Below are 141052 nucleotides of genomic sequence, written 5' to 3'. Positions count from 1 at the left end.
ATAAATAATTAGTTCTTAACACTATTGGAAATTCATTAAAAAATAAAATAACAAAAATACCGAATTCCAAGAAAAATTATAAACGAAAAGTCCCTTATCAAATGACGAAATCAAATGCTCGAACACATCACATATTGATAACACCATACATTTTCTTATATAAATGGTGGATTGAACCTGGTTTGATAGCTAGCTAAATCTCTCACTTGTATGACAGTCGCAGAAAATTTCATTTTATTGACAACAATGTGTAAACAAATCGTAAAGACATAATAGGTACAAATGTCAAAACAGGGTTACAGCAGTCAACATTGTGTTAAAATCTGAATCAATATACAAACAAACACATATGCTAATAAGGAAAACAAAATGGCATATAGACAAAGCATATTAGCAAAAACTAAGGACAAGAATACACAAATTTACCACAGCACAATAATACAATGACGGTATGTATAAGTACAAAGTCAGGTCAAATGGACACCAACAAAATAGACTATTAACAACAATTTAGAAAGACAAATATAAAAACACTACAACACTTAATTTAGATGATAAACAACGTCAGTACATAGAATCTATACATAAAGACCATCGTGTATGATTTGTAGTGGAAATATCTAGCCAACGAACCACATCAATATATAACCAAGGATATAATGAAAGTTCCTCCTGAACAAAGAACTAACCTATAGTTAAATATATTAGCTTCCGAGATAGCTAGATATTACGTGCATTGAAAGACAAATTTATAGAAGAGGACGTGAAACCCACATCATTAACCTCTCTCTTAAATACGGATATATCTTGTTCACGTTACATGTTAGGTCAACATAAGGGTGCAAGTAACTGTTTCAATTACTTAGGGTTATTCCCCCGAATAAAAATTTCCAAGGAGTGAAATTCCTTTTTATTTACATAATTGGTAGAGACGTATCAAGTTTCTAATATTTGATTGTCAAAATTAGTTACTTAATGGATGCAGTAGAAAACGATAAAAACTGTAAAATTCTTTGGAGGCATTTGAAGGATATGAATTCAACAACAAAACAGGAAATTGACATTTTAACACACGAAGGAAAGTAATTGTAAACAAAAATGATATTGCTAACTGCTAAAATGATCATTTTAGCACAGTAGGTGAGAAGCTTATATCAAATCCTCACAAAACTTTTAAATCTGAGAAAATTAATAACTGTGTCAAATCAAAAATAATTGATGATACTAAATTCTCATTATTTACTGTCACAAATGATGAGGTTCTACAAGGTCTAAAAAATCTAGACATAACTAAATCAACCGGAACTGAGGGAGTTGGACCAAGAATTTTAAAATTATCAAGGTCGATTGTAGCAAGCTCCCTTGCTCACATAACAAACCTTAGTTAATGTACAGGAATATTTCCTAATATATTAAAATCTAGGGAATAAAACAGACCCAAACAATTATCGACCAATTTCAATTTTACCCACTGTGTCCAAGTTATTTGAAAAAACTGTCTTTAAACAACTTTATTTGTTCTTAACCACACAAAAATTATTAATACAACAGCAGTCTGGATTTAGAGAAAAACATTCTTGTCATACAGCACTCATTAAAATAATTGATAAATTGTTTAGAGGAATTTGACAATGGAAAATTTACCGCTATTCTCTTTTTAGATTTTAAGAAGGCATTTGATACAGTAAATCACAATATACTTTTATTATCAAAACTAAAATTTTACAAATGTGATGTCCACTCTGTAAAATGGTTTTCATCATACCTCTCTCAGAGAATGCAAAAAGATAAGTTAGGAACCACTGAATCAGAATATGAAACTGTAACTTTTGGAGTTCCTCAAGGTTTTATACTTGGACCTTTATTGTTTTTTATTTATATCAATGACTTGCCATTAACCTTCAAATATACAGAATCTGATCTATATTCTGATGGTGCAACTTTGTATTTGTCATCTAAATCTATTGTCAATTTAAATATATGTTTAAATAAAGACTTAGACAATGTTATTAAGGGGGCTCCTGGGTATAAATGTTTTTTTTTTCTAATATAGGATTTCGCTATATTTTTTCATAAATGAACTTTATCACATACTTAAATGAAAAATGAAATAAAAAATGGGGTCACCGTTCATTTAAGCTAAAATCTGCCTCTGGAAGAAGCATGCATTTTTGTTAATGTCCTTTTTTTCTGTTGAACTAATAGAAGAAAAAGAGGAAATATCGAAATAAAAAAATAACCTAATATAAGAAATCGCTTAAATTTTACAATTATTTAGTTTATGTACAGCTTATTTGAAAGCAATAATAAAAAATATAGGTCACCGATGAGTTAAAAAAGATATTTCAAATGGCATTTTTGCACCAAAGGGAGATAACTTGGAGCTTTTTCAATTTTTAAAGTCATCTGGGGCCAAACCAAATCATTTTTTTGGGTTGTTTTTTGTACCATATCATAAAGTAACAACTAATAGGGTAATAAATAAAATGTGTAATGAACAAATAAAGGTTTAATTTTTTGCTAAAATTTTTGTACCCACGAGCCACCTTAAATGGTGTAAAGAAAATGATATGACGATAAATAGCAAGAAATCCAAATTTATGCTTGATGAATCAGACAGAAAACTGGAAAACTGCAATGAATGTTTATGTGTTTTATCACAAGATAATATCACTTTAAATAATGTTGAATTTGAAAAACTTCTTGGAATTCATATTGATAAACATCTACCATGGTCAATTCAAATTGATAAAATATGCAAAACTATTTCAGCCAGAATATATTTGCTAAAAAGGTTTCGGTACTTATATATCTTCGGATTTCCAATGTTTGGCTTTGAGCGTTCTTGATGAAGGTATTAAAGGGTCTTATTCTTTTTTTACAATAGCTACATATTACCCATTATTGACTACTGTTGTACAGTATGGTGTCCTACGACAAACAGTTATCTGGAGAGGATACATAAGCTCCAAAAACGTGTTGCAAGAATTTTATCTGTTTCTTTTGATTCCCCATCAACATTAATGTTTAAAAAACTTGCATGGATACTATATTTACGAGGATACACTATTTTCAAGCTGTGTTAATGTTTAAATGTATGAATGGTCTAGCACCTGCTTATCTATCTATGAAATTTACTGCTTGTACTGATCTTTAAAATTATTGTCTGAGGTCGACAACATCAGGACTTCTTCATGTCCCAAGACCTAATTCTGATTATTTAAAAAGAACATTTAGATATTCTGGTCTAATTACCTGGAATAATTTACCAAAAAATATTAAAGAAATAGATAATTTAGATACTTTTAAGACCAACTGTTCAAACTATCTTCTAACTGAACAGAATAAAGATGCATGAAACTAATGTATTTTTCTCCTTATATTGAATGCATATGTTTTTATTAAATAGGTAAGCTGCTATATATAACTGTATTATGTATTTATTTTGTATTTGTTGTGGAAGGATTCCTTATATTAAAATATCATTCAAGCAAATCGGCTAATTAAACGTTATGGCTTGAAAACAAGTGACTGACTAAAGATGAAGGCTACAGCGCTATACCATTATATAATCCCCAAAAAATTACAGTTATACAAAAAAATCGTTATTCTTAAACTGAGAACATACATCCTTAAGAAATGCTTATTAAACATTCTGCTTATGATAGCAGGAGCTTTATTTCAGACTGAAAAAAAAAAACAACAGAAAAGCATCATATGAATGGTTATTCTCACATTAAAAAACTTTGTTCATATTGAGAAAAGTATGCACATGAAGAACTAAATTCATATATAGAATAAGTATGTGCATATAAAGAAAAAGTATATGCATATAAAGTAAACTAAGTGCAAAAAATAATAGGTAAAGTATCTACATATAAAGTAAACTATGTGCATATGCAGAACAAATATGTGCATATATAGTAAACTCTGTGTATATGTAGGAAAAGGATGTGTATATATAAACATATATATTGTTCGCATGAGGCAGTCACGGTTTGTCATATATTAGCCTTCTAAACAGAATGAGCGCATGTCAATAGGAGCACGTGTAACTTGTGCGCGCAAGTTCTGTGCACAAGATAGTAACTAGCGCGCAGAAGTTGTAATTTTATTTTGCATATCACTCCAGGGGTTCCATACTCAATTATCCAAACAAAACAATTTATTCATTACGGATAATCAAAATTTCATCAAATAAGAATCTTATAAAATTAATTTTACGTCTTTTTCATGGATTTATTTTAAGGTAACTTAAAATGTATTCTGAACGGTATTTATTTTTTTCCTAATGAAAAACTATTTAAAAAATACAGAAGCATACTCCTGTTTTGATTTTTTTTTTTTTTTTTTTTTTTTAAAGTTTGCAGTAATTGATGGGTTTTATTCATATTAGTTGTTTTTAACTTTTATTGTTTTGTACGTAAACAGGAAGTTGGTATTCTTTTTGATATTTTTCACATATAGTCATGATTTGGCCTTTATAATAGTATTTTACTGTGTTGCTTTTGTTCACTGTTCTAAGACCTGTAGTTGCATAAATCATCGTCCTTTGGTCTCTGAAGAAAAGTTATCGATTTGACACTGTATTTCAGATAATTAAATAAATTATGTTGGAAACTTGCTTGTACGTGTTGATAAAGATGCAAGATTATTTTCACCTCACCAAAAAGGATGTCCCAAAATATTTTGACCCTATTTTCTTTTTTTGAATGAAATCATTTATAACCAAGTGTAAAAAAATGTTTCTAGTTCTAGGTTACCAATAAAATATCTGCATTTAAAAAGAAAAGACAGTATTTTAACTATTTCTATATGGCGCTGCTGTGTGAGCAAAACGCCATCCAATTGCTAGTTTCAATGGAAAAAAACTGATTTTTTTATCATCCTACTGGAAAAAAATCTGAAATGTTGAATTTAGGGAACGCTGGTTAATCGATGTTGAAATTTTGTAAATCGATGAACAAGAAACAAATCACGGTTACAAACAAGGGATGGGGAAATTGAATGAACTCCAAAAGAAAACAAAAAAAATCAGATAGCTGCCTTCATGTTCAAATTGATAAATTACTTACCAGCAGCACAAACTTATAATCAAATACACGTCACTGCTTGAAATAATGTTTTAAAAAAGACCCCAAAAAAGACAACATGAAAATTGTCGTGACATGTTTGGAAAAACTACTATGTATGGTTTTTGTCTGTCGCGGAATACCCATTTGTTAATACGTATGCGCACGGACATATATTTTTAGTTAGATGCAGTTATATCATGTGCATACATTATAACGCAAGGATCCATATTGCTTACAACAAATCAAATACTTGCATATAACATTAGGACAACAATGCATTCTCATACATCATGTGCATATTTACTTGTAAATGACATTTTTGTTTCGCCAGGTGGTAAATGTAATTGTCTTGTTTGGTATAATGAAACACGACATGACTTAGCCTTAAGCAATAATGTGTATCTTAGGGAAAACACACTTGTTATTTCTATCAAAGCAAGTCAATAAGTAAACAAAAACAGTTTAATTTTTCTTCTTGATATTTAAATAATAAGCGATATAAACATGACACTGGCGAAAAAACAAATCCCATTATTTCCTACCTGTCGAAATGCATTTGTAGTATAGTCTATACTCAATTCTTCAGTTGATCTAGAAAAAATGTTACGTTTTTAACCGACGTAGGCAGTTAAACTTATCAATCATTTGAATCGACATAAAGAATGTAACTTTAAACAAAGGCGTGAACGAGATAAAAGAATCTTTAAATTTATTTTTAAGGTCTTTTTCTTATTTTATTCTTTAAATTTACTATCTTGTTAGGATTATCTCAAATTTTGGATATATAGTACAAATTAGAGAGATATAGAAGAGGCAAAGAAGAACTTAAAAAATTCAAAAATTCAAAGATGTTTTTAGTTATAATTAGTCCCTTACAGAATCTGCCAGTTTCACTGATTCATCTAAAACAAAAAGCATCGCACCACCCTGATGTTTTATTAAACACCAAATGTTATAACATCATAGTATTATTTACCATGATCAAAAGTATAACAATTACAGAGACATGAATAAAATAAAAACGTTTGAGAAAATAACGATTGTAATTGAGTACATATTTGGTCAAATAAGAGTTTGTAAATGTAGTAAAATGGACGATTTTAACTAAAGTTACAAAACATTCGTTTATAAATATTGCACAAGATTGTAAATTTGCTACAATATCCATTTGCTCTTTTAAATATGTTCAGAACTATACTGATCAACATAAGACTAAGAGTGTATAAGGTAAAGTTTCTATTAAAGCAGTTACATTACAATTACAATTATTTTAGTAACTGAGTGTATTTTTGATATTGTAATACATGCATTTAGTTACGTGTTTCTTTGTAAATTGGGTCTTAAGCGTCTGTAATATTAATCTGCTTTACTGAACAATATATTGTATATTTTGCTAATCCTTTTGCTCTTATTACTTTACAAAGTATAAGCACAAAACAATCTGATTCAAATCCACCAAATGAGAATATTATAGACACAGTTCATGAAACATTGCATTTGATGTTGATCCATAGCTTTCTATGAAGACAACTCGATATTGTTTTGTGGTATTTCATTTCATTTATAAATACAGTGAAAAACAATAGTCTGTGTATGTTTGTGGAAAGACTGTTTGAAATGAAGCTGAAAAGGAACCACCTTTGAGTTTTATCTATTTTCATAACATAATATCATATAAGTTCCTAGCTGCATTTCAAATTAAAAAAAAATGTCTATTTCATTATTAATACTCTTTCGGTATGTGCTTTTTGTCATTTTTTGTCTAGCCATAGCCATTTCTGCAAACAACTATAACTAACAGTTTCGGATTATATTTTTTAGACCTCAATAAATTCATAAGCCTTTTTGCAAAATTTCGAAAATTGGAAATAAGCTTTAAATATAGAAGAAGTTTAATGATGCACTGCTTTTAATTTTGTGTCTTTTTTCTCAATAACGATTTTAAAGTCTGTTTGAAAACGTTTACATATTTTGATTAAGATATTTAATCGTTGTCAACTCATGTTAATTGAGTGGTAGATATACATGCAGAATGAAGTCTTAATTAAAAAAAAGGGTGTGCAATAGCCAACATATCACGTCAATAAATTCAGATTCGAGGTTGGGATTTTCTTTTTCTTTGGAGTGGTATACATTATCATTATCGTTGATATTTGTAAAATATTCAAATTTCACCTGTACATTGTCATTGCGTCAAAATTTGATGGATTTACGACATGTTTACCAAATTTGTATTGTATATACATGGTGATTTTCTTACGACGTAGGTAAGTAGTAACTTTACGTCATTTTCCCGAGTAGTGAACTGTTGAGAACATATAAAAACTCGTTACTAGCTTTCATCATAGATTATTCAATAAGGTATCTGACAATATGACCAAGGCAACACAATCTTGTATATCATTTTGGCTTCTGTGTGTGTTATTAATAACTGGGATCAACACTAGAATAATAAAATCTGTGAAAGGAAAAAGCATTAAACTTCCAGACACGCGTTTTAAACCTGAAGGACAACAGGAGTCCATTGTTGACTTCATAAAACCATCATCTTCCCAAAATGGAAAATTAGATCTAGCATTCATAATGGACACAACAGGCAGTATGAGTTCGTATATAAATAGTGCAAAGCAGAACATCAGAGAAATTGTAGAGGAAATAGTTACTTCATCCGGCAGTGATGTACGATTAGCATTGATAGAATATAGAGACCATTCACCTGAAGATAGGACTTTTGTCACCCGAAAAAATGACTTTACGTCTTCTGTATCTACTATGAAATCATGGTTAAATACTGCACGTGCTAGAGGAGGAGGTGATGGACCGGAAGCCGTTGCAGACGCTATGTTTGAAACAACTAGATTGTCATGGCGACAGGATGCAACTAAAATAAGTGTCTTGATATCTGATGCCCCTCCTCATGGACTTGTGCCGTCTGAAGACACGTCGTTTCCACAGGGATCTCCAAATGGTCACGATCCTATGCAAATAGCTCGTGACTTGGCTCAGAAGGGTGTTACTTTATATGTTATTGGCGTGGAGCCTCCAATTGTTCCATACAAGGATTTTTTCATGGCTTTAGCTTATCTCACAGGAGGTCAATATGTCCCATTATCAGTACCTCGTCTTTTAGTTAATGCTATAACAGGGGGAGCTCAGGAAGAACTGTCTTTACGGAAGTTTCAAGCAGACGTGCAACGAGAAATTAAACAAGCTTCTGCAGCGGCCGGGTCAGGCACGTCAATAGATAGACAGAAAATTGCACAAACTGTATTCCGAAAGCTCAAGAAATCAGGTGCAAAATCTACACAACTGGTTAAGAACAACAAAACTCTAGATGGACCTTCTGCTGATGCTAAATTATTAGCATCGAAAAAATCAATGGCAGAAGTAAGAAAAATATTCAAAAAAGGAAATACTCCGAGAACATCATTTTCATTTTCACCACGTAAAAGATTGGGTAGGTTGATGCCAGATTTCGCAACGAAGGGTGGGTTCCGTAGAAGCGGAGGAGGAAGTGCACGGCGAATGTCAAGTTCGTTTTCCAAAATCGGACTATCTAAAGCTAGTAGTCCGAGTTCAAGTGTTAGTGACAAACTTTCAACAAAAGAATCTGGAATAACCTTGGAACAAATTAACAGACTAGTTCAAAAAGAGACTGCAAGATTACCTAGTGTTTGAGATTTTATCAGCATGACATTGTGTATTTGTGATAGACTAATTATATGGGTGAGCAAAATAATGAACCAAAGAATCTAGACTTTTCTTGATGAATTAACTGACTTATTGTGTATGTTTATATGAGTGACTGTTTTCTCATTTACATTTATTGAATCATTAAAAACTATCATATACAATACAGTTTGTACTCCCTCACCTCAAAGATGTTCCTATCCATAATCTGAATTAAATTTACTATGTTAAACAACATGGGTTTTCTTAAGCGTAACGTTGTGCTTATTGATGGTCAAAGGTTGACTGATCTCATTTATGAGCATTTAAATAATCATAACAGCAGGATATCAATCACATTTTAGGAACATATGACAACAGGTTGAAACAGGGTTTTTATTAAGTTTGGGGGTAACCATTTTATATCATTGAAATATTTTCGTTTTCAAACTATGTAAACCCATGGATAAATGATGAAACATATTTCTCAAGATCTACAACTGCACGTTTAAATTTATTTGTTTATTTTAATTGTAAAGACTATCTGTATTCAAATATGCATGGTAGACACAATTTCTAGTTCTAATTCTGCGTCTATGGTGCAGCCACACAAACAAACTCATATGGAAGTCAATGGTATTATAATTCGAAGCATAACAGAGATCATACTTTCATCTGATACAAAGACCAGTTACATAATTTCGTATTATTGACAGCCAGAAATAAAGGTAATAAAAGTTGGACAACATGACATACTGGATACCCCACTGTATGCTATCAGACTCGTTATCTTTTATGATATAATTTGTACGATATGATAAACTCATCAAATAGATACAAATAGAAATACACAGAGTGAACGTAGACGGGTATTTATACATTCAAACAATAGAAAGACACAAATTACAGATTGTCATTCCCAAAAAATGGGTACAATTCGAATGTAGACACTGTTAAAAAATAAATTTCAACTGAGCAGAGAGAGAGTGCTGTTTTCTTCTGTGTCTATATCTAGTCTGTCATTTTTTAAATTTTTACTTACACCATTTTAGTTGTTTTCAAGTTTTAGCTTTTTTTGTAAGACAAGGTCAGTATGAACGTATCGGAGGTTAGTGTTGTATAAAGTCATCTTTAAAATTGCATTAGAGAAAAACACAAGATTTAAATCAAGGCTCATGTGAAAAGGGAAACATTTACCACCATAGCAAACTGATTTATACGTATTATTCTGTTTATATTGAAAGCAAATACCAATTTTAAGGTCTGAATTTATATAGCGTTTAAAAAATAATTCAAATTAATAGTTTTCACAACTTATTTAGTAATGAATTTAAACTTATGAAATGGTATGCTGTATATTATTTTAGTTTCATAATACAGCTTTCAAGGAAAAACCCTATTATATATGTTTTGAATCACTTGTATGTATTTGTTATGCTTGTATCAATCCACACCCCCATCTTTGTTACGGAGGTTAATATCAAACCAGTATCTAAATGCTGATACATAGTAACACTTAACTCTTTAATGCTAGCTTTTCTAAACAATTTATTGACATTACAAACTAAAAAAACTGTTTTCTATCAAGTTGTATGTTTCTTTTAGTCAAATGAACTTGTTCTTGTCAAAATCTTCGCAACGATTCATGAACTTTCACTAAAAATATTATTTACCTAAACCGAATAATGTTCAACTTAATTTTATTAGCTCTTTACAGATAATGTCATCTTCCTTCACACTATAATGTATACATTATACTCAACTATGAAGTTTTGGAGTCAAATAGTTTCATTTCGAAAATTTCTATCCTCCGTAACGACATTTAAAACCTCCATAACGGACAATTCCAGTTCAACATATAAATGAATGTAAATATTGGAATTGAATGACAAACAAGACAACAGAATTACACATTTTTCTAAGTACATCCTTATCGAAGAAGAGTAAAGTCCTGTTAGAGAAAAAATCTTTTATTCCTTAATTTTCTATCCTCCGTAACGTAAATCAATGATGTCCTCTATGATAGACATCACCTTTTGGTATTTATTAGTGATAATTGATGGACAGATTTGGTATCTATAACAATGTACAAGAATTTCAATTGGTATGATCGTGTTTACATGCATGTTTAGATTTTTTTTATTTGCACAACCTCCGTTACATTGTTGAGTCCTAAATAATCTTGAAAATGTTTGCTAAAAACCATTGTTAAAGTTATGATTGTCGTCGTAATTACACAAGTTGTGTTGTAGACTATTTCAAATCTAAGAAAAAGGCTGATATAACTTTTATTAAACGTTATAATGTTGCTCACATAATAGGGAAAAACAAGTTAACCTACCTATCTCAAAACAACATTTTGGGTATTTTTTCAGTATTTTGTTTGTCTGTTTCCTTTATAATAAATGCTGTCTGCTACAAAAATTACTTTCGGCAGTGTCAGCAGCCGCTGACACTGATAAAAAAATGTCTGACAACTAAACTGTAAATAACTGCGTCACGGAGGTTATTTAAACGGAGGTGAGTGTTATTTACATTATACATGGACATATGTTATAATATTGTTGAGTTGCTTTCTCAAAACTGATTATTAAGACGCTTTATGGGTGATTTCAATGAAATAATCAGCATTTTGATTTGTTCTTGGTTAGTGCGTTCCAAAATACGCGTTACGTAGGTTAGATTCTTATATGCGACAATAAACAAAAAAGAGAGAAAGAAGATTTTTTTTGATTTTTCGTTTCATTGCAATAAAAGTTAAAGGCAGGATTTTAAAATTTGATGTACCAACTTTGCTTAAAGTCACTTTGGGCATGATTTTCAATCATATAAATATGTTTTGACTGTACCTAAAGATACGTTACGGTAGGTTATACGTTTATCGGCGACATTGGTTTAATGAGTAAATCAAAGTGTATATTACAACTTGATTCTAAAATATTTTTGTGGATAAAAATCTATACAGTGTCAAAAAAATAGTGCATATCTAATCATGATTTAGATGAAATAAAGTATTTCAATTCACACCGATATTTGGAGTTTTTCTTGGCGACATTCGTAATTCGTGTGATTTCCGTAAATTGAATAGAAAATCACACAAATATATTTACGATTTACATCACAAAAGAATACAATTTTATTTTAGTATACATATTAATCACTTAAAACACGAAAAAGATTATCTGTGACATATGTTAAGCTTGCATTTTGTGGTTATTTGCCGGCGACACTAATTTTGTAATTGTACTCATTTTTTGGGAATGACTGTCTGAAGATAACGGAAAGTACTCGCAAATGCTTCATATAGTTCAAAGTCAATAACAACTAATGAAAAACAATCCTACATCTATTAAAGACTGAAATATCGATCTTAACGCATCCTAAGTCAATTGGATTTAGTAACAAAGACGTTATAATCAGTCAGAGAAAAACAGGACCTTGTGCAATGCCAATATACTGGTATCGAAGGATTGTAGAGCCGTACATTTGCATATATATATAAAAATAATAGTTAGTCTTCATTACTGATAACAAAAGCAATATTACTACAAATTAAAACAATTTTCAAAGAATTAATCACAGTGTTGAATAATTGATCTTCCTAGATTAAGTTTTTTTTTTTTTTTAAAGTATTAGCAATTTTACTTGGACCGTGTCCAAAATCCAGGGCTCGGTACACAACATATCCGTAGTAATGAGGATCCTATTTATTGGCATACTCATCGATTGAATCCATCAGTATTTTGAAGTTTTGTCAAATTCACTAATTTTTACAATGTATCCTTTTGAACTAATGTATTAATGCTCACGACATATCGGGTATAAGGATACATTGTAAAAAGTAGTGTATTTGACAATGTGCATGACACTAGTAATAAAGTGAACTGCTGGATTATATAAATGAGAAGTTACAATAGGTGGAGGCGGGAGAGGTAGACACGAAGTCTTCAATATTGAGATCATGCAACACGTGTTAGTAAATGAAAATTATAGTTCCAAAAGCTTTTGTTTAGGTAAAAGACAAGAAAGCTTCTGACTGATCTTTGAATAGGGAAGTATTTTCGAGTGAGTTGATTGATTTTAAAAGATTGCCTAAGTCGATGTCATCGATACCTTGATTAGCAAAATGATATGTAGAAAACATCTTTTGTCTACTTAGAACCGCTCCGAAACAATATGTTACTGACAATATGCTAGACGAAAGCGTTAAATGTATATAGATTTGAAAATTTGAATGAGGGTTTGTAACAGTGTTTTTTCAAACATAAGCTGCACAGAGGATGAAGTTTTGGAAGGGTTGGTGCATCACGCTGCCAGCGAATGTGATAAATATGTATTTATAAATGGCAGAAGTCCATTAATAACATTAACTGTACCAATTTTTCTGCACCAGATGCGCATTTCGACAATACATGTCTCTTCAGTGATGCTCGTGGCCAAAATATTTGAAATCCAAAGCTTATATAAAAAGATGAAAAGCTATAATCCAAAAGGTCCAAAAAGTATAGCCAAATCCTAAAAGGAATCAGAGCTTTGCATGAGGGAGATACATTCCTTAATTTATAATAATTTCAAACATTTTGTAACAGCAAATTTTAATAACACAAAAAAATCCGTATTTTCATGCCAGTACCGAAGTACTGGCTACTGGGCTGGTGATACCCTCGGGGACTAACAGTCCACCAGCAGAGGCATCGACCCAGTGGTAGTAATAACATTAACGGTACCAATTTTTCTGCACCAGATGCGCATTTCGACAATACATGTCTCTTCAGTGATGCTCGTGGCCAAAATATTTGAAACCCAAAGCTTATATAAAAAGATGAAGAGCTATAATCCAAAAGGTCCAAAAAGTATAGCCAAATCCTAAAAGGAATCAGAGCTTTGCATGAGGGAGATACATTCCTTAATTTATAATAATTTCAATTTCATTAAAAGAGACATCATGCTAAGTAAGTGATACATAATGGCGATGACCATGACGATGTCTACTTTAAGTTTCAGAGTTGAAAGTGATCTTCACTTTCGCCGAGCTACAAGAATCATACCTATTCAACATTTTTTCTCATTGCAACCATAATTTATGGTGTCACAATTCTGTGCTCCCGATTCCAGTAGTAGCCTTCCTTGTGTCTACGGAAATGTTTTACAAGATGAGGATTGTTAGTCCTGTGTTTGTTTTTTATGATTCAACTTGCATAGGAAATATTAACGAACAAATTAAAATATTGGTTAATAATGTCATTTGCATTGTTGTAAATGTCTGATCTATGGCCTTACATTTATCTATTGAGCCTGTAAATAGTTTATAACTATTTAAACCACTGGGTCGATGCCACTGCTGGTGGACGTTTCGTCCCCGAGGGTATCACCAGCCCAGTAGTCAGCACTACGGTGTTGACATGAATATCAATTATATGGTCATTTTTATAAATTTTCTGTGTACAAAACTTTGAATTTTTCGAAAAACTAAGGATGTTCTTACCCCAGGAGTAGATAACCTTAGCCGTATTTGGCACAACTTTTTGGAATTTTGGGTCCTCAATGCTCTTCAACTTTGTATTTGTTTGGCTTTCAAACTATTTTGATCTGAGCGTCACTGATGAGTCTTATGTAGACGAAACGCGCGTCTGGCGTATAAAATTATAATCCTGGTACTTTTGATAACTATTTACCGACATATAATCAATCGGTAAGGCTAATCTGAATCTTTAAACTTCATTACCATTCATCAAAATTGACTTAAGAACTTAAAAACTTATAGTAAAATAGATATTGCTTATAAATTTACTGTTAACTAAACTTTGAATTTTAAAATACTAAATAAAGGCAACAGTAGTATATACCGCTCTTCAAAACTCGTAAATCCATGGAGAAAAAACAAAATCGGGGTAACAAACTAAAACCGAGGGAAACGCATTAAATATAAGAGGAGAACAACGACACAGCACCGAAACGCAACACACACAGACACGGACCAAGCATCAGACAAAATCCCACGAGAATAACAAATATAACATCTAATATACATGAATTTGGGATAAACAAGTACCGTGCCACGTAGGCTTTTCAACCTCTGGAATATATTACTTTAGCTGTTTTTGGCAAAACTTTTATGAATGTTTGGTCTTCTACTTCGTGCTTTGTTTGGCCATTTTACCTTTTTCCATTCGAGCGTCATTGATGATTCTTTTGTAGACAAAACGCACGCCTGGCGTAAATACAATAATTCAATACTGGTATCTATGACGAGTTTATTTTGACCTATTGATTGTTAATCAAAAGTAAAACGTACAGTCTGTTCTGCCTCACATGATGTTTCTGGATTATACTTTGATATGAGCACTCACAAAGGGTAGGAAAACAAAATACAGTGCATTGCCTTCTATATAATTAAAAAGCATCAACGGTATGTCTTATATTTTGGTTAATGTAAATTAATGTAAAAATAATGTAAAAAATGCACTATAGATTAACCTAAATGGCTTAATTGACACCATGAAAGGTGATATAACTTTCGCTTGCAGTAAAGACCGAAAAGAAGTAAAAAGTATTGATATTTGTGACAGATCAATTTCTGGATTATCTGAATCAGGTTCAGAGACAAAAATGTAGGGCCGTCTTATACCAGTACGTTTAGTTTACATACACAGACATACGACTAAACTGATTAAAAAAAATAACAAAAGAAAAAGAACAAATAAATAATTCTAACATTCTAACAACCCGCAAACAAAAAATTGTATATAGTTGTGTGAGAAAATTTGACAGTATTATACAACATGGTTATTTACAATCAAATTTTTTCCATTTCAAGTCATGGGAAACCAATTCTATTATTACCGGTGTGTCATGTTTAATCACAACGGTTAAATCAATAAACACTTATCTTTTTTTTTGGGTGTAGAATAGATGCTTCAATTCTATTTATGAATCTTTACATCATTAAGTAAAGGAACAAACTATACTTTCATGTAATGGTTTAACTGATCAAATAAAGAAAGAAGAAGTCAAAAACACGTAAACATTACCTGCTTATAATTGTTTTTTTGTGTTTTTTTTTACATTTTAACCCCTTGGTAATCTTGCCGTCTTCCTTTCGACTAATCTGTTAATTTGTTCCAGTGTTATTCCAGATTCTTTTGTTGAATATGTGTCACTTCTACTTGAGCCACCACCGCCACCACCACCCCCGCCTCCACCGCCACCTCCGCCACCTCCTCCGCTATGGCTCCCTCCGCCACTATGGCTCCCACTGCCGCTCCCTCCGCCACTGAATCTCCCACTGCCACTGCCGCCACCTCCTAATGTTCCTGGAGTTGTTCCTTTTTTAAATACTTTCCTTACTTCTGCCATCGAATATTTTAATGCTATTAACTTAGCATTTGCTGAAGGGCCTTCTATAGCTTTATTGTTCCTAGATAAATGTTTGGATTTAGCACCTAATTTTTTAAATTTCTGGTAAAGAGAATTAGCAATCTCTTGTTTGTTTATTGGTTTGGAACCACCACCTCCCCCTTCTCCTCCGCCTCCACCACCTCCACCGCCTCCATAATATGTGTCGATTTCATGCTGTATGTCTGTTTGATACCTTTGTAATGAAAGTTCTTCCTGAGCTCCCCCTGTTATAACATTAACCAAAAGACGAGGTATCGACAAGGGGACATACTGGCCTCCTGTGAGATAAGCTAAAGCCATGAAAAAGTCTTTATAAGAAACAATTGGTGGCTCCACGCCAATGACATATAAAGTTATATCTTTCTGGGCCAAGTCACGAGCTATTTGCATCGGATCATGACCGTTTGGAGATCCCTGTGGAAATGAACTGTCTTCGGACGGCACAAGTCCATGGGGAGGTGCATCAGATATCATGACACATATTTTTGTTGCATCCTGTCGCCATGATAATTTAGTTGATTCGAACATAGCGTCTGCTACTGCTTCCGGTCCATCACCTCCTCCTCTAGCACGTGCAGTATTTAACCAGGATTTCATAGTGGATACAGAAGATGTGAAGTCATTTTTGCGGGTGACAAAAGTTCTATCTTGTGGTGAATGATCTCTATATTCTATCAACGCTAATCGTACATCACTGCCGGATGAAGTAACTATTTCGTTTACAATTCCTCTGATGTTCTGCTTTGCACTTTCGATATACGAACCCATGCTGCCTGTTGTGTCTATTAAAAATGCCAAATCTAATTGTCCATGTTGGCTAAGAGGCACATTTGGCAGTATGGCGTGAAATCCTTTTACCAACAGCACGCTAAATAACCAAAATAGGATAAATAGTTGTTTTGCCTTAATCATATTTTTATACAATGTTTATCCACATGTATAAAACAAGTGATATTGTGCTAGATGGTAACCGACTTATATATATTCTGATAAATGACATGCAGTTATTACCTACAAATTATTTCTAAAATTCCCATTTTAATTACATAATATATTCGTTAAAATTTACCTAACCTTGTAGTACATTTATCATGTTTTGACGCAATGACAATGTACATGTGAATTTCGTTCTCTAAAGGATGCAACTATCAACATTTAGTATATGTTTATTCATCCAAGAAATATTAAATACCACCTTTGATCTGATTGTATTGACATAAAATAGTGGCTATGGCATGGAAATATACCGTTTTAAATATCAAAGCTATATCAATCATCATTTATATTTTCTAAATGTAACTATTGGAAGTGAAAATATACAAACATTAGAATAATAAGCGTAATTGTGACCAGAAAAAAACATATATCAAAAGTATTACCTTTTTTCTTATATACATAGCTTTGATGGTGTAGTTACTGATTGTTGCTATTCTTACCTCAATTATGAGTCCGCGTAGAGTGTTGAAGGCCGTACTTTGCACGATAATGGTTTACTTTTTACCATTAAATAAAGGCAACAGTAGTTATAAATCGATTAACAGAAAACAAATCCGGGTTACAAACTAAAACCGAGGTAAACACATCAACTATCGGAGGAAAACAACGAAACAACAGAAACAATAAAGTGCAGCAAAGACAAACGACAATGCATCACACACAGAAACGAACTAAAAGATAACAACTACCATTTTCCTGATTGGTACAGGAAATTTAAACAAAATTTTGGTTGAACCTGGTTTTGTGGCTAGTCAAACCATCGTGCTTTTATGGCAATGTTAAATATACCACTAAAAAGACACCATTACATGACAAGAATACAGTACAAATAAATGCAAGAACATTCAGGACAAAGAAATACATTAATAACCATACAATAGTACATTAGTAACACGTAAACAACCTGAATTTGAGTTGTCTCATTGGCACTCATACCACATCTTCTTATATCTATGAATTGGTCTGCCTGATAAAGCTATTGGTGTATCGTTTAGACCGTTGTGGTTATTAAATTGTCAATGTGTTACTTTGTATTTCATATGTTTCGTCCTTTAACCTTAGAATTATTACCAGCAAATCTAAACAAACACTTGCATTCTATATGCATATCATGTTTTTTAAATTTTTAACAACAGTTTTAATCCTAAGGTTTTTATCCGTCTTGAAGTTAAAGATTTGTTAGCAATCACAATTTTATTTCTTCGTGTGTTTTTGTGAATTTGCCGATAACCAATTGCGTGTTTTTGACAAAAACTAACTTCTCAATTTTTAGATTATAAATGTTCTCATTTTACAGTCCTTCTTTAGCTGCCCAGATTTTCTTTTTGAGTTACGGCTGGGCTCAGAAAATGTAATACTTTTTAATTTGATTTTTTGAAGGACAAAAAGTATGAAAATTTAAAACAAATCTCATTATGGTAGAGCTTTTTCGGATTTTTTTAAGGCACATATGGATCATTGATATGTCTAACTAATGTATTTCGCACATCTTTTTGTACTCGTGTTTTGCTATAACTAACACCAAAAAAAATTTGAAGGTAAAGTTATAAACCTTCTTTCAGCTTTAAATCTCGACAGCAGTGTAGTTGTTGTAATATTTTTATATAATTGATAGTGTTCTGTTAAGAACGTATGCTACATTTACTCATACCCATTATATTTTTGCTCGTGCTATATTTTAAAAGCTATTTTCTGTGAAATCAACTGAAGCTTTATCTATAGACTTAAAGAGGGACGAAAGATACCAGAGGTACAGTCAATTTATACTAGGCAAAGTATGAAGCGTAAAAATTCAAAAGCAATATGGAATAAGACGCATACTGTCATTTCCAAAACCAAAATTTGCAAGGTGTTGTCTCTTCTAGAATTTCAACGTTGAACTATAATAAGCTATAAAATTAATATAAAAAATACCGAACTTCAAGGAAAGTTCGAAACGGTAAGGGTTTTATCCGAAAAGGAAGTCAAAACATGAAACACGTCAAAAGAATGAAAACAGCTGTAATATTTCTGACTTTTTTCTTTGTGTAGAAAATGATGGAACAAACTTGTTTTTAACAACCATTTTTTCTGAAGAATATATTGTACCAAGTATGGAATATGACAGTTGTTATCAAATAGTCTGTTCCATGTATGTTTGCGTTTGTTTTTATTTCAGTTGGTTGATGTTCTATTTTGAAGGGAAAAAAATCCTAACAAGTGAAAAAAAACTGTTTCCGGCAAAAGGTCAGTGCATTTTTAATTGTGACGTCAAATTTGCTTGGATTTGTTTTCTTAATTGAGACGTCATGATTAAAAACCCGACCATGCCTGATGACGTCACATATCAAAAACACGACTCACAAAAAAGACAGGATAACGATCATAGGAATAAAAGATTCCATGTCTATAACTCTTTTATTACGATATTTCTCCACTCTCAACAGTTAAAGTTTTAAAAAGTTCCAAGAGAAATCGAAGAGGAAGTCCCTTATCAAAAGGCAAAATCAAAAGCTCAAACACTTCAAACAAATGGATAACAACTGTCATATTCCTGACTTGGTATAGTCATTTTCGTATGTAGAAAAATTGCAGATTGAACCTGGTTTTATAGCTAGCTAAACCTATTCCTTGTATGATAGTCGCATTATAATATTGACATTGTGTTACTATCTTAATCTTTGTAAAACAAACACATGTAACAAAGAAGAACAAAAAGGCAAACATAAAGTTTAACATCCTCGATTTCTTTTTATAAATATCGTTCCACACTTGTTGCTGGGTGGAATCTTTATATCGAATATGCAGGTAAAATCCGTTATTGCTGCTTAGTTTGAGGAAATTAATATTATCAAACTAAAAATTGTCTCGTTTGCCACAGATTATGACACTGAAATGACCGCGTATGTCAAATTATTAATATAAGGCAGAGGAAGCCGTGACTGTTGTTTCTTCAAACTTTAGTTATGGAAAATACATTGAGAGCTCTTAATCAGAATGTTTGGATAGTCAATAGCCAGAACATCATCAATATATTTTGAGGTGAATTTGATCTTCTCGTTTTTGACAAGTTTCTGAAGGAAATCCTGATCATATGAAAATAAAACGAAGAAGTAACCTAAACCATACATCAGTTTGCAATTAAATCAGCTGTTTAGACCATACGTCAGTATGGTATCAAAACAAAGTACTTTGTCCATACACCGGTATGGTATCAAAAGAGCTAATGAGGACACTAGGTATTGTGTTAAACTGCGATGTCATATTGACGTATGGTATCAAAAAGTAGTCTACGACCATACATCAGTACGGTTATAAATCAGGTTAAAAACTATAATGATTATGCCATACAAGCTTCAAAGAAATAAATTCTAAAAACATTATAATAATCATGACAAGTTATCAGTTAAAAAACAAAAACAACAGCAAGTATTGAACATAAACATCAAGCTATGTTACTTGTAATTCTCAGTTTTGGGTTTAAGGAGTGTGCACCCGATTGTTGTAGCAGTACCAGACATGCAAAATGTTATATAAAATCAACAGCCTCTGCCCTTGTACTCTACTATTTGACAATTCAGTGCTTCATAAATAGAGAAATATTGCATGCAGTGATAGCAAGGATTTTCATAAAACAAGTTTATAAATGAAAATATTTATCAAAACAAATATAAACATAAACAAGTTTGAGCTTTCTAAAACAATGTGAAGTGTTTCGCTCTATCCTAATTTATGATTATATGTGTGAATGTGGTTGTTGTGGAAAAAGGGTGGATAGGCTTTGACAAAAGCCTACTTAAACAGAAGAAGAATATGCGACTAGCAAATACTTCTCAGATGCAATTACCTTGAATTAATGTCGTAGCAGGATTATGTAAGCATAGATGGTGCATTGTGACATCCATGACCCGAAAGACTGAGCTACCAAAACACATTATAACGACAGTCATAATACACTTTTTTAATATACTTTTTTATCAATGAAATTAATAAAAAAAATAAAGTTATGCGTTAAATGCATAGATCATGAAAGTGCATGTATCATAAGGGAAAAAACGAAACATAAAATAAGATTTCGATGCGAAATGCAATCGCATCTGCACGCTCTTTTTATTCGTTTCCGACGTTTTTATTCCTAATGCAGTGAATAATATCATGACTTATTTGCGAATTTCGTAACTAATACTTCCAAGAAGACCCGCCCTCATTTATAGATAAAACAATGCCGTACTTTGATTAATACCAGGTAATATTCGATAACTTGTACCGTATTTAACAGTTATCGAGCTTAACTTGACTTGATATGACTTATAAATGATATTTTGTATCTTTTTTTTTCCTGTTAAAACTTTATATACATTTAAGGTACATGCCGTACCGACGATAACTATTGATACGCATATGGTCCGGAACATATACACATATATACATGTATAAGCATAACTTATATCTTTTTGGGAGGAATATTTGTTCATGACTTAAAAATAATTCTACAAAGAGGTAAAGTCAAATTCTGAAGAAAAAAATGTAAACATCATTGATACAATCCTTAGTTATTAATATAAAAAAAACCCAGCAAAAAACATATCACCTCATTGCAAGTTTAAGATGGACCTAGTACCGGTTTGAGCGAGTTTCTAATTTTCACAAATAATTTGGAAATACAAAATGGATTGGTAAAAAAAAACCATACTGGAAATTTGTACATATTCAAAATGAAACAGTTTTTACGCTTACGTTTGGAATAAAACTACATATGATACATTTTAGAAATCAAAGTTTCAGACGAAAGGTGAAGGACTGGTGATTTGAATAATTAATTGCGTACCATCCTCACTGTATCTCTGACTGTAAATGTCAATGGTATATTTAAACATTTATGAAAAATATCAACCAAACCTTGATATTCAAAAACGATAAGCCCATGCTAGGCAACTAACACAACCAACGTGTATATGTAATGTTCACATAAACACAATATGTCCTTTGTTCGGACTTTTTATTTTTTTTAATGTAATTTTTATCAAGGCTGACATGACTGAGACTTAGGCGGCGTTTCGCCTCAATGTTTGCACATCAAAAACCTTTACACTGCATGCATTGACATATATCAAACTAATCATGCGACACAGTAATGTTTGATGTAAAAATGATAAAACCAGGATGAAGAGAAAACTCATGAAAATCTAATCAACATGTAAGGATAAGCAGTTCCTGCATTTTTCTCATAATTATATAATAAATGTTTTTTTTTCTAAAATAGGCAATAAATTTTATTTTAATATCTTCAATAGGACCAGTAACGACGCTAATTTAACAACTGAAATTTCCTGATAAAATAATCGTACGGAAAATCCTTAGAAAAACCTGTACTATTTTTTAAAAGGATACAAGGAACGTTCATAATTATTTGGCCCTACAGCAGAATAAGCATGCACCATGTAGCTTATATCATGAATAACATATTACAAGGATACGTACTATCCAGCTAATTGTTCACTTCATAAAACGTTGATTTACTATTCAAGCAGGGAATCATCCATCATCTGCCGTCCCTTTTAATCGTCAATTATCATTCGTTCATATATTTTTACGAAAAAGATTAAAAACAATGTGCAAATTTAAACCAAAACGTTGCCACACTCATCCTTGGAGTATTTGGAACTGTGCCCAATGATTCTTTGGAGATATTGAAAACACATATCTTGCATGATTTGGATAAAAGTAAACAACACCTTATGATTTAAATGCGTAAAAAGCCCGTTTTTATATGGTGTCTTCAACCTATGCCAACATTTGATAAAAATATATTCAATCTATGCCTACAAACAAAGTACAATAGGTGTTGTTATAACAATTATTAACTAATTAAAGGTAAAATACAGTCAGTATATTTAAGCATTAAATATTACTTTTTAAAAATTCAGAAACAAAAATAAAGTATTTGCAAAACTGTGTTGTAGTAAAAATGGATTTTTTTTTTCTTTTTCTTAAAATGACAAACATTGTCAAATAGAACCCTTGATACTAGCAAAATTGTGTTGAAATAAATCTTAAATTAATAATAAACTAGAGGCTGTTAAGAGGCTGTGTCACTCACCTTGGTCTATGTGCATATTAAACAAAGGACACAGATGGATTCATGACAAAATTGTGTTTTGGTTAAATTTGGACCAGTAGTTTTAGAGGAGGAGATTTTTGTAAAAGATTAGAACAAATTACGAAAAATTGGTAAAAAATGACTATAAAGGGCAATATCTCCTTAAGGGGTCAACTGACCATTTTAGTCATATAAACTTATTTGTAGATCTTACTTTGCGGAACATTATTGCTGTTTACAGTTTATCTCTATCTATAATATATTCAAGATAATAGCCAAAAAACGGTATAATTTCCTTAAAATTGCCAATTCAAGGGCAGCAACCCAACAACCGGTTGTTCGATTCACCTGAAAATTTCAGGGCAGATAAATCTTTACCGAGTAAACAATTTTCAGATTTGCTCTAAATGCTTTGGTTTCATAGTTATAAGCCAAAATCTACATTTTACCCCTATGTTCTATTTTTAGCCATGGCGGCCATCTTGGTTGGTTGGTCGGGTCACGCCACACATTTTTTAAACTAGATACCCCAATGATGATTGTGGCCAAGTTTGGTTTAATTTGTCCCAGTAGTTTCGGAGGAGAAGCTAACGACTGACGACGACGACGGACGACGGACGCCAAGTGATGAAAAATAGACTAAATTTCTAAAATTAAACACTTTTAAAAGTATATCATTACTTGAGAAAAAAAAGTTAAAACACTATTTCATTTGTGCAAAAATGTTCATTATTTTTTTGTATCTATTATGAAGCATTCCTCAACAAAATATACAAATATACTATGATACTTCAACACAAACTTTTTTTTAAAATCAAATGTAAAATAAATATTAAATAAAATGATTTTTGATTATAAATATACTCCTGATTGTTTTTATTCATTATATTGAGATGTGAGATTTATTGTTACATTTTGTGTCTCTAATTTGGAACTCCATCATCCGAATGGATAATTAGATAATAATAAGATAGTTTGCAATATTAATATAAAAAAATGAGTGCAATTTAATAAACTAACTTATGACTATCCTACGATCATCATAAGAAACCTATCGTGTAGTCCTTACTTTGTAAATAACTTGTTAAAGATGTCAAAATTTAGGACCACTTTTTGAAACCCACTAAGGTCTAGAATATACTGTAAAACAATCCTAAGACATGTCTTACTCCTGAGATAATTTTGTGAAACTTGCGCAAGAGACTAAAGAATAACAACATAACACCAGTTGATTGTGCAGATGTAGCATCATATCTTATACTATGACTTTTGTGAAATTTGTCACGGCATATTCTCTGTATGTGTTGGATTCAATGAGTCAGTATTTACGAAATACACAAGTTGCAATAGTGTTGTATGCCATTGTAGTTGAAGGAATCTGTTTTATATAAATTTAATATTTTTATCATAAAGTTTTATATTATTCGTGAGAATGACACCGATAGATGATCATGTTTAATATGACTAGATGATTGTTCCTTTATTAAAATTCATAAAATCCTTTTTTTTTATATATATTAATTTTGAACTAAATTCCTATATAAAACAAAATCCTCAACACACACAATTACCTACATTTTCACTAGTAGTTGTAAAAAGAAATTGTATATTGAGTATACTTTAACGGTAGGTTTGAACTGGTTGTAAATTGATTAGCCCCTAATTAATTTGTGTTTTTATAACACTTAATCTGTAACAAATTATTCAACCTATGCCAACATTTTTTCATACAATTTTATACCTAAATTTCAAAATGTTGGCATAGGTTGAATGAACCTTTTATATTAATCTTCAGCTTGACCAAATATGTCAAAGCCAAATATGCTTAGAACAGAAACAGTAACTGTTCATACTGTAAAGTTCTACATGATTGTGCATTGACCAAAATTGTCAGATGACAGATGTCCTTATAAGATATTGTTAACCATTTTTAATTTTTGGCTTTTATTTTGAACAATATGAAAGATTAAATGAACACAAATCTAATTATGAGTGAAAAGGACCAAAGTCTTCATCTAATCTTAAAAGGTTGTTTTAGCTATAATTTAAAAACTATAATAGATACAGAGAATTTTTAAACCACCAAACAATGTTAAACAGAATCAGATGTAAAAATTAGTTAAATGACTGCAAACGTAAAACAACAGAGTGGACATAGCCGGATATATGTACAGACAATAATAAGAGTACTCGCAGTTACTGACAGCAACTTCAAAACCAATCACAACTAATAAATTTTTTTATGCATCTTGGACTTACTAAACAAAACAGTGTCATCCGCAAAAAGAATTAGGTATATTAGAAACCATTTAGTTATACTACGTCATCACTTGCATTTACAATCATATCTTCAATGATATATCAATGATGAAGAACAATCATGATAAAGGAGACAACGAGTCCCCTTGTTTCACAAAAGGTAAATTGTTATTTGTTTCAGAAATTAAACAAACAGATCTTACTCGTAGACGGACAGACGAATAAATAGATTTTATCATATTAACAAATTTGCTACTGAAACCATTTTGTAGGATTTTGTCTGATGCCTGGTTCGTTTCTGTGTGTGTTACATTTTAGTGTTGTGTCGTTGTTCTCCTCTTATATTTAATGCGTTTCCCCTTGGTTTTAGTTTGTTACCCCGATCTTTTTTTGTCCATGGATTTATGAGTTTGAACAGCGGTATACTGTTGCCTTTATTTTTAGAAGTCTGTATATCATGATCCTTTTGCTGAGTTCATCAAATGAATTACGGAAATCTACAAAGGTACAAAACAGTTTCATTTCAAGTTTTAGAATATGTTTAATAATCCCATGAATAACAAAAACTGCATCTACAGATGGTCGAATCCAAATTGGATTCTATACATTTTGTCCTCGTCTTCAGACCACGCCAGTAAGCGGCTTGTTAATAAAGACGTGAATAGTTTAGATAAGATACTTACCAAAATAATAGATCTAAAGTGGTTTGGGTCTGTTAAATCACCACTTTTTGGAATAGCAAAAACTAGTCCTTCTGTCCAGAGTTCAGGAAAAATCCAATGTTCAAATGCATTATTAAAGAGTGTTTTTAAAAATGCAAAAAAAAGTGGACCTGCTGAGAACATTTAACCAATAATTTTGTTATAAGCCGCACTTTTCTGCTTTAATTACCTCTTCATCAGTAATTTAAGAATCTAATACGTCAACATGGAATTAATTCATTTGCATTTCATTATGTAAATCTAATACTTTGTTACATATATCTTGCAGGTTGTCCCCAAGAATTGTTTCAAAATTAAACAGTACATTATTGTCTACGCAACAGTGCAATTTATTGTAAGGTTTTATAGTTGACCATACATTCCTAGGGTCTGTTTAAGCAGTAGTACATAGTTCAATTTCTTTACGACGCTTAAACCTTGCCTTGGCTTGTCATTTCGCTTATTGTGAAACGAATATTTGGGAGAAATGTAAAATTGTCTGTCATATTGTCCAGAACTTATGACAGTTCTTTCGACCTCTAGTGCACTTTTCATCAAAACATGCATTATAATTACGAATCTTATTCTTATTTTCATTTATCAAAACAGATCTTCCGAAAACTTCAAAAGCATTGTTATAAGGTATTTCACACAAACACATACAGTCCCTTTTTCTTTTAGATCTACAACAATACTTTTTTAAATAACTTCATGAAGAGGGACGAAAGATACCATAGGGACAGTGAGACACATAGATAGAAAATAAACTGACAACGCCATGGCTAAAACAGAAAAAGACAAACAGGCACATAATAATACATAAGACACAACAAATCATGTTCACATATTTGATAAAATTCTATTTTTCCTGAGGAATATACATGTAACACATATGAATATCCTTATCAATAGCAAAAATCTATCTTTTTACTTTATTTACCACGATTCCATATTTCAATTCCTTTTCGAAAGAATTACCATCACACAAGTAAAACACAGCTATACCTCCTTCATTTCTAGTACCTATATCCCTACTTCGATTGATACAAGAAATGTTAACGACACCATTTATAATGATTAAGTTATTTTCATTTAAACAAGTTTCACATTAAATAAAACATCCTATATATTAACTAAATTCAGAAAATCATTATCATCATCAATTGCTATGAGTCCATGCACATTCCTTATTGTTTATAATGATCTGTAAAAAAGCTCGTCATATATACCAGGATTAAAATTTGAGCCAAACGAGTATAAGCCTCAAACAACAGAATGAAACTTTATTAAGGACACGATTTACTTCATTCTTCACAATTAAGGAACATCAAATCATACACATAATAATACTTTATTCCATAAGCAAATACAGCTCATAGGATTAAACAGATATTCAAATTATACAGTGTACATATACATATACAGCATTAATGTCATAAACTATTTCTAGCATATAGCGGAGTTTGGTATACAATTGACGTCTGTAATAAAGGTACATAACAAAAAATCAAGTGTTACGATTTTCTCTGCTTCATAAAGGTATTAACCAAGATTATTCAATTCCTTAATTTTTTTTTACTAATAGTAACTGAACTAGTTTGAAAGTAGATTGGTTTCTATTATAATATATCTTTATACATTTACTTCTGACATTTACATATTTCTCACACTCTTATATAAAATTATATATGACAAGCCATCAGCTATAAAATTATCAACAATTCTTCATTGGTCGCGAGCACTTTGATATATTATAAATCATTTTCACTACTGTCACGGTAGGTATAGTGTCCGGCTAGGATCGTGGTTTTCGAGTGATTTGATCAGGCTTTCTCGAGTGTGACCACTTGTTTTCGAGTGAATATTATAAAAAAAATTCTAACAAGACGGGATATAGAAGCTTGAGTTTGATATACAAGGTTATAGATGATATGTTAGCATTTGAGATATAAAGATAGTATCATTCTGACATTGATTTTCGTTTAAAAAGTAAAATTTAGCCTTAAAATGGTTTTATTCCAAAATACAGAATAAAGCCATTTTCTTACACATACCAATGCAAATGTCGACGGAAATGCACGCATGGAATCTATATATCCTTAGATTTACAGATACTTTACAAAAACTATTTTGATTGCATTGAAAACTACATTTTGAGAGTAAATTCAGTTTTTCATGTCCGAGCTTTTTCGAGAGCAGTCCGGGCTTTTTCGAGTGTGTACTTTTTTTATTGAGTGATTATACACATTTCCTTGAGCTAAAACTGTTATGCTTACGTTTAAAAACTATATAAAAAAGGCTCAAATTAAGTACTTCCAAGGCACATGGTGTATCAACACTTGCATTTTATCATGTAACAAGTATCGTTCATTTGTAATATATATTCTTTTTCTTACATCTTATGAATTGCATGTACAGTATATATCTATGATGTCAACAATCAAATGTGAGTGTTCCGGATTATATACGTTTTTGGACCTCATGGGATAACTATTACTGAACAGCGAAATGTCGACTTGGAAGATAACTTCCAAAAATGTCTTAATGAACTGTTAAACAAGAGTTCAACTGTTTTACTAACTGAAAAAAGAAATCGATATGATAAAGAATCTAATAATTAATACTAGAGACGGACAGAAAACAGATACACCCAGATTAATACAATTAATTTAAAGACAATGGGTTTCAACTTGTAACTTTTGCTGTTTTGGGTAGCCTTTGAACTATAAAATTAATTAATTTCATGTAACCGTCATTGTTATAGATAAGTTTATTGTATTATTGAATCGTTTCTAATGTATACCAATATGGTCCAAAATTTGGTTTCCCCTTGGGCAATTTTTTTCCGCCACCTCTTTTACCTAAAACAATTTATTTTGCGCCACTTTATAACTTTTTTCGCCAAATAAGATAAATATATATTTTGTTTATTAAAAAATCTACCCCGTGCAACACCTCAACCGTTCGTTTTCCCGTTTGAATGATTTTGAACTAGTCATTTTAAGAGCCCTTTATAGGTTATTGTTTGATGTGAGCCAAGGCCCTGTGTTGAAGGCCGTACCTTGGCCTATAATGGTTTACTTTTATAAATTGATTTTGGGATGGAGAGTTGTCTCATCGACACTCATACCACATCTTCCTATATCTTTCATATTGTCCGACCATACGCGTACAGTTTGACCATATGAGAATATGCATATGGTCTGGACCATAAGCATAGACAATTCGAATTGAGACGTTCATACATATATTGTATAAGATGAGATGTATATTCTTAAAAGAGTATATATCTTAGATATTTCATTATCTATTTGTCTTGTATCTTGTATTTTTTTAATTATTTTTAAGAAATGGAAACCGAAAATGACTTAATGCTACAACTGTGAGGAGGAGTCTTATTATGCAAATATAATAATTGGTCCTACAGCAACTTAACACCATGATAACTCCTTTCAATAAAAGCAAAGTGTCTAATAAGTGGAAAATATGAATATAAACCAAGACATTACAATGTTGTTCCTGGTGTCGTTCGAAGCACTGGACAATCAAGCTGGTGATAGCATAATATAATATTCACATTTTGTTTTTGTCTATCATTGCTAAATGATCATATTTAAGCAAATGAACTATTCATTTTATAGTTCATTTAGTCTGATATTTTATTAAAATTTTGTGTTTAATGGCAAAAAAATGTGGTTAATATATGTTTTGTTATCAATATGTTTCTTTTATTAATCTCCGGAGTTCACCAAAAGAAATATTATTAACTGTAAAATCAAAAGTAGCATGACATAAAGTTAAAATGAATATGAGTTCCTTGCATAATGTTCTAGACACCATTATGTTAAGGATCAAGTTATTTCTAAATGAATTCTTGAAAGTAGTTGTACAACGCTCTCAAAACAAAATAGTTGCATTAAATTGAAAAAATAGATTCATTTTGATATATTTTTAATGACTTCTTGGAAACATATGATATTTTCCTTCACTTAATTACAGGTATATACTAGAAAAAAATCATGTTTTAAAACCTAAAATACCTTCAAATTTTTTGTTAAAAAACCGGACCATTTGTCTTAAAACCCGGAAGACTTCACAGTTGCTCTCGAAAAAAACCGGACAAACAAACACTGTTTTTTTTTATTAAATACAAAGAAATTGAGCTTTTTTTCATCAAAACATATGAAGTATTCAATATAAGATGGGTAGTAATGTTAAAAGCTGTTTTAGTTACGAAATATCCGTGAATTCAACTAATCGAATGTTTTAACACTCGAAAAAGCCCGAACTACACTCGAAAAATTAGACCAAATCACTCGAAAAACCACAATCCTAGCCGGACACTACACCTAACGTGATTGTGATTAATGAATTTCAGTACAAACGATTCATTTTTAATCGGCTTTGGCCATTCGAATTCGTTTCCCTATTTATCTCATAAAATAATCGCATCACATTAAGTTCCGCTTGGCCGATCAACCAAGAAATTAATTATCGGTCACCATAAACATGTCATTTAACCTGTAAACAAGCAGGTTTGTCTAATTCATTTTCTACATAAGGAAATGTCCTTACCAAGTCAGGAAATTGATAGTTATTTTCAATTCGTTTGATGATTTTGATCTTTTAATAAGGGACTTTACAATTGGAATTTACTTTTGAGTTCGGTATTTTTTGTTATTTTCCTTTTTAAACAGCTTGAGTTCAATATGAAAATGATCAGGTTACCTAAGAAAGCATTCTATTTGTATTTTCCTCTTCAATTCGGCATTATTGTGGTTGAAATTTTATACTTCCGAACTTCGTGTCATCGGAATCAATTTACATATGTTTGCCATCGACAGGATTATAAAATTTATTCGACTTAATTTCGATTTCGATTTCTTAATGCTAAGAAGTTTTGGTGATCAACATTTGTCATGACAAAATGTATGAATAAGTAGAAGAAATGTGTGTTTTGACATAACTAGTAGGACATTGGGTTTTCACTGCTCTTCAACTCTGTACTTGTTTGGCTGCACAACTGTTTTGATCTGAGTGTCACTGATGCGTCTTATATAGACGAAACGCCCGTCTGGCGTATTTCATTATAATCCTGGTACCTTTGATAACTTTACATTACTGGGTCGATGCCTCTGCTGGTAGACGTTTTGACCCCGAGGGTATCACCTGCCCAGTAGTCAGCACTTCGGTGTTTACATGAATATCAATTATATGGTCATTGTTGTAAACTTCCTGTTGACACAACTTGGAATTAGTCGAAAACTAAGGATATTTTTTATTTCAGGACTTGATTACCTTAGCCGTATTTATCACAACTTTTTAGAATTTTGGGTCCTCAATGCTTTGAAACTTTGTACTTGTTAAGCTTAACACTGATCTGAGCGTCACTGATAAGTCTTATGTAGATAAACGCCCGTCTAGCGTATTATAACCCTGGAACCTTTGATAACTATTAATGTAGATTCTAACAGTATTTTTGGCTTTCAATATACATGTATAATGTGATGTACATACTTGATGTCGTATAAACAGAGACATTTATTTTTAAAACAAGACCATCTCCTATCTCTATAGTGTGATAAAATGTAAGCCCTCGCTCGACAGATACCCGTAGTTACATTTAAATATTCATATACAGATAGCATAATTCAGAATAGATATTCGAACTTCTATTTAAAGTCGTTTAATGATATCTCAACATTACTTGTCAAAAAATAAAAAGCATGATCTGAAATATAAGGCAAGGGCAACAGGACTTTTAGTATACGCATCGAAGGTCACGTTAAAATCCTGTTTGTACTGTACAAGGAAGTATAGTTTCATAGACCATCAAATAATTACATTTTATATAACAAATGACTCTTTTTATAGGTGATCAAGCTAGAAAATGTCATATTAAGTTAATACAGTTCAGACTGTTGAAAAGTAGAACATCTGGATTTTTCTGGATTTCGCCTTATCTGAGACGCAATAAAATGTGAAACATTGATCAAACAAAACCTACTGACATTTCATGACAGGCTTCCTAATATTGCGGATATAAACATGGCGGAACAAACTTTTTATAAATATATATAAGAACCGATAAGATCAAGTAACTTGTATAACTGTGTGGCCGTACAAAACAAAATTCTGATAGAAGGATAATGATATCTCAACAACCAGCTTTTCAGATCAGATTGATTTCAGGTATGGAGAAGTGTTTTATTATTCTTACCTTATTACTCTCTCTTATGATTGAGTCCTCAGAAATGAAATGTAATGAACCTACAAGTTCTGATATCGAAGGGCCATTCTATTATCCTAATCCGCCCCACCAGAGACTGTTTTGTCGATACAAAAAACAAAATGCACCTTTATATGTGTTTGGAGTAGTATTTGCGCAGGACTGTAAAACTCCTTTACAGGGCGTTAAAGTCGAAATGTGGCAAGCAGACCATGACGGAGAATATAGAAATGAAACTAAATGTAGAGGATATGTAACAACAAACAAAAATGGAATATATAAACTTAAAACAATTTATCCTGGAAAATACACGATGAGTGAATTTGAATCGGATTTTCGACCTGCCCATCTACATTTCAAAATAAATGGTAAGAAAGGACACAAAACTCTCATAACTCAGATGTATTTTGCAGGCGATAAGCATCTTGGACAGAATGATGCATGTGACGGTTGTTCTTCAGACAGAAAAGAATTAATTGTTAAACCAAAGCGTGTATGTACTCGTAAAACAAAGTGTGTGGACATAGCAGAATTTAATATTACTTTATCAAAGGGAACAGGTGTACATGTTTCAGAAGCAATTACTGAAAAGGATAAATTATTATGTTGAATGAACTATGAAATATATAACTATGTTATTTGTCATGTCTTACTAGATTACAGATCAAGTAAAACAAAGCGCTGTTCCTTTGGTTTGTGTGGTTTAACTGTGCATGTAATAATTTTGTGTCATGGGCGAGTATTACATGCCCTTTCTTTTCTATTTCAAGCTCTTAAAATTTTTCTATTTTTGATTTTCCAAACATTTCAGTCATACAAGTTCTAATGAGTTGTTAAAGAAATATGTGTGGTGCAGAATAAATCATTACTTGTCCTATATGACCACCCAAATGTAAAATACATTAACTTCTGTAAGTCTCATGAAAGCATGCTTGACTCACCTCGGGCGTAAGATCCCCGGCAGTGTTTAACCATGAACTTAATGGGGGAATCTGCGGTTTCTGCACCTATTATGTTCTATTTCTAAGTCAGGATTGAGATTTATTTGTTTGGAATCGGATTAATGGTGTTTTCCCTTTAAAATCCTTATAAATCATTCCTATCTATCTTTATATATGGGGTTCGTGTTGCTTTTTCTTTAATTTTCTATGTTGCGTCATGTGTTCTATTGTTTGTCTGTTTTTGTCTTCTGTCATTTCTAGCCCGGCGTTGTTAGTTTTATGAGTTTGACTTCCTCTGGTATCTTTCGTACCTCTTTTATAGTATACAACCGAGAATATTCATATTACAAAAATATCCAATCGTCCTTTATAGGCACCGAATATTTGTCGTTTGACCATAAGCTGCTTTCCCATTTCTTAAGTAGTAAATGATAATATAAAAAAGAAAAAAAACAAATGGTTGTTCTGCCTATTTTTAGGGAAAATATAAAAAACAAAAAGGCCGTTTGAAACTCAGGTACTCGTACTTCCTTATTTTTAGTCGTTTTAAGTATTATGTTACCACTTTGTGTGGCATTTTATACATTCCCTGTTATTCTTCTCCTAATCTTTATTCGTCACTAACTATTCAAAACTCTGATGTCAAATATATGATTAGTATTTTGATGTTTCTTATGAACTAAAAATAAAAGTATGATCGGATTTGTCATATTTTCTTGATATCAAATCATTATTCACCCTTTTTCTAATTTATCTAAAAAAAAATCCTTTTTGTATCAATTTAATGAATTTGATTGAAAGACAAGGTACGGCAAATTTTAAATTCATCTCAAAGTTTATTTCTCTGACACTATGTAAGATATAAGCATGTGACTCACATTTAAATTGAATCTTGACATAGTTTTTTTATAGCTATTAAGATTAGCACACAATGTTAACTGATGTGTCCCAATTTTTGGCGTTCTTACCTTTTGTGTCTGTTTGTTTTGCTAATACATTGTTGTAGATGTAGTGGAATTCTACGTGACTGTCATGTCATTAAAACTCGAGGTTAAGATAGCAATACATAAAGGCATCGGTAGTATACCGCTGTTCGAAATTCATAAATCAACGAAACAACAGACACACTTTAGTGCAACAATAACCAAACGATGGTGCAACACACTCACAGAATCGAACTGTGAGATAACAATTGTCATTTTCCTGACTTGGTACAGGAAATTTTAAGAAAAAATGGTGGGTTGAATCTGGGTTTTTTTGTCTAGCCAAACCTCCCGCTTTTATTGCAATGTTAAATATAACACTAAAATGACAACATTACATGACAGGACTACAATACACATAAAGGAAGAACATATAGGGCAGAAAATTACACAAATAAACAATACAATTACAAAATGATAATAGTTATAAAAGGTACAAGGCTTATAATTTAATACGCCAGCACTTGTAACCAGAAATTAGCTTAATCGACCAACTAGGTATTAACCATCTTTAAGAAAGATCATTAGAATACAAAACCAGAATGATAAAAAAACGGCTTTCTCTCCAATTTAATGAATTTCAAACTTTTTTTCTACAAAAGGAAATGTTAGAACCAAGTCAGGAATTTGAAAAGTGTTTTTCATTTGTTTGATGTGTTTGAGAATTGATTTAGTCATTTGATAAAGGACTGACCGTTTTGAATTTTCTTTGAGTTCGGTATGTTTTATTATTTTACTTTTACACGTATACCTTCATTTCGCATGTTCTGTAAAAATAATATTAACATCTTCACTGCAGCAAAAACACATCACTTATCATAATAATATGATAAACAACGGTCTACAAACATTAATTCACTGTAACTAATTTGACATTTATGTACCTAGTTCATTGTTATAAGGAAGTAAACTGCCTCACATTCACTCGTAAAAGAAGCAAGCAATTTATACACAGATAGAGGTTAAATATTAGTACTGTATCATATATTGTTTCAGAATTTTGATCCCTTAAAATATGAACAAATTCCCTTTGTTGTTTCACTGAATGAAAACCTGCATTTGTCTTGACTAAATTTTTCTCAAAGGTTATATGGTGCATGGCATACATGACCTTAAGCACATTCAACCTTTTGTTTTGCTCTGTGTATAATGTTGTTACCGATCGGACATTAAGTGCGGGCACCAATTAATTACTTGTTACAGGTTAAACAGATTTTTTTTCCTTTGTCAATATCATACAGTTTGTATACCTGAAAACAATGGGTTGTTGCTCATACAAGGCATGATATGTTTAAAGTAGCAGATATGCGTTTTATTATCATTGTTTTATGAAAAAATCGATTGATAATTAAAGCCTTCAGTAAACAAAGATAGTGAAAGTAACTACAAGGTAAAACTAGAATTGTCATTGCAAGCAATAGCGGATGTCACCCTTCCCCTATTGCCAATAAGCGGCAGCCATTCGAAAACAATTTAACAGTGAATGTAGATCAACGCATTGCGATTTATCGTTCTTTAAATTTTCAGTACATTTTGAGCATTGTCAAAAGTTTCACATTTCTTCTGTTTCCATGGCAACGGCAGCCATTTTGAAAATTCCAAAGTCTAAAATATCATCTAGACATGCCAGCTAACAATAAGATTAAGTATCATTAAGTTTGGAGCATTTCGAAAATATCTGACATTTTTGCAGTTTCCATGGCAACGGTAGCCATTTTGGAAATTCCAACTTCAAAAGTCTCATGCACTCTTGACAGTCAACAAGTTTCATTAATTTTGGAGCATTTTGAAATTTTTGAAATTTTTGACATTTTGATTGGTTCCTATGGCAACAGAGACTATTCCCAAAATGTAATGGCATATGCCACATTGGTACATGGGAGGGAGCATACCATCAAAGTTTCAATCAATTTGACCTACCATTTTAAGAAAGTAAATGCTACTTTTAGGTTCTTGGACCATTTTGACCTGTTTTGCATTGTTTCCATGGTTACGGCAGATATTTTCGAAATTTCAACCCCAATTTCCCCATCTACCAATGTTGTTCATCGTTACTGTGAAGTTTTATAAAATTTGGAGCATTTCAATATTTTTGAAATTTTTGGTGTAGTATCCATGGCAACATACCAGTTCCAATGATTGCCAAATCCTCCAAAATCAATATATAGTGGGCACCTACATTGTATCAAAATATAATGATTCTGAGTTTATGCATATCCAAATAATTCATTACAACCAAAAACTGAATTTTTTCACATTTGTTCTGTTTCCATGGTAACGGCAGCCATTTTTTAGTTCCAAAGTTGCACTGCAACTCGAAAGTCAGGGTTCCTTGTCATAGTGAACTTTCATTTAGATTGGTTCCTTAGGTTCCGGGAAAGCGGGCGGACAAAATTAGGTGGAAGAAAAATAATAATAGGGAAAAAGAAACAGAGGAATAGCAATATGTCACCCGACATTGCCGATCGGGTGACATAATAATACAGAAAAAAAACAGAGGAAAAGCAATATGTCAATCGGGCGACATAATAACAAAAATAAACAAAAAAAGCAGTGGCAATGTTTAACATAAAAAAGAAATCGAAAATATGGAGACCTTTTCCCTAAATACTATAAACCTAAACTTACACTTAACTTTACCATTTCTTTACATTTAAAGCTACATAAGTTTTTAGCTATTGTTACATGCATACCAAGCGTTGCTAATTAAATAATTCATATGAAGTGTTTTGAAACTGTGAATAAAAAATGTACCCGTTCAAAATTTGTTTATAATACTATTAGAATGGATGAAGGGGACAAGGATGATATCATGAGCGAATTATTGGTTAACTCCCAAAAGTTTGATGATCTGTTCTAAAACCTGATGGAACACGAGCACAAAATTCGTGAGTGTGTCGAAGAATTAAAAAAAACTGTTGATTGCAATTTGTTAATAGTATAATCAAGTTGAAGTAAACACAGCAACAAATGCGAATTTTGTGTTGACAAATATACTAGTAGCTAGTACCCCCAAAAAGTATTTTGAAATCATCAAACCACGTATAATAGAGAACTGTAAAACTTTACGTAGACAAAATATATCAGCGTTAAAAAAATTAACGGAAACCGTATAGATGACAACAGACTTAAACTTAACATTGCTAAACAGAACCACAAACACAGAGATGAGACTCAAAAGACAGTAGCCAACAAAGTACTTTGTTGAATCGGTTGCGAAGAAATAACCAGAAAAAGAAATTCCGAAAATTTAAAAGGACACGGAATAGTTATGTGAATTATATAACACTGGAACGATTTCAAATGCATTTACAAAATTTTAGTGTTAGGGAAAAACTCGTTACAAATACGAAAATTAAAAGGGGCAGTGCAAAATGTGTTCTAAGAATTAGATGCCCCTTCACTGAAAATGAACTAAATTATGGATTACGACAATTTAAACGAGATAAAACTCTTGGGTTTGAAAACTACCAAATGAATAACTTATTACTGGTAAAGCTGTATTGACAAACGAGACGATTTTGATTTTTATATTATCATTTCCCCCACCTTCGTAGCAATATACCAACTTCACCTCCATATGGAATATGCATTTTTCAACTTATTTGGTATGTAAGAGCCTGCAGCGCCTATTCAGACTTTGTAAAACGTCACCAGTGTATGAGCAGAAATTTGATGAACCAGGGGTATGTCCAATAACGTCTCGTCCTTTTTCTAAACAAAAATCATCGGAAGTTACCAAGAACTTGTTGATAAATATTCCGTATCAACTTCACAAATAATACACGATGATCTTGAAATACAGATTTTGCGTACTCACGTTGTTTATCATCGTAATGACGTACATGCTGTATTATTCTTTTATTTGTCTTTATCAATATTACTTTTAATGTTAAGTCTGTTTTTAGATATCCATTTGACGTAACTCTGCTTATGTATCCCATCATAATTTGAACGACTAAATTATTTTATGATGTGACTCTGTTCCTATGTATCTTGTCATACTTTAAATGACAAAATTATTTTATCTATTAATATTACTATAACTGTTAAGTCTGTTTTTTGTGATATATATTTGACGTGACTCTGTACATATCTATCCCGTCATACTTTGAACCACACTATTATTTTATTTATAATTATTACTTTTACTGTTAAGTCTGTTTTTTGTTATATCTATTTTGTGGTGTTGTGTTGTCATTTTGATGTTATATTTCACATGGCCATAAAAGTGCGAGGTTTGCCATGCCACAAAACCAGTTTCAACCCACCATTTTTGCCTTTAAAAATACCCTGTACCAAGTCAGGAATATGGTCATTGTTATATTATAGTTCGTTTCTGTGTGTATTACATTTTAACGTTGAGTCGTTAGTTTGCTCTTGAGTGTAATTCACATTGCGATAAGACGTGTCACGGTACTTGTCTATTCCAAATTCATGTATTTGGTTTTGATGTTATATTTGTTATTCTCATCGGATTTTGTCTAATGCTTAGTCCGTTTCTGTGTGTGTTACATTTTAATGTTGTGTAGTTGTTCTCCTCTTATATTTAATGCGTTTCCCTCAGTTTTAGTTTGTTATCCCAATTTTGTTTTTTGTCCATAGAGTTACGAGTTTTTAACAGCGGTATACTACTGTTGCCTTTATTTTGAACTTTTGATGTTGCCATTTGATTGGGGACTTTCCTTTTTGAATTTTCCTTGGAGTTCAGTATTTTTGTGATTTTACTTTTGACCAAACTCCTGTGTAAACTATTTTATAACATTTAAAATACAGGAGGTTTCCCGTTGATGTTGCTTAAATGTATTATGCCACCGGTGTTTAGGAAAGGGAATGTGGATGGTCCTTAAAGAAATCGTGGTATTTCGTTGGTTTCACAAATTGGGAATTGTTAACTTCCATCATAGATACTTGGCTGTCAGAATGGTGTTTTAGAAACAACTTACTTACAGATGTGCAATACGGATTCTGTCCTAGCCTTGGAACTGCAGATGTTATATTTGCCCTTCATTCACTAATTACCAATACTTTAAGAAAAGGAAAACGTTTATATTGTTGTTTTATAGACGAGCTTTTGACAGTGTTACACATTTTAAATTGTGATAAAAAATTTATAAGATGTGGTATTATAGGGAAGTTATCTAATGTAATTAATTAAGGGAGTTGGCTTCTCAGTTTCAAAGCAATTAACTTTTCAAAACACTATTTTATATTGATAGGGGAATTAATAAAGGAATCAAATGAGCAAAAAAAATATATAGGTCACCGTGCTTGTTTTCGAGATATTAGCCATTGAAATTTTGCCGGGAAAATATTCTCTCTATGACTTTTCATAGCTTTATCATTGACAAGTTGAAGTTCTCAAAAACTGTTAAAAAGTATTTAATCAAAATTTTATAAGACTTTTACAGATGGCTTATCATAATACATGTAAAAGATTTACAAAAAGAAAAATGGGGGTCACCGGGCAAATTTTTTCAACGCATTTAAATGGATAAAACCAGAGGATTCCGAAAATCTGACAAAAAATCCAAAACATGACAAGCCAGCTTCCTTAAATCAATGGATATGAATTTGAAATCATTTTCCAGATGGAGGAATGGTAAATTATCGGAAATGTTTTAATGCGCTGTTGGCCGTATGCAAAGGGAATCAATAGGAATCTGTGTCTCCTCTTTTGTATTCTTTATATATGTAAATCACAAAGAAATGAAGTTGATAAATCCAAAATTGTAAATCTGTGAAAATATACAAGATTAACATCAAAAGATTGATAAGGGCAAGACTTTATTTTTTTGTGGTTTCATTTTTTACCTTGAAGACGATTTTAATTTTTTTGATTAGAATGTAATTAATATGCTGATATTAGGGGAAAATATATCAAATAATGGTATTGGAGACACTACTCTACTTATAAATTGATATGAGTGTGATCTGTACAAAATATTAAAGAACTGAACAAGCTTTGAAAATACTTAAAATTTGCTAAAAAAAAAACAACCACGGTAACTTTTATCAATTTCATGAATTTCATAATTTTATACTTTTAATATTGTATTGTATCAGAATAAGATAATGTATTTGAATGTATTTTTAACATGTTAGTATTATATGTCTGTTTATGTCACATGGTGCATGTATAATAACTTTGTCAAAAACTGTATATATACCCTATACATATTAGCTGTACTTGCTTTTGGAATAAACGAATTTATTATTGGACTCAACCGATTTGTATGGTCTAGCTATCACTTGATAATAATATATCATAATAAAATTATTTGCAAAAGGAGACGGTCCGGTAAGGGCCGATATTGGCCTCAAAATTTAGGTTCATCAAACGAAAGACTTGGGACACTTTATAAACACTTAAGTGTCTCTTTCAATTGATTCAATTAGTTTATATGAAAGAATTTAACTGATTAAGTCATTAAAAACGCTCCGATTAAAGCTTTAATATGAAGAATCTATCAAATATGCAAAAAGACGACACTTTTCATATGTGCTTTGTAAAAAATGAAAATGGCCGCATCCGTGTTCATCCTCAACCATTAGTCCCCGAGGGTATCACCAGGCCAGTAACCAGTACTTCGGTACTGGCATGAAAATACGGATTTTTTTGTGTTTTTAAAATTTGCTGTTACAAAATGATAGAAATTATTTTAAATTAAGGAATGTATCTCCCTCATGCAAAGCTCTGATTCCTTTCTCAGAATTGGCTATACGTTTTGAACCTCTTGGATTCTAGCTCTTCATCTTTTATATAAGCTTTGGATTTCAAATCTTTTGGCCACGAGCATCACTGAAGAGATATGTATTATCGAAATGCGCATCTGGTGCAAGAAAATTGGTACCGTTAATTTTATTATATATGTTATGTATTTTCATCAAATACAACTTTCATTTCAATATTATGAATGAAAACGAATGCGGCCATATTTGAGACGGAAACTGTCTAAAATTTAACAAAAATGCCAAAATTGTGAAGATTTCAGTCATTTAGCACGTCTAAATGATGCTAGTACCCGATATATGTGCATTATTATGTAAAAAAACAGCCAATATTTATGTGGCACATTTTTGATAACTATTATAACACTTCGAGATCAGTAAAACACTTTGAACCTAATCAAAATCTACCAAGAAACGAAGGGAGAGATTTACTCTCTGGTAGTTGCAGTAAGTCTTTACTATAGACATACATCAGAATAAATTTAACGAAAATACAGCATTCCTTACATAAAACTATTGATAAATTATATACTTGTTATATCCGCTCATGTATGTAACAAATTATTTTATTTTAATAAAAGAAACTTCTGTATTATTAAAAAAAGATCACCAGGGATTTTGATGTCACAAACTTGTCAAAACTTTTCCTACTGTTATCATCGGTACAAGGAGATCATTCGTAAAAATAAATCAACCTTCAGACATCTTATACGTCCGTGTAATTAAAATCATATCCTTTAGACTATTAATACTCCATACAAAGCACAAACATTTCGACATTCACCTCAAGAGGTAATCAAACCTTTGAACAAACTTATTAATGAAGTTCGCATTTTTTAGGGAATTTGTATTGATTCAATGATAGGGTCTTTGTATTCGAAATAAACTCATTTATTCTAAAACAAGCTGTTGGCATGATAAGTTCTTCTCATATGCTTTTTGATGTTATGATACTAAACCCCTAACGTGATTGATTATACTTAATTTTCAAAAAATGAACACAGTTTCTTCCGATTATTTCAATTGATGTCTGAAGCGAGATGCTAGTAGTCGTTTGTTAATAACATTTACGGTACCAAGGTACCAATTTTCATGCACCAGATGCACATTTCGACATTACGTGTCTCTTTAGTGATACTCATGTCCAAAATATTTGAAATCCAAAGCTTATATAAAAGATAAAGAGCCTTAAATAATCCAAAAGGTTCAACAAGTATAGCCAAATCCATGAAAGAAATCAGAGCTTTGCATGAGGGAGATACATTAATATATGTTGATATTGTAATTTTGCTTAGTTTCTTTTGTCATTTTCGAACTTTTCTTTAAACTGTGGGTTTATTTATTCCGCATTATAAAGAGGGTTGCGATCTCACAAAACCCGTCGTATTATTCGGCCTGTTCCTATAGTCGTTTTAGTCGTGTGTGTGTTTATTTTCTCATTTTAGTTCATAAGTAAAGTAAAGGCAACAGTAGTAAACCATTGATAAAAATTAGAAGTAAACCCCTGTTAGAAATTCATAAATCAATTGAGAGAAACCAAATCCGGGTTACAAACCAAAACTTAGGGAAACACATCAAGAATAGGAGGAAAACACCGAAACAACAGAAACACTATAGTGCAAGCCAAACCTGGCACTTTTATGACAATGTTAAATATAACACTAAAATGACAACATTACATGACAAGGCTACAGTTCAAATCCTGTTAATTCATTATTACTCGTTAGATATCAATTTTTGTTGCTTTCGTGGGTACAGGTGAACCACGAAATAAAACGAATGACAAATTTTCTAAAGGCAGATCTCGGCAAAACCACTAAATTAAATATCCACGAACATGCAAGTTTCATGTAATCCATGAAAATTGATACCCAAGAAAAATAAACGAATCCACACTAAATGCAAGAAAATGTATGTTTCGAAGTAAAGTGTGGCATCAATTTCGCTGAATTAGTCTCAGGTTGCGAAATGTCTAGCATTGTAGAAAAAACATTGGTTGCCATTCAAGCAACAGGACAAAAAGTGCATTCAAAGGCAAGACACTTTTTTTCTATTTTTGAAGCAGACTTCCTTAATTAGGAACAAGTTATAACATCATCTTTGCATGCATTTTAAAGATAAATAAGGTTGACCTCGCAAAAACAAAACATTATTTTTTATCATTTCTGGCATTTTTCCTTCATCTATTAAGCAGGAGCACCTGAGATCACTCCTAGTTTTTGGTGGGGTTCGTGTTGTTAATTCTTTAGTTTTCTATGTTGTGTCATGTGTACTATTATTTTTCTGTTTGTCTTTTTCATTTTTAGCCATGGCGTTGTCGGTTTGTTTTGGATTTATGAGTTTGACTGTCCCTTTGGTATCTTTCGTCCCTCTTTTAAGGGAAAAGCATTGTGTACCTTGTATTGCCAACATTCGATATCATGTTTAAAAAATAAAAGACCAAAATGATTCTTATTAGCAGATGGAAGTACTTTCAATAACCGTAAAATAAACAATGGAAGACTGTTTCCTAGTCATTGTCAACTGTGATGCCTTTGACCTCAAATTTTTGACGATATTAATTCGAAAATGACGTTAACGTTTCTTGCTTTCTCCTTAATTCCAAAAAGTAACGTCTCAAAAAATAATCCAATCATACATAATGACGTCCATCAAAACCACTGTCGATAAATTTTTAAATACATAAAAAGCTCGGCAAGCCTTGTGTTAAAGCTATGACAATCTAATTGCGGAGAAATATCATATCATAATCGGTGCAGTTTGAGTTAATGTATACATCTTTAAGGGAAAAAATGTATGACAAAACAATCAGAATTTAAGCAAAAAAAGTAATCGTCGCTTTCTCTGCTGGTATAGCTTTACTTCCCGGGGATTTCATCCGCCAAGTAGTTAGCACTTCAGTGTAGACATGAATTATCATTGATAGGGTCATAAATAAAAATTCACTGATAACTAAATTGCGATTTGTTTTTAAATGCTAAGGATGTTCTATCCCTAGAATAGATTTCCGTAGCTTTATTCGGCATAACCTTTTAGAATTTTGGGTCCTTGATGCTCTCCAACTTCGTTCTTTTTTTAGTCATTTAAATTTTATTTTACTCGGGTTGTCAGTGATGAGTCTATATTGGACTGAACGTGCGTCTGGCTTGAAATTTTAATCTTGGTTTCTAGGATGGAGAACAAGCATTGTTTTCTATACTCTAACATAATTTATTAAAAAAGAATTTTATAGATTGTATATGATATAATTTAAATGTGATATTACTCTGATTTCATCATATTCGTTTTATATGTCATTCATTTTCTGATTTATACTTTTTTATCACCTGGGCTAAACTTTCAAATGCCTGGAAAAGAAAAAAGAAATCATACAGAATGTCAGAAGTATCCCAGCTAAAACCGTATTAAGATATAAACATGAAAACTTGATAAGAATTGTAAACAAAGTTACTTATTTCAGAAAGATTTATATTAAAAAGACTAAAATCTTCCACACTGCTTAAACGGTGCAAATTTAGAAACCACATCGAACACATGAAAGATATGGATATACGTTTCATTTTCGAGACTCAATAAATAACAATATCAAAATCAATAACAGGGCACCGGAAATAACAGAAAACATTATGTGATGTTTTATTCGATTTGGTCTTGACTTCACAATTTCTGACAAAGTCTTAATAAGGCTTTTCAGTAAAACTTTTTTTTGTGATTATAAAACATACAATAATTTTGTTTTCCGTATTTTTTTGTTTTAATCCTTACGGTTTTTCACTTTTTTCATCTAAAACTACTAAAGAAGTGTGTTCCTTAAGAAATACCTGCACTAAAACTTATATATACATTAGAAATACCTTGTTCATGTTCTCGTATGTTGTATTTGAAAAGGCAACTCTTATATATGGGCATGGCTTTGAATCAAGAGTAAAATACCATCCTGGTGCAACAAAAACATTTTTCTCCTCCATTAACTTTTCAACCACTGGATTTGCATCCATTACTTTCAGTTTTATCCACAGAAACATTCCACCCTCTGGTTCGTCCCATTCTGCAACATCTACGACACATATGTTTTATTAATGCATGGACAGCTTCCATATGGAATATATATATAAGGAACTGTCAACTTCAGACAATCTAAATTTGATTTTGATTCCAGTGAACTTATGTCTAGGCTTATAATATCAATTCATATACAATGTATAAAAAATAGCTATAACGAAAATCTACTCACGGAATAGAGTTAATTTGTATGAAGTAAAACATGACCAATGAAACGACAAATTGAAATCTTTTACAAAATTCTACTCTACAATTATTTTAGAATTAACAGACTTTATTAGGCAATGATTGTCTGAGTGTAATTTCAGTGCATTGGAAAAATGATCCACCGTGATATCCGACAACTGAAGTTTAATCATAATATGGTACCAAAAAATCACAGTATTGGGCTGCTTATTTTAAATCTTTTAGTATATCATCTGTGATCATCAGTTTAATATGTTTCCAAATTATCTAAACCATATGTAATTCTTATAATTGTAAAAAAATCATAAGAACCCCTACCTTGTAAGTGATTTCTGGCAGCTTCTAAACATTCATATTTCATTTTTTCATAAAATGCTGACATTTTGTCTGCATTTGCAAAGAAACCCTCATATCCCCATTTCTTCAACAATGCTAACAGAAATTGCTAAACGTAAAATAAAAAAACCAAAAGACGATTAATTGCATTATGAATGAACTTGAATGTTATTTTCAATTAACTGGTATCCTTGGATAATATTTATTGTCATATGTTTCTGTCTATGAAGAAATAACATAAAAACAGGTTCAGACTGAATAACACGCGTAGAGGGTTATTTCACAGTGTGCATCACATTTATTATGTCATTTCGAATAGACAGAAAAAATATTACAGTCATTAATATTGGATCCTCAATGCTTTTCAACTTCGTTCTTTATTTAGTCTTTCGAATTTTTGAATTCGAGCCTCACTGATGAATCTTTTGTAGACGCGCGGTTAGGCGTACACAATTTTGTCCCTGTGTATATAATGAGTTTATTATGCGTTGTATTTCAAAAGCGTCAAACGTCGTATGAAAAAGTTCGTGTCAAATTAAGTTTGTTTTTTCAATATCATTTATAAACTCCGTAACGACTTTTCTTGAAGGAATAAAAATAAAAACAAGAGGAATACTCAAGTCGCATACAGTGACAATAATATATTTTCCAGCCTAATTTCGTTTACATTGCTTCTTCAAAAAACAATGAAACACACGCCAATGACACAATTGATACCAAGTTAAATGTTAATATAGACAAAATAGTGTGTGTAAGTTATTACTTTTACAGTTTATTCGTATATCGATTTGACGTGGGTCGGTTGATTGTGTTGTTGTCCAATGGGTCATTTTTGTATTCTTGTTTTTGCTAATGTGATTTATCTTTTTTTTTTTATTGTTTAAGATTATAACACAATGCTGTACCCATATTGTTGACATGTTGACCTATTATGTCTGCTGAATTTGTTCACACAAGTGAGAGGTTTAGATCGCTATCAAACCACCAATTGCATGTAACATTTGAACACAGAATATCTGACCCGGGTGGTTTAAATGGTTTATTTTTTGCTACAAAAACTCACCAGCATGGAATAAGGAATGAAATATTTGTTTGTGTTTTATTCGTTGAACACAAGTTCATCAAATATGGGATAATAGATGGTTGAAATACACGAACATATTTACCTGTGATAATCCACTTGTATGCTGAACAGACGTTTCTAAATTACATGTAAATGTGTCAATCAATGGAGCAGGTCCTGTCAACACACCAATACGAATCCTAAAATAGACATCATACTCTTTTAACGTATATTTTCGTCTAATGTTACCAGATATGGCATTTCAAATAAATAATAATGTCACACGGAACTTGGTTTACAATAAGAATACGAATTTAATTTGCATCTTGCTATCACTATTGTTAAGTTCTGTCATTTACTGAGTAAATCGTGTAAATGGCAGTGCTTGCATGATTTTACCTTGCCATCTTAACTTGGTCGATCAAACATAAATCAGGGTTCATTTCGTACTTCATTTTGAAATCATCCCTACGGGCGGTATCACGAGTTGGTTGACCGTTATGGAATAACCGTTTCACAGATAAAATCGGATATGTTCCTGACTTCGTTACTACAATCCCCTTCCCTTTCACGATTGTGACCTCCCGAATTAGATTATTTACAGGATTTTATATAAAAGTATAACATGAGCAACATATTTGGTGCACATGTGGAGCAGGATCTGCTTACCCTTCCGGAGCACCTGAGATCACCCCTAGTTTTTGGTGGAGTTCGTGTTGCTTATTCTTTAGTTTTATATGTTATGTAATGTGTACTATTGTTTTTCTGTTTGTCTTTTTCATACTTAGCCCTGGCGTTGTCAGTTTATTTTCGATTTTGGAGTTTGACTGTTCCTCTGGTATCTTTCGTTCCTTATTTATTGTCCTGAATATGCATTTAATTATCACTCATCAATCCATTATCCTCCTTCGTTTTTATTATAGCCACGTTTATAGTCATGGTTTTTTCGTTGACTTTACCAATTGTTGTATGTTGGCGTTTGTTTTTGTAGCAGTTCAGTGTTTATGTTATTCTGTTGTTTTCTTCAGTAAGTTGATGTGTTTCCCCGATTTTGGTTTGTAACGCGGATTTGTTTCAGTTAATCGATTTATGACTATTGAACAGCGGTACACTATTGTTGGCTTTAATTAAAGGTCCCGAAATGTAGGTTAACCACTTATTGAAATTTTCATGGCTTAATGATACTTGGTGAAGTTAACAGTTATCTTAGTAGCAATATACCAACTTCACCGGCATATGGGATATATATTTCCCAATTTATTCGATATTCAAGAGCTTGTAGCTCCTACTCAGACTTTGTAAAACGTAATCAGTGTCTGAGTAGAAAGTTGATGAACCAGGGGAATGTCAAAGAACGTCTCGTCCTTTTTCTAAAAAAAAGTTCATCGTAAGATACCAAGACCGTACCAAGACCTTGATGATAAATATTCCGTATCAACTTCACAAATAATACATGATGGTCTTGATGTATAGATTCTGCGTACTGATGTTGTTTATCATCTTAACAGCGTGTTTAATTGCTCTTTCATTTGTCTTTGTTCTATTATTAGTATTACTTTTACTGTTGGATTTTTTTATGTGATATCCGTTTAACGTGGCTCGGTACTTATACATCCCGTCAATGTGTTTGTATTGGGTGGTGTGTTTTGTATATGCGACTTTTTGTATTTCTTTGATTCTCATAACGCGACTCTGTTATCCCGTCAGTATGATAATGTTCTATTTTATGTCATTAAGAGATATTTCTATTATGAATTATAAAATACGTTGAACCACACACGTCAAAATCATTCAATCGCGTAGTGGAATTAACTATTTGTGAATTCTTATAAATTCTGTATAACTTTTGGACTAATTTAAATATCGGTCTATTTCCGAATTTTCTTCTTACATACTTCTGATTTTTAACCCTGTATGCTAACATTGCCACTGTGAAATTTTAAAATTGTGTGTATGTACATTGAACGACAAATATATGTGACGTATAAAATTTTCTGACGTCAAACACTCAAATCGATGCATGTCTTTGTAGATATAGATGTTTGTGTGTTCTGTTAAATTGTCCCTTTTAAAATTTTTACACGATGATGACTGCTGTACCCATATTTTAACTATTTTATCTATTGTGTCTGTTTAGTTAAACGCATCATTGTAAATATAACGGAATTTTATGAGACTGTCATCAAAGTGAGAGGTTTAGCGCCGTTAAACCAGTTTTAATCCACCATTTTCTACATTTGAAAATACCTGTACCAAGTCAGGAAAATGACAGTTCTTGACCATTCGTTTTTTATGTGTTTTGTTATTTGATTGTCATGTGATTATGGACTTTCCGAATTGATTTTCCTCCAAGTTCAGTACGTGTGATTTTACTTTTTACATTCATAGACCAACTGTAAATATACTATGTAAACTATATCATTTCGTTACTTACCCTGCTGATACTACTTTTGATACAGAGTCCATCCTCAATACAAGCCCATCAGTATCCATTGACAAAAAACTAGGCACATAAGGCTGATATATAAAAGAAAGAAATTATTTATCTTGCACATGCTAGAATTGATACAATGTTTGCCAATATTTTATATTTTAACAATTATTTGACTATTTTTCAGAATATTATTACTTTTTTTGTATTATTTTCTAATACTCTCCTTAGTTCACATTTTGAAAGTCATCAATTTAGAACCCTTGTTGTGTCAAGCTATATATGATTGTTTTTGTTATCAAATGTAGAATTTTGTAAAGTACCATATCTTATGTAAATGTATAACAATATAAGTTAAGTTATATTCAATCTTTCTTAGAGACAAATCAAGGTAAATCCTGATAAAGATCATATTCAAAGATATTACTACCGTGTAAAAATTGATAATTCTTCAGAACAAGTGTATCCAAATGCAAATAAGTTTATATAGGTCGTAAATTACTTTACAAACTCACAAACAACATTATTGTAAATACTAGGGTGTGATTTCTCATTGGTAATTTCGGTTTCCTCAGGTACAACCAAACGTCCGAACCAAATCTTGAAATGATTTGGCGTCGATTTTGTGTAGCTTGTGGTAAGGACATTTCGTCACTTTATAAGTTTATATAAACAGTAATACATATATTACAACCCTAAATTCTATGATATAAGTAAAAAGAGGAAAAGACACTAACATGCAAAAGCTATATTTTTCGTCTCTATATCTGTATGAAGTAAGGAATATGACATTTGTATTTCAGTAATTTTAATTGTCGAAATTCAAAAAGTAGAGCGTTTTGTTTTGTCATTATTTATGGACTTCCTCATTTTGAATTTACATTGGGGTTTGACAGATTTTTTTTTACATTTTTGTTTATAAACCAGCAAAACAAATAATACAGGATGCATGACACATTCCCCAAGTCGGTCTTGTTCTTTTTTTTGCGTGTGCCTCAACAGCTTGATATGAGCACACAGGAGGGGACTATATTCAAATGTTCGGCTTTCTTGATATTTTTCACGTGCTATTAAATAGTAATGTCATCTAAATGTTCTGAATAGTTGCAATCAAAACTTACTTTGGATCTTAGATAAAAGTAGGGGTCGTCTTCTATAATCAAGAACTTGTATTCCCTAGCAAGTTCATAAATCTCTTTCTTTCTCTCAAGCGTTAAACTTGCACCTGTTGGGTTTCCACATGTAGGTACACAGTATAAAAGTTTCGGTCCATCTTTACCAGGCTGTTGTATTTTTAAAGGATTCCATCTGGATAACACTTTTCTCAGCTCTGAAGGTATAATACCATGTTTGTCTGTATCTATGGGTATCATCTTAGGCTCCAGAGGATTCAGCTTAAATGTATTACAGGAAAATAGATGATCAATGTGAATGTTATAAAATAGCACTTCATCATACGCTAAAGTTACAATTTAGAAAGTTAAACACATAGATTGTTCTGTGAAAAACATTTAGCCATTATTATATTATTGTTCGTTTCTGTGTGTGTTACATTTTAACGTTGCGTCGTTTGTTTTCTCTTATTTTTTAGTGTAAATTCACATTGCTATAAGACGTGTCACGGTACTTGTTTATCCCAAATTTATGTATTTGGTTTTGATGTTATGTTTGTTATTCTCGTGGGATTTTGTCTGATGCTTGGTCTGTTTCTATGTGCGTTACATTTCAGTGCTGTGTCGTTGTTATCCTCTTATATTTAATGCGTTTCCCTCGGTTTTAGTTTGTTACCCCGATTTTGTTTTTTGTCCATGGATTTATGAGTTTTGAACAGCGGTATACTACTTTTACCTTTATTTAGAACATCTTTACCGCATATAAGTGTGCTCTAGATGTGTGCATCAATTTTTGTTAAATAGTTATCATTTATAAACTTGTCATGTCTATCAGAGGAATTTAAACAGGCAACTTCGTGGTTACATAATCTTTCTATTGAAATGAAAATAATAATGTCAATTGTTCCTGGAAAATAATTTTAATGATTGGAAGGTCAACAAGAGATTGTTTTGCCTAACAGATGTATCTGATTATCTTCGGAATAACTCACTACTGAAATTGCTCCTGCATAAGCTGGCGATTCCATCAAGCAGATGTCATCTTTGCATACAAGATTTCCCATAACCTGAAAAATAACTTAAGTATTAGATTTTGTCCGGGTTTTTGTTGTTGTTGTTCTTTTTGTTGTTGCTGGAGTTAGAAATTAGTAAGATTTTAATTTTTTTTTAAACATGACGAACATCAACTACTAGACTCTTAAATTGTTGATATATCTAGTTAGTTAACTATTTACATTCTTTAAAATCAAATTTCTAAACATTCCTTCAATTCTTTTGAATTTCACATAAAGGAAATATTGGCGTGACATCTTTAAAGTCGAATCAAATAAATATTTTTTTAGACAAATAAGCATTTAGAAACAGACAATATTTTTATAACAACTGTTTGTGTTAAAATCGAAGGATGATGTAAATTAAATCTCGTCATAAGGACCAAGAGGTCGTAATATTTGATTATAACTTATCCGCACCAATGATAATCCATGCTGTGCTCCATTTGTCATAATGCACTTCATTTCTCCAGGATGTTTATCATTATTGTAGGTTGGAGGATTGTGTACTTGTCTTTGCAGCTCGTATATCCAATTAAGTAACTCTTTGAACCTGAAAAAGACCATTTTGTTTTATTTCAGATAGATAAACATATAAAATTGCTTATTGCTTTGAGTTTTCCTGTGCTTTTGTTTCGGACGCCATTACAAAGTATGGTGTCTTAACTCAGTTTTAACATCACAAATAAAAAAAATGTAAACAAATTATATAAATAATACATTACTAAGCGTTCGAGGTGCTTTTTTCTGGATATACCTTCATTGGGAACACTCAATACCCACACATTCGAAACACAAATAGGAAGAGAAATCATTCGAAATACTGTCAAAAAGTAAAATCACAAAAATACTGAACTCAGAGGAAAATCAATTTGGAAAGTCCATAATCACATGGCAAAATCAAAAAACAAAACGCATCAAAAACGAATGGACAAGAACTGTCATATTCCTGACTTGGTACAGGCATTTTCAAATGTAGAAAATGGTGGATTAAACCTGGTTCTATAGCGCTAACCCTCTCACTTTAATAACAGTCTCATCAAATTCCGTTACATTTACATGATGCGTTAAATAAACAGTCACAATCAATAAAATAGTCAAAATATGGGAACATCAGTCATCATCGTATAACAATTTAACAGGACACAACAACATATACTATCTACGAACACATGGATTGATTTGAGTGTCTGACGTCAGAAAAATTATATACGTCACATAAATTTGTCGTTCAATGTGCATACAATAGTTATCAAAAGTACCTGGATTATAAACAATTTTAAATTTTACATAGGCAATGAGCGCAGACAGGGTTAAAAAATCAAAAGTATGTAAGAATAAATTACAGAAATCAAACTAGTCCAAAAGTTATACATAGAATTTATGAGAATCCAAAACTTTTAAAAGGAACAATTTAACAGGACACAAAAACCTATCCACGAACACATGGATCTACTCGAGTGTCCGACGTCAGAAAAATTATATACGTCACATAAATTTGTATAGTCTTTTAATCTTGAAAATAAAATATAAAATTTGTTTGCGTGATCTGAATTTGCATCTCATCTGAACTTTGTAAATTGATTTGTTTGTCAATAAATAAAAAAAATGCCCATTAGGTATCTTAAATACATATGTATTTCACACTGCAACTAAACAGACAAATGTTCAGTTAATAATCACACCAGTCAGTTGGTTTACACTGGCGGCACCCTTGATTAAAGTACAAAATGAAAGATTCTTAACCTTGCTGATCTTCCTTCAGCCAATTACATATCCTGCAAAATAAACAAAGTAAGAAAAATGGACTCTACACGCCAACCCCCTTGAATCATCATCTAGTTTATTGATAATAATAATTTGTATTTCGAAAAACAGATGGCATTCCCATGATAAATAACTGGACTCATATTCATATTCTTACATACTTGTTCTTTTATTCATATGATGTTGACTTCTTACAGGAACTTCTTAGAAAGAAAGAAAAGAAGTTAGAGGTTTTTCAACTTAAATTTCCGCTAAATAGATAATATTTTCACTCTAAATAATTCACAAATTGGTTACTATATTGAACGCATCTGTCCCATCGAACTTGAAAAGACAGATACGACAGATACAGTTGCCTATCTCGTATCGTCAAGTACATCTAGAAATAACTATCAAAAAGGGTCGCTTGAAAAAAAAACCACTTTACGATTAAAGAGATCAATTTAGTTTTTCAATTATGAACTTTCCATTTCGAAGCAGTATTCTAGGAAATGATTTCCTTAACAAAGGAATGCTATTCACAAGAAAGTTAATAAAACCAAGAGTTTTAAGTGGTGAAAATATGGGGGGGGAGGGGGGGGATTTAAGTAATATTAAAACTATGTTAACAAAATTGTACCCAGGACTTGCATCATACTGTAAAGCGTCCTTCGTGGCATTGTGGTCAAGTTCAATAGATGAGCCATCTCTGAAATTTAAAATAAAACCCCATATTCATTACAATTTTTATTATCCTGCAGTAATGCATATGATAAAACTTTTAATGTCAACAATTATATGTTATAATAGGATAACAATATATAGGGTTTGCAAGACCATTAACCAAATTACCATTTTGGAAATAATGAATAAGTCTTGCAAAAAATGACGGTAACAGATTTAAACATGGCATTGTATTAAATTTCTATCATTATTAGTTTAAGTGTGCTATGCATTTATAAATTTAGCAAAGTAAATAAATTCTAATAAAGTAATCAAACGAAAGGATCCAAGTGGCACATGAAATGCCTTCACAGACTATGATCCACTATATGTGCTTTATAAATGTTTATTGAAAATATATGTGTTATTTTAAATGACACGTTGACCACACAAACGTTTTTTCTTATACCAAACATGAACCCTACTGTAAATGGATACATGTTTTACGGTAAAAAAAAAATCCAGGCAAGTATCTGTAAGTCGGCTATGATAATCTAAAACAGGTTTTCATAAGGTAAATATGATACAACAACGGATGTCACAAGATATGTTCGATAATTTCGAACCCTAATATTACAATTTTCAGATGGATGCGACTGATTTACACATAACATTATGGCATCAGTCGGTGACCCCTAACCCTGCCTCGTCTGATTCCCAGTCCTAGATACAGCCCTGACAGTTGAACAGTTCTGTGCCAAAAGAAGGGCTTAAAAATTAAAGCATAACTTTGCCTCCAGGAGTTGAAACCTTAGTTTCTTTGTATTTTACAATTTTTTGAAAGGAATATTATTTGAAACAAAGTCTGATGTTATGCTAATTTCTTTTTTAATCCAAGATAAAAGTTATTGGGTGACATGACGATTGATGTATTTATAAATAAAATGAAAACGTTACGTTAACTAACAGAAAAAGTATCAAATAACTCAGTAATGGTATTAACTCACCTTAACTGGAATGTGGCTTTGACAGCAGGAAAGGTACTGTGGTTCGGCATTCCTCCAGATAAATATATGACATCATCCTCAGGTCCCATAGCTAAAAAGATTGATTGCGTCTTATTTACATGTAAAGAAAAGTTAAATAGTATGTCGAAATCGTTCAATATTTTTTTTTAGATCTTTTCTATTATTTGAAAGTTACAGTGTTATATTACGCACTAACTCCCAACATTTTCTTTTCTTTCGTGCAAATTCAATGTTTCGATGTCAGCGTTTAAATTTTTTTGAAACTCTAGCACAAATAAATGCTGAGAGAGAGCCGTGACTGTAGTGGTTAGTACATCGGACTACTAACACAAAGGTTCCTAGTTCGATTACTGTTCTGGGATGAAAATTTCAGGGACGGAATTTTCGGCTATCCCTTGACACCGTTTACGAGTATGGTCTCGAGGAACCGATGATTATCCGTCGGAAGGGGACGATAAATGGCTGACTCGTGTTAAGAGAGAGCCATATCTCTTGCACGTAAAATACACCCTTGTAGATTTCGAAAAGGGCAGCACTCGCACCCGCAAAGTGGTAAAGGGTCTATTAGTAAATAAGTTGCAAAACTTATTTTCCAATCCACTATAAATAAATATGTTTGAATTAAAAATTAAATTAACTGCTGTTTTGTACTCACATACTAGTTTTGCATGTTGTGATCGGATTGGTGATGGTTTCCTACCAATACCAGTTTCATTTAAGTAACGTTCGTAATCCATCGTACACTCAGGTTGTACGTATAACGCCAAGCAAAGTTAAAGTCATTAATTTGAATAGTTATATTCACTAGATACCGATCATGATATTGAATTCTAATAAGCAAAGTCGGGAATTAGAACATCAATGTTTAAACATAGTCACAAAACATTTAGCAATTACCATATGTATCCTATTTGGTAAATTAAGTGATAAAAACGACATAGATGTATATGATGGCAATAGTTTATCATGCAAAGTCGCATCCTGGTGGTGGATTTTTTGTGTGGCTACCGAAAAAAGGCGTCTTTCTTGTACTTACTAGAATATATATAGCGTTCCATATTATGTCTTGTTCATAGTCGATTATGTTCTGTCTGTCATTGATTTACCATCCGTCTATGTCGTCTATGTTTAGATGTTTTCCTATTTTAAATTGCCTTTCACATAAAGTTTAACACATGGTCCAAATGTGCTCAGATCTTTATGAAATAAACTCAGTCCTGATTAAGCAACTTTCAGTTTCTCCTTTTTAAAACTTGATTTGTGATTTATAACGATGTGATTCGTGGCATGTCTGTTAATATGGTATGTATCCCATTGTACAAAGACACAGTTAAGCCTGCTTCCATTTCAAGAAATTTATAATGAAAATCGGTTGAAAACTAAACTTGACATCATATGGGCGGATTACGTTTGTTCCGTAATAAACAGTCATTTAATGTATATCTATATCGCAGCATATGTAGTATGTATCTTTAAAAATTCCTTAGAAATTCAGAATTGTATTGCTGTAAGATTACTGATGTTGGTTTGTGTTTCTTGGTAGTTAGTTATATGTAATGCTTTGTGGGTTGTTTTATGGCGTTTCTTTAATTTTTTTTTCTAGAACTTGACTTTATAGATAATGACTCCCAATATAATTTTCTCCCTTTATATGATAGTTACAACCCTGATTATGATATATCAGTCCGAATAGTAGTAAAGACGTGCTCTTATCTACCAGTGGGAAATTATTAAATAATAAATGTGTGCAGATGGGGCTTCGAATTGTTAACCGCAGAAACCAGAGGGGATTTCATTGGATAATTAACTGTCCAGAATCCTTGTGGGAGCAGTGTAGTTGACTACTTTATAGTATCAGAGGAACTATTAGATAAAGTTTTTTTTATGTTCATGACTTGTTAGTTGATCTTTTTGATCACCTCAGGTCTCTGTTATGTTACATATAGATATGAAAGTTCATGTACTAATATTCAGAATGAACACTCTCCGATAACCCCTCCATTAATCCAAGTACTAAAAATAAAAAGGAACAACTAAAGTGGTTTGATTTTTCTTCAATTAAAATGCGTTAAAAATTATATGACAAGAAAAAATATATATAATAACGACCTTATTGTTAGAGGGAATTTCTTCAGTTTTTTAAAACTTTATAGAAAAACTAGGAAAAGTAAATATACACAGTTCCGTAATGATCTTATTGTACAATACCCGGCCTTACTACAGTCTCTCAGTTCTGAATCCTCTACGAAATGAGATACATCTAATATATCAAACTCTGATTGGTTACACTATTCGAAAAAGCTTGATTCAAATTCCTTACCTGTAAATAAAGAACTAATTGATTCACTTATTAAACTATAAAAGCATAAAATTTTCACAGAATAGGATTATAAAATCAAAGAAAAAGAGTTAAATGAAACATTTAAATCGCTAAAACAAATCAGGCAGATTTGGCTCCATAATAAATGAGATGCTCAAGTGCAGCCAATCATATCTGTTTAAATGTTTTGTAAAACGTTATCAAGGTACCAGGATTGTAATTGTGTACGCCAGACGCGAGTTTCGTCTACATAAGACTCATCAGTGACGCTCATATCAAGTCTAACAAGTGCAAAGTCGAAGAGTATTGAGGATCCAAAATTTCAAAACGTTGTGCCAAATACAGCTAAGGTTTTCTATGTCTGGGATAAGAAAATCCATAAAAAGATATTTAACAAAGTATAACAATAGGACAATTTCCTGAAATATGGGATAAAAGATTTAGTGTCCCATTACATAATGTAGGATCTAAAGATTACCCATCAAATTTTAGGGGCATCACGATAAGTGGTTATGTAGGAAATATTTTTTTTAAATATTAAATAACAGATTAGAAAAGTTTATAGCTAAAAGAAATATAGTTGGTCCAGAGCAAAAAGGGATTGTGTAAAGGAAAAAGAACTAGTTTGTACTTAAAACGTTATTTGGTAAATACATAAACGCCTCTTTATAAATCGACTGTTTAAAAAAATTTGAATTTTTGAAATATAAAGGATTTTCTACATCAGGAATGGATTACCGTAGCTGTATTTTGCAAAAATTTTGGGAATTGTGGTCCTCAATGCTCTTCGACTGCGTACTTTATTTTGCATTTTTATATAATTTTTATCTATGATATTTTTATTGATAACCGTGTTAACACCGAAGTGCTGACTACGTTTGTGTGATACATTCGATGAAGAAACGTAATCCAGCAGCGGCATCGACTCAGTGATATATTTAGATATCAAAGGAATCAGATTTATAGTTTAATACGCCAAAACTAATGAAGTGTCGATATCAGTTCTTCTTAAATCTGTTGGAGCAGCGTTGGAGTCAGGAACACACACCTGTTAATGGCGTCCTTGTAATGTAACCATGTGTGAGCGTCATGTACAATATGAAATAGAACCTTCTAGTAGTATAATTAATGTGCTTTGTCTATATACCTTTTAGGTTTTCTTTGCTGACATATTTGTTTACTTTTATTATTTTAACACAATGTTGACTGCTGTATCCCATTTTTTGACATTTTTACCTAGTATGTATGTTTGTTTTGTTCACACATTGTTGTAAATGTAATGGAATTTTATACAACTCGAATACAAATGAGAGGTTTAGCTTGCTATGAAAGCAAGTGTTATCTGCCATTGTCTACATTAAGAAAGTGTCTGTACCAAGTCATGAATATGACAGTTGGTATCCACTCGTTTGATGTGTTAGAGCTTTTGATTTTGTCATTTGATTGTGTTTTTTTCCGTTTTGAATTTTCTTCGGAGTTCAGTGTTTTTGTTATTTTACTTTTTATCTTAATTTCAATGGGATATAGATGTAAACACTCATTTGGTGACCTTCTGCTGTTGTTTTTTTATTTGGTCGGGTTGTTGTCTCTTTGACACATTCCCCATTTCCATTCTCAATTTTACTCATTGAATTGTTAGTTATGGTGTGACAGGACAGGACATCATTAATATATTTCAACCAACTTTCAGATATATAAATGTAATCGGTTCATGATTTTAAAGTTCTACATCCTAGTTTACAAAATAAGGAGATGTCGTATAGGTGGCCATGATACAATTATCCACAAGAACATGACTCATATTTTAAAATTGCAGAAAAAGAAATATACTTGCATTGCTAAACATATAAAAATAAGTGTTGATATACGCTTATAAACCGAAAAAAACTCAATGAAACTCGTGTTTATCCTTTTTGAAACGCTCGTACAATACATTCTATAGTATCTGAAAATATCAGTACATTTCTTGCATGTGATTTTGATACATACAACTTATAAACCTTATTGAATTAAACAATAACAATGCAACAGCTGCAGTTTATTTTAGCATTATTCTTGTGTAGTTTGTAAGATATAATCAATTTTAAAGTGTTCTTCTCTTATGATAACGTAAAATATAAAACTAACTTTTGCGTGATATTTCTATGAGATATCAAAATTGTATCAAACATGAAAAGAAGATGTTTACATTTATATAACTTTACGTGTCAAAATAAGATTATATTTTTGCGGAGTCGACATTAAAATGTGGCTTGTTTTAGCAACTGCAGCGGTAATATCATTGATCCTCTTAGTATATTTTTACATCAACCCACATCTGTGTACATCAAGTGAAAAGGAATGATTTAATATGTTGGTGAAAACTTTGTGTTTGAAGAGGCGTTATATAAGAACACCAAGTACTATGGTGAATAGGGCAGCATTGTTATGTGGATTAATTCTTGTACTACTTATATTGATATGTTATTTGTTAACCAGTGTTGATTTAGGCAAATTACAGAAAAATTTGAAAAACTGGACAAAATCAAAAATATCAAAACTTCCCGTCCTAGAGTCGGGAAAAGATGGCGTTATAGATAAGGCTGTGGTGCTACTTTCTGATAGCAAAACAAATGTAAGCCCACCGAATCAAAGGAAGCGTACAAACCACACATCGTCATCTAGTCGTAAACAAATGAAAGAACACCATCAACCGAAATATTACAACTCAACTATCGAAAGATTAGACAACATTCGTGTATTTGATTGGTCATTACCAGTATGGAGTAATTCTTCGTGCATTCCGCTTAAAAATCTTCACAAAACAACCTACATTTGCTTATTTGATCCGAAGGACGATATTAATTTCTCACGATCACTTATTGAAACTGGTGTATGGGATAAACAGTTACTACGAGAATTCAAACTATTACTAGCACAACAACAGGACCTTAACCTCATAGATATTGGCTCACATTTAGGATTATATAGTCTTACAGCAGCAATGCTTGGACACAATGTTGTATCTGTGGAACCTTTTGATAAATTGTTTCCAGCCTTTTACAAGTCCGTAGTAATGAACAAATTTGAGAAACGCATAACATTGCTTGCGAACGCAATCTCCAGTAAAAAGGAATTTGTAAAAGTGTCATACGATGATAAGGACATGTCATCGGCAACTGTGCAGTCTGTTAATGAAGAAGAAATAACAATTGAAAACATTGCTTCACAAAAAGTTATACCGTCCATTACGTGGAAAGATCTAGCTCACTTCGTTCCTTTTAATAAGATTGTTTTAAAGTATGATATATCATTCCGAAACCATAATATCAATCTATTAACTGAAGCTAGTGATTTGTTTTCCACATTAGATGTTCAATACGTGTTCATGCACTGGGATAATTTCATTCTTGATGCAGGTAATATTGTGGCGTTTTTCAAATCGCGGTCATACATTCCCAAAAAAAGAGTTTTTGGAAAACCATTGAAGTTAAGCAAATTTTTAAAATGGAAAGGTGGTATTATTTGGGAAAAAGATAGTCGAGCGTAGACTTTGTTAGTATTAAATGATTTGTACATCATATACTTTTGTGTTTTGTGTTTGAAAATGAAAGATTGATATTGTTTTAAATACCAATGACAATATCATTAATTTTGTGTAAGAAAGTGATGCATGATTGCTGCTTGATACCATTTACAACCATAATATACTGGTATTAAATTTTTTCATATTTTTTTCTATTTTTGCTCCATTTATATATTATACACTGTATATATATATAAATCTAAATAGGCGATTAAGGGCATAGGTAGGGATGATTTCTCGTTCAATGACAGAAGTGTTTTTCCTTGTCAGGGAATGAGGAATCACAAAATACCAGTATGTCTTTGGCAATTTATTTGGAAAAAATTGATGCAACCTACCATTATGGAAAAGGAAAAACTACAATCAATCCTTTCTTAAGGATTCTTTATTTGCTACACCAATCGAGGGAGACGTCCTTACATTGGTAGCATATAACTAGCACATGTCTTGTTACCGGTTTCTAAATATACTTTTTTTATATACATGTATATAAGTATATCACAGACGACACAAAGGTGAACAACCATATAAATTTTTTGAACAATTTTATGACACCTATCAATTAATAATGTACATTTCATTAGGGACTATCATTTGCTCTTGATTTTTTTTCATTTTCATAGTACATGTACCTTCTGATATGTGTTTTTTTTTGTCTCTCAACATATATATATTTTCTAGTAATTCAGCAACCATGTTCGTCAAAGTTTCATAAGATTACTCGCCAAAACGTTAAATACTAAAAATAAATTAAAGACTGAAAGTATAATTATATACATAATATCTTAAATTATGTTATATGAATTTAAGGCGCAATTACTACATAAGTAAGCCGCCTTCCAAAACAAATAACAACAACAACAACCATTTACAACAAAAATAAAAAATAAAACTCAACAAAAGATACCATGTATATAATATGGTACGTTATCCCTTTTTTAAATAACCTTGGAGTTCGTTGTTTCAATAGCAGAATGTATCTCAAATAAATCTAAAGACTGGGTGTTCTAGCATATGAGACAATTACTACACCAATAACACGGAAATAACCAAAGCAATAACTAATGTGCGTATTTCGTCTGCCTTCGAACATCTACAGTAGTCATCTAGATGTTTCAAACGATTCAAAGTGATTCGAAAAAAATACAAAAAGTGTTTTTTTACTGAAGGCAAACCATCTGAGCTAAAAGTCAGATAGCATTGGAACATAAGTATGGGTCTGTAAAATGACATTTCCATATCAACATTGATAAAGAAACATAAATTTGAGTCATAAACAACAGCTGAAACAGTACTAAAAGAAAGATTAACATTAATATGTAAAATCCTTATATTGCATATAAATATATAATTTAATCTGTTGCCCAAGTTATGGACGGAAAAAAAAATATAAATAGTATGTCTTTTAGTCCTTAAACTTTGAAAAAAATGCATACAATAAAAGTTTTATTTGACAGTATAACAAATAAATAAGCAGTTTTGTCACGATGGCTTATGAGACAAGTATCCATCATGAACAAAAGAACAGAAATGTATGTGTTGACATTTCATGTTAATAAGAAAACAATCCCTAACAATAAGCACAGGCAACAATGTATTTCACAAGGAAAATTAAAAACAGACACACGTTGGTCAATTTAATTCATCCAACTTAGACATAGCTCATGTTGTTTTTGGTACCTAAATATCTTGAGATAAAGGAACAATATTTGTTCTATCTGAACAGTATTTTTTTACATTATAGAACTGAATACAATGCATAAATGCATTTGGAAGCTTAACTTACATGTTTCGAATCTTTATAAATTAATTGTGTATATAAACTATAAATTTACCAGGTAAGCATATCCATGATATACCAAAAAAACACAAAAGTGCTGAATATTAGGTATCGACCCTAATATGAGCTGGAAAATATGGAGCTTTTTTCTAAAGTTGAGTGACCCAAATGGTTGTTTTCTTTCGGTACTTTTTGTAAATATGTTTTTTTTTTCTTTTTTTGGATGAACGATTTCTGATTCCTCTTTTGGCGAACAAAAATCTTAATTAATATCAATTTATATGCCAAACATTTATTTTAGATGTAACTAATTTAGTTTATCGTCCCAAATGAGTGAGCCTCACGAATATTTATAGAAATAGATTTATAAAAGAGTAATGGTTATTTTCCCAGATTATTTTTTTAATTGACTGTATTCTTAGTTTTTACCTGCATTTTATTTTTTCTGCATGACCACTTTGTTTGGAACACTCTGGATTTGGTACTTTTTCGAAAATCATCTCTGAAATTCAAAATCCTCCTGAAGTCAAATATTATGCACAAAGCAGAGAAAGTGACATATGGGAAACAAAAATCAAAGAAGACATAACAACAAAAAAACACTGCAACATACTGAAAACTTTACAACTTACGCGCAACACGAACCTCATCAAGTAATGAAAATACGAAGGTTTGTGTGCCCCAACCGGATAAAGAATTCCTGAGCCAGTATTTACGCTGGTCTTATTATGGTAAATTCGATGAGGAGGTATCACACTGTTGCAGATCAGTAAATGCATATTGAATTGCCTTTAAAGAAGAATTTAAATGTTAAGAACAATCGGACCACATTAATTTAATTTTCTAACTCTACTTAGCTACATGACCATGAAAAAAGACAAAGGTGAGTATTACTGTAAAGACCTGACATCAAATAAAGCAGCAATTACAATTATAGACGAATAACAGATAAACTGTTGATACAGAGCAACGCATTGCATGTAAGTATTTCTAATAGTTAGATGCAAACCTTGAAATCAAAATATAGATTCATTAGCAGAGTTTTAACCTTCCACTGGTGATTTCCCGCAAACTGATCTAGTCCCAATTTTAACATTTAACTAAACAGAAGTTTCTTAATCAATAGGCCATGACTGACGAATAGGACTAAACAATATCCATGGACATAACATATGTTAATGCTAATTCAAATGCATAAGATTATCGTAGAGCAAAGAAGAGGACATATAAATATGATTAAAACATCAGAAAACTGCACTTTCAATATTCAATGGTATATTTTGTTTGTGATGCAGATCAACTTACAATTTCGTTCTACGAAGCAGAAACTCCTATTGTGGCCTCTAAAAAGACTAAAATCAAAGTGTTTGAAGCGCTGAAGGATAAATAAAGGCAACAGTAGTTAACTGCTGTTGGAAATGCATAAATCTATTAAGAGAAAACAACCTGTGTTACAAAGATTGCTTTAATTTATCAGTTGGAAGTACAATTAAACATTGCATTGTACAAACCATTGGTTGTAGCAAATTCAACTACAATTGTGGACAATGGAAAATAACTCTTATTTTAAAGATTACTTTAACAATGACATTATTGACATTTTAGAACAGATATTAGTTTCCTGCACCTTGAACAAGTTATGTAACATAATTTCGTAACTAGAAAATCTGAAAATAAACTTCATTGATAAATTCTTAGAAATGGTTATGGATAATATGTATAAAATATTATGATTATACACCATATTATGTCAAAAGAGGTTATCAACCTTTGAAAAATTAAATATCAAGTCAGTACCATATGGTTTTGACTTCATTCCATGCACATGATGCACTCTTTGCCCAAAAGGGTCAAAATTTAAGGGTTTCTTGTCTTTCAAATTTGCGCTCCTATGATCGATTAGCAACTCAAATTTAAACAAGCGAGATGTCATCCACCATTTTCAAAAATCTGTTGTAACTTTGAAAGCAGAACTGTTCAATATCTATATCATTTTTTCAACCTCTTGTAGAGGTATTGACAAACTCTTTTAATTTGTGTCTACTCATAGAGTCAAAATAAGAAACTTGTCGAAAACAACAGGAATTTGAATAGCAGAAATACTCAAAAACGTACTGTGTGAAATATTTTACGTATATCTGTCTTGAATCTACAACATAAAAAATATCTCTTTTTTGTTGGACACAAATGTTATTTAATATTGTAATTTTCTGTTGCCTTTATTTACATGTCTGTGAAAAAAAATCCTCGTTTACCAAAATACGTAAGAAACTCTCATCTGTCTAGTATATATATATATTTTATAGATCTAACATTGTTGGGTTGATGTTTAGACGATTTGTATATACATAATGTACACAGCCATGTATCACCATCATTGCTGGTGATCTGATGGATAAATCTGTTGTAGAGTTGTCACTGACTCAGACGTACATATATATATATATATATAAAAATATATAGGAAGAAAAACAGCTAGATACGGTTATCAAATCTTTAAAAAAAAAAATAGAAAATCACATCTATCCGTCAAATAATACCATCTACAGTTAAAGAAACTGACCACAATAAAAATAAAATATTAAACAATCGCTATTCAAATACTGTTTAAACCATTACTTCCTTTGATACTATATTCTTATATGACAATAACCATACAACTATAGAACTATTGGAGTGGTTCGTGAACGGTTCGTCTATTTAATTTACACTATTGAACTGTTACACCAGAATTATATACTTTAAAAATGAATAAAGGTGAATGTGTTAAATAATTATTAGTATATATTTCAATTGGAAAATAATGATTTTGATTCTGTAAAAAGTAAAATCACAAACAGAACAAACTCAGAGAAAAATTCAAAACAGAAAGTCCCTAATCGATGGCAAAAAAAAAAGGTCAAACACATCAAACGAATTGATTACAACTGTCATATTCCTGACTTGGTAAAGGCATTTTCTTTCGTAGAAAATTATGGTTTAAAAAGGGTTGCATAGCTAGCTAAACCTTCAACTTGTATGACATTGTATAAAATTCTCATTGTTTCCATTATTTTGACAACGATGTGAGAACCAAACAAACAGACGTAATAGTTAAAAATGTCAAAAATAGGGGGAAAACAGTTTATATTGTGATATAATCTTAATCATTACAAAAACATACAGATATATACAAAGAAGCACATTGTAATGTTGACTTAAGGCCATTTCTGTGATACCTACGATATATTATATCTGTACATGTTGACCTGTGGGTAATCCTGTGATTCCTCATCCTACGATGTATTATATCTATACATGTAAACTATGGGTATTTTTGTGGTTCATACGATGTATTATATCTGTACATGTTGACCTGTAGTTCATACGATTAATATACCTATACATGTTGACCTGTGGTTCCTACGATTACTTTACCTATACATGTTGACCTGTGGTTCCTACGCCTACGATTACTATACCTTTACATGTTGACCTATGGGTATTTCTGTGATTCCTACTATGTATTATACATGTACATTATGACCCGTGAGTATTTCTGTGATACCTACGATGAATTATACCTATACATGATGACCTGTTAGTATTCCTGTGATACCTACGATGTATTATACCTCAGGCATAGATTACCTTAGCTGTATTTGGCAAAACTTTTAGGAATTTTGGTCCTCAATGCTCTTCAACTTCGAACGTCACTGATGAGTCTTTGTAGATGAAACGCGCGTCTGGCGTATATACAAAATTTAGTCCTGGTATCTATGATGAGTTTAAATAGACCTATACATGATGACCTGCGAGTATTTCTTTGATACCTACGATGTATTATACATATACATGACCTGTGAGTATTCATGTGATACCTTACGATTTATTATTTCTGTACTTTTCATTCTATGGCTATTTCTGTGACTCATACGATGTATTTATCTGTACATGTTAACCTATCTATGAGTATATGTGATACCTACGATGTATTATATCTGTACATTTCATTCTAGTTATTTCTGTGACACCTACGATGTTGTATATCTATACATGTTTACATATTGGTATCTCTGTGACACATAACTTTTTAATCTTATATTTCGTTTTGAACCTGTATTCCCTAATTAGTTCAGAAATTGTCGTTTTAATGTGTCTTTATACTTTTTTAATTTTCTGTGTATCAATATTTTAATAATTCGATATAAAAAAGTTAGAAATTATTCGGTGGTTGTAATCTTTCATTTCATTCTCATCAGATAACATTAGACATGTGTATTCAAAGTATGAAGCATCAAAGCTTTATGGTGCACAAAAGTTAATCCTCTCGCTGCTTCCACAAACATTATGCGACTTTTATCTCATGTGTAAAAAGTCAAAACATTGGCAGGATTAAAGAATAATGAAAGAAATGTATCTCTGCCATGACTAATATGAATCTATCCTTAGTGATAAGAGATATAAGTGGTTTCACTGTCACATAGTGGTTTGTGTTTTGTGTGTTTTCATTTTATTTTTTTTATCATGGGGCTTTCTTTAATTGGATTGGTTTGTCTTGTTTAATTCATTCACATGTTTTTTTCTGTTCTAGTTGATTTATATTTTGCAAAACAAATTTTTTTTTTCATGATAGGTGACTATTGTGTCTTTAAATATACAATTTTGTTGTTCAGTAGCTGTGTCGATATTTATCAAACTTTCTTTTTTTTTACATTTTTCATGTGCTTTGTTCCAGCACATTTTTGTCAATTGGTTTAATGGTGGCAAACTCACATGGACCAAGAAGCTTGGACATCATTGGAATGAAACTGTCTCAATAGAGTCATAGATCTTTCTCTCGAATAATTGCCATTTGAGTTGGAACTTATCATTTAAAACATTATTACACTGTAAAACAAAGCAAGTTATCCTTAAATATGCTTGCAACATTTATACGCCTAACAACAGGTCAATAAAGTTCAGCACAGTAATCAATAAAGAGAATATTAAAATTGAGAATGAAAATGGGGAATGTGTCAAAGAGACACATAGTATATTAAGACAAATGTACATATCATAATAAGCAACCATATATTTAATTGATTTTTTAATATTAAATAACAAAGAATTAACAAAATAGTATACCACAATTTTAGCAAAATACATTGACAGTCTAAAAAAAAGAGAACACAAGTGTTTTCTGCAAAGATTTTAACAAATACATTTGACTTCAAAAGAGGACTTCATATATCTAAATAACTAAAAGATTTTTTTTTTATGCAAGATTATATTTTAAAGACATTTGAAAATGTTTCAATTTTCCTAAATAAACTGACATAAGGAAATTTATCCAATATGCTTATCAAATGAGACTTACAAATATTTACGAAATATGACTGAAGTGGTTAAAATTTGGTTTTAGAACAATGCAGAATGAACAATTATCACACATATATCTACCAAACTATATAACACCTAACTGTGCAAATGACTACATCAAAATAATTATATTCATATAACACATGAATTACAGCTTGATAATAAATTACATGGTAATTCTTACGTCATTTATAATTATGGTTCTCATGCAGAAGTAAGTAAAAATATGTTAAAAATATTCCAGCTACTTTGCTGCAAACAATTTGTGCTCCCACAGCCATAAATAAGAAAGACAAGATAAAATCCAAAACAACAACAATAATTACAATCATATTAATAAACTAGTGTTTTTTTATCACATTGTCCAAAAATAATGATTTTTATATATTTTCTTTCTATAAACTTGGTTTAAGAAGTATAAATATACTAAAATACAGGTCTTTACAAAATAAAAATGTTTAACTCCAAACATTTGTTTGGGGGAAATTTGCGTTTTTAAGAAACATTCATATTTCACAAATTCCCTGTTTTGCTTTTACCTTACGAAGAAAAACAAATCAAGACTAGTATAAAAGTAACCACAAACATATAAAATTCCTTATTATCAATAGTTTAACAGTTTGTGGATTTCTATTGGTTTAATTTTTTAAATCTCTATCACAGAATTCTAATAGCCTTTGGGTCCACAACTATCTCATAATTGACTGTTTTTAATATAAAGACATATTAATAATCAGACATTCTCTATACATTTCGGTCTACGGTCTATGTTTTATAAGTTTTTTACACATCTGGAATGCTATGATCCATCAATTTCTTCACGATGCTGTTACCCATGCTACAAAAATAAAAATAAATCACTCTGTCAAATTCTTCATTTAATAGTAAATCAACATAGAGACTGAAAGAGCTAATTTAAGGTTACAAAATTTATGTATTTACCACAAATATTCACATTAATTTATCTTGCCCTCTTTTCCTCTATTATGACACCAGATAATCACCAGATTTCACCTTGATTTATTGTTGATATTTAAAGCAACTCTCAGCCCTTTTGGTTCAATTGTGGCAGCCAAATGTTATTGGTGGAGGAATGCTAAGTTCCCAGAGAGAACCATCTCAATTTGTGTCTATACTTAAAATAAACATCATACCAGACATCATGAGTGTGACAGGAACAACTTAACTCTCCAGTTTTAGTGTGGTTTCTGTTGAATCTTTAGTTTTCTGTATTAGTGTATAGTGTTTTTTTGGTATGATCTTTTGCCTGTTTGGTAATTTTCTTTTAGTCATGGTGTGCTTTATTTCTTTGACTTTTAGATTTTTAATGCTAATCCTTTTATATTTAGTTTAAATGACAATCCATAAATGAATAATCCTCTCTTTTATATATAATAAATTCATTTCCTAACAATCTCAAAATGTATGAAATGAAATGATCTTAATAACTATTTCACAGTGTAAAGTAAAAGAAGTCAACAATGTTGGAATCTTAAATTCATAGATTTCCATATCTGTAGAAATATATATAGACTTCAGATATTTAAAAAAACTTACCATTTGACTATATGTTCATATAAGAATGATGGCATGAGTGTGATTGTGATGGATCTACCACCAGCATCAATGATCTCTGAGATTTTATCATCCTACAAAATAAATACAGATAAATTTATTATAAACATGAACAATGAAATACTATGTAAGTATTAATATGATCCTATGTTAAAATGTGTATTGACAAGAATGAGTCCAAAGTACACAGATGCCCCACACACACTATCATTTTCTATGTTCAATGGACCGTAAAATTGGGTAAAAAATATAATTTGGCATTAAAATTAGAAGGAACATACCATAGCATAGGGAATATGTGTACTAAGTTTAAAGTTCATCAAAAACTACCTTGACAAAAAAATTTAACCTGAAACTTGAACTTTCATTTTTTATGTTCAGTGGACTGTGAAATTGGTGTCAAAGTTTAATTGGGCTCTAAAATTAGAAAAATCATATCATATGAAACATGTGAACTGAGTTTTAAGTTGATTGGACTTCATCTTCATCAAAAACTACCTTGACCAAAAACTTTAACCTGAAGCGGGAAGAACGGATGCACAGACGAACTAGCGAACCAATGGACAGACAGACAGACCAGAAAACATAATGCCCCTCTACTATCGTAGGTGGGGCATAAAAATATCTCCAATTTTCAAATACCAGTTTCTTAAAATAAAAGCATAAGCACCTGTTAATTTGTTTATCTATTTCCTTTATTCTGATATATCATATTATCAATGACATTCGAAAATGCTTCATTCTTTTATTTTTATTAAATGAGAAAAAATGTGGTATAACAATAATAATATACACCTACCTTCAAACCAACAACATTCTGGCCTCCAACCTCAATCAGATGATGGTCTGTTAACACGCCATTCCTTGCTGCTGATGAATCTTTCACAATGGATTTAATTTTTCCATCTTTAAATACAAAACCAATGTACCCAGCACTGTCTTTTTGCATTGTTATTGTTCTTTCAAATGGTCTGAAAATATATATGTAAAAGAAATTTCGATCCAAGTGTTTATGCAAATAATGATATTCCGATTATCAAAATTTATTTTTCTTTACAAAATAAATGTTTTTATGGTTTTTAAATTTTTATATAATTTTTGGCCACTTTTTGTCAAGAAAATGCCAAAGTGATTTCTACAGTTTTATTCAGATTTGTCTTATGATAACACTTTTGCATTTAAATTTGTTCTTTTTCTTCTATATATTAGTTTTATTTTATAGATAGTGATTAAAAGATTATGATGATGAATGTTTTGACTTTATTATTGTTGTTTTATAAAATTCCTTGCTAATTTATACTACTTATTTCGAAAAGACTGCTTTGGTGTGACTCGCAAACAAAACAAGTCTCCTTTTGTTTACTTTAAATAGTCAGACAAGTTCTATTTCAAAATTAGCAAAGCAAAGGAAAGAATAATATAAACAATTTCCAAACAAGTAGTGAAACAGTTTTAAAATTTTTTATGGCAACCCTCCATCAGACATAATTCAGTTTAAAATCCATATGTGTTGATTTTTTTTCTTTTAAAATTTACACAGTTCCTAAAAGAAAGAAAAAGTTGAACGTCATCATCTGTCTAAAAGTAGCAGCATCTATCGTGTACATGTATGATATTTTAAAGAACTGATAAACTGTCAAGTAAATTACCTGTCTCTTATAGCAAATGTAATTCTGTCAGGGTTTGCTTTTTTTAGGAACTCATGTGCTTTATCTGTATTCCATCCAGCTACATTCTGTCCATTGATCTGTAAAATCTGGTCCCCAAACCGTAACCCAGCTAAAGCTGCTGGCAAATTATTTTGTACAAGGGCAACAAACAAACCCTGAAAATAATATGATTCACATAAGTACAGAAAAATTGTTTATTAGAGTGAATGCAATTATAAACAAAAATATTGTTGACATAATATTGTATCCTATATTATGTTCAAAGGGGGATAATGCTACTACTTTTTAAACATTTTATCACCATTTCTCTAATCACAGAATTCATACACAGAATATTGGTAATTGTTTTCACATACATTTATTATAAGCTTTTTATAAAAATATATATACATGTAATCATTTATTGAAAATATCTTGTCACATTCTTTACATTCATGAAAAAAATAATAACACAAAAATCTCTTTTTTATGAATTAATGAATTGAAAACTTTTATTCTTCATGAAACTGAGTATAGTATGTAGATGGATTTTGTTTTTAATTTAATTAAATACATTTTTAACTTTCTTTTGTGATTTTATATCAATTTGACTGAATATGTAGATGACTTACACTGTTGATATGACGTAATCTAAGACCTATTTTGCCATCACCATCCTTACATGCTACTAGTTCTCTAACACCTCCTTTGATTTCAGCTCTCACTAAACCTTTGTTTCCTTGTCCAGTTATTGGTGCAATCATAGACTGACTAGGACTTGGTGTAGTAGCTATCTGCATATTCTGAAACATATATAAATACTTATATACAATAGACTATTAGTGTTTCCAATCAAAATAGAACTTAAACATTGACTTAAGATATTTTCCCCATATTCTTATTCTTTGAGTGAATTTCGTACTGAATATAGCAGTATCTAATGATTTATAAGTGAAAAAAATTGATAAGTCTATTCAAGTGAGAGGGAAAAATTGAAAGATACTTTGTAGGCTTTAAACCTTAATAAATGTGAATTTAACAATATTTAAATTAAAATGCAGATTATGAAAAAAAACCTTTCAGTTTCCAGAATTTAAAACTTACATGTGGTACTACTGGCATGTTTTGTTCAAGAAACTCTGGTGTGAGATTTAATCCCATGTACTCTCCCAGTGAGGGATACAGAGATGAACCACTCTGCTGTGGGTAGGGAGCTGCTGTTCCTTGTTGTGGGTAGGTAGCAGGTGCCCCTTGTTGAGGGTATGTGATTGGTTGACTTGCAGCTGATGACTCATACTGATGCTGAGCCTAAAATATAAGAGATACATTTTGGTTGTTCTTGTCAATTTAGAATTAATTAACAAATACACATAAAATGGAACACAGCACTTTTAAATGACGTACACTAAAAGGATATAATATAATCAGATAAAGAATGTGCATTATAAATTTAATATTTCTGAAGCTGGAAACAAATATGGACCATAATTTGCTATTGGGCTCCGTTTCCTATAACTATAGAAAAGTGATAAAATGTGAATTACTGTAAGAAAAGTTGTAACTACATCTAAAGATGCCATTATTTTTATCAACATACAAGTGTATGCTACTCTTCCCTAGAAAAAAATTGAAATATACGAATTTCAAAGATTCTACAACCGTATTTTTGTGTCGTTTCTCGCGTTACTTTTTGCTTCCGAAGAGCATAACGCTGACTGATTTATAGATAATTGTCACCGGCAAATTCGTAACTTTTGCTTTCAAATAACAAAGAACATCGACCAATAAGAATAATGAGAAGAAAATGCCGAGAACTATAAGTATTCATGTGGCAGATGTAAGAACGGTGGCGTGACTTTTGTGTCCGATTTCGTATTGCAAATTTTCGTAATAATTAAGTAAGAAAATGACGTTATCGTTATGCGTTACATTTCACACGAAACAGAAGTCCAGTTATTTATTAAAATTGTTTTTGTCCTTAAGTTCTAATCATTTCCGGTCATACGTGAAACATGTGACTAACATGTGATAACGCCATTACGGCCGGATGTACGAAATACTAGGTCTAAACAATGTTTTTGTTTCCAACGGGATGTTAGCAAACATAATCTGTAGACTTGTTTCGTCTTGTTTAAAAGAGGAAAATACAATTGTCAAAGAGATTGTGCCGGTGGTCTGTTATTTTTCCTATGTGCATAATGTTACATACGATCCTGTGTGAAAATAAATGCCCAATGACTTGACAAAATCGATTTCATATTTGACAGACGTTAGAACACACTTCGTTTCCCGATAATGACGTGAAGAGTCCTTGGAAAAATCTATAAATTACGTCTCTTATCATTGTACCAATGCTCGTTGGATTGATTTAACTTCAACAGTAAATATTACTGGATATTTTAGGTGAATAAACATAATTTAATAAAAAATACATGTTAATATACCGTTACACTTGGAATGTACAAAGTTGGCATCTTTGTCACAGTTTTTAATTAATATTTTTTATTCATGTTCTGCAAACACTTATCAGAAATGCAATAAACTTGTCAAAGGAGAAGTAAACTTTTACCATGCATGACTTGAAAGGAAGTACTTTATTGATTTTAGCCCAATAAAGTAGGTTAAAATGTGGAAACCATGTAGATGGTGTACAGGTCACAAGTATCACATTGTGCCTATTTTAAAGATTTTAATTCCAAGTTGAAAGTTTTTTTCTTTACTGGATTTAAAGAATGTTACATTGCCAATGATTTGGAATAAATTGTATATAACTGGAATATCAAAACCAAATATAAATACATTTTTTTGGCTTAAACATCAAGATACAACGATTATGGTATCCTGTATCAATAAAGAAAATATGGAAAATTCTGAATAAATTGTACTAATTGTTTTCAAAACAAGCACATATTTAGGAGTTTTATAATACTGTTACATTTAAGATGGATTTTAAGAAAAAGTATACTGTTCAGATTATTTTAAGCAGATTTTGCAATAAAATAAAACTAAAACCAGATGCTTCGCAGGGCGTAGCTTTATACGACCGCAGAGGTTGAACCCTGAACGGTTTGGGCAAGTATGGACACTACATTCAAGCTGGATTCAGCTCTAAATTTGGATTGTGATTAAATAGTTGACACAGCATAGGTTTCTGACACAGAATGAATGTGTTCTAATGAACTTAAAATTTTTGTTTTCTCTTAGAGCAATTCACTATGCTGTTCAATATTAATCCTCTCAAAAAATGTTTGAAGAAATTTTCTTTTTATTTATGATATTTCAAATGAGAAAAATTGAACCCCATTTTTTAATCACATCCACATTTCCCTTATTCCAAAACTAATCTCAATTAAAATATTCTAATGGAGTTTGCAACAATAACTACTCATTTAAATACACCATAAAATATTAAGATGTAAAAAAACTGCTTGTTATCACTGAATGGTAAAGATTATTTAAATTTATCAGTTGGTAGTAAAAAGTGAATATACATCGATATTGTATATAACAAAGATTTAAGTTGATTCTTGACAAAGAAAGATAACTCCAATTAAAAAAAAATCTTGCAATAAGATATTTCTTGCTTACTATTTTGGACAAAGAAAGATAACTCTAATTAAAAAAAAATTTGCTATTTCACAATATTGTGAAATTAAGTATTTCTTGCCATTGCACAATACTGTGCAATTGAAAAGACTTGCTATTCCACAATACTTAATATAATAATTTTAGATCCTGATTTGGACCAACTTGAAAACTGGGCCCATAATCAAAAATCTAAGTACATGTTTAGATTCAGCAAATCAAAGAGGCCCAAGAATTTAATTTTTGTTAAAATCAAACTTAGTTTAATTTTGGACTCTTTGGACCTTAATGTAGGCCAATTTGAAAACGGGACCAAAAATGAAGAATCTACATACACAGTTAGATTTGGCATATCAAAGAACCCCATTTTTTCAATTTTTTGATGAAATCAAAAAAGTTTAATTTTGGACCCCGATTTGGGCCAACTTGAAAACTGGGCCAGTAATAAAAAATCTAAGTTCATTTTGAGATTCAGCATATCAAAGAACCCCAAGGATTCAATTTTTGTTAAAATCAAACTAAGTTTAATTTTGGACCCTTTGGACCTTAATGTAGACCAATTTGAAAACGGGACCAAAAGTTAAGAATCTACATACACAGTTAGTTTCGGCATATCAAAGAACTCCAATTATTCAATTTTGATGAAATCAAACAAAGTTTAATTTTTTTTCCTAAACTGTTGGGACCAAAACTCCCAAAATCAATACCAACTTTCCTTTTATGGTCATTAACCTTGTGTTTAAATTTCATAGATTTCTATTTACATGTACTTATACTAACGTTATGGTGCGAAAACCAAGAAAAATGCTTATTTGGGTCCCTTTTTGGCCCCTAATTCCTAAACTGTTGGGACCTAAACTCCCAAAATCAACACCAATCTTCCTTTTGTGGTCATAAACATTATGTTTAAATTTCATTGATTTCTATTCACTTCAACTAAAGTTATTGTGCGAAAACCCAGAATAATGCTTATTTGGGCCCTTTTTTGGCCCCTAATTCCTAAACTATTGAAACCAAAACTCCCAAAATCAATCCCAACCTTTCTTTTGTGATCATCAACCTTGTGTCAAAATTTCATAGATTTCTATTAACTTAAACTAAAGTTATAGTGCGAAAACCAAGAAAATGCTTATTGGGGCCCTTTTTGGCCCCTAATTCCTAAAATATTGGGACCAAAACTCCCAAAATCAATACCAACCTTCCTTTTATGGTCATAAACCTTGTGTTAAAATTTCATAGATTTCTATTCACTTTTACTAAAGTTAGAGTGCGAAAACTAAAAGTATTCGGACGACGACGACGACGACGCCAACGTGATAGCAATATACAAAATGTAAGACGAAAATTTTTTCAAAATTTGCGGTCGTATAAAAATGCTTTCGGTTTCTAATGGTTTCCTGTCAGGTTTAAAAAAAACTTTAATATAACATTGAAAATAGATTTTAAATATTAACATGAAGCAAGTAACACTAGTAATGGTGTTTATTTATGCCTTTTGAATTATATTGTGCAAAATAAAGAAAATAAAGATTGGTTTCCTGTTTGGTTTCATGTCACGTAAACGGTGAATCAAAATGTATTAATTTTTCTCGAAAAACTCAATTGTTCCATTCATACTATTCTAACACCAACACAACCCACAAAATAAAAGTTAAAATTTTAAAACTTATAAAAGAGGATACAAAAAGAAACCAAAGGCCGAATACCAAATTATGGTCCATATACCTAACAATTTTAAATAATCACAAAATAACTGACAAAATACATGCAATTAACAACTAATACAGGGCCTTGCCAGGACTTTTCCAAATCAATGACATTTAAACCCTACCTGCTGCATCTGGTCAACCTTCATATCTTCTAATGTTGGGTATAAACGAGACATCTTGTTTTACTTAAGTAGATCTGAAAAGAAAAAATATATAATTCAAATGATTTAATTTATTAAAACATACAATGTACATGTAACAAGCTATTATTTAAACTTGGAATTATTATTAACTATGGAATTTTCATAATTTCTTGTGTTAGAAATTTCTAACAAAATCCATGTTTATTCTGTACTTCAATGGTCTGTGCTGCGCACAACACTTTCTTTTACAAAAAAAATAGTACATTTTCAATAGAATGCACTGTGCCGCGCACAACACTATCTATACAAAAACATTATATGGAAAGTGTTATGAACCGCTCAAAACATTATTATACCAAATAAACATGGAATTTATCAAAAAATTTCCAGCACAGAAAACTTGGCAAATTCCATAATTAAAAATAATTCCAAGTTTAAATAATAGCTTGTTATGTATAAATTTTATAAATATGACATTTTGCTACATCAGCATATTATACCTTTCAGAACATATGGAACATGCACAACAAAAACATTGTAAAGCAGCAATTAATCAAAAAATTAATCTTTGAGCTGTGGATTTCAAATGTATTGTCATCTAATAGCCTATTACATTTAGATGAGGGGTATAGTACATCTACAGATGGGTCTGTCAGCAAGCTTAAGGTTCTATTTATCTTTCATAATACTGTCTGATTTTTACTTTTTTCCATCAACAGAATGTTGTATGTAAATTTAAATATGAATATTGCTGCTAAATGTACAGTAGTAAATTTATCCCCATTTGAATTTGCAAATCACACTTCAAATGCATGTGCATGTCATGTATTATTAATGTATTTATAAACGTAAATTGATAAGTATTCTAGATTTCATTGTTTTTTGCAGTGAAGACTATATTTTTTTAAATTCATTACTTTGTCATCCATTATATACCCAATAACCAGATGCTCCGCAGGGCGTAGCTTTATACGACCGTAGAGGTTGAACCCTGAACGGTTGGGGCAAGTATGGACACAACATTCAAGCTGGATTCAGCTCTAAATTTGGATTGTGATTAAATAGTTGACACAGCATAGGTTTCTGACACAGAATGAATGTGTTATAGTGAACTTAAAATTTTTGTTTTCTCTTAGAGCAATTCACTATGCTGTTGAATATTAATCCTCTCAAAAAAATGTTTGAAGAAATTTTCTTTTTATTTATGAAATTTCAAATGAGAAAAATTGAACCCAATTTTTTAATCACATCCCCATTTCCCTTATTCCAAAACTAATCTCAATTAAAATATTCTAATGGAGTTTGCAACAATAACTACTCATTTAAATACATCATAAAATATTAAGATGTAAAAAAACTACTTGTTATCACTGAATGGTAAAGATTATTTAAATTTATCAGTTGGTAGTAAAAAGTGAATATACATTGTATATTGTATATAACAAAGATTTAAGTTGATTCTGGACAAAGAAAGATAACTCAAATTAAAAAAAATCTTGCAATAAGATATTTCTTGCCAAAGAAAGATAACTCTAATTAAAAAAAAAATTGCTATTTCACAATATTGTGAAATTAGATATTTCTTGCCATTAATTGAAAAGACTTGCTATTGCACAATACTTAATATAATAATTTTAGATCCTGATTTGGACCAACTTGAAAACTGGGCCCATAATCAAAAATCTAAGTAAATGATTAGATTCAGCATATCAAAGAGGCCCAAGAATTTAATTTTTGTTAAAATCAAACTTAGTTTTATTTTGGACCCTTTGGACCTTAATGTAGGCCAATTTGAAAACGGGACCAAAAATGAAGAATCTACATACACAGTTAGATTTGGCATATCAAAGAACCCCATTTATTCAATTTTTGATGAAATCAAATAAAGTTTAATTTTGGACCCAGATTTGGACCAACTTGAAAACTGGGCCAATAATCAAGAATCTAAGTACATTTTTAGATTCAACATACATTGTATCAAAGAACCCAACCGATTCATTTTTTGTCAAAATCAAACTAAGTTTAATTTTGGACCCTTAGGACCTTAATGTAGACCAATTTGAAAACATGACCAAAAGTTAAGAATCTACATACACAGTTAGATTCGGCATATCAAAGAACCCCAATTATTCAATTTTGATGAAATCAAACAAAGTTTAATTTTGGACCCTTTGGGCCCCTTTTTCCTAAACTGTTGGGACCAAAACTCCCAAAATCAATACCAACTTTCCTTTTATGGTCATTAACCTTGTGTTTAAATTTCATAGATTTCTATTTACATGTACTTATACTAACGTTATGGTGCGAAAACCAAGAAAAATGCTTATTTGGGTCCCTTTTTGGCCCCTAATTCCTAAACTGTTGGGACCTAAACTCCCAAAATCAACACCAATCTTCCTTTTGTGGTCATAAACATTATGTTTAAATTTCATTGATTTCTATTCACTTCAACTAAAGTTATTGTGCGAAAACCCAGAATAATGCTTATTTGGGCCCTTTTTTGGCCCCTAATTCCTAAACTATTGAAACCAAAACTCCCAAAATCAATCCCAACCTTTCTTTTGTGATCATCAACCTTGTGTCAAAATTTCATAGATTTCTATTAACTTAAACTAAAGTTATAGTGCGAAAACCAAGAAAATGCTTATTGGGGCCCTTTTTGGCCCCTAATTCCTAAAATATTGGGACCAAAACTCCCAAAATCAATACCAATCTTCCTTATGTGGTCATAAACATTGTGTTTAAATTTCATTGATTTCTATTTACTTAAACTAAAGTTATTGTGCGAAAACCAAGAATAATGCTTATTTGGGCCCTTTTTTGGCCCCTAATTCCTAAACTGTTGAAACCAAAACTCCCAAAATCAATCCCAACCTTTCTTTTGTGGTCATAAACCTTGTGTCAAAATTTCATAGATTTCTATCAACTTAAACTAAAGTTATAGTGCGAAAACCAAGAAAATGCTTATTTGGGCCCTTTTTGGCCCCTAATTCCTAAAATGATGGGACCAAAACTCCCAAAATCTTTACCAACCTTCCTTTTATGGTCATAAACCTTGTGTTAAAATTTCATAGATTTCTATTCACTTTTACTTAAGTTAGAGTGCGAAAACAAAGTATTCGGACGACGACGACGACGCCAACGTGATAGCAATATACGACGAAAATTTTTTTTAAATTTGCGGTCGTATAAAAACTACTAACAACTGCATATATAGATAACTATCTTTTCATTAAAAACTGTACATAATATTTTGGTGAATGTGAGATTTTCATATTCATGATATTTCAAAATACTATTTTTCAACAAGCAAACTGTTATATCATATATGGTTAAATCAAATTTTCAAAATGAAACCAAACATTTGAATTACAGATTTCCAAACTGTAATAAAGGTGAGGAAATAGGATATACATTGTCATGACTTTCAGGAAGTTGTTTATTCATTATTGATCTAAAAAACACACACACCTTTATATTCTAGTACTGAAACTGTAGATCAAATTCTTTCTGTTAGACAGCATGTTATATGAGTATTTCAAACGTATTTCCAAGTTGCATTATTTTTACCTATATTTCCTTAATCAGCATAATAGTCAATTTGACATTTACATTTTATTATTGTTGTCAATTATTTATTTTTCTAAATGCTTGATCATACTTTAATAAACAAAATCAATTAAAACATTATCTAGTACCTGTTATCGACAATGATTCGATTTTCCTCTTGACAATATTTCTTCTTGAATGAAAGGTAGATATGTATTTATGTGTATTTTGTGAATATTATGACTATTACCCCTTTCACAATGTCTCCTGATTAGATGACGTCATTAGTCATGTGCCCTTGACTTTCACTTCTAATTTTAGTAACAGTAAACATCACGATGCTTCCGGTGACCATTGTTTATCAAATATAAAATAATAAATTATGTGAACAGATTGACATTTTTTGTTTCAGTTTCCCAAACCTTTCTTTAAAAGGAGATATTTTTTAATAAAATGTTGACCCCCAATCGAACCGGAAGTAATCCCTAAAATGGCCATCACCGATCATGGCCACCAAAACAGATGAAAGTGTAACTGGACAAAAATACACACGACAGCGCAGTAACAGTGATCCTCAACCAAACCTGGACGAACAAAAAGACACACTGTCTGTCAAGGGTAATAATAAACAAATTTCTTTCAAATCAGCCATTAAACAAAGAGAAAATGTCCCCACCCCGGTCGATATAAACTTTAAAATTCCAGTTCAAAATTTAGTCACTTCCTTTGTCAATTTTCACAATAATTGAATTGGTTGAACTTATTGAATCATGTATTGAAACTTTGTATGTCAAACAGTTACTTCTTGACAGAATTATGATTAAGGATGTCCTATTTTCTATTCCATCTTTCATTGAAATAATATGAGACTCCTAATTTTAGGTACCTGTCACTTTGTCAGTTTCAACAGACAACACTGAAACACTGCATGTATCAATTGTCTAATGACAATGGCTATTGGTAACATATAAAGAAATATGTTGCTCCTGTATGTTGTTATCGGAAATTAGTCTTTACTGGCAATTTTTAAAAGAAATTTTGAAAGTTTTTTTTTAAATGCCTTTCAAATTGCATTGTATTCTACATGTTCTACTGTTTATTTAGTCTAATCAGAGACCTTACTTTATAGTGTGTCAACCCTTAATTACTTGCCTCACAAATGGGGACCCCTAACAATATCTGTGAATAACTTGCTTTTACCAATCTAAAGTTTTTTTTAAAGAATAAGTTAAATTACCACAGTTGACCTTAGGTCAATCATTTTGAACTGTGTCATACATGAAAAAAAATTGACTTTGTGGTCTTTTCACAATAACCATAAGCTATGACAAGTTTTACCCAGAATTACTCGGATCTCCAGGTCATTCATTAAATTGAAATTGAATCTAAGTGATATTGGTAGTTGGGACATGTAGGATGTTCCAATTTTAATTGTCTTGGTAGGCAGCTGAATAATAAAAGTGTTTGTCTGAGCTAGAATTCTCAGAAAGTTTTGATTATGCATGTACTTTGTGGATGTTAAAGATTTTCTGTTGATATTTCAGCTAGACGGTGTATGTTTGTCTTTAAAAAATGAAATAGGATCCCCTATCTTTCAGGGGTTCTATTTTAATTATCAGTAGAAAATGTCTGCTTGTTGCAGGATGGTGATGACACTTGTAATACCATGACTACCATGAATGACATTTACATTTTAATTTTCACAGCCATTATTTCTTCAGAAGGCATGTTGCCTGTTGTTGTAAATGTTGTTCTTTTCAAAATACAGCATCAAATTTGAGCAAATGATATCTTGCAATAGTTTGCATAAAATACAATTACACAGAAGTGAGACTGGTATATAAATTATAATTTGGATTGATTTATAAACTTGTGTAGTAGTTGTTCTTTGTAAGTAAAACGTCCAAGTATCAATTGACATCAAATTTATAAATGCATGAATTCTGAACTTTTATAATGTTACTCTGCATTGGAGTAGAAACTTGTAATTTTGTTCCCTTCACTTTCAAATTCAAAATAATCATGATAATTGACTTACAAAGACATTCAAGCATTTCAAGGCAAGACAATTTTCATAATCATAAGACCAAAGAAAGATTCTCTGATTGTATTCGAAGCAAGAGAACCTTCAGAGAAGCATTTTAGTTTTATGATAACTGTATTGTACTTGAGACCATCAATGAAGTCAAGTTGCTAATGCATCTATACTAAAACTTGGAAGATAACAGAGGATTTCAGAGTGTTGAGAAAAATTTACATGGGGATTATATATTTTGTAATACATGTACATCATAGAATTAAATAATTAGGTGTTTATTTTTGTTTTCTTCTCATAGATCTTTATTGAAATGTGTCCTTTACATCTTACAGAACTGTCTATTAAGAAGGCATATTAATAAGTTAAATCTGACTAATATTTTGAAAGTCAATCTACCACTAACATGAAATATTAAATTTTCACCTCACCCTGCTTTTTTTTTTAAATACACATATTTGCATTTTTAACTCTGTAACTGTTGTTAATAGGCAGATATCACTGTTTAAACGGTTTTGCTAGTTGGTTTAAAAATAATCATTAAAATCATATAGATAGCACATTTATGTCTTGGAAATCTGAGTTATTGATCATAAGGCCTATGTCTCCTCATATAGATAAATCGAAGTTAGTATATTATGCATTCATCCTTGTTATTCAGTCACTAAATAGGTTAACTTTTGTGTAATTTGTATACATGACATTAGTGTCCAGGCAAACAAAACTTCAACACTAGTCAGACTCTACAACCTAACATTATTTTAAAACTGAGAAAAATGTAGACAAATACCTTGATAAATTCTGTCTAACCAGATAAGTTATAAACTTTGACAGTCACATATTTTTGTACAGATTGAAATATATTCTTTGTCACAGAAAAGCTAATCAACTATTTCTTTCGTTAACCATCTGCAATTAACAAGAATTTAAAATGAATTATAGTGTTTCAAACTTGTTTAAAAATTTATTAAAATTTTGGCAATTTTTGTTTTCTGCAAGCACTCAACATTAAGATATAAGATCAAAAGACATGCCCGCCTATTAGTATACTTCCCCGTTCTAGTTAGGGTGACAAATCCTCCTTTGAACTGATACCTTGTGAGCTACTTTGTGTAGTTCTATTAAAAGTTAAAACGCTGATTTTCATCCTGGCTAAAAGCTAGTTTAATAAGAGCTAAGGTAAACCTTTTTCTGGCGAATATTTTTTGAAAGAAACTTTATTGCTATTTATTCATGTTTATTTTATAATAACAATTATTTTTTTTGACCAAACTTGTGTAATATAAACCTACAAATTAAATTTAAACAAATATTTTATAAAGTCTAAAAGAAGGTTGATTTGCAGGGCCTCAACACAAACACCTTATCTTTTGCTGCTTATGGCATTCACATATGACGTCCTTTATCACTGAACTAGTATACATATTTTTTAAGGGGCCAGCTGAAGGACGCCTCCGGGTGCAGGATTTTCTTGCTACATTAAAGACCCATTTGTGGCCTTTGGCTGTTGTGTGCTCTATGGTCAGTTTGTTGTAGCTTTGACACATTTCCCATTTCCTTTCTCAATTTTACAGTAATAATATCTTTCAATTAGGCTGACTGGTATTGTATTAATCTCACACAAAACTTTGCAGGAATTATGTCTTTGTTTACGTACTGCTATTAAGCATACTATTTAGCACTAATTTGCAAACACATTGCAGAGAAGTTAAAAGTGCTGTCAGATTTGGAGCTAAATTATAAACTTCCAAAAGTAAGTGATAAAACATTGCTCTATTTAAACACATGACTGAGTGACTTAATCCACTTTGTTTATAAGTGGAATTCAGAACAAGAGAAAATATTGCAAAATTATTGTAAAAATGATGACTGAGGGTAAAACTGTAAATTCAGAAATTATTGCAAGATTTTTATTTATGCAGATAATTGGACTGGGTGAGTATCGCAAAAATAAGAACTTCCATTCTGATATTAAATTGATTTAAAACTGAATCAGCGAAGCTGAAGGAGTTTAACTAGACAAGATAAACAGTAAATGCTCCTTTAGAGGTGGATTATTTTTTGTGGGAAAAATTTGGTTGATTATATTATATAGGGAATCACATAAGCATGACTGGGCCCCTTCTTATAAAAAAATCTGGATCCCACACTGTCCTTGAAACTCAGCCTCTTGTGTTCTTCTATATAGGCAAATATGGTAAAAGTTGTAAAATTTTACATTTATTTGTGTGTAACATTCATGTACTTATAACTGATTCCTGATGATTTTTTGATAAAATCCTATCCTCTTACAGTTAGTGACAGTTTCCTCTACTACTGAAACTACACGTGACATCCTGTTTAATTTCATACTAAACTACTCTGTTCAATTATAATTAGTATGCAAGGTAAGACTTACCATACTTCCTTAACAGATCACTCGTTACAATTTTATTAGATATTTGATTGACAGACTATAGTTTACACATTTTCATTTTGAGCTTGTGTATTTGACAGGTACAGATGATCCTGGCGACTCTGACAGCGATGGAGGTATTTTTGTATTTTATTTTTTAATGTTGTATCAACATTTCTACAGACAAATAGGCATATATATCCATACAATTTATATTTTTTCAATGCTTGAATTGTTTCAGTAATTTTCTCAACTTCTTCCACAAGCTTGACAGATGATTGAAAAGATATCTATTGTACCTTTTTCTTGTTCTCTAAAAGTATTATAATATATTTTTTTTCTGATTATGTTCATGGATTATCATTGAAGTATCCTTGGAAGTTTTGTAATTTATTGCATTTAATATTTTTTTTAATATCTGTAAAGTATTTTTCATTTATCTTGACATTTATGAAGCTGTCATGTTCATGGGCACCAAAAATAGAAAAGTAAATGACAGAGGGAAATTTTCATGAAAAGGGAGAGTAATCTTGAATAACAATGATGAAAAAGTTCAAAAGTAGTTTTTAAAAACAGATATTTGCCAAAGATAAAGATTTAACAGTGTTTCATTCTTTCTGGATGCATACTTTAGCCTCCAATATATCTTAAGAATATATTACATCATTGATAGAGTATGTGCTTTTAATCTTACCAGGCTTATCTACTATTGCAACAAAAACAAACAGGAAATATATCGGAAAGTTGAATTCAAAACAAATAAAGATAACCCTGTTATGTCAGCGTTTAAGCCTTAAAAAGTATGCATGATAAAAGAAAAGAAAGCTATAAGCTTATTATGTAAAGGAAGCAAATTTGGCTATACATGTATAACAGAATTCAAGATCCTGGCCAAAATCTAATTATTTTATTATGGCCTTTTTTTGTAAGATGATGAATGGCAATTTTGTCTCTGCAAATTTAACTCAATTGCAAATCATAATCAATTAGATTCCCAGTTATTTGTTTAAATGTGCATTCACTGCTGATTTCCTTCTGCATGACATTATATACTTTTTTAAATGATAGTTATGTATACGAAAACTTTAACTCTGGGATAAAAAGTTATTTTGAAACTTTGTGTATTTTGTTAGAGAATTTGTGCGTTAACTCAACTTCTTCCACAAGCTTGACAGATGATTGAAAAGATATATATTGTACCTTTTTCTTGTTCTCTAAAAGTATTATAATATATTTTTTTTCTGATTATGTTCATGGATTATCATTGAAGTATCCTTCACTGTGTCTAAACCACACCGGCAAAATTTGTTCGGACTCGATGGTATCTAACATCCGGCACAATGACGGAACATTAATAGACAGAAGAAAGCTAGGTTTCTCCTTATTTTGTTATTTTTTTAATGATATCGAAGAATATATATACATATACAACTATTTTCTATTGTGATATGCAATATTTTCTACAACCGTTCTATATTAATGGAGAAATAAGTAAAAATGCACGTCAAAATGACAAATTGAGTGAACCTTGCCTCGAAATTGTTTAATTTCTCGTTAAATTGTTCACATTGTACGGAAAGAAAGGTACGGGAAGATAGATATTGACACGGAGATTGCAAGTTTAGTTATTATGAGCATCTCAATACTTGTATTTATGTGTATGGAACGAAAGAAATGGGTCATGTCAAAATGGAACTGGCCGGTTTCGTCAATGTATACAACCCGGTTTCGTCATAGATTTCAAAATGCATAACCCGGTTTGGTCAAATAAAAAAAATCATAATCGCATTACATTATAATTGATTATTTAACTTCAGCGTTCAAAAGGAGATTTGTGGGTCGTTCGAAAACAAGTTCGTTCACCGGACAGCGGCTTATTATTTATATGAGTCTCAGATTCAAATAAATAATAAGCAAATTCCTACTCTTATAGAACACAAATATTTTACTTTACTTTGCATTCCGAACTTTTTTAACAGCATATTGAGATTAAAGCTCTCTAAATATGCGTTTTCTATATAAGTTATTGGAAAATATGTTGAACATGTTTAAACATGAAATTAAAGTTTACGGTCTTAAAAATCGACACACACAATGGATATGTGATTTTCTCGCACAAAAGAATAGACACCTTTATATTAACGTAATCTAATCATTCCATGTATGTAATCTTTTCTACCATCGTTAAAAATAAATCTTCTTAAGGATAAACGTTGATAATAAGACAAATGTATATGCATGCATAATCGACATAGAAAATGAATGTAGGATTAATGTTAACATTATTAAAAAGAACCGAGTCTGTACTGTCGCCATTGTGTTATGATGATCGTACACTGACGTTGGTCAATATATTTTGACAATATATATACGGACAGACGGATTCAGTTTATTTCAAAGTGGGCGTATTTCGAACAACTTTTACATACCGCCGAGCGTAGCGAGTCGAACAATATTTTGATTATTTTTTGCTTTACAAAATCGTTAAATACAGGAATCAATATAGTTTTGGCAACCGAAGGTGGGGTCGGGGCGTGCAACCTATACGTCATCTAGATTCGCCACTTATCTTATAAAGTGTATATACCGAATTAAAATATTGTAAGAAATGAGAAAACAGGGACACCCGGGAAATGGGATTATGTGAGTTGGATTATGTTTATTATAATAAATGCCGAATATCAAGTTCTTTTTATCGATTTCTATACATTTTTCTCAAATATATATAAAAGTTATATAGGAAAATGATAAGGCAGACAAATATACAAATAAATCGACATGGCCGATATCCTAATAAAACTTATTGACCTTTAATTACGATTTTTTTTTCATTTCTTTGCGTTTTTAAACGCCCGTCCCAATTTTGACAGGACGTATTATTGTATACACTCGTCTTCCATCCGTCCGTTCCTCCATCTATCAGTCATTCGGTCTGTCCGTCCGTCCGTCCGTCTAGCTATCCGTCTATCTTTCTGTCCAGCGTAAACATGTCGCACCGTAACTTGAGAACAGCTTATCTAGTTTTCATGAAACTTAACAAAGTTATTTCTTGAAATGGTCAAACGATTTGTAAACCTTTCAAGTAGTGAAAATCAAATTAAATCTTTTTGAGTTACAGAACTTTGTAAGTAAAACAGGAGTGTGGTTTTTTTTTTAACATGTCGCGCCATATCTCAAAATGATTTATCATTATTGCATCAAACTTTACACACTTCTTAGTAATATAAATCTTAACTTCTGCATACTTTAAGGTGATGTTTTAAATTTTGTTTTTAAGCGTTAATTAGGTTTTCTTTGTAAAAAAAAAAGGGGGGGGTCACATACTGCGATGTATCTCAAAACCTATATAAAAAAAATATCATAATGTTAATGTTAAAAAAATAATTAGATATCAGTGTTTGCTATTGAGTATTTATATTCCATTTAAAATTAGTTTGAAGATCAGTGAAATAACGGATACGACTTTCATTAGGAAAATGTGTAGTACTATAATTACCTATGTAAATAAATATAAACACTCCAAGTTACTTTATAATACATATATATTTTAATTCTTTCGAAAGACAATGTACAGATCCGTGTTAACGTTGCTTTTCATAAATTGTTGGTTTTAAAAAAAATATAAAAAACCGGGTGATATATATAGACGAAACCGGGTGTTGTGTAGTAAACAACAATGACGAAACCGGTGTATTTTAAATTGACATGACCCATTTCTTTCGTTCCATACACATAAATACAAGTATTGAGATGTTCATAATGACTAGTTTTGCAATCTCTGTGTCAGTATCTATCTTCCCGTACCTTTCTTTCCGTACAATGTGAACAATTTAAAGAGAAATTAAACAATTTCGAGGCAAGGTTCACTCAATTCGTCATTTTGACATGCATTTTGACTTATTTCTCCGTTAATATAGAACGGTTGTAGAAAATATTGCATCTCACAATAGAAAATAGTTGTATATGTATATATATTCTTCGATATCATTAAAAAAATAACAAAATAAGGAGAAACCTATCTTTCTTCTGTCTATTGATGTTCCGTCATTGTGCCGGATGTTAGATACCATCGAGTCCGATCAAATTCTGCCGGTGTGGTTTAGACACAGTGTCCTTGGAAGTTTTGTAATTTATTGCATTTAATATTTTTTTTAATATCTGTAAAGTATTTTTCATTTATCTTGACATTTATGAAGCTGTCATGTTCATGGGCACCAAAAATAGAAAAGTAAATGACAGAGGGAAATTTTCATGAAAAGGGAGAGTAATCTTGAATAACAATGATGAAAAAGTTCAAAAGTAGTTTTTAAAAACAGATATTTGCCAAAGATAAAGATTTAACAGTGTTTCATTCTTTCTGGATGCATACTTTAGCCTCCAATATATCTTAAGAATATATTACATCATTGATAGAGTATGTGCTTTTAATCTTACCAGGCTTATCTACTATTGCAACAAAAACAAACAGGAAATATATCGGAAAGTTGAATTCAAAACAAATAAAGATAACCCTGTTATGTCAGCGTTTAAGCCTTAAAAAGTATGCATGATAAAAGAAAAGAAAGCTATAAGCTTATTATGTAAAGGAAGCAAATTTGGCTATACATGTATAACAGTATTCAAGATCCTGGCCAAAATCTAATTATTTTATTATGGCCTTTTTTTGTAAGATGATGAATGGCAATTTTGTCTCTGCAAATTTAACTCAATTGCAAATCATAATCAATTAGATTCCCAGTTATTTGTTTAAATGTGCATTCACTGCTGATTTCCTTCTGCATGACATTATATACTTTTTTAAATGATAGTTATGTATACGAAAACTTTAACTCTGGGATAAAAAGTTATTTTGAAACTTTGTGTATTTTGTTAGAGAATTTGTGCGTTAGTGGATATCAGTAAGAGCTTTCTCTTCTATGGTTTGATAGAATGAGGAATAATAAGTTGAATCCAATTCTTTCCCTATATTATTATAAATCTTTGCATGTCTGCAAGGCTTTTACAAATATTATAAAAATGAAAAATTGATGTTATATTGTATTGGTTGTACTTATATATTTTAGAGTTAAACTTATCTTTAAACTAAAGTAATAAAATGGGTAAACATAACTGTGCAGTCACATTAGACAAGGGAGATAATTCTGTTTGACTTAAAAATAACTTGACATAAGGGAGGTAAATCTGAATATTCTATACCTGACTTATGATCAGGCAATAGTTCTTATAAATCACTAATGGCTTTGTGTGATCAGCTGATAAATGATTAATATTACATCTTGTCATCAAAGCCATCTGTTACACTTTGCTGTTAAAGGACTACATAGAAATATTGCCTTCAGACATACACATGTTGTCACCATCTGATAGTATAAGACCTTTCAATGCTTAACTACTTGTCGTAGCCAGATTTTCTAGAATTTAATCATATCTTTTACTAGTGAAATATAATAGCTTGAAAAAGATAAAAATGAAAACATCTGATTAAAATAATAATAAAAAAAAGAAGTTCATTTTCACAGGCAAATTCCTTACAAGGAATATACACAACATTTCATTATGTTTTAGAAGTAACAAATAACTTTGATGAAAATGTTTTACAAATGTTTTATGTATACAAAAACTTTATTTCTGGGATAAAAAGTTATTTTGAAACTTTGTGTTTTTTGTTATCGACTTTGTGCGTTAGTGGATATCAGTTAGAGCTTTCTCTTCTATGGTTTCATAGAATGAGGAATAATATGGAGAATCCAAAAATTAAAAAAACAGAGTACAAATTGATTTTCCTCTGAGTTCAGTATTTTTGTGATTTTACTTTTTATTTTTTTATATATATTTTCTCTATCATTATATTCATTATTTTAGTAGTGATTTGTTTATTATGCAAAATATTTCAAGTGTAAAATTTCTGATTAAACTTTTTATTTAAAAATTATCTCAGTCTTGTACAAAGTAGGAAAAATATTTATATTCCATCCACATGTGGTCAATCTAAATATGCATGTAATTTGCCACTGTCTGGCGCTTTTCATTTTATTTATATGACAAAATTACATGGGTGAAATTAGTTTGAAATAATAATTTAAAAGATGGTAATATGAAATAATTGCATATTCATAGTATGTAATTCACTGGTGCAAGCTACTTATATACTGTTTTTTATAGGCTGGGTTCAATAACTCGTAAAATAGACTTAAAAGACATGAATATGTTGTGCATGAAAAATATGTTAATATTTAATCAGTTGGAAATCAACTTCTTTCATTGGTGGATTTATGGCAATAATTTACAGAGACATTAGGTTAATTTACATGTAACTATGATGATATTGTAGGTGTTTCAACTGTACATATTTAACAATAAAAAAATCATGTAAATAAATAATAAGGGGGAATAATGATGTATTAAAAAAATGTTATTTGAAAAATGGTTGTTAGTTTTAAGGCCCCTGATCAATATTTTACTGGTCCCAGTGGATAGGGGTTGATATTACAATCTGATTTGGATGTAAATGTCAAAATGTTGTTCTATATATCAGTTTAGATATGATAGCCATTAGACTAATGTAATTTTTACACATTTGCAAATGTATAAGTATATGTGTCAAAAAACAACATGAAATTTCTATTTATAGATGCTACATGGTATTGTTTGTGCATTTTACATTTAGCAATTCAGTGTTCTTCCTATATTTTTTTGAAGGGGGAGGTGGTGACAATATGGGTTGTAGCAAGGATTTGTATAGTTATACAAATGCTTGGTTGTAGTAGTGAATTTTGAAAGATGGGGCTAATAAAGGGATGTGTGGGGGTTGGGTTTACTGAAAGGATGGTAACCATGCATTTTGAAGGATGGGGTACATAAAGGGTAATAGCTATATATAGGGAATTTCATATTTTAATGGAAAAGGATCTTAATTAATGCATGTGGGGACACCATGCTTAAACCCTCTTGGGAAAACAAGGAAACATAAATCAATAGGGATTTTTGTTGTGGCAATGATGTTGTCAAATAACTTTCAGGTAAAAAAGATAATAAAGAATGCTACTATGAGGTGATTACAAAATATGCTTAAAGCTTAACTTAAAAATCTGTACAAGTGGATAATGAAAATAAAAAAAAACACTTTTTAATATACTCCCATGTTATTGTACCATAATGTCATTATATGTTCAGCTCTTTACTCATCTGGACCAAATAATAAATTGTCAAAATGCTTTTACCCTTTGTTTGTCATTGTCCATCTGTCAACTTTATTTACAATTTTATGAAAAAAAACTATTCCTCTGAAACCACAGGGCAAACTGAAATCTATATCTTGAAATCTACTTTGAATATTTTACGAAGGAGTATGGAAATTTTTTTGTTTGTTCATATACATGATTGCTAATAACAGCAAATGTTTTGGTCAAGATTTTTAATGAAATAGTATACCTTCAACATTGAAGCAACCCAAACTGTATAGCAAGCAATAAAATGACCAAATTTGTCATAAGTGTAGGCTTGATGAACATTTATAGTATTGTACTAGTAGGACAACAGTCCATTTGCATTACATTTTTCTCACTTGAAGAAAGTTGTACAAATTTTGTGAACCATATTTTATAACCAGTACTTACCAGTAATATAACTGTTTCTTAGTACACATGTACAGATAATCCCGTTTGTTTTAATATTTTTTATCAAATTTTATCTCATTTATTTTTGATTGTTCCATTTTAGGATGGTATATCATTTTTGATAACATTGAAGAGCTATTTATTTCAACCTATCTTTTTAGTTTTTGTTGTCAAATTAATTCATATGGTCACAGAGTCGGGACTGAAAAAGCATACTTTTTGTACATTATGTACATTCAGTACGTAATAGTGATTAAACTTTTAAGGAACCGATCTCCACCTTAAAGTAAAAGTCAATCTCACCTAAAAATAATGACGATATTACATATAAGAGTGCAGTGGTCGCTGAGGATAAGTGCAGCTTCAGTTAAATTTAGTCATCAATTCCATATTGTTTACCCAATATATATATAATGGAAGCACCTGTAGTCTTTTACATAGAAATTTTTTATCTAAATCAGATCAGTCCTTCATTGTTCAACACCAGCTTTTCTAATTATGAATGATAACATGTTTGTATTTCATTTCTAAAAAAAAAGGTAGTATCCAATTTCTTAAATTGGAGGAATTAAACCAAAATTCATCATGAGTTAAAGTTGCATTTAGCCGACTTCTATATATCAACCGTACTAATAAATTAATAATAATGTGAGGTACTTGTATTTTTACACCGGCAAGTTAAGGTTATTGATAAATTGAAAAAAAATAGAGAAAAAAATAACAATAAACATTTGAATTCCCTCTTTGACCAAGCTATCAGCTAATAACACAAATTTGATAGTAAAATCATTAAAATTTCCAGCTCTGTTTACAAATAATATAATATTGATTAGGGTTTACCTTTCTGAAATCCTTTGTATTGGTAAAATCAATTCATATTGGAATGTTCTGTTCTGGTTTCTGGTCATTCTCACTAACAAACAACAATTCTTGGAAAACACAACTTTAGACAGCATCCCAGCAAATAGTTGGAATTTTGTAAATATTTGGATAACTATAGTGAATTTGACCATGTGAAGTCACTATACCAGTTGTATGGTTAAAGTACTAACACCAGAAAATAACTTGTATCAACATTGTTAAATTAACTGTAAAATTACGTGAAATGCGATCTTAGGTATAGAAAGGATGTAGTACTCACATTCTTGTTGATGACCTAGATTATCACAGGTGTATTAATGATATTCATATCTATATACCAGTAGGTGTGTTCTAAGTCTTACTTACACAAATCGTATATTACACAGAGCCTTAGGGGTGTCAGATTCATAGACCTGTCACAAGGAAAATCACAATTCATTCGTGTGTGAAATTTTACAAAGATAGTAGAGTATTAACTTGAAGTTTAATGTACCAAGGTGGTTTAAACTGTTGAGGAGAAGGAATTTATTTTTCATTCATTTAAAAAGGATACTTCTCTAAACAGCTGAGATTTCACCATAATTTATGTAAAGAAAATGGATTAGTTTAGTGACAAAAAAATATGAGGTTTCGAAGAAAAAAGAAATCTAAAAAAAAAGAGAAAGAGATAAAAGCTGACGACAAAGGTATTATTGTTTTATTTTTAGATTGGTCATTTAATATTTATAATTGCTCGTATCAATTTGTGGTAGTAAATTTGCAAATATTATTTGTACACTTTTATTCTGAACAGAACATCCAATTGTTATCTATTGTGGCATGCCACTGTTGAAATGCAATAAATGTATTGACCACTATGTAAGGATGGACTTAATAGTTGTGGTTTCAGTTTATTGATACTATTAAATTGTTTGTAAATGGTATATGAGCAAACAAACTTGATCTAAAAATAACCATTTGTCCAGTGCATTGTCCTGGTAAATTTAATATACATTGATAATCATGGGTTTAAATTACAACATATAGATTTGTTTACTTACACATTGTTTATACAAGCTTAGGACAAGGACAGATCGGTTTTAGAGGTGCTGAAAATAACAAATAGTAAGAAAAGGAATTAGCAAAGATTTTATGTAAAGAAAATTTAAACCTGTCTATTGTCTATCATATAATCTCTTCAAATAATAAAAAGGAAAAGAGGAAGAATACATTCTTTTTAGTTTCTTGACCATCTTGATATTTTGGATTGGAAAGAGTAAGGACCATATGTTTTATAGTACTGTATAAAGAAAAAACTAAAATAACAAAACTACATAACTCAGAGGTAAATTAAAAATTGGGAAGTTCACAATCAAATAGCAAAATCAAAACCTCAAACACATCAAAAGAATGGATAACACCAGTCATATTCCTTACTTGGCAATTTCTTATCTGGTGGATTAAACCCTGGTTTTATAGAAAATATTGCTACTATCCTTGATCATCCAGATGATCCTATTAAAGCAAGGATTTGTATAGTACATGTATACAAATCCTTGTCCTTGGTTATGTTTTTATTACAATTTACTGAGCAAATATATATTAAATGAATAATGATGGTAGCAACAATGGTCAATCCTTGTACAAACTGGAAATGTTTGTACAAAATGATTTTCTGGATTGTACTGAAAATGGTCTAATTCAATCTATGGATTATACAGTATATCTATGTTGTGTGTGTGGTTGTTTGGGGAAGGGAAAGTTATTTTTCCAATCTGGTCAAATAAACAAGTCTAATTGTGGTCTTAATACATAATTTATAGTTGTTTATTAAGTTACAGTTTGACAGTAGACAAGGATTGTAGTCAAATCCTGGACATAAAAAAAGATTTATTCTCAAAGCAACACATTGTCATAATGTTTATTTTATTGTAAAAATTATATGTGGGAGAATCTGGCACAGTATTAAAAAAGTGTATTATTGTTTATGTCAGGGACATTTGAGAGTAGATAAGAACTTTTATTATTGTCATTTATTCATGTCATGAAATGTGACAAAATGAAATATTGTTCTTTGATTCAAAGAACATGTTAATTACGATGTGTGTACATGTACTGTACATTATAATAAGCCATTCTGCAAGGTGCAAATGAAAATTACAATTTAGCCTAAGACAGTTATATACAAACTTTTCCTTATGTCATCAATTCTCAACTGATTTCCATGAAATTTCACTATTGAACACACAATTTCCCTATGAATATTCATCTTATTATTATATACAGCATACTTGTATTCAATACAAGTTTGACTTGTCCTATTTGAAAGCAGGACTTAACATTCTGCATTTTATTGATCTTTTGTAAAGAATGTAATTATACGACCTCAGAAAGTAAAAGAATATGATGTTGGCGTCGTCGTCATCGAAGTCGTTGTCTGAAGACATTTGGTGTTCACACTATAAGTAAACACCAAATCTATGAAATTTTAACATAAAGTTTATGACCATTAAAGAAAGGTTGGAATAGATTTTGGTAGTTTTAGACTTTAGTCCCAACAGTTTAGTAATTAGGGGCCAAAAAAGGCCCAAATAAGCATTTTTCTTGGTTTTTGCACATTTACTTTAGTATTAGTAATCAGAAATCTAAGAAATTTAACATAAGGTTTAATATGACCATAAAAGGACGGTTGGGATTGGTTGGGGAGTTTTGGTCCTAACAGTTTAGGAAAAGTGGGCCAAAAAAAGGTCCCAAATAAGCATTTTCTTGGTTTTTGCACAATAACTTTAGTATAAGTAAATAGAAATCTATGAAATTTTAACACAAGGTTTATGACCACAAAAGAAAGGTTGGGATTGATTTCCGGAGTTTTGGTACCAACTGTTTAGGAATTAGGGGCCAAAAGGGGCAAAAATAAAACTTTGTTTGATTTCATTAAAAAATGAAATATTGGTGTTCTTTGAAATATTTGCCAAATCTAACCTTGTATTTAGATTCTTAATTTTTGGTCCTGTTTTCAAATTGGTCTACATTTAATAAGGTCCAAAGGGACTTAGTTTGATTTAAACAAAAATTAAATTCCTGGAGTTCATTTTAGAAATTACTAAGATACAAGATACATCTGAAAAGTCCTTAATTTATTTGCATTATAATTTTTCATGTTTTTAAAAAAATGATGAAAAATGGCCAAAAGACAGATTTCCTAAAACAATTGTATGTGAAATGTTCTTTAAGATTTGACATTGTTTAAACTGTACTAGATATGTTCCAACACCAAATATTAGCCTCAGGGAATTAACTATGATCTGATCATGATCAATTATTCAAACATGAAACATTTGTCCACTGTTTTCCTTTTATTAGGGAAAAGATGAGTAAATGGTTCCTGATTCCCTATGCTCCCCTTTTCCCTCCCCTTTTCTTGCAGTCATGTTCCTAACATATCACTATTGTATTCCTGTTCCTCTTTTCTGAGTTTCCTCCCCTTCCCTGCTCTCTGTCTTTCATTCCCAGCTTCCCTCATTCCTGTTCCTCTTCTCTGAGTTTCCTCCCCTTCCCTGCTCCATGTCTTCATTCCCAGCTTCCCTCATTCCTGTTCCTCTACTGTGTGTTTCCTCCCCTTCCCTGCTTCCTGTCTTTCATTCCCAGCTTCCCTCATTCCTGTTCCTCTTCTCTGTGTTTCCTCCCCTTCCCTGCTCCCTGTCTTTCATTCCCAGCTTCCCTCATTCCTGTTCCTCTTCTCTGAGTTTCCTCCCCTTCCCTGCTCCCTGTCTTTCATTCCCAGCTTCCCTCATTCCTGTTCCTCTTCTCTGAGTTTCCTCCCCTTCCCTGCTCCATGTCTTTCATTCCCAGCTTCCCTCATTCCTGTTCCTCTTCTCTGTGTTTCCTCCCCTTCCCTGCTCCCTGTCTTTCATTCCCAGCTTCCCTCATTCCTGTTCCTCTTCTCTGAGTTTCCTCCCCTTCCCTGCTCCCTGTCTTTCATTCCCAGCTTCCCTTCTTCCTGTTCCTCTTTTCTGGGTTTCCTCCCCTTCCCTGCTCCCTGTCTTTCATTCACAGCTTCACTCATTCCTGTTTCTCTTCTCTGGGTTTCCTTCTTTTCCCTGCTCCCTGTCTATCATTCCCAGCTTCCCTCATTCCTGTCAATCCTTTCTTGGTGGTATACATAACTTCTTTAAGCTTCCATCGTGTCCATAAGAATTTATGTTATACCATTTGCAGATTTAGATTTTCATTCTGTAGTAAGACCTTGCTTAAGTGAGGCATGATGCATCCTTTGTCGCAGGATGTATAAATATGCAGCTACATCAATGAAACAGGTATTTGAAATCTGATGCTATGTATAGGTGCTACCATGCTCATTGTAAAGTAAATCTGATGCTATGTATAGGTGCTACCATGCTCCTTGGAAAGTAAAGAACCATTATTACAACCCTCTAAAGGTGTGTGGGGTGGCCTGATGCTATGTATAGATGCTACCATGCTCCTTGTAAAGTAAAGAACAATTTTTACAACCCTCTAAAGGTGTGTAGGGTGGCCTGATGCTATGTACAGATGCTACCATGCTCCTTGTAAAGTAAATAACCATTATTACAACCCTCTAAAGGTGTGTAGGGTGGCCTGATGCTATGTATAGGTGCTACCATGCTCCTTGTAAAGTAAAGAACCATTAAATGGCATTATCACAACCCTCTAAACAGGGTTTCCCCTGGATCAATTATTTTTTTCGCCACCTCTTTCGCCAAAACAATATATTTTTCACCACTTTATTATTTTTTTCGCCAAATAACATAACTATATTTTTCGTTTAAAATTTACATTTTTTTCTGCCCCCCTCCCCCTTTCCCTTAAATAAGATGATTTTGCCCATTGTGTCTATGATTATGCTCTCAAACTTATTTTAGAGTTTACATGTTAATGCCAACTTTAAAACAACATTTTTTTTTAATTTAAAAGGGAAAACTATTCATTGTATTTTAAACAACTTTTCTAATTGATTGGGCCAATATACTTTTAATGATAAAGAAGATATACGTCCTGGAATATAACAAAATTAATGGACATGTTTTGATTATATAATACCAGTATAGTTCTAGGGAAAATTTCTTTAAAAGAAAAATACTGATGTTCCCTTTTGTACTAAGAAGGTTTTTTTACAACAAAACAAAAGCTTTTATCACATGAAATTGATCCCTCGTTTCATGTGAAGTCATTACATTGAAGGGCTACTCTCATTCGAGCCAACCTTTTGGGTAGATTTCTTCATAACGACAGTTTTCTTTTCTTGACCATCGTAAATGAAAAAGTTGAGACGTAAAACTAGGCTTGAAACACGTGTGTCACTCAAACGACTTTAAAAACGTCTTCCTAATCAATTACCGATATTTAAGTCAAAGGATAATTAAAGTTTTAAATCCGCGATTTTTCTTGCTTTTGGACATTTCGTCACAATAACATCTTTCTTTTCTAAGCTATCTTTAAAAGCGGAGGAGACGTAAAATGTTTGCTTCAAACACGTGCGTCGCAAAGTGGTAAATAAATTCTGTACATGTGACATTTAGCAGAAGCCATTTAACCATATCATTTTGTCAAACAATTCAATCAACACCTTTATTAATATAGTCCTTTGATGTCGATAGCTATAAAATGCAATCAGCTGATTATTGATTTTCTGTCCAAACCTTAATGAGGTCAAGGTGAATTCCGAGTATTGTCTGATCGGGTAAATTCCGAGAAACTCGAAAAAGTAAATAAACAAGATGGAGGAAAATAAATCGTTCTATATATTTCTTTCGCCAAATTCTTTCGCAAATGACGAATTTTTATCGCCACAATTATTATTTTTTCGCAAATTGCGAAAATGGCGACCGCCAGCGGAAACCCTGCTCTAAAGGTGTGTGGGGTGGCTGTTGCTATGTATAGGTTCTACCATGCTCCTTGTAAAGTAAAGAACCATTATCACAACCCTCTAAAGGTGTGTGGGGTGGCTGTTGCTATGTATAGGTGCTACCATGCTCCTTGTAAAGTAAAGAACCATTATCACAACCCTCTAAAGGTGTGTGGGGTGGCCTGTTGCTATGTATAGGTGCTACCATGCTCCTTGTAAGGTAAATCTGATGCTATGTATAGGTGCTACTATGCTCCTTTTAAAGTAAATCTGATGCTATGTATAGGTGCTACCATGTGTTGAATAATCTAAGTAAATCATGCGTTGTGTTTTCTATACGTTTAATCGTTGTGATAGCTAATGCATATAATATAACGTCACACAGTATAGCGTTATGGTAACAACGTTACCATAACGTAATGTTAGTACTTCGCGTATTTTCCGACATTCTGGGGGCCGACAAAAGTGAAAATTTTATATGAAAATATTAAAAAATGTAAATTCACAATATAGATAAATAAATATTTAAAATTAATGTCCATCTCAAATAAAATAATTTACTTCCTTAACCTTAAATAAACACAATTAAAGTTATTTCTTGGTCCATTCGTGGATGTTTCTCCTGGCACACACGGCGGCTTCACGAAACGGTAATCGTCTTTGTATGTTACTAGTTCCCGGTTGTTGAGTTTCACGTGTTTCCTTTGGGTGGATATTGTCACATATCTCTAAGGGATATAATTTGACGATCGGTCGTGAAAAGCGTCCGGATTTTGTTCTCACTTCGGCTGCTCTTGTAAGTCCATCATTTCCAGTTATTAAAGAATCAACGACTCCAATTGTCCATTTGTTTCTTGGATACTTGTCTTCATGGATTTGAACAACATCTCCCACTTTAATTGTCTGGTCGTTATCTCCTGTTCGGGTGTGGTATTCACGTAGCGACGTAAGATATTCTGATTTCCATCGTGACCAAAATTGGTCAATTACGAAAGTTTGTAGTTCAGCACGTTTAGAAATGTCGCTTCTGTCTGTGAAACTTGTATTTTCGTCGATGTCTTGTCGTGGATACGGTGTAGTTGTAATCCTTCTCCCATAAAGCAGGTGCGATGGTGTCAAAGGTTCCTGATCCTCGATGTCGGTGGATACATACGTTAAAGGCCGATCGTTCAACACGGCTTCAATTTCGGTGACTATTGTTTGTAAATCCTCCAATGTAATGTACGATCTTCCAAGAACTTTTCGTAAGCACATTTTTGTTAGTCCTATCAAGCGCTCCCACCAACCACCATACCAGGGAGCTCGTTTTATTATGAATTTCCAAGTCGTTCCACAGACGGATAACGCATCATTTAAGGTTTCAGATTTGGTTAGTCTCTCTAAAGTCTCGGATGCGGCCATGTATGTTGACGCATTGTCAGATATCATCACTCTCGGCAAAGACTTGCGGCTCGTAAATCTTCTGAACGCTTGTAAAAAAGATCTTTCTTTAAGATCTGTGACGACCTCTAAATGCACTGCGCGCGTTGACGCACATGTAAATAAGCATATGAATACTTTGCTCCCTTGTCCGTTATTGTCTTTAACATATAACGCTCCAGTAAAATCAACACCTGTGACGGTAAACGGTGGTGCTTCCATTAATCTTGTCTTTGGTAGAGGTGGAGGATCTGGCGCACTGTACGGTTTTCCGGTTACTTTACGACAAGTGACGCATTTACGAAGAACTTTTTTTACTTGTTGACGTATTTTAGGTATCCAATAATTTTGGCGAATCTCGGTGACTGTGGCTAATACTCCTGAATGTTTTAAATTCTTATGAACTTCCGATATAAGCAATTCAGTGAAATGATAATTATTTGGTAATAAACACGGAAATCTTGAATTTTCACTAATTGGAGCATTATGAATTCTCCCGCGGCAACGAATAATTTCTTTCTCGTCTATATATAGTCGTAATTGTCGAACTAAAGTATTGGGTGTGTTCGATTGCGACTTCAAAGTCCTGATTTCTTTATCAAATGAAATCCTCTGAGCACTTATTATCCATTTTTCTGTTGCAGCTTGTAGTTCCTCGCATGTGATGAATTTGCTCTGTATTCTCTGTGAGCGTGATTTGCGGCAATTCACTATGAATCGGTAAATCCACGAACTAACACGTAGTATCTTTGTTAATGTACTGTATCTCATAATATCCAGTATGCAATGAATGCCATGTGTATTATTCCCTTCAATTGTATTTGTAACGTTCTCCTCTTGATCTATATTCGTTAAAAGAATGCATGTGTTAGGTGTCCACTGCGGCCAAGATTTTGAACAATTGATCCATTCCGGTCCATTAAACCACAGTTTAGCATCTGCTAGTTGTGAAGCGCTGATCCCTCTTGTCAATAGGTCTGCAGGGTTGTCATTCGTTGGACAATATTTCCACTCTGAATCCTGTGTTAAAGATTTAATTTCTGTAATTCTGTTGTGAAGGAATTTTTTCAAATGTTTAGTCGTTGTTAACCAGTGTAAAACTATTTGACTGTCCGACCAATACGTGACTTTGTTTATTGATAAAGCTGATTTTACGTGTGTTGCAATTCTAGCTCCTATCACAGCGGCCATTAGTTCTAATTGTGGTAATGTCAACGTCTTTATAGGTGCAACACGGCTCTTAGCAAATACTAATGTTGACTGCTGTCCATTTGTAATATAAACAGCTGATCCGTAGGCTTTCTGGCTGGCATCAACGAAAACATGTAACTGTTTTGGTTCATCTGTACTCTTAGTTAAAATCTGTCTCGGTAACTCTGTGTTTGTTGAAAATTCTAAGTCTCTAGCTAATTCCATCCACTGTTGTTGTACGTTTAACGGTAGTGGTTCATCCCACTCAAGTTTGTCTTTCCAGAGGTCTTGCATTAAGATTTTGGCCCTAACGGACACTGGCGAAAGTAATCCCATAGGATCGTAGATTCGAGATGATTGACTCAGTATTTCACGTTTTGTTATGTTTGGTTCCTTAATATCTGTTACATTAACTTTATGAAAAGAAATTGTATCTTTTTCAGTGTTCCATATCATTCCTAGTATTTTTACCGTTATGTTCTTTTCGGCTAAATTTTCGTTTTTTGCAATTTCAGTTAAATCACTGCAGTTTGAGCTCCAAGATCGCAAATTGAATCCTCCCTTTGACATGACATTTCTCGCATCCTTGAAATATGCAATGGCTTCGTCATAAGTCTCAACGCTTGACAGAATATTGTCTACATATAAGTCCCTTTTCATCGTTTGTGTTATACTATTTTCATTTTCGTCCAAGTGCTTAAGTAGAGTGGCATTTAAAATAAATGGTGAGCATGTTGCGCCAAACAATATCGATTTAAACCTGTAAGTTGTAAGATTGCTACGTGGGTCGTCGGGGTCAGCTAGCCAAAAGAAACGTGTAGCGTCACGATCCTTCTTGTCAAGTCCTATCTGTAAAAATGCCTTTTCAATATCTGTAGTGATACCATATTTTCCGATTCTGAATCGCATTAATATTTTCGTCAAGTCATTTAGATTTGGTGGTGTTGACATTAAGCAATCATTTAAGCTGGCTAAATCTTGCTGTGGTTTACAACTACAGTCGTACACTATACGAATAGGGGTAGTCTCGGAATCTTTTTTAACAGGATGGTGAGGAATGTAGTGAATCATATGATTGTTGTTATCATCTTCCGTATCTGGAACCCTCTCTATAAATCCTCTCTTTTCTTGTTCATTGATTATTTCACTGTATTTTTGTAGCAAGTGCGGTTCCCGGTTTAGACGTCTAATTATATTATCGGTCCTACCTTTAGCAATGGCCATATTTGAAGGCAAATCTGGGTGGTCAACTTTCCAAGGCAACTTTGCTGTGTATTTTCCATTCTCGTAATCAATAGCTGTGTTCTGGTATGTCTGTAAATAGTTGGTGTTCTCCTTGTTTTCACATGTATTGATTCCTATTGATTCAAGTGTCCAAAACTTTTCAATCTCTGTCTCCTCCAATTGATGGGATGAAATGACGTTTAAAAGAACTGTAGATCTTGAATGCTGGCTGATGTTTCCAATAGTTGGTCCTGATAACAGATATCCTATCTTTGACTGTACAGCGGTGGGTCCTTTTCCTCTTATGATTTTGTCCTCAATAATTTCCCAGTAATAATCCGCGCCTATTAGTAGGTCGATCTCAAAACGCTCTCCACTGTGTACAGAAAGTGCAAGTTTAAGTCCTCTCAAATGTGGCAAGCTCTTTGTAGTATGTGAAATACTGTTATGAATCGGGACGGCAATTTCCGGCACAATGAGTGTGTTTATACGCACATTTTCTCCCGTGTCGGTCTGTAATTGTATTGTTGCAGTTTCCAAGTTACGAACTTTCTGAGATAAATCTCCGAACGCAGACAGTTGAATGCTGACTTTCCCCGTTGTTTTAATTTCAAGTTTATCGGCTAATTTCTGAGTGATGAAGGAACGTTGCGCTCCTTCGTCAAATAAGATGTTACATTCTGTTTTTACGTCGTTATATATAACTGGTGCAGTTGCTGTTTTTAGGAGAATGTCGGGACTTACTTGTGATGCATGCAATACACTAGTTGTGTCTGATGTTTCAACCACGTTGATAGCTGTCTGCTGTATTTTCGGCTCCTGCTTCGTATCTGTAATGACCTCTTTCCCTTTACATATGCTTGTATGATGCATTCCATTACAATTTTTACACCGTTTTGTAGACTTACATGCGGCCACCCGGTGTGACCCTAAACAGTTAAAACATAGTTGTTTCTGTTTTACTATTTGATTTCTAGCGTTTGCGTCTGTTACTTCAGAGCACTCCGTTGGATAGTGCTGACCTGAACAAAAAATACATGTATGCGTATTTACCTTCTTCCGTGTGTCAGTTAATTTACCTTTATTGTGTGATCTTGGTTGTGTACCTGTGAAAAATGCTGTGGTGTGCAATCTGTCCGGTTCCATGACTCCCTGTCCTGCCTCAAGTATTTCAATCTCTTTAGTTATTGATTTTCGTAGATTTTGCAACATCAAATTATCTCTCCCGTGTTCTCTTGCAATAGATTTTCTTACGTCAATCGGTAACTTGTCCAAAACTACAGGTACCAAAAGCGAACCATACATCTCTGATGTTTGACCAAGTGACTCTAATCCTCGTACGTATGATTCTAATCTGTCTCCGTAAGACCTTAAACTAAAAGCATCATTTGTCGGTGCGGGTAAATTCATGAGTGCTTTCATGTAAGCATGTATCAGTTTGCTAGGTTGTCCGAACCGATCTCTGAGAAGGTTGACTGCGGTTTCGTAGTTACCATTTGTCAAAGCGAATCCCTCTACTGTTTGCGCGGCGCTTCCCTCTAGCTGGGCTTTCAGATAATTAAACTTTTGGATTGGCGTTAATGTGTCGTTGAAGTGTATGGATGACTCGAAACAATCCCAAAATGTCTGCCACTTGAGAATATCTCCATTAAAATAGGGTAAGTCTAACTTTGGAAGCCTATGGTAATTAGATTTTGAAGATCTCGGTTCTGACGGGACTTGAAACATGACATTCTCTGACGAACGGGTATGAACTGCAGGGGCGTGCATTGAATACTGTTGGTTGATAGAATCTATTGCACATGTGTTCATATCAACTCTAGCTTCGGGTGTGAAATTATATGCGTCTGGGTTAAGTCTGCTCGTTGAAGGACCAACAATATCATGCGAAATTATAGTACTGGTTTCAAAGGACTTAATAAATTTCCGAATTTGTCTAATTTTACAATCAAGTTCGTACATATACTCATCTGAGTCGGTGATTTCCTGCTCCAGATTTTCCTCCGATGTCTGTTCCAAAAGTCTGTTATTCAGGTCAATCAATGTTTTCTGTTTCTGCGTGACGGCATCATCAAGAGCTTTCACTTCGTCAACTTCTGTGTCTGTTTTTGACTTTAACTCGTCGAATTTCACAAGTAGCTTCGTGACGGCTCCTTTGTGTCCAGCACGAACTGACTTCAGCTTTGAATCCATATATATCCTGGTCACGGCACCATTAAATGTTGAATAATCTAAGTAAATCATGCGTTGTGTTTTCTATACGTTTAATCGTTGTGATAGCTAATGCATATAATATAACGTCACACAGTATAGCGTTATGGTAACAACGTTACCATAACGTAATGTTAGTACTTCGCGTATTTTCCGACACCATGCTCCTTGTAAAGTTAAGAATCATTATAACAAACCTCTAAAGGTGTGTGGGGTGGCCTGATGCTATGTATAGGTGCTACCATGCTCCTTGTAAGGTAAATCTGATGCTATGTATAGGTGCTACTATGCTCCTTTTAAAGTAAATCTGATGCTATGTATAGGTGCTACCATGCTCCTTGTAAAGTTAAGAATCATTATAACAAACCTCTAAAGGTGTGCGGGATGGCCTGTTGCAGGCAAAATTTCTGTACCTATCCAACATAATTGTCCATAAATACTATAAATTTTGCCCCCCTTATCCTGGTCAACCTATCATTGTTGTATAAAGCTTTTATATGCATGAAATATTTGTGACTGGACATTAAGCAAGCAACAATCAATGCATCAATTAGACCATAAAGTCCATGTTATTAGTTCTGTGATATAAATGGATATGAATTTGTCTTTACATGTATTTTCTTTTATAAGTTTGATACTATTTTAAGTTTTCTTAAAAGACGAGGTATTATTACTGCAGATAAGCATGTCATACATCATCAATATTCATCATACAGAAATATTATGCTGTTTAGATTTAGCCAATTTTCTGCTTAAAAGGTTATATATATATTGTAGACTATTGTTCATGTAATGTAACACTCTCAGTGAAGTTAGTTGGAAGAACTCCAAAGAAAACGATACTTTATATGCATAATTGAATACATCACTAAAATAAATAGGGAAGATAACAATGTGAAATTTAAGTACTTTTCTTATAATATTCTTTGTTGAAATCAAATCAGTTAATATACTCTTTCATGGGAAATTTTTGGGGATGGCTAAGATGTCTTGATCACTAGCAAAAGTAAAACAAAACAAGATCACTTAACTTTGATTTAACTTTACATGCTTTTCGAAACATATAAAAATAAAATAAAGAGATGGTATGATTTCAAATGACACCACTATCCACCAAGAGTTAAAGTGATGTGGATGTAACCAACTATAGGTCATCATACTGCCCTCAACAATGAACAAAGCACCATATAGTCAGGTATAAAATGTCCAGACATGACGTGAAATCATTCAAACAAGAAAACTAATGGCTGATATAGTCAAACTGATGTGTCTGCTCTCTCTTATTATTCAAACAGATAATTTCATCATGAGAACCTTTTAACTTTGTACATGTAATACCACAGCTTGGAAGATCTGACTTTTCTCGTGTATCTTTTCTTTTCTTTTAATTTGATTGCATATTCAGATATATTGTTTCTTTAAGGCCATGTGTTTGCATTTATCGTCATCTGAAAGGAATTTTCTGTTATGGATATTTTTATAATTTCCACCCCTTGTCAATTTCGGTTTGGTTTTGAATGAAATATTTTTTTGTTAAATGATTACTTTTGTCCTTTTTAAGATCATATTTCTTTAAATTAAAACATTACCTCATGTTAAAAAAGATATTATTACGATCACAGAAAGTTCAAGGTTTTTTGGGTAAAAATGATAATCATGATAATGGGTTTGATTTAGTATGGTTAAAGGTAAAACAAACAACATGGGACCAACAAGATAGTGTTTAATGATATTTTTATACAATAAACTTTAAGCATAGAGTTCTTCATTTGACATAAAAGTAATTTTAACCTTTTCAGATTATTTTCAGAAGTATGTAGGAGTATGTACTTCCCTGTACAGATTATTGTCAAATATAGTTTTTTGCCTGTGACATTTCACTACTCTAAACTTAGGAATGTGTTTTAAAATTAATTGGATTTTGATGATACATGTACTTCACCAAAAATTATGCCTCTGACTCTGATATTTTTCACAAATATTGAAGGATGGAAAAAGTGTATGGGTAGTAGTTCTTACTGTAGAGTGTACATGCACATAATAAATATCGCTTTCAATGAAAAATGGCCAAACTTATCCATGTCCTAATGTCCAAGGTGACTGGTCATCAATCCATTTCATACAGTACCACTCAGTTGTCCCTTTTGCATTTCTGTTTCAATTTACTGGTCTCTACTTATTTATTTCCACTACAAATTCAATGAAGTATATAATCATATGCTAAAATCTTCTTAATAAGACAACATCTTCATGGTCAAGGTCATACATTGTCCAAAGTCTCAGAACAGTGTAAAGACAGTTACATTTTGATGCTTTCTTAGATGTGTTTAACCAAAACGAAACTGTTCAGTAGTATAAGTAGTGAGCCATTGTAAACTTTAGTTTGTATCTCTGCAGCCGCAAGTTGTCATGTATTAAAATTTGTTCTGGAATGTAATGTTGTGCGTGCCAGTTTGATTTTGTTTAACATTATTAGGTTGTTTGTTTGGCTAGAGAACATGTTAACATTATCTAATGATAGAACATGTTCATCCTGTGACTGGTAGCTATGACATGTTGTGTTGGTGTCTACATATGTAGGTGACAGGATACAGTGTGAACATTACCTGTAAGGTTATCATACACTCTGTAATCAAATACTTGGCAGGATCTCACAGCTTGAGTCGGTAACATTGTGATATGCTTACAGTGTTAAGGTCACGAAGACGCAGATCTAGTTTCAATATAACTCATTCAAAATTTTAACTATTCTCATCAGTTTTAAACTTACAGGTTAAATCTATTAGTCTCACAATATGGTCCAATGGAATAATTTGTGCATCCATCAGTTAATGTAATAGAGTACTTGTTTTGTTATTGGTAATTACATGAACAATTTCAAATTGAAAGGTCAAATGTCAAAGTATGATAGAATCATCTTTAAGTTTGTAGCGATCATTGAATTATCTGCTCATTGTTGGTATGCAACAATAGATTTTCTAGGTAAATTTATAAATTCTCTTAGTTTTATCATGTCAGTGCCTTTGTACATAGCTTTTTATGCAGTGTGGGTTTTGCTCATTTGTTGTAGGCTGTACTGTGATCTCTAGTTCTTTATGTCCTTGTCCTTGTCCTTTGGTATCTGATGGATAATCGTGTCATTGGCAATCATACCATGTCTTCTTATTTTTGAAATAAACCAGGTCAACTGAAAATTAGATTTCAAAGACTTATCACTTTTCAATTATAGTGTTTTAATTTCATTCGTACTTTATTTATACCCTGTAATTAGTCTATCATGTAATGGGACAGTGACTTAGTAGTATCAATCATACATGTGTCAGGTAAGGTGTTCATTAGGTAGACTTCTGTCATTTATAACAGATATATACCAAAGCTTGGGAACTGGGGAGTAGATTGATCTTTAATTAAAGGTTACCAAACACAAGTCAATCATTTGTTACATGTAGTCTTATATACAAGTATAAGTACTTGCTATTATATTTGAATTTACTTACAGTTTATTGTCCCTTTTATATATATATTGAATATTGAATCTCCCTCTTGCAGCATGTTTATGAGGAACATAGAAATACTGGGTGTTTGTCTGTGCATCAGTCCGGTCTTATTAGTGCTCTTGCATGTAAGATACTTGCCAGATTAAAAAAATAAATAAATTTGAAGTGAGTTATGTCCCTTGGATTCATTCATTATGTGGAAAATTCCATCATTAGGGCTCTCATGTGTCCAATTCTTGCCATTTTGTTTTAGACATATCTTATTATTTTCAAAAGAGTTATGTCCCTTGGAAATATTAATTATGATGAAAATTGCTGTATAAGCGCTCTAATGTGTCCAACTCTTGAAAGATATAAATATTAATTTCAAATTTTGTTATAGGTTTATATAATCGATGTCCAAAAACTTGTGATTGATTATTTTGAAAGAGTTATGACCCTTTGGAAATACATTTTTTTTATTTTTGGAAAATTGCATTTTGTAAGCTCTAAAATGTTCAATTCTTGATAGAAAATAAGTCCTGATATGTGCATTGCAGGGAACATTGGCACATGTTCTTTATCACCTCTGTTTTGGGGTTTTAACCAAGAAGAGTAAGGAGGTGCTTGTGCATAAATTTAGGGTAAGGTATTCAAGTGTGATGTGAGCAAGCCATTTGGCCCTCAAAGATTGTTACAAAACACATAAACTTTACAGAGTAGAAATAATTCTCTTAATCTGCTGAGTCTTATCCTTACCAAAACAATGCTAAGGGTATTAAAAGACTTGCATCTTTGTGTTGATAAATTAAAATGACAGTTTATACTATAAAATTTCAGGGGTCTTGAATAAGTGTAAGGTCTGAAGTGGACATGAATAATTCATTATTGTTTTATATAAAGTTTACAGGTAAAATAGCCTAACCCTGATGGGACATATGATTAGTCAGATTTATAGATAAATGACAATTAAATCGCTATATGTATAAGGGTTAATTGACTGGAAAATAAATTAACATTTAATATTCAATCTACGCATTGACATATGTGTGTTCTATGAATATATATTATTTAGGGTTTGGCCTGTAATTTTCTTCTCTGATTCATAAAGGTTAACAATTTTATATATGTCTGTGTAATTATTGTTCTATTGTCAGTGAACATCGTTTGTGTATTATTTTTTTTTACATTTCTGTCGATTTTAAATGTGAAATGTATGCTTTGCTGGGTTTTTTTTAAACTCCTGATTGGCATTTTGACATTGTTTAAGTGTAAAGTCTTGCTCAGAAATCTTAAGAGCCGGTCATGACAACTTAAGTTTTGATGCTTATACTAAGATGTTCATTTAAAATCTAATTATATATTGGATTAGTTAATGATAGATTCAGTGACCAGGACGTAGGCTATAAATCAAGGAAATGATTTAAATGGTGTTATTAAAACTCTAATGAACGTTTTGCAAGGTCAGTTATTATCAAACTTTTGTTGTTACTTTGCATTTGTCAACCTTTCGATTGTACATGAAAATTTCATGACTTTTTGGTACACAATTTTAAAGAAATAATGGAAGTTGTAATATGCTCAGCCTCATTTGAACCAACTACTTTATATTGTTGATATTTATTTTAACTTTTTCTTCCTGTGCAGAATACATACATGACAAGAAAAAATCCCAATAAGGAAATTGTCTTTTTGTTAAAGAAATGATTATCTTGTCTTCAATACTGTAGATTCATTAATATTATATTTGTGGATATTTGATTTCGTGGTTTCATCAATCTCTGTATACAAAACCTATTGAATAAGTGTTTTCGTTGAACATTTGAATTCTTGGTTCACCTGTACCCACCAAAGCCACGAAAATTTGTATCCAAGGAATATTAATGAATCCACACTATCTCATTTTCTGATTGTCAAGATGAGTTTGTATCCATAGCTCAAGGAACATGGAATAAAAAAGCCATGAAAACATTTTAAGATGGTAATGATGTTGAACAACTTTGACCCGCTTTTGTTTTTGTGAAAAATTCAAGTTTGTAGAGATTCAATTTAAGCTGTAATTTTGGTAAAACATTTGAGTGATTGGTCTTATAAAAGGCTTAGTGTTCAGGGTAAGCACAGTAATAACTTGGAAAGTTTGTCTGTACAAGGAGATTTATTACAAGTTGTTTATTACATATACTTATCTTCTGTTTGTTTTATGTTAAAAGTTAGTTCACAATATTGACCTGTTAGATTATTGTTGTATTTCTGATGTGAATTTTAAGGTTTACTAACTGATAAAGTTTACTAATGGGGTTTTAGTGCATTGTGTAATTCAGAAAAAATAACCCTGGTTTCTCATTAATGATAAAATGATTTGTGCTTGATGTGATGTTGATCTGATTATAAACAAGCTATATAATTTGGGTGGTAGATTTGTATTGATCAGGTGTGTATCTGATCAGCTGTATATCACAGTACACCTTACCTCTAGGTGGGTTTGGGATTTATATCTGTTTCATGTAGGTAACTTTGTTGTGGAAAAATCATTTTTATCCTTATTGTTTTGAGGGATGAAGTTGAGAAGTTATTTTATGGTTATTTTTAGTTACCTTTTTCATGAATATATATGATACATGTAATTGTTGATTTTCACATTTTTTGTGAGCTTTGTGATCTCGTGAGTGTGCATAAAGTTATTTGTATACAGCTTCTACTGTTTTGTCTGGTTTCGAAACTATACTATATTAAAGCATAGTTAATTTTTGTCAATGATTGTCGTTATGAATTATTTACTGTTAAACAGAACACACTATCTCAGACAGAATTCAGATTTAGTACATTAATTTAGTGCAAGTAGCCCCAAGTACATCACGTTTTTCACTATTCAATTTGTCATCATTTAATATTAAGACATATTCAGAAATCTGCAAGCCAACAAGAAATCTATGACACAAGTTCCTTGAAAAGTTCTTATCACAGAAATTTCAATACTAAAAACTATAAGCAGAAGTAGTTCAAATTCTCAAATTATAAAGGTGTCAAACTAGTCTATTAGTTCAACTTCATTGTACTTGACCACTAGCCTGTCAATACTGAGGAAGTCAGTTTAAACCCCTCATGTTGCAGTTGCATTGACTCCAATCTTGATTGAGTATGAGTGCCAATTTTACTGGAGGAGGTCAGTAGTTCTCTCTTGGGGTTCCTCATCCAAGAAACCAGTGCTAAACACCAAAAATCTATCAAAACTAAATATGAAATATTAATCCAAATGTAATCAATAATTTTCAAGCAAGGTTTTTCATTCTTAACTTATTCATTTGTTGTCTGTGTTGTCTTTGTTGTCTTTGTTTTCTTGTTGTCTTTGTGTTTTCTGTCTATCCTAAATCAGTTTGTTTGTGCTTATAATGTTATCGAAGATACAAGTAATGTCCAATGTTTACCTGTTAATTAATGTGCTTTAATATTTATATTTTACAGAAAAACAAAAAAATGGTGAAGTTAAAACAGCCTCCTTAGGTCCAAATACACCACAACCAGAAAAAAGAAGTAAATTTTCTAGCTTTGGTAAAATATTTAAACCATGGAAATGGAAGCGAAAGAAGAAGAGCGAAAAGATAGAAAAAACTGCTGTTGGTAAGATATATTATTACAGATGTTTTCGAAAAAAATTATCAATTCTCAAGTTTTACTTATAAAACCAAGTCTCATCATCCTCGCAAATGAAGTTCGCCTAGACAGCTCTCAAGAATGTTGTATCTATAGTCCAAAACTTATTCTGGCTCAGACAATTTTGAGTGGTTGGACATCATCATTTCATTTACAAATGATGAATGTAGATTATGATTTCTTCATCTTGATTATTACACCATTGTCTTTGATTTTAGAGTACAAAAACAATATTACTGATAGGTGACAATGATTTTATCTAAAATTCTCAATTAATACTTTCCTTAAATAAGACACCATCATAACACATCTAGACGATGTAAGTTTACTGGTTCTTATACATGTTCAAACAGTTGGAAACACAATCTAAAAACATGTATAAATTTTGCTATATTTTCTGGAGTAGAAGCTCTTTAGAGTCTTGATTGATATGTATAATTGGAAAGCTTCAAGATACAATAGAAAGGTACAAGTTCCTAAAAGAACTGCAGTCCTAACTGGGATAAACCTATATCTTTTTTTATAAAGAAGGGCAAAAAATAACCATAAATTATTGAAATTTGGCTCCTTGCTCCCTTGTCAAAATGAGCATATACATATATTTTGATTTTTGAAAATCCCTTCAGTAGGGTATTTGCATTAATTGTTTTATACCTACCCAATTCATACCTTAAATATCTTCTATGTCCTTATTTAACATTTTGATTTAACTTACTCCAACAGTTTACTTTGGATTGAAATTTAAATTCACATTGACTATGAACCTCAAATCTCCTTAGGACTTAACAAGTTTTTATATAATTGCTAGAATTAATGCATTAATATACATAATTCTCAATTGGTGCTGATAACTGTGGTATCAATTTTATATGCAAAAATGACAGTTGGCCATATACAATCTTTTTGGAGCCTCCAGCTTCAAGGTAAACTAAAACTTGGATAATTCAAATACACTTACACATTAGGTACTGTTGTGTAGGAGAGGAGGAAAAGGGCAGACAAGTTTATGAGTCAAAATGAAAATTAATTTATAGATTTATAAATGAAACTGAACAGATTTTCATCTATAAGAAATGTCATTTACATGTATTTAATTCAATTTCAAATATGCTTGTCTACTGCATATATTTCAGTTGACCTGAATGTTTGAACAAAACAGGAAATTAATTGATATTATATCATATTACCAATTTTATAATAAATGTAGTAACAAGAGTAATTTTGAAATTGTTTTTTCTGATCTGTCAATATTAGAATGAAATACAATAAATTCTCCCCTTACGTTGTTATCTGAAGCTTTCTGGAATTGATTTTAAGACTTTTGTTTCATGTTGAGTGATTCAGCAAGTGAGTTATAACCTTAGTCACGTCAATATTTTTATGCTGGATGGAATAAGTTGGCCCTAGGACATCACTGCATACTGTAATTGATCTATAATGTCCATTTAGATGTCATTGTCTTTAGCTGAATGTGTATTTCTTCTCTGTATCATATTCTGAATACTAAATCACTGTGTCACCTGATTAGTGGTAAGTGTGTCTAAAGAAAAAATATGAATTCATCATCAACTTTTATTTCATATCATAAATTGTTCTGATAAAAATTGTGCTGACTCAGCATAAATTTTTTGAAAGATACTGTAAAGGGCCCTCAAAATAAGTCATTACTTAAAAGTGTCAGTGTACGAAGTTTTGAACTTGTAAATTATCATTATACTTGACACATGATCCATTATCATATCTCATTGACACTTTGTGCTTTAAGTCAGTGTGAGGTCTTACATAGTGTAGAGGCAGACATTTCTATATTAGGTCATATCTGTTATTGCTTAGAGATATCTTTAAGTTTCCAATTAACTTAAGTTTAGCACTGTTGAATTAATGTGTGCATAAGTTAACAAAAACATGTCTTGGTTTTCATTTGTTAGGTCTTTGATCCCAAAAGATAGAAAATGTTTGTCAAAGTTCCTGTAAAGTATTATTCAAACAGTAACAACTCGAAATCATCTTGGTCTACCAAAGTTGAAAAAAAAGATCAGCCATTACCACCCAATTCTCCAAAAAATATAGAGATAATAGACATGACATGCAACAACTACTGACAAGTATACCTGTGCTTCCATTTATATTTCTATATCATTGTTACTTTTTCTGGTATTTTGTCAAACCATCTGTTGCCAGTTTTTCTATAACTACAGGAAGCTTACTTAAAAAGATTAAGATGCTTCCATTTTAAAAGCTTTATAAGAGATGGCAAGTATTTACAAAACGTGTCATGTTGTAAACATGCTGTAATATAGCATGATAGAGTTGTGGGTTGTTTTACTGTAAATATTGATACAGACCATTGAAGCAGGATGAAAAACTTTTATTTTATACCAGTAATTATTTTACCATTTAGTACTTCTGAACAACCTTTAACTCACTTAATGGTGTATAACAAATAAAATAGACTAGTTTTCACAAAGAGTATCACTCTGTTTATATGCCTTTTTGTAAGTTTTTCCTTTGTGATTTTGAAGAGTGGATAGATATGATTCTATGTTTGGCAATGACATAGTATTAGTTTTCTTCTTTTAACTTAAGAAATGTCTATTTAATGCTTGTCTTTCTTTATTTTCTTCAGTCTTACAATTGTGTCTGCACTAAGATTTTATGTTGTTCTCTTGGAACCAAGTGAACCTTCTAACAGTGGTTGCTCGGGTCTCAATTTTTTTTAATGACCTTGCCCTCCAATTTTTCTCTAAAAGTGTGTACACTGCTTGTGTCTGCTTGTTAGATCCAAATTATTTTAGGCAGCGAGTATATGTACTCTGTCTCACAAGAAGATAATATGGTTCATTTAAAATGCTGTATCTTTAAAAGTTTTTTTTATTCCAACTAGAAATTTTGATTTTTAGGTTTTTGTTTTTCTCTTTTCAGAACTTGAAAGAAAGATTTCAGTTCGATCAACCAGAGAAGAATTAATCAGGAAGGGTGTATTGAAAGAACCATTGGACATAAAACCATCAACACAAGATGGCCCCTCAATTGAGCAGACGTCAGCAGAAATCAATAATGACCAAAACAAAACCTCTACAGTTATAGTAGAACAAAACCATGTGGACCAAAATAGTAAGTTTCTGACATATTTTAGAAAGTGACTGGTGACTTTTAACTGTTGGCCAGAATAATTCAGTCCCTCCTTGTAATCAATCTCTTCTACTGGAGAGGGCCTGAATTCCTAACACACTAAGATTCTTTATCTATTCTGTACTTAGGTTGGTGTCTTGTGGGAGAGGTCTCAGTAACTGTTTCTAGATTATTTATGCTTCTATGATCTCATAGCCTGTATAGCTAGGGGAAGCTTTTAAGTGAGAATTAAACTTGCTTAAATCTCAATGTTTTCTTTTAGCCATTTGATATAAGGGTACTGTAATTCTACAATTATCATCCTGATCCACATAGATATTAATTAAGGTTTGGGGTAACCTTGATTAAATGATATATAATTAATTGTATCTACATGATCTAGGGAGAATACTGCATACATTTTGTATACAATTTGACTCTGCTTGAGGCATATCAGTCAGAGAACTCACACTTTGTTTTAAAGACTTAATGAAAGGAAGTTAAGATAGTATTTGGCAGTGTTACTTTAAAGTTGCAGTGACCTTAATTTTCTTTAATCAAGATCACTAGCTATGGAGTAAGCTATGATTACAGATGACACCTACACACATAATGATTTGATCAGACATTCTGGTTATAATTAACATCATTCTATACCAAGTACTGTTGTATGATGATAAACTTTGTCAAGAGACTTTCTGTGTCATAAAATGTTTAATTGAACAAAAACATTTATATTGTACATGTTTACACCTGAGTTGCTTTTGGTTTTACAATTTCCTCACCATGAAATTTCAACCTAAATTTTTGAAATAGTTTGAATAAGAAAATGATAAATACATATATGTATTTATTATAAATCTTTATTGTTTAAATTTATTTCCTTGTTTTGATTTTTGAGGATTTACAATATCTGTACCAGGTAACAGGTAAAGGTTTGAATACCTGGCCACAGAAAACATAACTATAGACACATAAGTGTTTGATTAATGGAAGTGTACAGATAACAACCCAAAATTACCCAAGCATATTATTTGGACAACAGAAATTGACATGGATTTCTCTCCTGTAATGAACATGTGTAATGTTTTCATGGGTAACAGATAAGGAATATATTAAGATGTACATTACAATAGCATCTTAGGTGTGATTTTTACCGTACAATGGGGTCAGGCTGTTTTATGTGTTGTCTGTGCAAAGGTATGTTTATAAACTAATTACACACATGTGTAGGGTATGTTATTAGAGCTAATAGCTGTAAGGTGGTTCATTTTATAACATTCTCAGTACATTTACATAAAAATGACTCATTTTAGATTAGAAATTAACTTGATTAAAATAATTCAATGTTTTCTAGTTTATGAATTTAGCTGATATCAAAGGAAGCATATTTTTTCTTGATTAAAGAGTAGGTTTCAATCAACAGATTATTTGCATCTTTAAAGAGGATATTAAAGAGACAGTAACCCAGCAGCTCATGACACATAGGTCTATAAAACAAAGATGTACTTTATCAATGGATAACTGTCACTTTTATGTGACAGCTATAAATTGCTTTGATTTAGATCATTAAAATTTCACTAAGACCACCAAACATCTTACCATTATATAAGTTTAATTTATTCCTCTGTTTAACACGTGCACGGAGTATTTAGGTTGGACTACTTTCTGGGCTATCTAATGAAAGTTATGTAAAATTAAGCATTCCTGATCATTAGTTACATGAATAACAATACCACTTTTATCATAGTCATATCAATGTAAATAGATAAATACTAGTAGGTACCAATAACAACAGGATTAATTGGGTCAGGCTCACCAAAATGCTATGGCTTTAAATTTGACTTTCTCTTGTAGAAAACAAGTAATCCGTTGAAAAAAAAACTGGAGAGGGATCTTTAAAAGATAGTTACTTCAATTAAATAATATTGATATTGCAGAAAACAAAACACAGCTATATTAAGAGGTTGGAAGAAAGAACTGTTATCTTAATGTTCAGTTCCAATATTAATATAGACTCTACACATCCTTTATAACTTAAAAGGTTGTAAACACAATCACAAATCATATGCATGACACCATGACCAACCGCCAATTCTCAATAGATAGAAATAAGGGGGAAGGGGGCGTTGTACAACAGTTTGTTTTCTGCAGTGTTTCAAAACTCCATATAAAATGTTATTTGAAAGTATTCTTGTTGTTCTGTCCCTTTAACATGTTTAATTGAATACAGTCTAAAAAGAGATTTTTGTTTCATTGTACAAGTAAAGGAATTGTACATTAATTTCTCTTGGTTATTAGTAATGAGTATTGTTATGGTAGAATCCAGAAATGCGTAGGATTAAAAGAGATTGCTTCCTGATATCACGATCAAGTGTATCCCACGTATACTTCAACATCTAAATGGATTGACTTGGAGAAGCATCATTTTATTACTTTGTTGGTAATTGGACCGGCTCTTCAGTGTATAAATCTATGCATTGTTGATAGACCATATCAGGCAATATGTTTACTTGTGTACCTGAAGTTTGCTAGTTCAAACAAATTCAGAGCCATGAGCATTCTCCAATTAACTTCAAAGATCATAAATACACAGAAATCTGTTTATTTTAGGATAGTTGCCACAGTATTATAGATATTTAATAACATTGAAAGATCTGTTGCTATCAAAAATTTAAAAATAATTGACCTTAATTTAGATGTCTACAAGATGTATATAAACTTTTAAGATAGCTTATGAATACTATCAACCTTACCAACAATAACTATTCTGTTTAGAAACTAGGTTACTCTTTTTACAGATGAAGCCCACATCCAGATTTATTGGAAAATTCATTTCAAGAAACATGAAAAATTTGAAAACTATCATTGGTTGCCTGTTTCAGATTTGTTTTGAACTTTGAAATATGGCCACCTTACCATTCTCAGCTTTTAAGTCCTGATGAGATTCCCTGTTGCTGTAAAGCAGTTGTTAATATCTTTATTTTAGGCAAAATTAAAATAGTTTTGATAAAATGATAATATAATATAAGAAGATGTGGTATGATTGCCAATAAGACAACTATCCACGAAAGACCAAAATGACACAGACATTAACAACTATAGGTCACTGTACGGCCTTCAAAAATGAGCAAAGCCCATACCGCATAGTCAGCTATAAAAGGCCCAGATAAAACAATGTAAAACAAATCAAACGAGAAAACTATGTAAAAAAGTGAACGAAAAACAAATATGTAACACATACACAAACGCCAACCACTGAATTACAGGCTCCTGACTTGGGACAGGCACATACATAAATAATGTTGCAGGCTAACCTGTTAGCAGGATCCCAACCCTCCCCTTAACCTGGGACAGTGGTATAACAGTACAACATGGCTGCCAAGAAGCTTAGACAATGAGAAAATTTACTCCCAGGAGTGGAATAGCCATGACTATTCTATTAATAAATGTCCACCTAATTAATAAAAGGTAATGGACATCTGACCTCCATTAATTTGATCCCCTGCTGAGATATTGCATATTCCAAACTCTAACTTTATTATATTTTTTACATGTTAAAAGTTACCGGTAAGTCTGTGTATCAAAACTTGTGTTTTATGAATATATCAGAAAAGTCAAGTACTTTTGTGTTTTCTTAGTTTTCTCAATTATCAGGATCATACAAGTGTCTAACTTGAATGTAAAGAGTCAGATGATTTGTATTGTTTCTTTTGACTACCTGTAAACAATACCAATGATCTGAACATTCATTTATCAACACAGGGGTGTCTGTTTCTATGGAACTCACACATGGTCTTCTAAAATAGAACTATGGCAGTGACTCAGCATAACTTGTGGCTTTTCAATCAATGAATGTTTTTACAATTGCAATTTATTGTGGTTTAAATCAGTTTTTTAATGGTTCAGCATGGTCCTCATTATAAGAATGGGTATGTGATATGTTTGCCAATGAGACACTTATCAACAGAGACCAAAGGTATGACCTTCAATAATGAGTAGACATTAACTGTATACCATAGTAAGATATAAAGGGCCAGCTCATGGCAAAATGGGAAACAATTTATATCTGGAAACCAAGTGCCTGATTTATGCAAAAAATTGATATGATAGACAGCAACCAAGGGTAACCACTGAATTACAGGCCCCTTATTTGGGACAGGTACATACTGAAAGTGACTGGGTTAAACATATTTGTCATTGCTTTAACTTCCATCTTTTCTCATATAGATTTTCACTTTAAGAATAAACCAAAGTTGTTAAGAATGGGTGTAAATTCTTCACATCCTAATGTACAAATTTTGTTCAAAAAGGGTTATGCAGATGACCCCTTTATCCCACAAAATTTCAATTTGAAAATGGTGCCACTGTTTCATCTGTGCACTGATTCCTTACAATAAATTACTTAAATTATCAAAAATTCATTCTTTAGTTGTCCAGATACATTTCTTTTGCCAATAAATGTTTGTAAAGTTCCAATATCATCAGGATACTAATGATAACATTGCTGCCTGTGTAAGGGAGATAACACAAATACAAAACTGCAACACACTGTAATTTATGGCTACAATAAATCTTTTAGAAGAATGTATACAGAAATTCTGTTAAGATAACAGGCGAGTGTTCTATATTGTCCTCTATTTATCTTGGGTTTTTCTTGTGCTGTTACGTTGCTGTCCTATTGATCTAAACCCACATACATGTATACTCATTCATATAATTGAGAGAATAACTAATCCTGATTATACCATATTTAGATTTTATTGTCAACTTCATAGATAATGACTGTTTAAAAGAGTAGATTGAAGAGTGCTTCTAATGGTGGCTATGGGGTAATGTAATTTTAATGTAAATTATGACTTCTTTTAAGTAAAGAAAATAAGATGGATTTATAAAAAGTTATTGTGTAAACTATGCTGATGAAAATGGGATTTCATTGTTTTAGTTTAATGTTTATTCCTCACCTAGGGGCATTGTGTTTTTCAGTCTGTGTATCCATTCATTCATCTGTCTGTCCCGGTATTTTGTATTAGAAATAGAAGTAAGGACCAGCAGATTTTTTCAAGGACCACCAGGGAAAAAAATATTTCAAGAACTCTGTCTATGTGTTAGTTAATTATTGGGAAAATCAAAATTTTGTGGCTTTGGAATAATTATATTATATGGATAACCCCTTTCTCAAATTGATAGAAATTTTTATGAACGTTTTAGACCACTATAGACAGGTCAAGTTTGATTTTGTTCTTTCTAGAGTTGTGGTACTAGATTGGTAGAAAATCCCAAACTTTGTTGTGTGTTTATATATATCAAATGAGGAACAACATCAGTTTTTCACTGGTGTATATGAATTCTGATTTGGAGACACTGTGAAAATGTTCTTAGTTTGCTGATTGAGTTGCATTCCTGTGTAATAAATATATAACTGAGACTTATGATTACAAAATAATATTTAATTAACAACTCCCCTGATATATCTTTCTCAATTCCCCTGTGTTTCAACTGTTTTGCTAAAAGTGAACTAATGACCAACTTTCAAAAATTCGATCATTTACAACAGCTTATTATTATTTTTCATCAGTGAAATATTTGTCTTACCTTTCACACTTGTTTACATTGGTTTTGTGAAGTAAAAGTTGGCAGAGTAAGACAGCACTATTTTACACCTACTACCAACATGATGTAAACATTGTACCTGCTGATTAAGATAAGGATTGTCAGCTAACGTTACATAACTGCTTCATCTTAAATATGATGGTAATGTCTAGAGCTACATGTAAGTTTCTTTCTCTATCAAATATTTTTTAACTCATTGAATTATTATATACAAAAGTATTTCTTATGGTGTTAAATTGGCAGACTGTAAGATTGATTCTTAGAAGAAAAAAAGTATCTTTTTAATAAGAAACTTTTGAACTAATCAAGCAAGGCAATTAGGTAAATATTTTGCTAATTGTACATGATAAGGAGCATATTTTGAGAAATCTGATGATGTTTGAATGTGTATCAGAAAAACAGAAAGTAGGTATTGCAAGAATTTATCTAAAATTCTGTTTCTGTATATAGAATTTCGAAATATTAGGACATGGCAAATCGAAAATAAAGAGATTCTTTGTTTATGAAGAAGACAAAAGAAACAATATTATACCTGCTTTATGTCATACCAGAAATTGTTTTTGTTTTCAGACACATAAATGACAATCTTTAACTACTAAACATAAAATGTAAAGCTATGGACAATAGAAATATTTTTCCAATTTTGATAGGACATAATCTAATTTGATTTCCATAGTTATTGTCATAATTACCAATTTTCTAAATTATTGCAACTTTCTGAATAACAAGACATAGCAGGGAGTTGAAAATTTCAATAATTGGTTATATACTTTCCTTGTAGTGGTATATAATTGTTTATTTTTATTATCCTGATATTTAGTTTTTCTATAATTTGTCCTTTTCCCAGAACTTACAGTGAGCTAGCAGAATATTTAGGTTAGCAGACCAAAAATGGTTACAGAAACAATGAAGGAATGAATTTTTAAAATCAATTAAAAATCATATACAATTTGAATTAATGAAATGTGATAAGTATATCCAGTTGCAATCTGAACCCTCCAGTGGGAACATCATTGTTGAACTTTCTCTTGTATATTGTATATTTACTGTTGTTTATGAGTTACCATAGTAACTGTTGAAGAGGATGAGTGTAGAAGCATTGATAGTAACCTTTTCACATTTTTGCCAGATGTAAACAGATCTAACATTTTATGCAATAACCTCATAGAAATTTTTTTTTTAGTTGTTAATTGTATATTTTTTTGGGGGGTGGGGGGGTCAGTTCATTTTCAATTTTAACAAGGGCCCCCAAGTAGCCATTTTGAATGGCACTTTATATGGATACAGGAGAAGTTGAGATAAGGAACTGTTCGACCTCCAAAGTCCTATAGATCACGATGAAATGTTTCCCAAGTGGGAATAAGTGAAAGTTAACTGTTGCAAACCTTGACCAATACTGAATTCTAAGTCATGAAAATTATTTGACCTTTATGTACTTTAAGGTTCATAGTATTCTCTCACAGCAAGAACCCTGATTTTTTTGTCAACAACATAAGTTTTCTAGCCCAAACAATCAGCTGATCAAACTTTTGCAACAGTTTTGTTTCTTGCATTTATGAAATTAATGTTTATGTCTTTTGGGTCATTTTTTCAATTTAATCTTTTATTGATTTTTGTGTTTATAAATTATTTTAGTTCTGTCTGTTACAAGCACCAGAATTCAATGATTAAAACAGATAGCTTATAAGGAAGTGGTTTACTAATATCTTTTACTAAATGATGGCAATGTTTCCATGGAAATTTATGTTTTACATATAGTGCTAATTGTTGGCTTTCCATTCATGTGTCGTAGTAATTTGTTTTGTCAAAATATTCACAGGTGTACTTGAAGGTAAATGTTTTCTCTTTTTCTCTTTGTTTATAAAAAAAATATATGTTTTCTTTAAATTTTGTTGCTGATTATAATAAGAAAATATTGTGTTGAAGAGGACTTGCTTTAGATTTAATCCTTTCCTTAGTCAGTGGGGTTCTTTTAATTTCTAATTTTTACCTCATTGGTTAAATTCTACGGAAGATTATCTTTAAGAGCAGTTGCCTCATATTTCTATCATATGCTTGATATTTAGAAAATCAAATACTGACTTATTGTTTTCCTGGATGGACCTAAGCATACCATCATTTGTATTACTTTGAGAAGGTTAATTTAGAAAGAGTTTGTTAAATTTGATTCATCATTATCAGGTTTATACAGATGACCCAAAGTTTGCAATGGGAAAAATATACAAAAAAATAAGGCATACCAAAACTGAAATAGGCCATAACATCCAGATTGTCAAAGAAGTTGAGAACAAAGTTTTTGTCTAAAAATAAAGCATTTAAGATTTGAGAAATTGGAACCAAAGTTTGTAGTAATAGTATCCACACACACAGTGGTAGATATTTAAGTATCAGATAAAGTTTTACTGGGAATTTTAAAGATGAAAAAAATGAACAAAAGTATTGGAAGATTATGAATGCATTTTTAATGTTGCAATATAATAAGTATTTTTACACTCATTGGATTATAAAGCTAAAAAAATTGAACAGTAGTAAAGTAGAAATTAGATATACAATTGAATTGTTACAAGGACATTCTACATAATAAAAAATCAATTGGAAATATGAGAACCTGCTAATTTGTCTTCTGATAAACAAATAAGATGTTAACTTTAACATTCTAAATTAGTGATCAATGACAATAACATACTCCAATGAAAGGCATTGTATATAAAAAGATGGAGCATTTCATAAAAAAAATTGTTTTAGTGTGTTATTGTACATTTGTATATAATGGGGGGGGGGGGGGGGGGGGGATTAATATATATGAATAGATAAAAGAAGTATAGTATTATATTTATTGAATTAATATTTGATGGAGAAATGATTATTCTTAAGGTGGTATGGGAGTCTAAAATAAAAATGATAGAATTTGTTCATACTTTGTCAAAATGTAGTATCTATTGATACATGTTCAAAAATATTATAAGAATGATAGGTCACCGTGCATTTTCTCAAGCTACAGGTTGTGACAAAATGACAAATTTTGTATGGATTATACAGGAAAAAACAACATTTTGTGAATAGAAACTAAACAAAATGATAGAATTGTCAAATGTATTAGGAAAAGATTGCTTTCAGACAATGCTCTGAGAATATCAAAAGAAGAGATAGGGTCACCGTACGTTTTTTCCGGCTAAAAGACAAAATAGGAAAATTTCATGTAGAGGTCTTCAGAAAATGCACTGTTTTAGAGTTACCTCCCCTTAAATTGCCAATTTGAAAATATTCAAAAAACAACCAAAAATAATCTACACTTGTAAAAATATTAGTATTTATAAGTTATATTCTTATAAATTGGTTCTTTTAAATGAAAATTCACATGAAAAATCTGCATTCCTCCATCAAATATTGCTAATTTGATCGAAAAAATGGACCTTAGATTCTCTGTTTTTTTCAATCCAAGATGGCGAAAGACACCCATACCACCTTAATAAAGGAAGTTTATTTGTTTAGTGTTTTTTTAAGAGAACTTTTATTCTTATATATAACTATATGCGGTATGGGCTTAGCTCATTGTTGAAGGCAGCATAGTTACCTATAGCTGTTTATTTCTGTTTCATTTTGGTCTCTTGTGGAGAGTTTTCTCATTGGCAATCATACCACATCTTCTTTTTATAAGCAGTGTTTTTCAGTGGCTGATGACTCCATTTAAATTAATATATTATCAGCGCCTTGCTTTACAGACATTGACATTGTAATTTATCTACCAGAATTTAATACATTGATTTTAAGAAAACCAGTGCTTTTGAGTTACGAATGCATGAACTACCAGATGTGACTTTACCTGTGAACCTTTGATTTATATTTCAAACAGAGTTACATATCAAACACTAATATGTGTGTCAACTCCAAGGTAACAGGTCTGTAAGATAAATGATCTACAGTGTAAAACTCTTCATTTCTCTATTTAATATCATCATCGTGTTATAGGCACAGATACAGATAAAGCTGAAGGGACAGAGAAACTTAACCCAGGGGAGAATGTTAATTCAGTGGTAACAACAGAATTGACACAGTGTACAACCATTACTACACAAGCTGAAATCACACCTGTTAGTTCAAGTGCTGACACACCAGGTATGACATGTCAAGTCTACACTAGCTTAAATTATATGTGTTAATTCTGGTGATAACACATTAGGAATTTAAAATTACAACTCAAGCTGAAATCCCCTGTTGGTTCAAGTTCTGACACACTAGCCATGATGTGTCAGACTAAACAAGCTGAATTTACACCTGTTAGTTCTAGTGCTGACTAACCAGGTATGACATATAGGAGGAAGTTGCTTCTGTTTGTGCAATTACAAGTGCTGATAGTAACCAAACTGCCCTCAACAATGAGCAAAACCCATACTGTATAGTCAGCAATAACATCTGGCAGCATGAAGCATAACAAAATGTAAAATAATTTGAACAAGAAAACCAAAGGCCTAATTAAAAACTAAACAGTTTATGAAAAACAATAGAGATGCAATAACATGAACAAGAAATTATGAATAACAGACAGACTTATCAAGTTTGATATCTCCGCACTTTTAAAAAAACCAAACAATAAAAAGTGGTTAACAAGAAACAAAACAAGGTTCTTCAAACAAATAAACAATGTCTGCCTCACTCCAGCAGTGAGCTGTTCACAATAAAATTTTGATAATGAAAATGTTCAGACAGAAAGCTATGGTCAGCAGGAAAAACTGTTCACCTAAATTACCGAATTACTTCATCAGATGACAATATGAAGGATAAAATCCTAGCTATAAATAAATAGACGTACTAATTTGATTCAGTCACAGACCACTTTTGCAGGTGAGTTTTAGTATAAATATAAGATAAAAGATTATATCCCACTTTTGTTTTAGCTCTAACCACTGCACAGGCCAGACCTATGGTATTTCCTAAACATCCCAATGCTGATAAACCTGAACAAACTCCAAAGGAGGTTACCATGGAAACAGCCATTCCAACAGAAACTTCCACATCTAATGAAGATACATCTGTATCAGATAAACCTTCAGCTGTAGAAGTTACAAAAAGTAGGCATTTGAATTGCATTGTATTAATTTAGGGTAGCATTTGTCTTTATTTTACTCACACCCATACACCTAGATTAGACGAATAAATAGGTACACAAAATCAGAACAAAACAAATATAGAGAAAACCCATCTATGATACACCAGATACAAAACTAGAACCATCTATTAAAAAAACAGATACCTAACAAAAACCATCTATGGTATTACAGATACCAAACTAGAACCATCTTTAAAAAAAGATAACCAATCTAGATCATCTTTGAAATAACGGATACCAAAATAGAACCATCTATAAGATAACAGATACCAAAATAGAACCATCTGTAAAATAAGATACCAAACAAAACCCACCTATGATACTACAGATACCAATATAGGACCAGCTATGATCCAACAAACAGTTACCATCAATGAAAAACAAATACCAAACAATAACCATCCATAATACATCAAATACCAATCAGAATCCATCTATCTACTGGTATATTAATTATCTTAAATGATACATGTTGGAGCTAAGCAACAGATATATTATATGTTGGGGGTACGCTGATAGATAATGTCTATACATGATAACACCTATAATCTGATGTATAAATGATAAATGTTTAAGAAAATTGTATATTTTTCAGATAATGAACAACAGCAAGTAGATAAACCAGAACAAAAGAATGGAAAGCAGGAGGAAGAGGAAGAGAAAGAGCCAGAAATAATATATCCTGAGGGATACGCTCCTGTCCCTGCTAGTGAACCGGACTTGTCATTAATACCTAAAAAAAGTGCTTTGAAGGGGGCAGGTGGCGGAGGGGGAGGTGATATTATAAAGCCTGTCACACCTGTGTCTAGAGATAAAAATGATAATCATTCTCATGTGAACTTTTCTCATGTCGATGTTATAACTACACCTCAGATATCAAATGTGATAAAACAGCCCTCACCAAAGCCTTCACCAAAATCTACACCCTTATCTAGTGCTATGGCGCGGCCAAAACTTAGAGGTGGTTTAGCGTAAGTTTGTACTAAATAAATCTTTGTATTTGATTTTTTGTTTGTTTAGGGTAAATAGGAATTCATAACCAACTATGTCTGTTAATCAGTCTGTTACATGTCAAACTCTTGCAATCACTTGCATAAAACATTCAGCCAAAGTACTACATTGTTTAAAATATTGTATTGGTGAGAAGCTAAAAAAAAGTAGTCTTAGAAAAACAAACTGATGTAGTCTTCTCTACAGAACAATGAATAAAGCACTCTACAATTTAAACTGAGAATGAAATATAAAGAATAGGCACTAAAATTATTGTTATGAGGCTGAAACAAAGAAAAAAACCTACACAAGTGACATTGTTGTTTTTGTCTGAAATTGGAGGATAGTCCACTATTAGTAATTGTCAACTGACAATGATCTTTTATTAATGTTGTAGTAACCATGTTAAAAGTTGATATTCTATTAAAGAGTAAGGTACATGTGTATCTGATATTTTTGCGACATTAAAGATAATTTGACCTTTAAAATATATGTTATCTTGACATTTAAATCTTACAGCAGGTGCGACAGATTTGTTTGTAGAACTCTTGTTACTTGTGGTCTAATTTTCACTGTATAGGGTTGTTAGTCAGTGCCAAGATAGATTATATATCCTACAAGGGCTAACATTTTTGAAGAAACACAAAAAAAATTGTTCCAAGGAATCAGAACTTGAATAGTTAGTGCAATAGTTTGTGCATTTATGATATTTTGTAAAAAAAATCTTTCAAAATAATTCCATAATTTCAATGCTTTTATGCATGTAGTATCAAATATTTCTTTATAAAAGAAAATGCAATATTTCATTTGGTGATATTTTGACTGGTCATCCTTTATAAATATACCTTAAAAGTTCAGCATTTCCTTTTATATAGAAATACTATTGGCTGCAGCATTCTTTACTTTCTTCTTAAAGTTTGGTTCATTTTAGAGAGGTTCCAGTGTAAAACTTTATTTGCCCGCCACCAAGCATAAGCTAAACAAGATTGTGGAAATTGACTTGGCTTCTTTACTGTCAGCAACTAAAAAAATACAGGAAAAAATATTTAAAGTAACAAGCAACAGTGGATGTTAGTAATTCTTTTTTTTTTCTCATAAAGGCAATTATGATTTTAAGTATGAGCACCATTTACTATTTATTTCAGGCATTTTTCTACAGACAGCAATAAAGAAAATGTACCTATTCCTGTTTCCATGCCAACAGTTCCTCCAACTACCACGTCTTTCCATTCTAATGATGATTCCTCGTCAGATGATGAAGAGATTCGTTATCGTGATGACGAGGAAGAAGATGAAGAACAAGAACTTAGTAGGTTTTTAATTATTTAGAAAAGCAACCAAATATAAAAATCTTGTAATAGAAATACACTAATGTTTTACAAGTTACTCTCAATTGTAAATTCAAGACCCTCAAGGACGGTACCATTTTGATGATTGTCTCAGTCATTAGTTTTCAAATAAGGCTTTGGTGATATTTAGTCTTTTCTTATAAATGTTAGTCCTCTACAAGGTTAGGCAGTAAAAACAGCCCTAGGAGTTTATCTCATGATAAGGCATTATTTCAAAGATTTTCTCTTACATTTACTAACACTTATTTACTCAATAATTTTTACTTTTAGTTCTTATACAAATTGTGGTAAAAAGTGACTTTTTATTCTGTGTCACAGTCACTGTATCTGTCTATATCCATATGTATAGACAAGACAAGGACTGGTTTCTATAGTAATGTCAATTAACCAATATTTGCCAATATTGACTAATATTCCAGTAGTGACCAGATTGGCAGCAAATACTTGCAAATACTGATCGTTATTTACAAATACTGGTCAATTGAACTATTTTCACGGTTTATTTTTGCAAATCTTATGACTGTATATATTTATGCATGGGGAATATTTAATTCGAAAAAATACATGCATTATTAATGTTTAGATGACCTTTCTTTAACATTTCTTAATGATCCAATAATTGATTTGTTAAAAACTATCTGTCAATACATAGAAACTAGAAAATTTATTGTTACAAATTCTGATAATCTTTTAAATTTAGTTATTGCATGACATTGCAATTTTTAATGTTTGAGAAATTAAACATAATATTAATTTTTTTTTTGACAGGTTCATTAGCAGCAAAAGTAGCTCGCCAAGATAGTTTAGCAAAATTTTTAAGCGCTCGACCAACACGGCATGAATTAGTAGAGAAAAATATTATACATTCTGTAACAGAAGATCAATTTACAGAGAGGAGGTCTGCCATAGGAACAGCTTTAACTAGGTGTGTATCAACAGAACAACAAATACATCCATAATTAGTCAAATTCATTTATATAACACAAAGCAAATATTCAAAAAGATGATGTCTGAAATAGTTAAAAAGGGTTAGGGTAGAAATCAAATATACGACATTTAAAAAAAATACATACTCTGATTTTATATCTTAATTTATATAGGTGATGGATCTGAGAGAAAAAATCAATCTTTCTTTCCCAGCAAAACTATAACTTTATTCAATCAACCGCTACTAGAACAAATTTTAAGTCCCATTTATGGGCATCATGTTTTCTGGTCTGTGCGTCCGTTTGTTTGTTCAAACTTCTGTCTTTCGTTGGTCTGTCTGTCCCGCTTCAGGTTAAAGTTTTTGGCTGAGGTAGTTTTTAAAGAAGTTCAATCAACTTGAAATTTAGTACACATGTTCCTGATGATATAATCTTTCTAACTTTAATACCAAATTAGATTTTTTATCCCATTTCCATGGTCTACTGAACATAGAAAATGATAGTGTGAATAAGGCATCTGTTTACTTTGTTCTGCTAGAGGTTGCACTTTGAAAATACAACTGTTTCTCAAAACATGCCTCTTTTGGGGAGATCTTGAATATTCATATAAAATTAATTTTGTTTACATACTGGTTCCCAGTTATGCTCTCTGTGTTCCATCTCACAGAGGCATAATTTGGGAATGTTACCAGTAAATATACATGTGCATATTGTTTACATTGAAATCTGTGGTAACCTTTCATTCGAGGTAGGGTTAGTTAAGAAAATTAGAGTTAGTTTAAACTATGAGAAGTCAGGGCATATAAACGTTGAAAATATGCCACACAGCCCTATATTTTTACCTTTGAACAAAATTTTGGTGCATATGAACTTTCAATTCTAGGATAAGATTTTTTTCAAAACTTCATAGTAAAAGTGATTACAGTTTTAACCGTAAAAGGAGTTACTATGGAAAATTGCATTGTCAATATTTACAGAAATGCAACCTAGAGACAGCTTTGATTAATTTTTTGGGATACGATTGCTTTCAAGCAATCTGTAGACTTATACCGGTGGCTCAGAGCATTTCCCTCACGTCAGTCGTTTTATTCTAAACATTAAGGAACATCTCAGATTCTTATGATTGTCTTGCTTTAAAAGGTAAAAACAAACAAAGGGATTGAACTTAAACAACTTTCCTATAATATTCTTTTCATAATCTTCATGTTTCATAATTCCCTTGACTTATATGCATGTTTTTAACAACACGGAAAATCAGAAATAAGCAGTATTTGTATTTATAAATTTAGAAACACGTCAGAAGGAATTCCCAGATTTGATAAAATGCGAGAGTTCTCTGAATTCCGATAAATTGATTTCTGTCGTAAAAGAACTGAAGTGGAGTTTTTCTTATATGTTACCGTTATGAAACTGATATTTGAGATTGTACTACCATAAAGAAATAGAGAACCAACTAGGTTGTTTAATAAACATTCAATATACGTTCTTGCTCCAGGGTTTGTTTTGGAAATAATGTGCATGCATATAGATTTCTTGACTTCAAGGGGCTTTAGATTGAATGGTTGCTCTGAATTCCCCACTCAATTAATTAATTTATAACTCATGGGATCTTTTCTTTGTATGTCTGCTATTGAGGGTTATTGTTGTTGCATAATTTTTAATCATATGCATCATTTAAATTAAAATAAATGTCGTCCACATCGTAGAACACCCCTTCAGGCGAATTGGAGTCTTCCATATTATCGTTTCGAGTTGTCTCCCTTTTGGAAGTAACTTCCGTGAATTCTGAATCACAACACAATGAGTATTAGCTCGTTCTGTCAATAAAGGTCGTATTATATTAAAAACGATCGCAATTTAAACAGATAAATGTGTACGGAAAGGAGTCATGATCACTGACCCAAAGGAAATTAAATATTTAAAGAGTTAGGAATGGGGTTCCTCCTAGAATTAACGTAGGAAAATAGGTGATAAGATATGAAGTGAAATACCTCCTCTCACTCTGAGTCTCTGCTGTGGAAAGTAAACTTGGAATTGATAGTACAAAAATAAAACACAATAGGCCTAATTACAGTGTCCATACACTTTTATTCGGGATTGATATTTTGTAACTATTTTACATGTGCAGTTGAATTAGTTTTGAAAATAATATTATCCAGCTACATGCTATACATGTGTCAATGAAACAGCGACAATTGTATCCCGCAGAGCAATCTGCTCTTTGATTAACAATTGAAATTAAAGAATAGGTTGATACAATTCAGTTAAAGAACAGGTTGATACAATTCAGTTAAAGAATAAGTTGATACAATTCAGTTAAAGAATAATTTTCTCCCCATTTTCATATATTCATTAGAATTGGGTTCCGCTTTATTCTTGGTTTTTGTCGAGCCTGCAACTTTTGTTGCAGAAAGCTCGACATAGGGATAGTGATCCCGCGGCGGCGTTAGTTCACTTCTTAAAAGCTTTATATTTTAGAAGGTGGAAGACTTGGATGCTTCATACTTTGTATATAGATGCTTCATGTTACGAAGTTTCTGTCAGTCACATGTCTAATGTCCTTGACCTCATTTTCATGGTTCAGTGACCACTTGAAAAAAAAGTTCAGATTTTTTGTAATGTTGAATTCTTTCTTATTATGAGTAATAGGAAAACTATATTTGATATGTGCGTACCTTGCAAGGTCCTCATGTCTGTCAGACAGTTTTCACTTGACCTTGACCTCATTTCATGGACCAGTGAACAAGGTTAAGTTTTGGTGGTCAAGTCCATATCTCAGATACTGTAAGCAATAGGGCTTGTATATTCGGTGTATGGAAGGACTGTAAGGTGTTCATGTCCAACTGGCAGGTGTCATCTGACCTTGACCTCATTTTCATGGTTCAGTGGTTATAGTTAAGTTTTTGTGTTTTGGTCTGTTTTTCTCATACTAAATGCAACAGGTCTACTATATTTGTTGTATGGAATAATTGTATGGTGTACATGTATCGGGCAGATGTCATGTGACCTTGACCTCATTTTCATGGTTGAGTGGTCAAAGTTAAGTTTTTGAGTTTTGGTCTTTTTATCTAATACTATATGCCATAGGTCAACTTTATTTGGTGTATGGAAATAATTTATAATCTTTATGTCAGTCGCGCAGGTTTTATTTGACCGTGACCTCATTTTCACGGTTCATTGCACAGTGTTAAGTTTTTGTGTTTTGGTCTATTTTTCTTCAACTACCCAGTATAAGTAATAGGTCAACTTTTTATTTGGTATAGAAGCATTGTTAGCTGTACATGTCTGCCTGGCATGGTTCATCTGACCTTGACCTCATTTTCAAGGTTCATTGGTCTTTTTTTAGTTATCTTTATTAATGTTAAGTTTATGTGACAGTTGTTATAAAGCTTTATACTTAGGACTATCAACATAATATCAATGATTAGTACAGAAGGCGAGACATTTCAGCATGTGCACTCTTGTTTTTCATCGAACATTTTTAAGATATGCCTGTCACACCTTGACATTTATTCTTGATGTTATTTCTTATTTTTGTTCCATTGTTCAGTTGATCATGGCATTTGCTCAGGGTATCATTAACCAACATTTTTTGGGAGGAATTTTTGGGAAATTTACCCTATTAGGTCATAAGGGAATATTAGTCAAATAAAGACAAATATTAAGGATGTCATTTGAAAAAAAATCAAGAGCTTCTGGTTAAAATATCAACTTTTTATATTAAAAAATACTCTGAAGTCAATAAGATAGAGTGAGAGCGTTTTTTTAAAAATTTATTCTTGGTAACAGATAATGTTTTTATTTATTTTATAATTTTTTATTATTTTTGTTGGTTCACTTTCGTTTGTAATTGATTTATTTTTTTGGGTTTATTTAAAACCAACTTATAAAGAATTCATTATCATTTGGTGTCATTTTGATTTAATCTTTTGATCTATTATGATTTAAACATCTGATAGTTTTAAGAACAGATTTTAACACCAAGGGTCAATGTTACTTATGACATATCACAAAAAGAAAATCTAGTGATAACATGTCACCTTATAAAAAGGCTATCTGGATATAAAGTTTCATAAAAACAATATGTATCAAGAATTTACTAATTTGGCATTCTATTCAACCATACTGATTTTACGAATCGAACCTCCAGTCACATAAACCCCCCTCCCCCTAAAATAAGATCCAAAAAGAATCTATAGATTTATAGCGACCTGAAGTTGTTCTGTCTGATTTCTAAAAAGTCAAACTTGGAATTTAACATAATGTTGAATTTGAATCAAAGTACAAGTTAACCATAATTTGTTTATAGAAGAATAACAAATGTTTATGTTCTAGTAAAACAGTTAACAATTAAAGAATATTTGTTTATAGAAGAATAACAAATGTTTATGTACTAGTAAAACAGTTAACAATTAAAGAATATTTCCTGGAATACTTTTATTTACTATATTGTTGCCACAAAATTAAAGAATATTTCCTGGGATACTTTTATTTACTATATTGTTGCCACAAAATTAAAGAATATTTCCTGGGATACTTTTATTTACTATATTGTTGCCACAAAATTAAAGAATATTTCCTGGGATACTTTTATTTACTATATTGTTGCCACAAAATATGAAAAGTCTCATCTACAGTAGGCAACCAATAGTATCTGAAAGTTGTTGAATGTATTTTCACATTTGTATCTTAAAATGTATTGTACACAGTAATATTTTACAACATTATAATTATTATACAAGTTAGTTTGATTTGGAGTAGATTGGTCAGATGAAACCTGCATATATATGTAGAAATTTGTGACGAATCAATACAAAATATGACAACATTCTAATTATTTCCCTATTGCTAAAGTTTTGGACATTTTGCATATGCATGAAATACTTTTTCACATGTACAATGATAATGTGTTTTATGTTTTACAGACGATTGAGTTTGCGTCCTTCACAAGAAGAATTAGAACAAAGAAATATTTTACACAGTAAGTGGACACAATTTATTTTTACAGAAGTATAAAAATTGTACATGTCTTATTCAGCTAGTATTTTAATTATGAAATTATGTGATGCAAGCCATAATTTGTAAGAAATTTGGTTTAATATTAATGTGCCTTAAGAAAAAAAATATCCTGTGAATGTTTCAGTACTTGAAACTTAGTATTTTGTTTATTTAGAATAAATTGAGTTAATGAGATTACCATTAATTTGTTGTCACAAAATATAAAGGTAATTAAAAAAGATTAATTAATGGATGTTAAGAATTTATTTCTCTTTATTTGATTAAATTTGTAATCAACAGGTGACCCAGTGACCTGTAATCAGATTAATGTAATTTACATGTAGGTGTTACGTCTAAACATGACAGAACGGTGATCTATCTATAAATAAAATGACATGTGACACAACATTTGTTTTCATTTCATTCATTGACACCATAAGATCTGCTTGATCAGTGAAGATTTGTTATTCACATTATAGATTCAAAATGTATTGCCATGAAAATATGAATGTCTCTAACAAACAGTTGAAAAATATGATGAATGTTCTTACGTCTGCTAACTGTAGTCTGTTACAAGATTGTTTAAATGTTTTGAAAAACAATATGAGGAATTATTTTCAATATTTGTTAATAGTGCAAAGTAGTGAAGAAGCAAGGAAAGAAAAAGAAGAGAAGAAAAAATTTCTGATAAGAAAGGTAATTATTAAAATCTTTTTCTTTTGTTATTTGCTTTTTTTATCAATCAATTTGAATTTGCTATAAATGCATAAAGAGATGATATACCAGAGACAAAAGTTGTATACATTAAATAATATAAGAATACCTAGAGTGATGATCGTTTGTACTTATGAACAACAGTTGTTTCTGAATTTGAATTTTTGAATATCTCAACCCCCATTGAATAGTAAAAATCCTTTATTTTCAGACAATAATTTTAATTTAAGACAGAAGCTACTCTTTGTCATTCAATTCCTAGGATATGATTTCTATTCCAAATCATTGGTACATGGCCTAAAAGATTTAAATCTTCTTCTTTAAAATCGATCATTGTACTATTGCACAGAGTTGGAACTTCAATAACTTTGTTTGGAAATCAAATCATATGAAATCTGTATGTAGGTCTAACCATTCAAAAAAATAATAACAAAATACAGTGGACCAACCACCGGCAAGTTGAATTAAATTTGTTTTCTTTATATTTTAGTTAAGTTTTAGACCAAGTATTGAAGAATTGAAAGAAAGAAAAATTATCCAGTTTAGTGATTATGTTGAATGGACAGAAGCTCATGAGTATGACAGAAGGGCAGATAAACCTTGGACACGGTTAACACCTAAAGATAAGGTCAGTCTATTTATAGATCTTACAACATTAACCAGAGGTAAAATGTATCATGAAGTGTACAAAAAATAAAACAAAGAAATTTGACGAATTAGAGGATATGAGATATCTATCATGACACAAAATCCAAACATGCACAGCAAAAAACACATAAGCAAAGGAACAGTGCTTTTCTATTATAAGCATATTTTTAAAGAGTGACCAGTTACCACTTAACAGTATCTTACTTTCTTGTCATCAGGATTCTTCTCAAGAAATATTACATTTAATTTGATTTATTTACTAAAGGAGAAAAACAATTCATGATAAAGGAGTACAAATTTTTAAAGAGTTGAAACTAAGTATTCTTATTCTTTGTTATACAGGCTGCCATTAGAAAAGAATTAAATGAATTTAAAAGCAAAGAAATGGATGTTCATGAAGAAAGTAAACATCTAACTAGGTAAGTTTACAAACTTATTTCTGGCTACTTACAAATTCTGACAATCCATTTGGTATCCACTTAAGGGAACACTACCAACATAGGAGGCATTGGTTCAGCAGCTCTTTAGTTGTTTATTATATAATGAGTTTAAGAAAAACTCATAATGGTCTTTTAGATTTCTTGGTTAATAAATAAAGTGCCAATAAGACAACTATCTGTCAAATTCACAATTTTTAAAAGTAAACGGCTACAGATAACAGTACTGCCTTCAACTTGGAAAATTGTCTCACACAGAACAGCAAGGTATAAAGGTAGCCAAAAATGACTGGTTTAAAACCATTCAAACGGGGAAACCAATGGTCTAATCTTTATAAAAAAACAGAAACAAGAAACACTTATGAACCACATCAACAAACGACAACCACTGAACAACAGGTTCCTGAATTAAGACAGGTGCAAACAAATACAACCGCTTTAAACATTTTAATAGGTGTCAACCTTCACCCTAACCTGAAAAAATAGTAGCATCACAACACAGAAAGACACACTATGAAATATCAATTAAAATGGCTCAACTCAATCAAAAGACACATCAACTATTGGAGAGTGTAACATGTGGCACGGAGGAAATCATACAGTTGCATATTGGATGGAACTTTCAGATTACAATCAAGATTGGAAATATTAAATTTATTTATCACGCTTTAAATTCATAAGAATGCGAAGCTTTTTTTCTTTATCTATACTTTACTGTAATTTAGCAATAATCATTGAATCACTGAATAATCTTTTTGTAGATTTCATAGACCTTGACATATATAGACATTTTAGTGATAACCAAATCATATAGCAAAAAGTGCTGGAGCTGGCCAAAACAGACAAACCAGGATTGGTTATACAGTTCTACTGGTAGACAATGTATGTGGAACATCAGGGACTGTATCATGCCAGGACTCTTGTTTATTTTATTGTCAAATTGTTTCAGTTATATGGTACATCAGGGATTTATAGCTTTGCTATAACTTGAATGGGGAATATTAAATTGCATAATTTATATTTTAAATTAAATTGTTATTATTGTACTTAGAATTTTGTTGTTTTATCAATAAATGTTTTCAATTCTAATACAATTTAAAGAAGTGTCTTTTCTTCATGAAAATTAATATAAACAAGTACTATTTATTTTGAGAGAATAAGTTAGAGCTCTGAACATGTGAAATAAAAAAAAATAGTGTTGTGAAATAAACTTAAACAAAAGAAAAATAGGGCACACACTCACAGATGCAAATTAAGTGTTCAAAAATTTTGAAAATTTTTGGTGTTGCTAACTTTACAGTACAAAACGATAAAAACATTTTTGTTTATGTTAAAAGACACATTTTAACTAAGTATTATAATGTGAACAGATATCAAGCTATTCAAGATCTGGTTCTGTGTGGAAACAACTGGCATGATGATACTGTCTATAATGAAAGATATCCCCATAATTAGCATAGCTTGATCAATTTTAAACATATAAGATTGAGATGCAATATATAAATGTACCCATGTTAGGTGTATTATATTATACATTTTACATATAGGAGATGTAAAATTTTGTTGCATTTTTTGATACATGATCTTGTTAACATTGTATAAATATCATTGGATGAACCTATACATTGTAAATATTTGTCCTTGTCATCCTTAAACAAATTAATTTATCTATTTTTTACTTAATGCACCCATTATATGTTAAATTTTTAAAAGATGTGCCACATAGGAATAATTATAATGATATCAAATGATAAGTAATTATAAATGTCTGATTGTCAACTGAAGTTTAACGTCATTTAGATTTTAAGGGTCAAGTAAATTTGTTGCATGTGTTCATGATTCAATTGACTCTTAAAATTAATGTTGTGTAACTTAAAGTGATATTTTTGAAACAGTCTTGATATTTGACTTGCTTGCATTTACCTGTTTAAGTGTTGTCAGCTGAAAACTTAAAACTTTTTATAATAAAAATCCTGGAACACACTTTCTCAGTAGAAAATATATACTTGTCTTCAACTTTTAAGAATCTTTATTTGAATAGGAATTGTACCTAAAGTTTTATTTACTTAATTTTTAGCAATGGCTACCTGAATACCTGATTTTAAAGCTCATAATGCAATCTCAATCAGTTATAATGTCAAAACTTTCTCATGAGTAAAACTGTGAGGGAAACTTAAAAATTGGACAGTAATATTGTAATATGAATGGATAATTCTATAAGTCAATCCAACAAAATTTATAAGTGAAATGATTATAATGACCTCTTCTGCGAGTTTGACTTAGCAGATTCAATTAAAATATTAAGTAACATTTCTTGTGTGGCATAATTTTCCTTTGACTGCATGCTGTTTAAATGCTTACTTCTAAAGTGAAAACATAAAAGTAATGACTTTATATTTGTGATCTTCTCAAGCTTTAAATTGATAGATGAAATAAAGACAACTACACTCATGTTATCACTCAGTTCTGTGTTTATACAGGACAACTTGTTTGACCATTCTCTAAATAGTACACATGTGTGTTGATATCTTTATTTTCTTTATCTAATATCAGGCAAAATACACCTTTTGAATGTTGACACAGTTATATACCTTGCCAACAAATAAAAAAACAATTAAGAAAATAATTTAATTACAACTGTTAACACCAGAACAAATCAAACATCGTACAAGGAATCTGTCTGGATATAAATTAGTGCAAATAAAGTTTCTGCTTGCCCACAAAGTACACATACTATGTTTTGTGTCTAATTTAAAATTTGCCTTATATATATACACAAGAAAAGGTTATAGTTTAGTGAAATTTGATTTAGTTTAGTTTGTCCTCTTCATTGTTCATGGTTTACCAGTGTAACCATACGCTCTAACAGAAATGTATGGTACCAGTGTCACCATACGCTTTAACATAAATGTATGGTACCAGAGTTTATATTTATATGTAATACAGCTGAACATTATTTGCACACTTCTATATCAAAAGATAATTTCAAAATATAAAGATACAGTATCCAAGATCATTGCTTAAAAAGTTCTCTCAAATGAAAAATACAAAATAATAGGATCTTGTGATTCCCTAGGTCAGTATTATGATCAACTGGGTAGCCATAACCTAATTTCAAGTAAAAACATAAGTATTACTGACAACCTAAAATCTAAACTACAAATCTTTCACACTTAAATGTGGACACATTTATTTTTGTGGATATGTTTTTCTGAAGTCTGCATACAAGTCTAAAGAAAGTATTTAAATGTTTGAATCAATTCATTCCTTACAGTCAATAATGAGCACACAGTAGTTAAACAGACCTGAACGAACTGTTTATGTTAATTTATAAATTAAGCTAGATGCAATCTTATTAAATGTATGAAATACAAAAAAATATTTAGTTATATATTGTTCTAGTTTCTTCCTACCGACTATGAAAGGGTGTTTTGACACTTATCATCTTAAGCATTTTACTGATATTTTGCTCTAAAAGATGAGATATTATAGGAACTGAAACTTATAAAAAATATTTTTTTCCAAATAAATTTATGATTAAAAATTACCAATATAATGTAGATGCTATCCATTAAATATCAGTAATATTTTTTTTCTAAAAAACAGTTAATTTATTCTTCATAAATTTCAGAAGCAAGGAGGCTTTATGCCACCTTTTCTTTTTACTTTAGTGCTCAATAATAAGTCATAATTCTGTTTAAAATGTCATGTTTGTGTCTACTGTTCAAAATTTTTTCATTGTTATTTTTCTATAAAAAAATCGAGTTTTCATTTTCATACAAATAAAAAGAGTAGAAAATAAAATCACCAACATTTTTTGCAGAAGTTAATTAGATAATACAGTTTACACATTACTTAATATGAAAGTACATCTGCTTTAAGTCACATGATGCACATGTGACTTGTGACTTCAAAGTGAAATGTGATTTATCTGTAGTAGTTTTCAGTATTGATTATTTTCGCTGTGTACAATTTAATAAATGTTTGTATTAATTTTGTGCAATTTTGTCATAAAATGATGCTTTTATGTAAACTTAATAATAGTTGCTGCATTTTAATATGAAAAGAAATACAACTTGAACATTAGTTATTGATAAATGTTACGAAAAAAAATACAGAAATTTTTTCTTTAAGAGAATATAACATTACATCTAACAAAATTTCACCATTCATGCAATGCCAAGTATGCCAAAAAATATTTAAATGTGCCAGATAATTCAAGTTTCATGGGGCCAGTCTCATTAAGTGTCAGGTAAATAATCATCTGTGCATGAACATTATAATGGAAGAACTGACACCTGTTTCTCTAATAATTTTATTTGTAGCATGATAATAGCTTAAAAACAAGTTTGTAAGATCACTTTTGATTTATGTCCAAATTGAAGATTATGATTTTTTTCATTAGTGAAAGAATTTTTATATTTTGCTAAGCAAAACATAAAATAATGGTGACAAGCGAAAAATTTCTAACAGAAGTAAAAGAGTTAGTTCACTTATTCTAAATTTTGAAAAAATGTTTTTAATCTTTATTTTTTCATAAAACTGATATTCCAATGTCATAAATTGATGAACTATTATAGAAAAATACCCCTGAGCAGTGGAATAGGATTTTGTCTTTATATTTAAGATAAGAAATAGAATAAAATCAGTAGAAGGTTTATCCTACAGAACTACAGCAACATAATCACTGGAAATTAACATTTTATTTCTTACTAAAGCGATTTTTTTTTATACCTTAATGCTACTTATTATTCAGAAAACTTTCTCTATCATTTTCATTTAAACATGACAATTGTTATTTCCAGGGGTAATTAATTAAGAGTGCTTCATATTTCATCTTAGAATGCAGTAATTATACATGTAACAGATTTTTAATTTTGATTCTTCATATGTCCATTGTAAGTCTTATCATTTGTACTGTTTCAACAGAGACTTTGTTGAAATAAATTATCTTATTTACAAATATGTTGTTTTTGATACCACAAGTTAATGTTGGGTTCTACAGGAACATTGAATTTATGCAGGACATTTTAATGGTCAGTGTTCATTGTACATCTCCTCAGTTTAATATGTACACCACTTGCACATCCATGACTTTTAAAAAGAGGACAGAGGGTCTGACAGAAAAATAAGAGTACAATGAACATAATTTTGCTTCCATAGAAATATTTAAGACACTATGCACTACTCAGGCTGTCATATTTTCATAACCAGTCATACAGTGGGAACATGAAATCTGGGTCCAAATCCTATAATGAACA

General features: G+C 31.4%; 7 protein-coding genes across 14 annotated transcripts; 4 read left to right on the top strand and 3 right to left on the bottom strand.

The window, feature by feature from the left end:
• Positions 1-7380: 7380 nt before the first annotated feature.
• On the top strand, positions 7381-8929 carry LOC134683684 (uncharacterized). Its single transcript, XM_063542998.1, has one exon. It carries the CDS (start codon positions 7449-7451, stop codon positions 8751-8753), a length of 1305 nt encoding a protein of 434 aa, XP_063399068.1. The 5' UTR covers positions 7381-7448; the 3' UTR covers positions 8754-8929.
• A 6052-nt stretch (positions 8930-14981) lies between these two features.
• On the bottom strand, positions 14982-17116 carry LOC134683673 (uncharacterized). The gene has a single exon (XM_063542988.1). It carries the CDS (start codon positions 17052-17054, stop codon positions 15813-15815), a length of 1242 nt encoding a protein of 413 aa, XP_063399058.1. The 5' UTR covers positions 17055-17116; the 3' UTR covers positions 14982-15812.
• Positions 17117-32326: 15210 nt separating this feature from the next.
• On the top strand, positions 32327-33016 carry LOC134692884 (catechol 1,2-dioxygenase-like). The gene has a single exon (XM_063553542.1). The coding sequence runs from the start codon at positions 32327-32329 to the stop codon at positions 33014-33016; it is 690 nt and encodes a 229-aa protein (XP_063409612.1).
• An 11283-nt stretch (positions 33017-44299) lies between these two features.
• LOC134709869 (kynurenine/alpha-aminoadipate aminotransferase, mitochondrial-like) lies at positions 44300-55508 on the bottom strand. Its single transcript, XM_063570003.1, has 11 exons — positions 55397-55508; positions 54721-54811; positions 53691-53759; positions 51725-51857; positions 51245-51319; positions 50262-50534; positions 49144-49226; positions 46813-46909; positions 45629-45755; positions 44917-45119; positions 44300-44409 (listed from the first exon to the last, which is right to left on the bottom strand). Exons 1-11 carry the CDS (start codon positions 55476-55478, stop codon positions 44356-44358), a joined length of 1287 nt encoding a protein of 428 aa, XP_063426073.1. The 5' UTR covers positions 55479-55508; the 3' UTR covers positions 44300-44355.
• Positions 55509-59182: 3674 nt separating this feature from the next.
• On the top strand, positions 59183-60619 carry LOC134683663 (uncharacterized). Its single transcript, XM_063542978.1, has one exon. The coding sequence runs from the start codon at positions 59412-59414 to the stop codon at positions 60588-60590; it is 1179 nt and encodes a 392-aa protein (XP_063399048.1). The 5' UTR covers positions 59183-59411; the 3' UTR covers positions 60591-60619.
• A 6840-nt stretch (positions 60620-67459) lies between these two features.
• LOC134683634 (syntenin-1-like) lies at positions 67460-93167 on the bottom strand. Of its 4 annotated transcripts, none has more exons than XM_063542961.1 (8): positions 93144-93167; positions 76387-76460; positions 72075-72278; positions 71603-71773; positions 70971-71146; positions 70121-70292; positions 69304-69395; positions 67460-68584 (listed from the first exon to the last, which is right to left on the bottom strand). In XM_063542961.1, the coding sequence occupies exons 2-8, from the start codon at positions 76438-76440 to the stop codon at positions 68530-68532; spliced, it is 924 nt and encodes a 307-aa protein (XP_063399031.1). In that variant the 5' UTR covers positions 76441-76460; positions 93144-93167; the 3' UTR covers positions 67460-68529. The 4 variants fall into 4 exon arrangements, with proteins under 4 accessions (XP_063399031.1, XP_063399038.1, XP_063399018.1 ...); XM_063542968.1 differs by lacking the exon at positions 93144-93167 and adding an exon at positions 92843-92867; XM_063542948.1 differs by lacking the exon at positions 93144-93167 and adding an exon at positions 80106-80275.
• LOC134683599 (phosphatase and actin regulator 1-like) lies at positions 80379-138613 on the top strand. Of its 5 annotated transcripts, none has more exons than XM_063542910.1 (14): positions 80420-80574; positions 84488-84523; positions 111710-111865; positions 114821-115012; positions 124592-124738; positions 125518-125691; positions 126325-126700; positions 127865-128028; positions 128837-128993; positions 133920-133975; positions 134627-134688; positions 135197-135334; positions 135697-135773; positions 136553-138613. In XM_063542910.1, the coding sequence occupies exons 1-14, from the start codon at positions 80463-80465 to the stop codon at positions 136566-136568; spliced, it is 1863 nt and encodes a 620-aa protein (XP_063398980.1). In that variant the 5' UTR covers positions 80420-80462; the 3' UTR covers positions 136569-138613. The 5 variants fall into 5 exon arrangements, with proteins under 5 accessions (XP_063398987.1, XP_063398980.1, XP_063399001.1 ...); XM_063542931.1 differs by lacking the exon at positions 80420-80574 and adding an exon at positions 84357-84378; XM_063542917.1 differs by lacking the exon at positions 84488-84523 and having other exon boundaries at positions 80379-80574.
• The last annotated feature ends 2439 nt before the right edge of the window (positions 138614-141052 follow it).

This window comes from Mytilus trossulus, chromosome 1, assembly GCF_036588685.1.
Source record: "Mytilus trossulus isolate FHL-02 chromosome 1, PNRI_Mtr1.1.1.hap1, whole genome shotgun sequence".
Lineage (NCBI taxonomy): Eukaryota > Metazoa > Mollusca > Bivalvia > Mytilida > Mytilidae > Mytilus > Mytilus trossulus.
This window is presented reverse-complemented; position numbering and strand designations above follow the sequence as displayed.

Bases quoted from the DNA above. Each gene is read 5' to 3' on its own strand.
- LOC134683684 (XM_063542998.1), top strand. From the start codon at position 7,449: ATGACCAAGGCAACACAATCTTGTATATCATTTTGGCTTCTGTGTGTG.
- LOC134683673 (XM_063542988.1), bottom strand. From the start codon at position 17,054: ATGATTAAGGCAAAACAACTATTTATCCTATTTTGGTTATTTAGCGTG.
- LOC134692884 (XM_063553542.1), top strand. From the start codon at position 32,327: ATGATATCTCAACAACCAGCTTTTCAGATCAGATTGATTTCAGGTATG.
- LOC134709869 (XM_063570003.1), bottom strand. From the start codon at position 55,478: ATGGATTACGAACGTTACTTAAATGAAACTGGTATTGGTAGGAAACCA. The intron at 50,535-51,244 runs GTGAGTTATTCC...AATACATTTAAG, and splicing joins ATGCAGGAGCAATTTCAGTA to CTGAATCCTCTGGAGCCTAA. The intron at 49,227-50,261 runs GTAAGTTTTGAT...TTTATATATCAG, and splicing joins ACTTTTATCTAAGATCCAAA to CCTTATGTGCCTAGTTTTTT.
- LOC134683663 (XM_063542978.1), top strand. From the start codon at position 59,412: ATGTTGGTGAAAACTTTGTGTTTGAAGAGGCGTTATATAAGAACACCA.
- LOC134683634 (XM_063542961.1), bottom strand. From the start codon at position 76,440: ATGTCTCGTTTATACCCAACATTAGAAGATATGAAGGTTGACCAGATG. The intron at 69,396-70,120 runs GTAGGTGTATAT...TTTATTTTGTAG, and splicing joins AGAATGTTGTTGGTTTGAAG to GATGATAAAATCTCAGAGAT. The intron at 68,585-69,303 runs GTAAGTTTTTTT...TTATTTTTGTAG, and splicing joins TATGAACATATAGTCAAATG to CATGGGTAACAGCATCGTGA.
- LOC134683599 (XM_063542910.1), top strand. From the start codon at position 80,463: ATGGCCACCAAAACAGATGAAAGTGTAACTGGACAAAAATACACACGA. The intron at 125,692-126,324 runs GTAGGCATTTGA...TATATTTTTCAG, and splicing joins AGCTGTAGAAGTTACAAAAA to ATAATGAACAACAGCAAGTA. The intron at 126,701-127,864 runs GTAAGTTTGTAC...TATTTATTTCAG, and splicing joins AAACTTAGAGGTGGTTTAGC to GCATTTTTCTACAGACAGCA.